We start from the raw sequence: 105,473 nt of genomic DNA, 5'->3' as shown, positions 1-105,473 counted from the left end.
ACCTTAACCCCTTAAGGACTCAGCCCTATTTCACCTTAAGGACTTGGCCATTTTTTGCTAATCTGACCAGTGTCATTTTAAGTGCTGATAACTTTAAAACGCTTAGACTTATCCAGGCCGTTCTAAGATAGTTTTTTCGTCACATATTGTACTTCATGACACTGCTAAAATTGGGTCAAAAAAGAAAATTTTTTTGCATAAAAAAAAATACCAAATTTACCAAAAATTTGGAAGAATTAGCAAATTTCAAAGTTTCAGTTTCTCTACTTCTGTAATACATAGTAATACCCCCAAAATTGTGATGACTTTACATTCCCCATATGTCTACTTCATGTTTGTATCATTTTGGGAATGATATTTTATTTTTTGGGGATGTTACATAGCTTAGAAGTTTAGAAGCAAATTTTGAAATTTTCCAAATCCAACTTTTTATGGACCAGTTCAGGTCTGAAGTCACTTTGTGAGGCTTACATAATAGAAACCACCCAAAAATGACCCCATTTTATAAACTACACCCCTCAAGGTATTCAAAACTGATTTTACAAACTTTGTTAACCCTTTAGGTCTTCCACAAGACTTCATGGCAAATGGACATAAAATTTAAGAATTTCGTCCTTATACCTGACCAGCAACAGGTTTCCACTAGTAAGGGCACGGGTCTCACCCCTGGGGATAGGTACCTGGGTGGGGTAGGCAGGGAGGCCGCGTTGATTTTTCCGCACGGTCCCACAAGCGAACCATGGATCTGGCGGCAAGGGACCTGAACAAGGGAATGCTAGTATAAAAGTTATCCACGTACAGGTGGTAACCCTTATCTAGCAGTGGGTACATAAGGTCCCACACGAGTTTCCCGCTAACAGCCAGAGTGGGGGGACATTCTGGGGGTTGAATACGGGAATCTCGCCCCTCGTACACACGAAATTTGTAAGTGCACCCTGAGGTACTCTCACAAATTTTGTACATTTTCACGCCATACCTCGCCCGCTTAGTGGGAATGTATTGGCTGAAACTGAGTCTCCCCTTGAACGCAACGAGAGACTCATCAACCGCGACCTCCCTTCCAGGTACGTAGGCCTGCACAAATTTGGCCCCGAAGTGATCGATGACCGCCGTATCTTATACAGACGGTCATGGGCAGGATCACCTCGGGGGAAGGGGGGACTGCTGCATTATCTGAATAATGCAGACATTTCCGGATGGCCTCAAACCGGGGATGTGTCATGGCCGTACTGTACAGTGGGGTCTGGTAGAGGACGTCCCCACTCCAGTATTGCCTGACACTGGGTTTTTGCACTAGACCCATGTGCAGCATGAGGCCCCAAAATGTCCTAATCTCGGCTGCACTGACCGGCGTCCAGCCACCGGGCCAAGCCAAAAAGGAGCCCGGGTGCTGAGCAACGAACTGTTGGGCGTACAGGTTCGTCTGCTCCACCATCAGATCCACAAATGGGTCACTGAAAAAAAAAAAAAAAAAGTCCATTTCAGTAAACCCCACTGTGGGAACCTGACTTCCTGGATTGCCAACAAAATCCGGACTCTCGGGCTCAAAATCCACTGGGGGACACCAGCTAAGTTCACCGGCAGGGGGCTCCGGTGGGCCGGGAAACCAGTACGAGCCCCAGGGCGGCTCGTACTAGGGTGGGCCACAGGATCCCTAGCATGTGGAGTCCCTGGCTCCGCCGCCTTGGGGGCTCATCGTTGTCAGATGATGATGAGGAGGATGTGGATGACAAGAGGAACGTGGGGTCATCCTCATCCTCACTGGGGCTCTCAATGGACAAGTGTTAAAAAAATAAATAAAAAAAAGTTCAAAGTTGCTGATCAGCGGTGGGGCGGGCGATGCGCTAACAGTGGCCGGACGCTAAAAGTGCCGGCCTGGTGGGAAGGGGGGGGGGGGGGGAAGGCTGGGTAGTCTAGCGTCTCAAAGCTAGAAAATAATAAGTTTAGATAAAGTGTTTTGTTTTTTTCCTAACTAACTTTTCCCTTCTATCTCTGCCTAACGGTGCCTCTCCCTCACTGACCCTAACCTACCTGGAGGGTGATGGGTGCCGATGGGGGGGATCGCAGGAGCCTGGTGAGGACGGTGCTGGTGCTGAACAGGAAGAGGAGGGGAGAGAGCAGCGCTGGAAGTTTGAATCTCGCACCTCTCTCCCTGCACCAATCAGCACCCTGGACAGCGACATTCAGCACCACGGCCAGCACCGCCTCTCCCAAATGTTCGTACTGTGATTGGTAGTGTGTAATCACACCACCGATCACAGTCTTTTTCCGGTTCATCGGGTCACCGGAGACCCGAATGGTCCGGAAACGCAGCAAACCGCAGGTCTAAATTGACCTGCGGTTTTCTGCGACCGCCGATACAACCCCCCCTGGCGTTGTGACAGGATGCCCGCTGAGCGGGCATCCTGTTCCGATTAACCCCCGCGGCGCCGCAATCGCATTTTAAACCCATGACGTACCGGTACGTCATGGGTCCTTAAGGACTCGGGAAACATGCCGTATCGGTACGTCATGCGTCACTAAGGGGTTAAAGAGGACTCTGTACTGGAAGTGGGTCTTATTGACAAGTAAAATCTCATTATTAAGTATATTACATAAGCTGATTTGCCACTTATATTACACTCAAGAGCTGCACTCACTATTCTGCTAGTAGCCATTAGAAACAAGCTTGAAGACACGAGTAAAACCAAAGAACAAATTGTCAGGCTGCAGACAGAAAAATATGCAGCCTAAGGCTACTTTCACACTAGCGTTTTTGCTGGATCCGGCAGGGTTCAGCAAAACCGCTTCCGTTACTGATAATGCAACCATCTGCATCCGTTATGAACGGATTAGTTGTATTATTTTTAACATAGCCAAGACGGATCCGTCATGAACTCTATTGAAAGTCAACGGGGGACGGATCAGTTTTCTATTATGGCAGATTGTGGCAGAGAAAACGGATCCGTCCCCATTGACTTGCATTGTGGGTCATGATGGATCCATCTTGCTCCGCATCCCAGGACGGAAAGCAAACCGCAGCATGCTGCTTTCCGGCATGAGAATGGAACGGAATGCATTTTGGAGCGTTACGTTTTGTCCCTATTGACAATAAATGGGGACAAAATGGAAGCGTTTTTTTCCGCTATTGAGACCCTATGATGGATCTCAATACTGGAAAATATTAACGCTAGTGTGAAAGTAGACTTGGGCCTTTTTCACACAGTCAGTGTTTGGTCAGTTATTTCCATCAGTGATTTGGAGCCAAAACCAAGTGCGGGTCCTAAACACAGAGCAGGTACAGATCTTTCCCTTCTACCTTGTGTCTGTGTAGGATCCACTCCTGCTTTTGGCTCACAATCACTGATGGAAATCACTGACCAAACACTGACTGTCTGAATGAAGCCTTAGGCCCCTTGCAGACGAGCGTGTCCGTATTAGGTCCGGATGCGTCCCGGTGCATGGCAAACCCGCGCGAGTAGGAACGCAATCGCAGTCAGTTTTGACTGCGATTGCGTTCCGATGTTTAGTTTTTATCGCGCGGGTGCAATGTGTTTTGCACGCACGTGATAAAAAACTGACTGTGGTACCCAGACCAGAACTTCTTCACAGCAGTTCAGGTTTGGGTTAGGTGTTGTGTAGATTGTATTATTTTCCCTTATAACATGGTTATAAGGGAAAATAATACATTCTGAATACAGAATGCAAAGTACAACAGGGCTGGAGGGGTTAAAAAAATAAATATATATATATTTTAACTCACCTTAATCCACTTGTTCGCGCAGCCGGCTTCTCTTCTGTCTTCATCTGTGAGCAATAGGACCTTTGATGACGTCACTACGCTCATCACATGGTCCGTCGCATGATCCATCACTATGGTGATGGCTCATGTGACGGACCATGTGATGAACGTAGTGACGTCATCAAAGGTCCTATTCTTCACAAAAGACGGAAGAGATTCCGGCTGCGCGAACAAGTGGATTAAGGTGAGATAAAAAAAAAATTAACCCCTCCAGCGCTATTGTACTTAGCATTCTGTATTCAGAATGCTATTATTTTCCCTTATAACCATGTTATAAGGGAAAATAATAATGATCGGGTCTCCATCCCGATCGTCTCCTAGCAACCGTGAGTGAAAATCGCACCGCATCCGCACTTGCTTGCGGATGCTTGCGATTTTCACATAACCCCATTTATTTCTATGGGGCCTGCGTTACGTGAAAAACGCACAAAGAGGAGCATGCTGCGATTTTCACGCAAACGCACAAGTGATGCGTGAAAATCACCGCTCATGTGCACAGCCCCATAGAAATGAATGGGTCCGGATTCAGTGCGGGTGCAATGCGTTCACCTCACGCATTGTACCGGCGTGGAAATCTCGCCCGTGTGAAAGGGGCCTTACACTACGGGTTTTCTCCACTGTGTGGATGAGATTTCTTAGATCTCCTCCACTTTCCTTGTAGTTTAGCTGCTGTGGATTTTCCACACTGTGGGGGTCATTTATCAAGATCAGCATTTGTATCCAGTATTATCCTCCAGACGCCCCCGAAAGATGCACTTCATTTATGACAAGACGCACACCTCATCATAAATGGAGTGCATCCCCGGCACTCCCTGAGCCTAGATACAAATCTTACTCCAGCTGTGAGCTAGGGCAATGATGATAAATGAGCCAGAGCCGATGACCCCGCCAACACCACGCAGTGTTTTCGGAAAGTGTCAAGGATGTCATATAGTAACACCAATGGCTCCTAAATTTGCAACTTTTATTATTTTTTCCCCCAGTTTCTGCCGCAGAGAATCTGCAGTATTTATGCCCCATGTGAGCATACTCCTAAAGTGAAGGTCTATCTTTGAAACCAATTTTTTTAAAGCTTCAATGCACAGAAATTAAAACATACCAACCTGGGCTGTGGAGTCGGAGGCAATTTTGGGTACCTGGAGTCGGCAAAAAATGAACCGACTCCGACTAAATTTAAATTGGAATAAAAAAAAATAAAAAAAATAAAAATAAAAAAAAGCAAGTTTAAATGTCCCAATTCACAAAAAGTTATAATTAATTCTCTACTGTAAGAATAATGCATGCAGTGCGTCACGTTACCGCAAAAACGAACACGTTAAGTGACCATGAAGAAGCATGCTTTTCATATGCTTCACTATATGGCACGCAACGCACAGTTAAGGAGCGGCAATACTTATACTTTCCATTGTGTTGTGTTCCGCTGTTACAGGGAACGCAGCGTCCATGGTTAACCTCGCCTCTCACTGATAATATGTTTTTTGCAGGACTAGACACTTGTATAAGTGACGGGAATGGATGGTCAATAGCTCAAGACTGAAGCTGTAAACCATTTGAAAAACTGCTGTCATTCAGCTGAGGCTATAAAAACTTGTAAACTCAGATTGTTAGCTTAAACTTTAAACATGACTATGGGATTCTACTGGGGAAATCATGTTTTACAATAAATGCCCCTTCCTGGATCCCCCCACTGCCCTATCTTCAGCAGAAGATCAGCACACAAAGGAGAAGGCAGCAGCTTCCTGGCCAGTAGTTCTGTGGTAATGACATGTATGTTGCCTTTCTTTCCTTCAAGGAATGTATCAAATACATTCAAAACTGAGGAGTCGGAGCATTTATCTACCGACTCCACAGCCCCTATAGCAACCCTGAAAAAAATTATTTTGCATCTAAAGCAACTATGGATTTTCAAGTCTCCATAGTAAAAGACAACAAGCTCGCTCCAGGCAGCCCCCTATTATTCGCTGACCTGCAGAAATAGGGTCAGATCAATGGCAAAATGTCTGCAGGGTGATCAACGCAAGGCTTTCAATATTGTTTTACTATGGAGACACAAAGGTCAGCGCACAGGAGTTTAGAGACAAAACCACAGAATTTTAATCAAGATTATATAAGTTCTTGAAAACATTTCAGCAGAATCAACCCTATTAAAATAGGCATAATGCTTTGCAGAGTTTATCCTGCTGTGTACAAAGATTTTTTTGTGCTTACCTGTAAAATCCTCTCTCGCCGAGTTCATTCAGCTGTTGGCATCTAGTGTTGAGCGAACTTGTGTTTTAAGTTCGGCGTCTAAAGTTCTGGTTATCGAAGAAAAGCGTTACGGATTCTAAATTCCGTTATGGTCCGTGGTAGCGGAATACATAACGTGATTCTTCGATAACCCGAACTTTAGACGCCGAACTTAAAACACAAGTTCGCTCAACACTATTAGCATCAATGACCCACTTGTGAAGGGTAGGAAAGCACAACAGAGGTGGGGGGGGTGGGGGGGGACGTCAGCTGAAAAAAAAACTTACTAGTGCACACCAGAAGTGATGGACTCATCAGCTAATTACCCCATGCTATTGCACATACCTGGTCCGGTGATGAAAGCAATGTGGATGACCAGTGCCATCAGGAATGAATGGAAGTGTCAGCTACGGCACCAACTGCCAGCATAAAGACGACACCTGACAAAGACATCCATAGGTAGCGTAAAATCCGGAAATATATATATATATATACACACATACACATATACATACAATCACCAAACCTAGTACCAACTGGAAGGTTCCACCTATAGAAGGGGGGATGCAGTAGGAGCTATCGCATACAAAGACAGGTCCGAAACATGGTGTGGAGTAGACGCCAATGTGGTAGAAACCACAGATCTAATACCCGGTGCAAATGAGCCATGTGAGGAAGGAAGCAACACGGGTGCCATGACAGCTTTCACAGTGAAGGTAGGCACTGCACCTGAGAAGGGAACCATAAAATTGTAGACCTAGAATGTAGGGCTACTGCAAATCCTCCACCTGGGAGGGGAGCCATACAGTAGAGAACACAGCATCTACCCGAGGGGGAGGCCGTACAGCAGTAGCCACAGTGGGGCCAACACTTTACCGAGGGGGAGGCCGTACAGCAATAGCCACAGTGGGGCCAACACTTTACCGAGGGGGAGGCCGTACAGCAATAGCCACAGTGGGGCCAACACTTTACCGAGGGGGAGCCGTACAGCAGTAGCCACAGTGGGGCCAACACTCTACCCGAGGGGGAGGCCATACAGCAGTAGCCACAGTGGGGCTAACACTCTACCCGAGGGGGAGCCGTACAGCAGTAGCCACAGTGGGGCTAACACTCTACCCGAGGGGGAGGCCATATCGTAGAAGCCATGGTATGTAGTGCTAGCGTAGACACTCCATCCGAGGAGGGCCCACAGTAGTGGCTGCAGAATCTAGTGTTAGCTTATAAACTCCACCTGAGGCGGCGGCCATACAGTAGTAGCCATGGTATGTAGTGAGTAGCCTGAGGAGGAGGAGAGCTGGCCGTGGATACGGTATGCCGAGTCAGTGAAATGCACGACCCGCTAACCGAGTGACCACCGTATTCTGTGCTAGGACAGTCCGCTCCACCTATTGGAGGGGACAATGACTACCATTGTAATGTAGCTTCTAATGTGTTGTAGGGAAACACTCTGGGCAGACGGAGGCTCTCATGTAAGCGCTCAACACCCACACAAGAGCTACAGTATCTGATGAAGGGGAAAATGTAGAAGTAGCACAGTTCCCAGGTTAAATAAGGAAGAGGAGAAAACCTAGGCCAGGAGAATTAGGAATGGGGGAGTGGAGAGAGAGGGGACAGTGCATGGAGGGGGTTATACCCATCCAGTGTTCACCATAATCACCCCATCTTCATTCTCTCCCAACCCCCACCCCCCCGCTCGGGGTACCAGCAGGGTCGCCTCTTCAGCCGCTAGCACCTAGGTGGTAGGGAGGCTGGAGTGGACTGCAGAAATGCAGGTGGCCCCATGGCTGGCGGGATGCAGGGGAGCTGGGCTGCCCTAGTCCACTTTGCCTTCTTGGGGAGGTCGGGCGGTAAGGGGAACCTACACCGGCCTTCCTCTGCGAGGAAACAGAGAGGCGAGGCCTCTCTGTTTCCCATATCTAAAGAGGAAAAAGTTAAATGACAAACCAAAATAATAAATGAAAATGGCAAACAGGTGACCTGCCTCCTGCAGACACTAAGCTAAAACTGATCAGCTCAGTGATTGCAGGAGGGGTATAGCTCTGAGGAGGAGCTAACACTTTTTTGCTTAGTGTCGCCTCCTAGTGGCAGCAGCTGTACCAATGGTCTCCTGTGTCCCCCAATGATACGAGAGAGAAATGACAGTTCAATTGTGTAGATCTGTAGTCCACTTTTTGTTATTATGTGATCTAGATGTTCAGTGCCCCGACGGGCGGGCCAGGGCATCTCAGCTATCAACTTATTGCCAGTCACCTAACCCTGTAATCTCATGCCTGCGCTGTACTTTACACTCTTGGTGCATGCACAGTATATAAACCTATGCTTCCCTTAGCAACACCGATTAGTAATGTGCATGCACCACTTGGGTTTGCTCATGTGGAGGATGTCCTGCACTGCTGAGGTATTCAAGTCAATGGGGCTGAGCTGCTCCTTGGGCGTGTGACTGATGTACGGTGATGTCACATAACCTAGGATGAGTCTGCGGCGCCCGGCTTCTTCTAACAGCTGATCGGCGGGGGGTCCTGGGTTTTGGACCCCCGTCTATCTGATAATGATGACTTATCCAGAGAATAGGTTATCAATAGTAATTTCCAGATAACCCCTTTAAAGACTATGGACACTGATATTTTGTTTTACTTTTTTTTTGTCCATTTGCTTATAAAATACAAAATAAAAAATCTAAAATAATCATCAATAATTTTCTACCATTTTGCTTCTTCAGCGAGTGGCTTCTAAAACGGACATATAAACAGCAGCAGAGCTCTGGCGAGGTTGACTGTTCTCTCTGCTCTCCTCCTTCCTTCTCTCTGTGTTCGAGATACCAGCAGGGAGGCAGAGGAGGTTGCAGAGGGGTTGCTCACACAGATTGTAAATAGGGAGAAAAGCACACTCAAGGTAGTCTGCAAGGGGAAAGCAGCAGCATCCTGGACACACAGATCCAGAATGCATTAGGGCTCATGCACATGACTGTGATCGGCCTGGGAAACATGGTCTATGTATTGGTCTCATCTCCTGGGCCAACTGTATCATAGCAATACATACAGCCAGATCGCCCCGCGATCAGATATGAAATGACTGTTATAAATTATTATGGTACAATTGGTTCAGGTCCAGGTAGCCACGGTCGCCCTGCATGATTCGTCCGGCACATGGACCGTGTTTCCCATGCCAATCACAGGTGTGTGCATAAGCCCTTACTGGGAGGGTCGCATCCACGTGAGAAAAATCTGAAAACTAGGGGCAGGTTCTAAACTGAATATCAGGGGGGTCTGAAAACAAGTAAAGTAATGAAAATCACAGCCCGAAACTTAGTGCATCTTTTATTGACTTAAGGTAACAGAACATGTCTCCATGTCAAACGTGCGAAGCCTTACAGCAGCAGAATGTCCCATGTCATAAAGTCTTTAAACAAAACCAATATTAGATGTAAAAAAATATATCAAATAACACATATCGCCAAAACCACAGGATCTGCAGCTGTAGGGACTATACACAGTATTATTGCCTCTGTAACTTCCAGTACAACAATGGACTATCTCACACAGCGAGTAACCTGACCGCAGCCTCGGAAAAAAAATAAAAAATAAAAAATAAATAAAAATTTGCATCTTTTTATAAATTGAAACAAGTAAACATATTTGCCCCTGCCCGGTATTATTACATATTTGTTATACTGAAATGTTTCTGATTTTAAAACAAAATGCAATAATAGGAAAGGGAATGCAAAAAAATAAATAATAAAATACTGCTGTTTATTAAACATCCCAATTAGGGCTCATGCACACGACCATATGCCCCCCGAGACATACGGTCCGTAAGCGGGCCACATCATGCGCACGGGAGCGCACAGCATCATAGGTTACCATGATGCTGTGCACATCGGGCCGCCCGCGGGGCTATTGTCCCGCATTCATAAGATCATATGAGTGCAGGACAATAGCCCCCTGGGCGGCCCGATGCGCACAGCATTATAGTAACCTATGATGCTGTGCGCACGATGTCTGCCGCTCACGGACCGTATGTCTCAGAGGGCGTACAGTCGTGTGCATGAGCCCTTACCCATGTGAAAAAGTAATCACCCCCCTTAACCTTGATAACTGGTTGCACCACCTCTAGTAGTAATCACTGCAGTGCTTCTTGTCAATTAAGGTGAAACTAAGGCTGAGTTCACACTTCAGTTATTTGGTTATTGTGAGCCCAAATCAGTAGTGAAACCTACTCAGAGATCAGGTATAATGAAAAGATCTGCACCTGTTCTGTGTCTTTGACCTGAACCTGGATTTGGCTCACGATAACTGATGGAAATAACTGACCAGATAGCTGAAGTGTGAACTCAGCCCACCCCTCATCTAGTCGGAGAATAAAAGGGGGCTTCTCATGCCGCTAAACATTTACAGCAATGGACCTAGCTGCTCGAAAAAGTAAGATTTAAGATCAACATCTGTTATGTAAATCCAGTGCTTGTCCGAGATGCTAAATCTGATCACCTGGTTTACAGATGACATACAGGGGGAGGTAAGGCAGACCCCATCTACATGTGAACAGTGAAGTGTCCTCGCAGAAGGGAGCAGTTCTCAGGGCAAAGTGAGACCGTGGCGCTAACGCTAGTTACTACAGCTTCCAGCCCATCATGACTGACCGAGGATCTCTGACGAGCACCGGATTTACAGTGCATTCACAGAAAGTCTTCAGACCCTTTCTCTTTTTACATTTTGTCATGTTGCTCCTTGTGCTAAAATAAAATAAAAAAAAATAAAAAAAAGTTCTCCCCTTCATTCTGCCCTCAATACCCCATAATGAGAAAGTGAGAACAGAATTTTAGAAAAGTTTGCAAATTTATTAAAAAGGAAAAACTAACATTTCTCCTGGACATAAGTATTCAGACCCTTTGCTATGACACTTGACGTTTAGCTCTGGGGCCTCCCACTTCTCTTCATCCTCTCTGAGATGTTTCTACACCTTGATTGGAGTCACCTGTGGTAAATTCAGTTGATTGAACATGATCTGGAAAGACACAGCCCTGTCTATATAAGATCTCACAGCAAAAACCAAGACATGAGGAGGAAAGAACTGCCTGTAGACCCCAGAGACAGGATTGTGCAGAGGCACAGATATGGAGAAGGGGACAAAGCATTTCTGCTGCACTGGAAGTTCCCAAGAGCACAGTGGTCTCCATAATTCTTAAATGGAATAAGTTTGGAACATCCAGGACTCTTACAGCTGGCAGTCCCACCAAAAGTATTAATTGGGAGAGAAGGGCCTTGGTCAGAGAGGTGACCAAGAACCCAATGGTCATTGAGACTGATCTCCGAAGATCCTGTGTGCAGATGGGAGAAACTTCCAGAAGGTCAACCATCACTGCAGCCTCCACCAATCTGGGCTTTATGACACATTGGCAAGAAAGAAGCCTCTCCTCAGTAAAAGACACGCAAAAGCCGCCTGGAGGTTGTAGAAAAGCACCTAAAGGACCCTCAGACTGTGAGAGACAAGATTCTCTGATCTCATGAAACCAAGACTGAACTTTCTGGCCTAAATTCTAAGCGTCATGTCTGGAGTAGGGTTGTTGCGATACCAAAATTTTGATTCAATTTCGATACCATAAAAAAGTATTGCAATACTCGATACCACGCAAAAAAAATTAAAACACCAAAAAAGCCACGTGCATTCCGCATTTAAAAAAATGCTGAATCGCGCAGTTTTTATTTAATATTTTTGTTTCTGTTCTGGCGTTCACCGCATAGGAGATTTTCTTTGAATTTTAATAGTTTGGACTTGGCAATATGTGGTATGTGTATTTATTTATTGCTTATATATGTTATATGTAAAATTGGGAAAGGGGAAGATTTATACTTTATATTTTGGCAGTTTTTCTTTAAACTTTTTTCTTACTTTTTATTTAATAACTATTAGCCCCCTTAGGGGCTAGAACCTGGGATCTTTTCATTCCTTTTCCTAGTCACCCTAACAGAGCTCTATCAGGGTGAATAGGAGCTCACACTCTCCCTGCTGCCCTGTGCATATTACACACAGCAGCAGGGAGCTGACCATGGCAGCCAGGGCTTCAGGAGCGTCCTGGCTGCCATGGTAACTGACCAGAGCCCCAGGATTACACTGCTGGGGCTCTGAACAGAAGCTGCCACTGTCACCATTGAGAAGGGGAGGGGACCCTGTGGCCACTGCCACCAATGTTTTTAATACTGGGGGGGAGGGGGGCTCACTGCACCACTAATGATTTTAATACTGGGGGGGGCGGGCGCACTGCGCCACCAATGATAATTATCCTTTAATACAGGAGGCGGGTGCCGGTAGCAGATCAGCGGCAGTTAACTGCCACTGCCGCTGATCGCTGCTCCCTGTCTGAGGCAGGGTGCCAGCTATGTGATTCTGCTGCCGGCACCCGCCTCCTGTAGTAAACGTTAACTATCAATGGTGGCGCGGTGCGCCCGACCCTCCCCTCCTCCGCCCCTCTCTCTTCTTATTGGCAGCAGCAGCACAGGGGGGAGGGAGAGAGTGACTCCTTCTCCCCTGTGCTGCTGAGGGAACATGAGCGCGCTGACAGCAGTGCGCTCCATGTTCTTTGATGCTAGGCTGCACAGTAGGGCAGCCTAGTATCGATAAATGTCAAGTCCCTGTATCATATCAATACTGGGACAATAGTATCAATTGGGTATCGATATTTCGATACCCGCAACAACCCTAGTCTGGAGGAAACCAATCACTAGCCATCACCTGCCCAGTACCATCCCTACAGGGAAGGCTGGTGGTGGCAGCATCATGCTGGGGGGACAGGGAGACGGGTCAGGGTGGAGGGGAAGATGAATGCAGCAAAGTACAGAGATATTCTTAATGAAAACCTGATCCAGAGCTCTGGGCCGAAGGTTCACCTTCTAACAAGACAGTGACCCTAAGCAAACAGCCAAGACAACACAGGAGCGGCTGAGGGGACGACTCTGTGAATGTCCTTGAGTGGTCCAGCCAGAGGCCTGAACACAATTAAATATCTCTGGAGAGACCTGAAGATGTCTGTCCACCGACGGCCCCCATCCAACCGGACAGAGCTGGAGAGGATCTGCAGAGAAGAATGGCAGAAAATCCCCAAATCCAGGTGTAAACCTTGTGGCATCAAGAAGAATGGAGGCTGGAATCACTGCCAAAGAGGCTGAGACTTACAGTACAGACCAAAAGTTTGGACACACCTTCTCATTCAAAGAGTTTTCTTTATTTGCATGACTATGAAGGCATCAAAACTATGAATTAACACATGTGGAATTATATACATAACAAACAAGTGTGAAACAACTGAAAATATGTCATATTCTAGGTTCTTCAAAGTAGCCACCTTTTGCTTTGATTACTGCTTTGCACACTCTTGGCATTCTCTTGATGAGCTTCAAGAGGTAGTCCCCTGAAATGGTTTTCACTTCACAGGTGTGCCCTGTCAGGTTTAATAAGTGGGATTTCTTGCCTTATAAATGGGGTTGGGACCATCAGTGGCGTTGAGGAGAAGTCAGGTGGATACACAGCTGATAGTCCTACTGAATAGACTGTTAGAATTTGTATTATGGCAAGAAAAAAGCAGCTAAGTAAAGAAAAACGAGTGGCCATCATTACTTTAAAGCGAACCTTTCACCTGGATTTCACTTAATAAACTATCACCAGTACCTTATAGATCATCCTCATTGTGTTAGCACACGGTCTTGTCCCGCTTTTCTGTCATGTATATGCATGGAAAAATCGCCTTATAAAGTACTCTTCTCCAGCTCCACAAGTCACGGTAGAAGTCAAGGGGGTAGCCCTTCCCTCACTCCAGGCTGTAACTCCCCTGCCCTAACCCCGCCTCTATGCAGTCTAATTGACACCCGGCTCAGTCGCCGGGACCGCGCTTGTACAGGCGGCGCATGCGAGCGCGATCCTGTAACTGAATCGCGCATGCGCCGTCCCCGATTCCTGCCTGTCTTCTCTTCTCTTCCTCACGCGCGATTCAGTTACAGGATCGCGCTTGAGTCCGATGGCGAATGCGCCGCCTGTACAAGCGCGGTCCCGGCGACTGAGCCGGGTGTCAGTTAGACTGCAGAGAGGCGGGGTTAGGGCAGGGGAGTTACAGCCTGGAGTGAGGGAAGGGCTACCCCCTTGACTTCTACCGTGACTTGTGGAGCTGGAGAAGAGTACTTTATAAGGCGATTTTTCCATGCATATACATGACAGAAAAGCGGGACAAGACCGTGTGCTAACACAATGAGGATGATCTATAAGGTACTGGTAATAGTTTATTAAGTGAAATGCAGGTGAAAGATTCGCTTTAAGAAATGAAGGTCAGTCAGTCAGCTGAAAAATTGGGAAAACTTTGAAAGTAAGGGCTATTTGACCATGAAGGAGAGTGATGGGGTGCTGCGCCAGATGACCTGGCCTCCACAGTCACCGGACCTGAACCCAATCGAGATGGTTTGGGGTGAGCTGGACCGCAGAGTGAAGGCAAAAGGCCCAACAAGTGCTAAGCATCTCTGGGAACTCCTTCAAGACTGTTGGAAGACCATTTCAGGGGACTACCTCTTGAAGCTCATCAAGAGAATGCCAAGAGTGTGCAAAGCAGTAATCAAAGCAAAAGGTGACTACTTTGAAGAACCTAGAATATGACATATTTTCAGTTGTTTCACACTTGTTTGTTATGTATATAATTCCACATGTGTTAATTCATAGTTTTGATGCCTTCATAGTTATGAAAATAAAGAAAACTCTTTGAATGAGAAGGTGTGTCCAAACTTTTGGTCTGTACTGTATGTCAATACAAGATTTTAGTTTTTCACTTTCAATAATCTAGCAAAGATTTTGAACATTCGGTTCTCACTAACACAACGAGCAACATAATAAAATGTGAAATAAGTGAAAAGGTCTGAAGACTTTCCAGATGCACTGCAGATACTGTAACAGAACTAAGAACACAGGGACAGTTGTATACTTCAGGTCCTTTATCAAGTACACTGCTCAGATTTACTAACATGTTTGCTCCAACAATCTGTCTAAGCCGTGGAAAAACTAGGCAAAGGTGTTTAGCCCAAGATGTGACATTTAGCGCCAAAAAAGCCCCACAATTGAGGCGTAGAATTCTGTTTTAAAGGGGTTGTCCCACAAAAAATATCCTACTGTTTTCAAACCAGCACCTGGACCTGAATCCTTTTGCAATTGCATGTAATTAAAAATTTTGCATAACCACTGAAATATTCAAATAAAATGTTTCTGGATAGCGCCACCTGCTGTTTTTTTCTTTTCTTATTTCAATGCATTTGTCAGATGGATCCGCCTGACAAATGCCAGCCGTTTGCGTCCGGATTGCCGGATGCGGCAGGCCGTTCCGGCGACAGAACTGCCTGCCGGAATCCTCTGCCGCAAGTGTGAAAGCACCCTTGAAGAAACACACAGCAGACATCTCAAGTTTGCCTGAGAACTACCTGGATGTTCCATAATGCTTTTGGATGTTCTATGGACAGATGAGAAAAAAGTGTAACTTTTTTTTGGAAGAAAGAGGATATTTTACCACTGAATGTCTAGGAAGAGAAGGCGATGGTCCTCTTCCAACAGCTGATCAGGGGGTGTCAGGAGCTGGAGCCCCATCAGTCTGAGGATAGGCCATCAACATCTGACTCCTGGAAAACCCCGTTAAATTCAAGGGTTCTCTTAACTTTTTCACCGTGTGGATGTTTCCTCAATAAATTACCTGATCGGCACAACTGCTTGTGTGATATTAGTTTAGATAATGTAATGGCTGAGGGGCGACAGATCTGTCATTCACAACCTCTGTGACAATACAGCTGACACACCCAGCTTTCCCAGTAACAGATATAAGAAGGATTAGTTATGGCTCATCAGAAGAGAACTTTCTCAGAGGATACGACACAGACAGGATGTAAAGCCTCTCTACCCGTGGATGGTATAGAAAACACTAGGTAGACTGCACGCTTTGGTAGAGAGACATATACACAAGTCACCGTCTCACAGATGGTTTTACCGAGCTCCCGTTATGTTCTCGTCAGTGGCCGCACTGCCGCAGACTAATCACTGTCGGAGCTGCTGTATTCCGAGGACGTCAGGTCTTCGCTGATCACATTGTAAAACTTTTTAGGAATGTCCAATCCTAGAGAGCAGGAGAAAGGTGCGTGAGTGAATGTCTGGAGACAGCCCTCCACAATCCATGTGCTGTATGTATGTCCGAACCATCTAATAGATTGTACAGCCGAATATTACATGGAGCCCAGTGCACTGATCACTTTCATCTGACCCCTTCGGGACCTGCTTAAAGGGGTTACACGTACATTTGCCACGTGTTTCCAGTCTGGGCTTACAAACTGCAGCGCATACGCAACTCTGAATCTCTCGCTAATGCGCTAGTCAAGAGTCTAGTCAGACGCATGCGCTGTGGGTTCTAATCCCAGGCTGGGATCGCGTGGTAAGTGTGAAGGTCCGAGGTTTTAGTACTCATGCCACCCTGGTGTTTGGAGAGCACCATGCCTGTGGTACTGAGGTCACCTACATAATTTTGGTGGCCAGAAGAGCATCCTAGGGGCAAAAATGTCCCAATAGAAAGATGGGTTTTCTGGAGACTAGGAAGTCTGATGACGGGGCCTAGGTTTTTAGGCTGACGGGGAGTATGTGGCTTTGGTGCATTAATATGATTTGCAACACTGGGTTTCTGCTTGAGTGCTGGGACTCACCCGGGCAGGTGGACGGAGATAATTACCCAAGTACACAGGAAGGTGCCCATAGCTATGACCGTCACACGGGAGCTGTGGTCTGGTTTCAGGTATTCTATAGTAAGAAAGACACCAACCTTCCCTCCCAGAGGATTTTACATAATGATTTAAGATCACAAGTGTAAGTAGCCTAGAAAAAAATAAATAAATAAGATTTCCTAGCAATGAAGAGAAGGCACCCACTATTTAACCCTTAGATGACTGGGCGGTTTCCGCTTATGTTTTTCACTCCCCGCCCTACCAGAGTCATAACTTTTTTATTTTACCGTTCACATAACCCGATCTCTGCCAGGGAACGCTGTTACGGGTTCGGAAGCGCGCATCTCCCGCTTCCACACTGCTCAGATGTCGGAATATGAGGAGTGAAATGTATACAATCAGCCATATGGCTGATCGGATACATGTGTGGCGGGTCTCTGCCGTTTCAAACAGAAGAAACCCAACGGCCATGGAGCCCGCTGCACGCAGGCGCCATGTTTAAAGATGCGACTTCCACCGTACATATATGCCGGATGCCACGAAGGGGGTTAAACGCTTGGCACGATATTGCAACATGTAAACGTTGTGGCCACGGTGCGTTTTGTTTGTTTTCTGTAGTGATATCAGAAAACCGCAGAATAAAAAAAAAAAGCTAATAAAAAGGAAAATGCACTCATCTGACAAAGATGAGGTCCAATCCAACTTGCCCAGTCATGTTTAGAGTCATGGTAGATGTTACCTAGACCCAAAGACATAAGATTGCTGATTGATCCAGTCAAAGCTAGTGGAATGCATCAACGGCCCAGTGTCCGCTCCTTTCACCAAATGCTTTACCTCATCACATTTAGGCCTATTTCCCACGTCCATCTTTACACACATGACAAGATGGCCCGTGGTTCATGCGTGACGATGTCGGTGAAGGATCCGCATGTCCGTTTTTTGCCCTCCATATGTCATCCGTATTCCATGTACACTGCCAGGCTGACAATTTCCAGGGCATCTCCTGGCAATGGTCTGTGTGGTTTTCATGGACCCTTTGACCACTGACGTGTGAATACACACACATTAAATTCTATGGATATGTGAGCGGTTTGTAGAGGCCACGGACAGAACATGTCTGACATGTGAAAGAAGCCTTACCAATATTTCCCATCATCTCATGCAGCTGTTCCCATAACTCCTATACAGCTCGTATAATACTCAACCATGGCTCCAAATAAACAGTGCTCCCCCATATTTATAGGAATCCCAGAGGCAACACATCTACTGTGTGGATTGCTGAGAGTTGTCTACTGTGGGTGTCATACGCTGTATCCCCTGCACTAGACACATATGACCACAAGACCACAGTGTACACATTGTCAGATTAGAATCCAGGACTTACCAAAATTACTCCCCTTGTTTTCCTCCAAATCTTCAAAGTGGTCAAAATCAAAGCTCACGTTTCGATGCTACAAAGAAGCAGAACACACAGTAAGCACTGGGGCCCCTGTAACCCGGGCAGAAATGTCCATTTCCCATATCTTACTTTAAGCTTCAATAATTTGTCCCACAATTCTGCTTTACTCTTCTGGACAGTGATTACGGCTTCTCCGTTCTTCACTGTGCATTCCGATTTGTCTGCTACGATATCCTTGTAGAGGTCCATATCTGCGACATAGTGCTTTCCTCCAGCATAGCAACTGCGAGAAATACATCCACGTTTGCATGACAAGAAGCCGCCATCAAGTCGGAGGCTTTTAGCTTCCACTGCAAAATGGCTTACCTGAAGACGAGCCGGTCGCTGTAGAAGGTGCACTTGGGCTCGGTCACTTGTCTCAGCTTTACGGTCAAGGTCACAGAATCGTCCTTCTCAAACCATTTCACTTCTGGAAATAAACTAAAGACAAGAGAGTCTGGCTTCCTTACAACGGGCAACATACAATAAATGATGGAATTGTGCAACGTGCGTTGGAAGACAAGAGCTTTGACAGGAGAAGAAAGGGATGTTTCTCGACTATTCTAACTACAACTTTTTGCTGGACCGCCACTAACCTTGCGGAGGGGAGAGTTCTTAGATGTTCAGAGTCCCCACTCACAGGAAAGCTTTGGCTTTCGTCATCAGGATGGGGCAAGAGGTCAGCCCTGGTAATCTTCTCATTGCCTGTTAAAAAAAAGATCAGACCTGTAATACAGCTCCATGTCTGCCTCATGTGAAGGAGGGTTATAGCACTATGTATACTGATATGAATGAGGATAGGAGCATACCAGAATCTGTATTCTTCAGACATGGAGGAGGAGACATACTGATGTCTGCCGGATCGTTCTCGGGTACTACATCTTCTTCATTCCTGTTAAAAGTATATGCCGGATCGTTCTCAGGTACTACATCTTCTTCATTCCTGTTAAAAGTATATGCCGGATCGTTCTCAGGTACTACATCTTCTTCTTTCCTGTTAAAAGTATATGCCGGATCGTTCTCAGGTACTACATCTTCTTCTTTCCTGTTAGAAGTATATGCCGGATCGTTCTCGGGTACTACATCTTCTTCTTTCCTGCTAAAAGTATATGCCGGATCGTTCTCGGGTACTACATCTTCTTCTTTCCTGTTAAAAGTATAAGTTCAGTAAAAAGGAGACTTTTGTATAACTTACCAGTAAAGTCTCTTTCTCGCTCTTCCTTGGGGGACACAGGAAACCATGGGTATAGCTCTGCTCCCTAGGAGGCGTGACACTAAGTGAAAGCTGTAAGCCCCTCCTCCATCAGCTATACCCTCAGCCTGGAGAGAGAGACTGCCAGTTGCGTGTCCAAGTAGTGAAAGATAACCACCAACCGGAAAAAAAGAACCGTCAAGCCCCAACGGGGGCAACCAAGCCGGAACCACAACTGTAAACCCAAATGAAGGGCGGGTGCTGTGTCCCCCAAGGAAGAGCGAGAAAGAGACTTTACTGGTAAGTTATACAAAAGTCTCCTTTTCTCGCCCATTTTCCTTGGGGGACACAGGAAACCATGGGACGTTCCAGAGCAGTCCAAGAAGGGAGGGACCAGAACAACCAGACCAACACCCAGAGGCATCAATCAACTGCCGCCTGCAACACCAGACGGCCTAAAGCAGCGTCAGCCGACGCATGAGTATGCACCCTGTAGAATTTGGTGAAGGTGTGCAAGGAGGACCAAGTGGCCGCCTTGCAAATCTGCTCCGTAGAAGCCCGATTCCTCTGAGCCCAGGAAGCCCCGACCGCTCTAGTGGAGTGAGCGGTAACACCAAGGGGCGGAACCTTGCCCTTGGCGAGATAAGCCTCAGTAACAGCCATCTTGACAAAACGGGCGATAGCAACTTTGGACGCCGCCATCCCTCTGCGCGACCCCTCCGGAACCACAAAGAGCGAGTCAGTACGCCTGAAAGAGCTGGTTACCTCCTGATAAACCTTCAGCGCCCTGACAACGTCCAGGCGATGAAGCTTCCTCTCCCGGGGGTGGGAAGGGGAAGGACACAAGGAGGGGAGAACGATGTCCTCGTTCAGATGAAAGGTGGAGACCACCTTAGGAAGGAAGGAAGGGACCGGACGAAGAACCACCTTGTCCTGGTGGAACACTAGGAAAGGTTCCAGACAGGAGAGTGCAGCCAATTCAGACACCCTCCGAAGAGAGGTGACGGCTACAAGGAAAATAACCTTGCAGGACAGAAGCCGCAAGGAAACAGTCCGCAGAGGCTCGAAAGGAGAAGCCTGGAGCGCTGAGAGAACCAGGTTCAGGTCCCAGGGCGGTACCGGAGGGCGGTACGGAGGAACCGCGTGAGCCACGCCCTGAAGGAAAGTCTTGACAGGACCAAGGGGGGCCAGTGGGCGCTGAAACAAAATGGACAGCGCAGACACCTGACCCTTCAAAGAACTAAGACCCAGACCTTGGGCAAGGCCACTCTGAAGGAAAGACAAAACGGTGGGGAGAGAAAAGCGGAGCGGAGGAATCCCCAGATCGGCACAGAACCCCAAATAGGTCCTCCAGGTCCTATAATAGATCCTAGAAGAGGACGGCTTACGAGCGCGGATCATGGTGCGGACGACGTCCGCAGAAAAACCCCTACGCGTCAGGACGGTGGTCTCAACAGCCACGCCGTCAAACGTAGGGACCTTAAACGCGGGTGGAAGATCGGTCCCTGAGAGAGAAGATCTTCCCTGGCGGGCAGCGGCCAGGGCGCGTCCGCCAGGAGCAGCATGAGGTCGGCGTACCAAGACTGGCGGGGCCAGTCCGGAGCGACCAGAATCACCGAGACGCCTTCCGCCGCGATCTTCCGAAGGACCTTGGGCAGGAGTGGGATGGGGGGGAATATGTATGGACGCGCGAAGCCTCGCCAAGGAAGAACGAGGGCGTCGGCTCCGCAAGCTCCCGGATCCCTGGCCCTGGCCAGATAGGCGGGGACCTTGTGATTGAACTTGGAGGCCATGAGGTCCACGTCCGGCATGCCCCAACGAAGGCAAATGGCCTCGAACACCTCCGGGTGAAGAGACCACTCGCCAGGGTCGACGGTGGTGCGACTGAGGAAGTCCGCCGCCCAATTGTCCACCCCTGGAATAAAAATTGCAGATAGAGCCGGGACGTGGGCTTCCGCCCAAAGGAGAATGCTGGTGACCTCCCGCATCGCTGCTGCGCTGCGAGTGCCCCCCTGGTGGTTTATGTACGCCACGGCCGTGGCGTTGTCCGATTGCACACGAACTGGATGACCCCGCAGCAGATGAGTCCAGTGTCGCAGAGACAGAAGGGCCACTCTCAGCTCCAGGACATTGATCGAGAGTTTGGACTCCGATGGAGACCAAATGCCCTGGACGGATCGGGGAGGAAACACGCCTCCCCAGCCTAAGAGACTGGCATCGGTTGTAACCACCAGCCAGTTGAGCGGCAGAAAGGACTTGCCCAGAAGAGGGGCCTGTAACCACCAGCGGAGGGATGACCGCACCGGAGGCGATAGACGGAAGGGATGGTCCAGAGACTCCGGCGATTTGTCCCAGGAGGAGAGGATCGCCCGTTGGAGAGGGCGGGAGTGAAACTGCGCAAATGGGATCGCCTCGAAGCAGGCAACCATCTGCCCCAAGACCCGCATGCAGAAGCGGAAGGACGGTCGACGGTGGAGAAGGAGACCCCGAATCGCCCGACGGAGGGTCAGACGTTTTTCCGAGGGAAGACGTACCTCCGCCGCTCCCGTGTCTAAAAGCATTCCCAGGAAGACCAGTTGTCTGGAGGGGGGAAGGGAGGACTTGGGGAAGTTGATGACCCAACCGAACCTCGCCAGGGTCTCTAGAGTGAGATCCACGCTGGCAGCCGCTTGAGAAAGGGACGGAGCCTTGATGAGGATATCGTCCAAGTACGGCAGCAGAAAAACACCCCTGGAGCGGAGTAAGGCCAAAACCGGGGCCAGGACCTTGGTGAACACCCGGGGGGCTGTCGCCAGCCCAAAGGGAAGGGCGACAAATTGGAAGTTAAGGTCCCCCACGGCGAATCGGAGGAAGCGATGGTGACACCGGGCTACCGGAACATGGAGGTAGGCATCCTGTATATCGATGGAAGACATGAAATCTCCCCGCTCCAGGGAAGCCACCGCGGAACGGAGGGACTCCATCCGAAACCGTCGAAGGAGGAGAAAACGGTTGAGCCTTTTGAGGTCCAAAATGGGCCGCACCGAACCTCCCTTCTTGGGAACTACAAAGAGGTTCGAATAGAACCCTTGGAACCTTTCCTCTAGAGGAACGGGGGTAATCACCCCCCTGTCCAGTAAGGCTTGAACAGCCGCGGAGAACGCAGCCGCGCTTTTCGGGTCCCGCGGAGGGCGGGAGCGAAAGAACCGATCTGGAGGGAAGGACGCGAATTCGATTTTGTATCCGGAAGACACAATTTCGAGAGCCCAGGCGTCGGAGACGTGAGCCATCCAGACGTCCCTGAAAAGGAAGAGCCGGCCCCCCACCCGGGTGGGTGGGGGCGCACCTTCAGGCAGAGGACTGCTTTGCTGCGGGTGTGCGGGCAGCCTGCGGCCTGCGCCAGGAGGGCTGTGCCCGAAAAAACGGCTTCCGACGCTTATCCTGGGGAGGGGCCGAAGCGGCAGTTGCGGGGCGAGCCCCAGAGGTCCTGCGGGAGGACCGAAAACGAGACGCACCAAGGCGTCCGCGGGGGGCGCCCCTGGCTTGGGGTTGAGGAAGATGGGTGCTTTTACCACCCGTGGCTTCCGAAATAAGCTCGTCTAGGCGGGCCCCGAAAAGGCGGGAACCCGCAAAAGGTAGCCCCGCCAAGGAACGTTTGGAGGCAGCGTCCGCTTTCCAAACCTTCAGCCAGAGTTCCCTCCTGACGGAAACGGCCAGGGCGGAGGAGCGTGCTATAAGGGCTCCCGCATCAAGGGAGGCCTCACAAACAAAATTCCCAGCCCGAACAATAAGCTGGGCCAAGGAACGTAGGTCCTGGATGGGGACGTCCGAGTCCAACTCCTGCTCCAGCTGCATACCCCAAGCAGAGATTGCTTTACCCGCCCAGGCAGAGGCAAAAACCGGTCTGAGGGCAGAACCGGAGGCAGCAAAAATGCCCTTGGAAAGGGACTCCATACGACGGTCCTCCGCTGACTGAAGAGAGGACCCGTCGGGAACAGGAATGGCCGTGGTCTTTGACAGACGGGCCACAGGGGGGTCCACCTTGGGTGGGAACGACCAGGTGGCCACGACATCGGCTGGAAAAGGATAGCAAATATCCAGCTTCTTGGGATTGACAAAACGGGCGTCCGGGCGAGCCCAAGCCTTAGACACCACGGAAGAGAAATCAGAGTGGATTGGAAAGACTTTGGAGGCCTGCTTGGGTCTGATAAAGGAGACGCTAGCTGCGTCAGAGCTAGGGGGGTCATCTTGCACTTTAAAGGTGTCACGAATATCAGAGATGAGTTGACCCATCGCTGAGGCTAGCTTGGACGGCAGGGCCGAGTCCATTTCCAAATCCGAAGCCGCCAATTCACCTTCAGAGGGCGAATCCTTTGGAGAGGAGAGGCCCGTCTGAGTGCGCACGCGTGGCGGAGAGAGAGAGGCATCCGAGGAGGAGGCGCGCTCTACTCTAAAACGCTTCTGAGAGTGCCTAGCTCGGGAAGGGTCACTAAGAGAGGGTGAACCCGCCGCAGCGGCAGAAGCGGTGGACCCGGAGGGTGCGACAGTAAGAGTGGCATCCTGCGGGGTAGGCGGCCTGTCTATTAGGCAGCCCACGACATGGGTGAGGCTTTCCACGGCCTCGGACAGGGATCTAGCCCAGTCAGGCGGGTCAGAGGAAGCAGGGAGCGACACAGCAGGCAACTGAGGCTGCGGTGGAGCCCGGCATGCAGGACAGTGTGGATCAGACTGCCCCCGGGGAAAGGGTTCCCTACAAGCGGTACAGGCATGGTACCAAGGCTTGGCGGCTGCAGAAGGGTCTGACATGGTGAAAAAAATGTTGCACTTAAAGGGGGAGACCCCAGAGAAAAAACGGAACAGGGATTACACCCAGGCAGCAGCACTGGTGGCACGGAGGGGGTTAACAGTCCTACCAGACCCGCGGACAGCGCAAGCGGCAGTAGTAAGGGCAGCAGACTGAAGGAGGCTGTGGAGGAGTGGCAGCAGGCACGGAGGGTGACTCCTGAGGAAAGATGAAGAGCTTCATGATCGGACGGCAGCAGAGGATTCCACGCAGCACTAGAGATGTGCTGCCCGACGAAGCAGGAAGCAGCGGAGCGCATGTGGGGAACTCCGCCCCCCCCGCCGCGCTGAAGGAGAAGGCAGAGCCACGCGCGCGGCAAAATGATTTAACCCCCAAAAAAGATGAAGTGCCGGCCAAGCTAAAATGGCGCCGTTCGCGCCAAGTACGCGGCCCCCGCCGCGCCTGGATGAGGCAGACGGCCTCCTGCCCACAGCCGTCCCCCTGATGCCCTGCCGCTGGAGAAGACCGAAGTCCCCCCAAAGGATGCCCGGTAAGTTGCCGGCCCTGTTATGCCCATAAGAGCCCCCAAGAGAAAATGTGTCCCTGAAAAGGGGCACCGAACCTCCCAGCTGGGATGGTAGGGAATGCGGGGAGGCGGTCTAACTGAAGCTCCCCCTCACCATCAAGGTGCCCCCAATGAAAATGTGCCCCTGAAAGGGGCACCAAAAACCTCCCTGGGGGGGAGGGGGGGGGGTTGGGGGGAGGATGATGGATGGAAAACGCTCGTGAGCCTTCAAGCGTAGTCGTAGCAGCGGTGGGAGGGAGGGAAAGGGGGAGGCTGGAGCAGCCACTCTCACCATCCGCTGTCTTCACCCTCAATCCATCCAGCAGGGTCGCCCCTTCAGCTACTGGCACCGCAGTGGCAGGAAGCCGGGGGAGGGACTTGGCGTGCGGGCGACCCTTGAGCTGGCGGGACGCAGGGGAGCGAGGCTGCCCTGGTCCACCTTGTCTTCTGTGGGGGAGGCGGCAGTGCGGAATTACCGGCACTGGCGCAACTCAACCCCGGGAGAAACAGAGGGGTCTAATGCGCCTCTGTTGTCCCTGCAAGTAGAAAAATAAAAATAAAAAATTATAGGAAAGCGACCCTGCCTAAGCAGGGAGTGTCTTGCCTCCTTGGACACTAAGCAAAAACTGTCAGTCTCTCTCTCCAGGCTGAGGGTATAGCTGATGGAGGAGGGGCTTACAGCTTTCACTTAGTGTCACGCCTCCTAGGGAGCAGAGCTATACCCATGGTTTCCTGTGTCCCCCAAGGAAAATGGGTGAGAAAGAAGAATATTTGGGCAACGCTTTTCCCAAGATACATGGGGCACAGTGAGTCTTTCCCAGGGACTATTTGTAACTCACATCAAAGTTTTCTCATCTCTAAAATGTGATAATTGTGTGCAAGTCTGTTCTCATGGAATTACCTGGACGTTGCCCAGATAGTGCTACCCCCTTTCTTTGCTGAAGCTCCTATTAAGGCTATGGCTGATGAAGCAAAGTAGGATAAATTGGAATATGCATAGCACAAACATCTCCTTCTATATGACCCGTACGGGAAGCCATATGTAAGTTCTGATGCAATATTTAACAGTTTACACATCACAATTGTGTGATTTTAGGAACGCACTTGATTCCATTCAGATACAAACCTATTGGCAGGCGTTTGTGAGGATCTGCTGGGCTCCAGCAGAGCTTTCAGTTGAAGAATGTGCTGAGGGTTGTCTGTACCCAGTCCTGTGGATAGGATTTCTTGCCGTACATTAAGGTCATATACGCAGGATGCCAAATCTGACAATCGAGTCACCTGCACCTAAAATGAGAGTTGAAGGGGATAAAACAGACATTAAAAATATGAAGCAGCTTCACCTCTGCCTTGAAGCTACCCATCTGCTGGGGCTGGTCACACACATCAGCCGTCTGCTCTTACCATAGGATCCAGCCAGTACGTGTCTCCAAGATGAAGAACGACTTTAGCTCTGTGCTGCTTCCCTCTGACACTTCTGGTAATCATTTTTGTCACCTAAGACATACACCAGAGATGAAACGTTAACACCAAGATACTAGGAATGTAAGGAAATGTAATCCTGCGGGTACCTATAGGCTCTACACGGGAGGGCTGCTCTCATACCTGCTGGGGTTTCATGTGTGGACTAATTATTTAAGAAATATATAATAAAGAGTGACTTCCTACTCAATGAGCATGTTATACAGCACGTTCCAAAACTCACTTTTGGATCCCATGTGTCTTCATTGTCAACAGGTTTCACCCTACACACAATGAACTCCCTGAACTGTGCAGGGACTGACTGAAAGGCAACTGGCAGCAGGAATAGCGTATGGATGGGAATCACATCTGTCCGACCGTCATCGACGTACTGAATGTGTGCAAACAAGACGGTGTCTATGGTTTTTGTAGATAAAACCTGTACCCTGTTAAAAGACAAAATCAATAACAGTGGACCATGTCTAAAGAGCTTTTATATGTCCTATCAGTGCATAAAAATCTAGAAGCAGGGAGTCCCTCCGCACACCCAGATGTCACATGCTGGCCAACATGAAATCATAAAAAGCCCTACAAACACACGGCCTACGTGCAGCTCGGTCCCCCTAACACGGCCTCTTCAAGCAGCTGATCCGCGGGGGTGACGGTAGTCCGACCCCACAAATCTGATATCGCTGGCCTATCCTGAGGATGGGACATCATCAATACTGTACTCCCAGAAAACCCCTTCAATGCCAGGGTGCCAGGACTACGATGGTTGCACAACACTACATGGTATGCTTTTTAGGTTTCCTTTCTTTCTGACATTTGCCTCCTGAAAAATGATGGTTCCTCAGATTGCAGAGATCTGTAGTGTCACCACCATTAACCACCTCCGGACCGCCGTACGCAGCGACGCGTCCTGGAGGTGGTTGATTGATTCCGCCTGGACGCGCCGGCGCGTCCTCTCGCAAGACGCGAGATTTCCTGTGAACGCGCGCACACAGGCCCACGCGTTCACAGGATCGGAAGGTAAGCGAGTGGATCTCCAGCCTGCCAGCGGCGATCGTTCGCTGGCAGGCTGGAGATGTGATTTTTTTAACCCCTAACAGGTATATTAGACGCTGTTTTGATAACAGCGTCTAATATACCTGCTACCTGGTCCTCTGGTGGTCCCCTTTGTTTGGATCGACCACCAGAGGACACAGGTAGCTCAGTAAAGTAGCACCAAGCACCACTACACTACACTACACCCCCCCCCCCGTCACTTATTAACCCCTGATCACCCCATATAGACTCCCTGATCACCCCCCTGTCATTGATTACCCCCCTGTCATTGATCACCCCCCTGTAAAGCTCCATTTAGACTTCCGCATGATTTTTACGGATCCACTGATAAATGGATCGGATCCGCAAAACGCATACGGACGTCTGAATGGAGCCTTACAAGGGCGTGATCAATGACTGTGGTGATCACCCCATATAGACTCCCTGATCACCCCCCTGTCATTGATCACCCCCCTGTAAAGCTCCATTTAGACGTCCGCATGATTTTTACGGATCCACTGATAGATGGATCGGATCCGCAGAACGCATACGGACATCTGAATGGAGCCTTATAGGGGGGTGATCACCCCATATAGACTCCCTGATCACCCCCCTGTCATTGATCACTCCCCTGTCATTGATCACCCCCCTGTCATTGATCACCCCCCTGTAAGGCTCCATTCAGACATTTTTTTGGCCCAAGTTAGCGGAAATTTTTTATTAAGTCTCATATTCCACTAACTTGTGTCAAAAAATAAAATCTCACATGAACTCACCATACCCCTCACGGAATCCAAATGCGTAAAATTTTTTAGACATTTATATTCCAGACTTCTTCTCACGCTTTAGGGCCCCTAGAATGCCAGGGCAGTATAAATACCCCACATGTGACCCCATTTCGGAAAGAAGACACCCCAAGGTATTCGCTGAGGGGCATATTGAGTCCATGAAAGATTGAAATTTTTGTCCCAAGTTAGCGGAAAGGGAGACTTTGTGAGAAAAAAATAAATTTCTGCTAACTTGTGCCAAAAAAAAAAAATTTCTATGAACTCGCCATGCCCCTCATTGAACACCTTAGGGTGTCTTCTTTCCAAAATGGGGTCACATGTGGGGTATTTATACTGCCCTGGCATTTTAGGGGCCCTAAAGCGTGAGAAGAAGTCTGGGATCCAAATGTCTAAAAATGCCCTCATAAAAGGAATGTGGGCCCCTTTGCGCATCTAGGCTGCAAAAAAGTGTCACACATGTGGTATCGCCGATACCAGATGTGTGACACTTTTTTGCAGCCTAGGTGGGCAAAGGGGCCCACATTCCAAAGAGCACCTTTCGGATTTCACAGGTCATTTACCTACTTACCACACATTAGGGCCCCTGGAAAATGCCAGGGCAGTATAACTACCCCACAAGTGACCCCATTTTGGAAAGAAGACACCCCAAGGTATTCTGAGGGGCATGGCGAGTTCCTAGAATTTTTTTTAAAAATTTTGCAAAAAAAACGACATCCATATATAAATTTTGCTCTAAATTTATTGTTCTACATGTCTTTGATAAAAAAAAAATGTTTGGGTAAAAAAAAAAATGGTTTGGGTAAAAGTTATAGCGTTTACAAACTATGGTCCAAAAATGTGAATTTCCGCTTTTTGAAGCAGCTCTGACTTTCTGAGCACCTGTCATGTTTCCTGAGGTTCTACAATGGCCAGACAGTACAAACACCCCACAAATGACCCCATTTCGGAAAGTAGACACCCTAAGGTATTCGCTGATGAGCTAGTGAGTTCATAGAACTTTTTATTTTTTGTCACAAGTTAGCGGAAAATGATGATGATTTTTATTTATTTTTTTTCTTACAAAGTCTCATATTCCACTAACTTGTGACAAAAAATAAAAACTTCCATGAACTCACTATGCCCATCAGCGAATACCTTGGGGTGTCTTCTTTCCAAAATGGGGTCACTTGTGGGGTAGTTATACTGCCCTGGCATTCTAGGGGCCCAAATGTGTGGTAAGGAGTTTGAAATCAAATTCTGTAAAAAATGACCAGTGAAATCCGAAAGGTGCTCTTTGGAATATGGGCCCCTTTGCCCACCTAGGCTGCAAAAAAGTGTCACACATGTGGTATCTCCGTACTCAGGAGAAGTTGGGCAATGTGTTTTGGGGTGTCTTTTTACATATACTCATGCTGGGTGAGAGAAATATCTTGGCAAAAGACAACTTTGTATAAAAAAATGGGAAAAGTTGTCTTTTGCCAAGATATTTCTCTCACCCAGCATGAGTATATGTAAAAAGACACCCCAAAACACATTGCCCAACTTCTCCTGAGTACGGAGATACCACATGTGTGACACTTTTTTGCAGCCTAGGTGGGCAAAGGGGCCCATATTCCAAAGAGCACCTTTCGGATTTCACCGGCCATTTTTTACAGAATTTGATTTCAAACTCCTTACCACACATTTGGGCCCCTAGAATGCCAGGGCAGTATAACTACCCCACAAGTGACCCCATTTTGGAAAGAAGACACCCCAAGGTATTCGCTGATGGGCATAGTGAGTTCATAGAAGTTTTTATTTTTTGTCACAAGTTAGTGGAATATGAGACTTTGTAAGAAAAAATAAATAAAAAATAAAAATCATCATCATTTTCCGCTAACTTGTGACAAAAAATAAAAAGTTCTATGAACTCACTATGCCCATCAGCGAATACCTTAGGGTGTCTACTTTCCGAAATGGGGTCATTTGTGGGGTGTTTGTACTGTCTGGGCATTGTAGAACCTCAGGAAACATGACAGGTGCTCAGAAAGTCAGAGCTGCTTCAAAAAGCGGAAATTCACATTTTTGTACCATAGTTTGTAAACGCTATAAGTTTTACCCAAACCATTTTTTTTTTACCCAAACATTTTTTTTTTATCAAAGACATCTAGAACAATAAATTTAGAGCAAAATTTATATATGGATGTCGTTTTTTTTGCAAAATTTTACAACTGAAAGTGAAAAATGTCATTTTTTTGCAAAAAAATCATTAAATTTCGATTAATAACAAAAAAAGTAAAAATGTCAGCAGCAATGAAATACCACCAAATGAAAGCTCTATTAGTGAGAAGAAAAGGAGGTAAAATTCATTTGGGTGGTAAGTTGCATGACCGAGCAATAAACGGTGAAAGTAGTGTAGGTCAGAAGTGTAAAAAGTGGCCTGGTCTTTCAGGGTGTTTAAGCTATGGGGGCTGAGGTGGTTAAAGGGGTTTTCCAGGCTTTTAATATTGATGACCTATCCTGAGGATAGGTCATCAATATCAAATATCGGCAGGGGTCCGACACCCCCGCCGATCAGCTGTATGGAGGGAAGGCACGCGAACAGAGTGTGTGCCGTCTCCTCTCTCTTCCCGCTCACTGTCAACATAGCAGCGGCGAGCAGGATGAGAGACAGGGGACAGCACAAGCGCATAGAGCGTGCCTTCTGGTCATACAGCTGATCAGCTGGGTGTCGGACCCCCGCCAATCTGATATTGATGACCTGTCCTGAGGATGGATCATCAATATTAAAAGCCCAGAGAACGCCGTTAAGAGGGCCATATATATTAGATGTATACCGACCAAAGCTACCAATTATGGCAGGATCTGTCGGCCATCATGCCTGGACCTTCTGTTTTCAGGAAGCGAAGCTGCTGCCAAAGTTGACAAGCAACAGTTTTCTCCCATCCACCATTGAAAATCCCTGAGCCGAGCATGCATATGTGTATGTGGGGAAGGGGGGGGAATGTCGGGAGACATAGCTGTCAGCCAACACCTAGTGGAGATGTACGGCCACCTTTTGCAATTCCAAATATGCAATACAATGTTGTCGGATAATTCTCACAATGCAACAGTCCAGGTTGAGTGGCAGATGTGGATATATTAGCAATTTTCATCCCACAGAAATGTGACCAGCCCCCAAAGTGTGAATAAAAAGTGGGAAATAGTTGTCAGACACAGCCACGTACGGGGGCCTACAGGCTGCATTTGTAATTAAGTCTTGGATTAAGAAATCTGAATCTATGCTGGTTTATAGAATTAGCAGCAGAATATGGGAAGTACCTGTAATAATCTGAGGCATCACTTATGGCATACAAATGTTTGCACTCCACTTGGCGCACTGGCTCTTTATTATTTGGTGACCCGTAATATTCATTGAGTTCTGCAGCAAGTTTATTGTATGGATCGTTTTTGGTTACTACACGACCACGGAATCGAGCTGCATCCACAATACAGAGAGGGACGACCTGTGCAAAAAAGAAAAAAACAGGAGTGCAAAAGTTATGGCCCCTTAACTGTGATCATGTTAGGCTCAGACGGCCACAACGTGGGCGCGTTTTATCATTCATATCACAGCTGCAAATCCTGGTCCGAACCCAGCTCCAAACTTTATCATAGGGAACTATGATGCGGCGAGTTTAGAGTGTTAGACCAATGGCTGGGCTGGGATTTTAGGCTGTGATATGAACACTCAACTGCCTCCCATTGTGGTAATCTGAATGAGGCCTTGATGTAATCAACCCCCAGCAATTACTGCAGGAGTATAGCTGTATCTTGAATAGTAAAGCAAAAATCATAGCTATTGTGATCAGATGCAACTTACCGTTATATACTGGTCACTCTCTGGAATGGTGGCTTCTCCACAACGAAAGTCCACTGAGGGGTTAATATGATGCCGATGAGGACAAGCACCATCATCTTGCCTGGGTGAGGAAAAGGTAAATATATATGCAACACAGAAACAAGGATAGGGTCAGGAATATATCCTATCATATTTGCATTGCTATGACGGTATTTTAGTACTGTTATATTACAGACGGGTTACCTAGAACCTGGAGTCGGGTGAAACTTCAGGTTCTAGGTCAGCCTACACACATGTAAGAATAAAAACACTGCCACTTACTTGCAATAGCCAAAGGATTTCAGGTAAGGGCAGAGCTCCTGATCCCGCTTCTTGTTTTCCCAGCTCTGTAACAATCCCTGAGCATGAGCGATGAGTGCAGGTGGGACTTCGGCCTGTGCTTGCTTCATGCTCTTCAATAAATCAATGGCGAAGCTTGCGTGTTTCTCGGTCATCAGAATAACAGATTTGGCCCTCAAATGGTCATCTTTCTGCATCGATATCTAGATTAGAAAATTGCATTGTGTAGATCATCATGAGAAGATCAAGCAACAGATACACTGAGGAGTGCAGGGAGGATAAGGTGCAAAGGGATCACCTCTAACAGAGCAGAATATATAAACTTCCGATACCTTATCAATGCTGCACTGAATATACTCCAGCAAAGAAAACAGGCGGAGATTCAAAACGCCGACATTTTCAGGAAAACTGTAATGAATGACGCATGTGGCGTCGGTGATCTCCAGGAGAGGAACATAGTCATCGGTCACCACTGCAACAGAAACATAATAAAGGGAGGGTCTGACTTTGATCTAATTACAGATAGTTGTAATACTGACGCATTTTAGCATCTGTATTACACCCACAACACACAAACAAAGATATAGCCGCTTACCCAGGACCACGACTGTTCGGAGACCTGACGACCTCTTCCACTGCTCTACGATATGGCTGAACTTATACACAAGACGACTATGCAGCAATAAGCTGTACAGTGAGGCGGTCTGAACGGCCTGCAAGGAGAAGCAAGAACAGCATCATAATTTACATGACAGATACACAGCCTGCAGCTTGCACTGAAGACTGACTGGTCATGGGATTTTTGCCACGGGCGGAAAAAGGATAGGACAGGCTGGAGATAAATCCACCCAATCCTATTGTTTTCCCAACACGTGCACTGCCAAAAATGACTGGCGGCCCCTTATCCCTGCTGCCCACAATAGAAACTTCTAATTCCTACATTATACATGGAGAGCTCACCAGAATAGAGCACGGCCTGCTACAACCAGCCGGGACAATGTGTAATTCAACCAATGGCCGGCTCTCAAGTAATTAATGTAACATTTATTACCTATTTATTTCATGTGCAAACAGAATATATACAGAAAAATTATAAAAAATATAAAAGATACAATTCATATAGAAAAAAAACATATAAAAATATAGTGATCTATTAGTATTTATAATTCATCATAGTCACGGTCCCTCTTACAGCTCCAATTGCGGAGCTCAGGCAAACGTTGGAATTTAGACTCAATTCATATGCTGCGGTTAAGTATCTCTCTATATGTTATGTTCGCATGTGGCGTGCTACTAATACCGTTCCAGGTAAGTGTTGAAAGTTCGATCTCCTTATATTTCCGTGGTACGCTTGTCTGTTAGTACTGGTATGGGTGTACTTATTACAAACCGGATTCCAAAAAAGTTGGGACACTATACAAATCGTGAATAAAAACTGAATGCAATGATGTGGAGATGGCAACTTCTAATATTTTATTCAGAATAGAACATAAATCACGGAACAAAAGTTTAAACTGAGAAAATGTACCATTTTAAGGGAAAAATATGTTCATGTTCATATACACATGTTGCGATATACCTCTCATATATATATATGTATGTATAATGGTGACACATTTATACTTTATCAGATCTTATATGTTTCTAACATAAAAAATATAATAAAATAAAACCATAAACAAACATCATGTGATAATGTAGAAACAAATATAGACAATATAGTATCATAATATGATGATATTAAATAAAAATAACTTTCAACACTAACCTGGAACGGTATTAGTAGCACGCCACATACGAAGATAACATATAGAGAGATACGTAACCGCAGCATATGAATTGAGTCTAAGTTCCAAAGTTTGCGTGAGCTCCGCAATTGGAGCTGTAAGAGGGACCGTGACTATGATGAATTATAAATACTAATATATCACTATATTTTTTCTATATGAATTGTATCTTTTATATTTTTTATAATTTTTCTGTATACAGGTGAAACTCGAAAAATTTGAATATCGTGCAAAGTTAATTTATTTCAGTAATCTAACTTAAAAGGTGAAACTAACATATGAGACTCATTACAGGCAAAGCGAGATATTTGAAGCCTTTATTTGTTATAATTTGGATAATTATGGCTTACAGCTTATGAAACCCCAAAGTCACAATCTCAGGTCCCCTTTGCTCAGGGGGTATGGATTAATTATCTGACTGGGAGGGTGACACTTTGAGCCTAGAATATTGAACCTTTTCTCAAAATTCTAATTTCAAGCTGCATTAATGCAATTCCTTTTACTTTGCATTGCTGAAATAAATGGACTTTTGCACGATATTCTAATTTTTCGAGTTTCACCTGTATATATTCTGTTTGCATATGAAATGTATAGGGAATAAATGTTATATTAATTACTTGAGAGCCGGCCATTGGTCGAATTAAACTTCTAATTCCGCCAACTTTTGGAATCCTTTCTCTATATTCCCATGACAAGGTCAGAACAGCTGACCTTATGTAGAGGATCAACACTTACCTTATGCACTAATTCAGCTTCTTCATCATTTTTGGTGAAAATGAGGATTTTCTGCACCTTGACTGGTGTGAAGTCTAAACAGTGCGTCAATAGTGACATTTTGTCACAGTCAAGGCAAAGCTGGATGACCTAGGTGAAAAGATGGAAGTAACTGCACTACCGCAGAGGAACGGTATGAGATCTGAAGTAGCAAGTGCCGTTTCCAGAACAGTAATGCATAGAAAACACATAAGCTGAGCATTTAATTGTACCATTCTCTTTCATACAGAAGACATCAGGAAGGGAGAATACCTGCTGGACATTGGCAAAGACCGCTGCCTGCTCCATCTTGGTGATCACAATGCGTGGAGTTGCCATGTATTGCAGTACAAGCTGCATGTCATGGGTCCATTTGCTTCCGACAGCCACAATTTGCTGAGGCGCGCCGTCCCTGTTCTCTACGCTCACTATTTTCTTATAGATCTGAAGTATTTCAGAAATCTGAAAACAGAGATGATGAGAAATTAATATACAGAAAATATCTGCAGCTTGCATCAGCAGGCAAGGGGGAACTATAGAGAGCAGCCACCAATTAGCTGGTAATGGGGGCGACCATGAATGACACAGATATGTAAGGTGGGCTGTGCAGATATGGGAAAAGGAAACCACCTAGTGGTCCCAATAGGAGTTCCGCGATCATCAGTGGGACAAGTTTCCACCAAACCAAAGTTTCCTACGAAAGCAATCCCACTGACCCCTTCTTCTGCACCACATATACAATGCAGTCGGCAGATCACGCGCGGTGTCTGTATAAAGTACAGCGAGTGTCGGCTATAATGTACAACCAACACCCTGGTGCAATGGACAGGACTGGAGATAATGCCAATCCTAGCCATTTAATCCCGTAGATCCTGAACTCCAATGTGACTTCAGCATTTACCCCCAGTTTAGAGATTACTCTCCTGTGTAGACAGCCTAACAGTCTATCCTGTATGGCTGACATCATACAAACTACAGGATTACATTAAAGGGGTTATCCAAGAAATGATCAGGATGACCTACCCTCAGGGCAAGTAATCATTATCACATCGGTGGGGGCCCAAGTCCGGCAGGCTAATGAATAGGTAATCAATATTATTTCCAGGATAACACCTTTAACAACTATCAGCTCTCAGACACCTCCCCTCCTCACTTCTTCTGTATCATTTTGGCCCTAAAAGACTAGGAGTGCGGTCATATAACTGGTGGGCCCATAAAGTGATTAGCTGCACAGTTGTAAAACCCCTTGACTATCTGTGTGTGCTGTTTGCAGACTCTCCAGTGTATCCTATGAGATGCAGCATTGCACTGCTTCCTGGAGGTAAAAACCTATCACAAGCAGGAGGCAGGGGAGACTGGCTGAAGATGCATCACACTGGAATACCCTGAGACATTGCAATGTAAGGTAGCTGACAGCAGCTTTAAATCACAGAACTATAACTTGCTGTCCTTAGAAAGGACTTGGAGAAGAGCAAGTGCAGCAAGCCAGATGTATGATGGGAAATGTAGGGGCCAAATCTAGCTGAACATCGATTTCAAGCATTTGTGAATCAAAACCAAAATGCTGGTCCCTTGCTCACCTCGGATCCTGCTTTGGAGAACAGCACGTCCACTTCATCAAAGACCAGATTACACAGGCGAAGGAGGAGACGACCGTGATGTGCCAAACATCTCAGCAAACTATGCGGGGTAGTGACAAGCACGTCACCTGTCCAGATAAACAGAGGTTAAACCAAAGCACAGGACCCCCCCCTGCCCCCAAAAAAAAAAAAAAAAAGACATTTAGAAGTAATCCTGAAGGTACAACATCCAGCTCACATTGCCTTCTGAAGTTTATGTTCTCAAGATCTTCTTTTTTGAGCCCGACCAAGAGCAGCATGGGGCTCAGGAGCCGCGTGTATTTACTGAGGTCCAGCAGCAGGTCATACACAAGGTGGGCTTTATTCCATCCAGGACAGATAATCACTGCGAGGGGCTAGGAATGAAGCAGGATAAGTGAGAATCTCCCTTGGCATCTAATAATCCCCAAATTCTCATCATTTACCAATCACTGATCTCACAACCCCTACAGCAGAAAATGCAAAACAGTGACACAGGATAGGAAAAAATTTAGATCGGTGGAGACCCGCCAACTGGGCCCCCCCCCACAAACCATGAGAATGGGGGTCCCATGCCCCCACATGAATGGAGTGGCAGCTCGAACAACACACACTGCCACTCCATTAATCTCAATGGGAAGGCCTCTGATATGAGAGTACAGAACTCACTGCTGACAGCCCATTGACTATGAATGGGGCAGTGCAAGCCATCCACCATCGCTCCAGTAATATAAGGGACAAACTCCTCATAGTGGACGGAGCAGTGTCTTAGGTCTAAGGAGGTTGCAGTGACAAACCACTGATTGCAGACACCTTGGTGAGATTCAAAACCACCAATGACAAGGCATGTGCCAACTCCATTTGGAACCTAGCGGGGGTTGGGGGAGCATAAGTCGGTTCACTGACAGACTGTGTTGGTGCAGAAAACCTATAGGGGTTGAGATGCACCATGCTGAAAGGTAACAGAGAGGGCGGTACAGCAGTAAGAGCGCGTCCAGAGGGATCGGCACGCTCTGATGCGACTGGACGCTGCATGTAGACTCCACCTGCATTGCAGCCTGGATACCGCTGTATAGCGTCTCACTGGCCAGAGCATAGCTGAAGCACTTTGCCTTATACACAAGAGCGCTCATCCCCAGCACCCCAGCGTCTGGAGTGGGACCGGAGGACTATATGTGGTCACCAGAAAAAGGATGCCCCGATAGAGACTGAAAACAAGTAATTGGGGAGGGGGTAGTATGATAATGTTCCTCCATGGTTTTCAGCCACCATCTCCAGTCAGGCTGCCCCTTTAGTGCATGTCCCATTGGGGAGGGAGATAAAACTAGATGAGGCACAGCGGTATGGGGTGACTGTGCTACCTATTCTTCAGAGGAAGAAGTGGACTGCAGGAGGGTTAGAGCCATGTACCTGCCCCTGGTCGGGGTAATGAGCGATGAAGATCATTTACCCCATATTCCCAGAGATGAAAAGGAAAAATAATGCAGCTGCCAAAACCAGGCAGGTCTGCCTCCTATAGACACTAAGCTAAAACTGACTTAGCTCAATGTCTGCAGCAGGGATATAAAAGTAGGACTATTGCACTTGTCACTTACTCTCTTCTTCTAGAGCAGGCATGCTCAACCAGCGGCCCTCCAGCTGTTTAAAACTACAACTCCCACAGTGCCCTGCTGTAGGCTGTTCGGGCATGCTGGGAGTTGTACTTTTGCAACAGCTGGAGGGCCGCAGGTTGAGCATGACTGTTCTAGAGGCAGAAGCTATACCCAAAGTCCAGCCTGAGTTCCCCAATGCATGAACGAGAAACCAATTTAATGACTGAGAGCATTTTGTTTTACCAGATGCAATTCAGTTATGGGCTCAGCTACGTTCAATGCATCCAGCTCGGGAACTTGAATTTCACATGTCTCACCAGAGGCTTCTGCTGCTGCTGCTCTATATATCCTCCATGCTTTATACTGCAGATCTACTTGTTCAGACTAGCTGCTGTGAATAAGCAAGTCATTGCATGGCGAGATCACAGGGTTATAAACTGCACAATTTGAGTTATGGATCGAGAAAGGTCAAAGTACAAATGACAAATGAAATATAAGGCTGCACAGAAATCCAGGAAACGTTCTCACCCCGTGTTTAGCTGGCAGCAGTTTGTACAGCAGTGACGCACAGTTCAGATAACTCAGAAGAGGAGGGATATAATATATGGGATTGGATCCATCAGGACAGATTACGATTGTATCAAACCCCTCGGCTATAGGCGCCCAGCAGTAGGACTCGGTCTGATTGGGTCCATCGTAGCCGCACATGAGCAGTCCCTGAAACACGAGCACAAGAAAACGAAAACTGTCACAAGCATTGTGCTGTTCTTCACCTCTATGGAAACCTCTAAAGTCTAAAAGATAGAAGTGTATCCTGACAACATCCCACGTGTCAGTATCCCTCACGTCCCAGGCAGCCCTGTGACAGGACCAGGTGACAGTCTACCTCAAGATCAGCAGTCTTGCGATCTTCTACTTGTCTCCATTCCTCTCCTTAAAGGGGTATTCTGGTTAGAAGTTATCCCCTATCCACAGGATAGGGGATAATTGTTAGATGAATGGGGTAGGGATCGACCGATATTGATTTTTTAGGGCCGATACCGATACCGATAATTTGTGAACTTTCAGGCCGATAGCCGATAATTTATACCGATATTCTGGGAATTTTCATTTTTGAGAAAAAAAAAAACTGCACAAATCTGCTGAAAATTAATATGTTTATTGTTAATGTGTATTTTTTTTGTTTATTGTTAATGTGTATTTTTTTTTATAAATCTTTTTCATTTATACTTAATATTTTTGTGTTTTTTTTTTTACTAACTTTTAGCCCCCTTAGGGACTAGAACCTTTGTCCTATTCACCCTGATAGATCTCTATCAGGGTGAATAGGATTTCACACTGTCCCTGCTGCTCTGTGCTTTGTGCACACAGCAGCATGGAGCTGAACATGGCAGCCAGGGCTTCAATAGCGTCCTGGCTGCCATGGTAACCGATCGGAGCCCCAGGCTTACACAGCTGGGGCTCCGATCGGAGGAGCAGGGGAGAGGGGATCCTGTGGCCACTGCCACCAATGATTAATACTGGGTGGGGGGGCGCACTGCGCCACCAATGTTTTTACTATTGGCCGGGATTGGGATGGGGGTGGGGGGCGCACTGCGCCACCAATGATTAATACTGGGGGGCTTGGGGGGGCGCACTGCGCCACCAATGAAGATAAGTCTCTCGATCATTCATATACAGGAGGCGGGAGCTGGCTGCAGAATCACATAGCCGGCTCCCGACCTCTATCAGCGGTAGCTGCGATCCGCGGCACCTGAGGAGTTAACTACCGCGGACCGCAGCTATTGCTCATAGAGGTCGGGAGCCGGCTATGTGATTCTGCAGCCAGCTCCCGCCTCCTGTATATGAATGAATGAAAGGCTTATCTTCATTGGTGGCGCAGCGGCCACAGCCCCTCCCCTCCTCTTATGTTCTATCCCCTCATTGGCGGCAGCGGCAGCAGCACAGGGGGAGGAGACACTGCTTCCTTCTCCCCTGTGCTGCGGAGGGAACACAGAGAGCTCTGACAGCAGCGCGTTCTGTGTTCCCCATACGTTATCGGTATATCGGCAAAATAGATGCCGATACCGATAACGTTCAAAATCCTCAATATCGGCCGATAATATCGGCCAAACCGATAATCGGTCGATCCCTAGAATGGGGATGACTACTGGGACCCTCACAGGTCCTCCATCTGAATAGAGCGGCAGGTCGAGCATGTGTTTTTGTTGCTCCATTCCTTCTCTATGGGTCTTCTGGAGAAAGCAGAGCGCCATTTCCAGCAGCCCCATGGAGATGAATCGAGTGGCAGTGCACATGCCCGACCTGCAGCCCGTTCAGTCTGGGGAGCAGAACCCTCCTTCTTATGATCACAGGATAGGGAACAACTATTAAATCAGTCAGTATCCGACCAGTGGGATCCTCCCTGACTGAATAGTTATTCCCTATCCTGTGTAGAAGTGAAAACTTCTAACAGGAATACCCCTTTAAATCAGTAATCTGAAACCTACGTAAGAGGACGCTGGGCGTTGTAGTTTTATGATGCAGCTGCAGAGATACAGGTTACAGATCGCTGTCCTAAATCATGATGACACTGCCCAATTCATAAGCCGCCCATGAAAGGTTGCATCATCACATTCCCCATGTCTCCTGAAACACTCTGTGCTGCTACATACTCTATTAGACTACGACCTGCTATTACAAGAGTCCAATCTTCCACTCGGATCTACCAGCAGAATCCTGAATTCAGCCTCAGACCAGCTGCTCCGTTACAATACCTTTTTAATATTGGTACACAGGGATATCTCCTCCAGGGTGTAACATGGCACTAGACATTTGCTCACAAATATGGCGCTCTCTGGATTTGTTATTTGCAGCGGCTGCAAGGAAAGTCAAGTTGTTAGTGTCGAGAATGAAACCGCTAAATGGTTAAAAAGTTAAAATGATAAAATTCACATGTACTGTACATAGAGAAGACTGCAGACTAAGCCCTCCCTCCTTCCGCACCAGTCTGTCACTTGGTAAGCGCACTTGTTTTTTTTATTAATTTCCATTTCCGACCGCTGGGACCCCCAACCACCCTGAGATTCAAGGGCTGCAAAACTGCTTTGGGGCTGCATTCCCTCCCTCCCAAGTTTATCCTGCACAATGGCACTCCCGGCCACACGGCATCATGGGTGCAGTCAGCACACCACGTGGATGAAACAAAAACTGCCATGTGGATTAGGCCTTACCGTGTATCAAACAGACATGTCAGGAGGGGTGACAGGGCCTCTAACAGAAACTGACGGATGACCTTACAAGAGGGCATGACGGAGAAGGCAGGTCTTAGAAAATCAAAATGTGAAAATCAGCCAAAAACACAGTAAAAACTGCCACCTACATAAGAAGAGGAGACAGAATTCACTGCTGGACAGATTCCTTAGAATAGGTGATCAGTACCTGATCGGTGAGGGTACGACCCCCGGCGGCTGGGACAACAGCATGGACGAAAGCCGGAAACGTTTCTGTAGGGCAGGGGCACCCTGCTCAGGGCTGTGTAGGCAGGGACTAATAAGGACTATCACTACTCTCATTCCCCAGCTTTGTACATAGGCGCACCCTTCTGGTTCATGCCCAACAGAACCTGTCGACCCACTGGATATACATTTTATTCTGCTTTCTGTTGTGATTTCAACATGACATGACTAAGGCTACTTTCACACTAGCGTTCAGAGCGGATCCGTCTGATGTTTCATCAGACGGATCCGCTCCTATAATGCAGACGTTTGCATCCGTTCAGAACGGATCCGTCTGCATTATAACTTAGAAAAATTTCTAAGTGTGAAAGTAGCCTGAGCGGATCCGTCCAGACTTTACATTGAAAGTCAATGGGGGCGGATCCGTTTGAAGATTGAGCCATATGGTGTCATCTTCAAGCGGATCCGTCCCCATTGACTTCCATTGTAAGTCTGGACGGATCCGCTCGCCTCCGCACGGCCAGGCGGACACCCGAACGCTGCAAGCAGCGTTCAGGTGTCCGCTCACTGAGCGGAGCGGAGGCTGAACGCTGGCAGGCGGATGCATTCTCAGTGGATCCGCCTCCACTGAGAATGCATTAGGGCTGGACGGCTGCGTTCGGGGCCGCTTGTGAGCCCCTTCAAACGGAGCGCACGAGCGGACACCCGAACGCAGGTGTGAAAGTAGCCTAAGCCTTCTGCTACTGACACATAGGACAGACAAGCTTACCTTTGCAGGTTCCATTTCCAGTAACTCTCGAGGTGTAGGACTTAAAAACTGAAGAAGTCTGGAATATAAAGTGAGCTGTGAATGGCTCTCCCACCTTAGTCTAGCAGGTGAATAAGCAGGACACACTTCAGTACAATGGAAAGCAGAGTGTCCGTGTCGGATCAAAAGGAAGAATTTGAAAAACAGGGAAACGGAGTGTGTTTTATATATTACTAATGACCTGTTATACACCTTTTCATTCAGGAAAGTGACCTGCAGACCACTGGACGGGAGCATTGAGGAGATACTGACCCCCCCCCCGAGGTGTAAATGACAATCTGACAGATTAGGATATGTCCATAAAATATAATTACCTCACCAAGTCTTTCTTGTTGTCAACTTCTTTTCTTAGTATAGGCTCATTCTCACCAACTGAGCTAAGGATATAGAAAATTCTAAATTATTACATTTACTGTTTCCAGTGGTTAGATGGCTGTAAACCGACTGCTATCCCTCCTGAACCTCCCATGGGCAGACGGTGACCTAGGGAGGCTAATCCCCATCCCCGCCTGCCATTGGCTGCTCCCCCCAAACCCCGAATGTTTTCATCCGTGCACGATGAGAAGGAGCAGCGGCGGTGCAGAGACCAGGAGCGGCGCGGGGAGCCGGGTAAGTATATTCATTGTGAGGGGCCCGGGCATATGGGGGGCATTTAATAGTCTTGGATAACCCTTTTAATGTGTATGGCCAGCTTACTTTCTGAAGATGAACAAGTACAAGCAAACAAATAAAGCTGCAATTACTACATCATGAAATGTAAACCTACCCAACTTTTGTCAAGGATTTCTCGGTGATCTCTAAACAAAAGAAAAGATAATTTGTCAGTACATAGCACAACATTAGGCACCATCATCTGATACATTGGTGACATATCGCTAGGATAGGCCACCAATGCCAGTGGTGAGACCCGTACCTATCTCCAGAACGGGATTCTTAAAGTGAGCAGACGGGCATGGATGGTGTGCACGTCTCAGAGGTGGGACTCACATATATCTACTTTGATGGCATATCCTAGCAATATGCTATCAAAGACCCAAATAAAAAAAAAACTTTGATCATGGCAGATTTATGGATGGGCCTACACACTTCAATAACAGTGAAACTGGTGCCAAAGTGTCGTCACGTGCCAATCGGCATATTCACAGTCGCTGGACTGAAAACCTGATGCATGCCAATGCTCTGCTGCAGAGCAAAAAAACTACTGTAAAAAATGCAAGTTTAAGTCTGTAGATGCATTCACAATCCTGCAGGTTATCAGCTACAGACAAGTGAGAGACTTACCGGTAGACAGCCGACGTCTTGTATCTCTTTTGGAATATGCCGGCCACATAAACGGGGCAGGGTTAGATTGCACTTCGGTATCACATTCTGTTTGTGACATCTCTTCTAGTGTCTGATTTGGCTTTTCTTCCCTGTTTACGATGAAATATGCACATACTATTAGTCATTTTCTAGCAAAATCCACGATGACATCATTATAAGTATTGAAGGACTTGGAATTGAGATCCCTAAAGGAGCAACACCTTTCATATTACATTTGTAATTGCTTTTACAGTAACGCCCCAATATCAATGCAACTGCACATATTGTCCATATCAGAAATGGGGCTTCTTGACTGCAAAGATGGGGCAGGAGAAACTAAGGCTGTCCATACACATTAGATAATTGTTGGCTGAATGTTCTCTCTCAAGTCCCTTTCATCCACATGCATTCTCAGCATGATGTTGTGCATTTTCATACGTATACAATATTATCTAATGACATTATAACCAAAATGAATGCTCATCTCATTGCCTTTAAGAATAAAATCAGCCTGAACCAAAGTTCTATTATGTGGCTGAAGAAGTCAAGATGAGTTCACGGCAAGTTCAGTTTATATAAAAATAATTGTGAACATGAACGGACATTGTATTTAAAAGTTATTACTAAAGATATGGGATTATCTGTAAGGAGTAAACCAACTTCCTAAGACATGCCTGTCTGGAGAGAACAAGGTTGTTTCATGGATAAGCCATGAAGTGATAAGGATTCATATCCTGGAGGCACACCTGCTGTATGAGGTTCAATTTATATATTCATAATTATATTCTATATATCTCTGTATGGTATATTTAGTTTATAACATATTTTAATCAATAATTCATATAATGTGTTATCTATGTGAAACAATGTATCGATTTATATATATATTATACCATGTATTTATCATTTAGAAGGTATTGTAGAAGGTACAGAAACATTGAAGTAAGTTTATGTTAATTGGATTTCTGAGAAGAGTAAATGTTATTTCAAAACAATAGTTATTCATGGATGAAGATAAGTGAAATGTACAAATTCCGATGCCAAGCATCAAAGCCGTTATAATAAATTTTCATCAAGTCAAACTATATTTCAAAAAGATAGGAGAAGACAGCCAACTCCAACAAGTCCAGGATATAGGTAATTAAAAGTGTCAGGAAAAGACCTTCCTCAGTGATTTATATTAAAAAGGTCAAGGAGGTCATGTTGAACGTATTATTAGATATATAGTTTTAATGCTTAAAAGTTGTGATGTTCATCTGCAGTACCGCAGTGCCATCTGGAGGCAGATGGACAATATTATATTATTTCATTATTTGTTCTATGCCATATTAGGAGTTAATATGACATCATGGTGTTATTAGCATGCGAATACACCCACCTTACCTGATTGGGAATCCCTAATCTAAAGGGGATGATTCTTAGATAAGGGGGGGGAATAATTACTTGTGTGGGGAGCAGCAAGGGAGATCCAGGTAGATCCATATTAAGCCATAGATCCATATAGATCCATCCATTCAATCAAAAGAAAACTTTACCAGAAGAAACTTGGATTATTTTTTGGATTACTAGGAAAGTTCTTCAGAACTGATCCCATCTGAACTCTGTCTACCTTTGACCTGGTAACGTATATTTGTGTTTACTACTCGTGATATTAATAAGATATTTCTCTCGGTATATAGCCAAGAGTTCCCATACTGTGGGAATATATAGTGTTAGGCGCCTCCATAATGCTGATTATTCTCTTCTGTTTGTAAAGTTATTAAGAAATCTAGCGGCTGATGACTTGATTTGGAGGTTTATAATTAAGACCGTATTACACAGGCGGTTTTCGGGTAGGACGATTGATAATCACCGCTATGAGGAATGTGTGCTCCTATGCACTCGTGTCCACAATAACTGGCCGGAAAATCAGACTGTGTAGTACAGCTTTTACACTATTGGTACTTTATTTTACTATGAAAACTGCAGCTCTAATACAAGCTCAATGCACAGATGCAGGGGCGGATTGGGCATAGACCTTACAGGGAAATTTCCCGGTGGGCCAATGTCCAGGGGGCTTGCCTGGGCCCTCATCACGGCCGGCCAGTGGAAATTTTTCGAGATGTATTTTGTGCTGCTGGCGGGTGTATTTTGTGATGGACTGTGGTATTTGGCTCTGTTGGTATAATACATGTGTTTGCGCAAATTTCCAGAAATACAAGAAGTGGGATGATTAATTCCCTCCTGCTCTCCGGATATAAGTGCGGAAGAACCTACTCCATATGCATATAGACCAGGCTATAGAAGCAGACTACAAATTACAGGCCTTGCCAATGAAAAGACAATGCAAAGAGCCATACCTGATCATCCCAGCAAATGTAGGAGCAACTGGAGCTTCTGCTGAAACAAAGCGACAACAATTACTAGTGATAAATCCAGACTGCAGATAACAGAACCTGATGGAGGAGCTCGTCTGTACCTGTATGAGGCCTGTGCGCTGGTTCTGCCTTGCTCTGGACGGGACGGAGGAAGGGGTCAGGACTGGTCACAACCTTAAATTTGGGACAGTCTGACAAAGTTTGTGGTTGGTCTCGTGGAGGAGACATTGCACGTCCATTCTCACATACAGACATTTGATATTTGCTCAAAGGGTTTGATGACTTTTCTTTTTCACTCTGTAAAGACCCAGCATCACTGCTGGATTCAATGGCTGCCTCCCTGCAAAAGAAAATCAGTCCTAATTGTTAGACAGACAGATGGTGATTAGAATAGATAGAACCGCGCAGGGCAAAGGCATTTTCTGGAGATTTGGTGACGTACTGGGCTCTCCATGGGGAAAGCTAGGCGGAGGAATACACCTAGCAGTGAGCCCGGTGACGTCACCGACACTAATGGGCGGGTATATAAATAAAACGGCTAGGGCAGCGCTAAAGCCCACCCATCAGAGCCGGTGATGTCACCGGGAGCACTGCTAGGCGGGAGCAGTGTAATAAATATAAAACAAAAAAGCCCTTTCCCTGCGCGATCCAAGGGAGAGCATCGGAGCATAAAATACTCCGATGCTCATCTCATGGGGCCCGAGGGGTGAAAATGGGGACAACCCCTTTAATTCCCTCATTTTGACATTTGCATTTCTGTAAATTTAAAGGGAATAGGGTTGTTGCGATAGCAAAATTTTGATTTGATTTCGATACCATAAAAAAGTATTGCGATACTCGATAACATGCGAAAAAAATAAAACCCCAAAAAAGCCGAGTGCATTCCGCATTTTATGGAACGTCCAGTCCGATCCTATTTTTTGGGGGAGGGACAAGGTGACAAAAAAAAATGGCGAATTGCGCGTTTTTTATTTATTTTTTATGTTCACCGCATAGGAGATATTTTTTTATATTTTAATAGTTCGCTCTTTTTTGGGTGTGGCGATATGTAATATGTTTATTTATTTATTGTTTATATATTTTATATGTAAGCTGTGGCTAGCCGGGCATGTGAGCGGACGTGAGCTGTGGAGCTCCTGCACTGCCTCAGCCATTTATCCGACACAAACAGCCTGAATAGGGACATATTGTGGACTAACTCACACCTACGGGTCCAGAGACCTCTCCGCTACTTGCCCGCACCTGTGTCCTGCTGCCATGTCCAGGAGGAGAGACGGGAGAGGAGCCGGAAAAAGTTTGCAAGATGGCGCCGGGGCCGCCACGCCGAAAGCGCCGGGACCGCGTGAGTGACCTACAACATGAGGCGGCCGAGAGGCTGAGTCAATATGCGCACACCCCGGTACTCCCCAGTGTGAGACATGTCAACCGCGAGCCCTCCCTGATGGATGGGGGAAGGGATTCTGACGGAGAGGAGCTGGGACTGAAAAGGCACCCTAATAGATTTTCCGCCATACAGGATCAAGATGGGGCTGAGGACCCAGATGTCCCCGGCTCAGATATGGAGGAGTGAACTATCAAGGACGTTCTCCAGGCCATTTCTAAGTGGGGCAAGTCGCTTAATACTATATCCATGCAGACGGGAGCCATAAAGGAAGATATATCTATTGTCAGGCATGATCTGCGAAAACTGGCAGACCGTACAACGTCTCTAGAGGATCGTATGGGAGACATGGAAGATGCAGTGCACCCTCTTAAAAGAGACTTTGTAGATCACTCCCGCAGAATTGATGTCATCTCTGCTAAACAAGACGATCTGGAAAATCGGCTGAGACGAAATAATGTGCGGCTAGTTGGAGTGCCCGAGAAAGTGGAAGGCGCCAAACCCCCTGAGTTTTTCGAAAACTGGCTCAAAGAACAGTTTACATGTCTCATGCATTATATGTGGGGTATATATACCACCGCCATACTCTCCGCTTGTAATTAAAAAGCTGCTAGCTTTTTTGTCTGATTATCCTGATACTCCAGCACTGATAATGGGGGATTTTAACAACGTAATATGCCCTACATGGGATAGACTGTCCACTTCTACGTCCCAATCGGAGGGGCTGCTTACCCCTTTTGGGAGACGTCTAAATGAAGCGTCCCTGATGGATTTCTGGAGGTTGCACAATCCACGGGTATGTCAGTACTCTTGCTGCTCCAGCACGTACCAAACATTGTCCAGAATAGATTTGGCTCTTGGGAATGAGGCAATGGGCTGCCGTATCTGCGATGTCCGATATCTAACTAGGCAATTGTCAGACCATTCTCCTATATTGGTGTCTGCTAACTTTCTACCCCCCGGAACCGGAGGTAGGCCTTTATGGAAATTCAACCCATTTTGGCTGTCGGTTATACCCACAGTCTCAAATATTAGGGAAATGCTAAAAGAGTTTTTTGGCCTTAATCTTCCTGGAGCTTCGTCGCTGATAGTCTGGGATACCATGAAAGCCTTTTTGAGGGGAATACTTATCGCAGAGGTTAATAAAAAACTTAATGAATCCCGAGTGACGGTAAAAACACTAGAACGACAGATGATTGAGGCGGAAACACAATAGGTCATACACCCCACGGAAGGGTATAGAACCCAATGGCAGGAAGCACAACGTAAACTGAATGATGAACTCCTTCTCAAAGCAAAAAACAAACGCTTTTTCCAGAAACAATCGTATTTTGAGGAAGGGGAAAGGACAGGTAAATTACTGGCATTGCTCTCGCCCTCTGCGTATGTCGCTGCTCTGCGTAACGCCGAGGGGATTGTGTGTACAGCTCCAGACAAAATGTTAGATATTATGCATGTATTCTATTCATCCCTATATGAATCTAATATTACTGCAGGGGATCCAGAGATTATGCATTTCTTGGGTGGGCTTCAGCTTCCTACATTGAGCTCTGATCAAGTGTCGATATTGGATAGTCCCATAACAATCAAGGAATTAGAAGCGGCCCTGAGTGATATGTCTAATACTAAGGCCCACCGAAGTATTCGCCCCTATCTTGCTTCCTCAGTTGCTGGAAGTGCTTAAGGGGGCACAGCGTCAGAGTAAATTGCCACTGAGGCGATCATAGTTGTCATTCCCAAACAGGGCAAAGATCCCCTAAAGGCAGTATCGTATAGACCTATATCTCTGCTCCAAGTAGACGTGAAGCTATTAGCGAAAGTCCTGGCGAATAGACTCCATACAGTGATAACGTCGCGTATACATTCAGACCAGGCAGGATTCATGCCCAATATGTCGACTGCGGTTAACATCAGACGTCTATTCCTAAACATACAGGCAGGGAGATATCACGGATTGAAGGCGGCGGTCGCGTCTCTTGTTCGATAGCGTGGAATGGAGATACTTGTGGGCAGTGCTCAAGAAAATGGGCTTCGGGGCAACCTTTATCCAGTGGATCCAACTCTTATATAAACACCCCTACAGCTAAAATTAGGGTGAATGGAGCTCTCTCTCCCGATCTTTCCATTTGCATAGAGGGACGAGGCAGGGGTGCCCTCTGTCGCCCTTACTCTTTGCAATAGCAATTGAGCCCCTGGCGACGGCACTTAGGGAAGCGCAGGCAGTCCAGGGCTTTAGACATAATGGACAAGTTGAAAAAGTAGCTCTTTATGCCGATGACATGCTCTTGTTCCTAGATGAATGGAGCTCCTCTCTTCCGGCAGCCATGAACATCATTAATGGATTTAGCGGCCTGTCAGGGTTGAACATTAATTGGTCCAAGTCTGTGCTGATGTTGCTCTCTGATGACAATGGGGACAGTTGCTGCCGGACAGAGGGCCTGCAACTTGTCACTTCTTGTAAATATCTGGGCGTCCATGTTACTGTTGATGTCAGAGACTATGAACGGCTGAATCTGACTCCGCTGCTGCAGAGATTCCGACAGAAGGTACAGGTTTGGACCAAACTGCCACTCTCAGTAATGGGAAGGGTTAATCTTCTAAAAATGATACTGATGCCACAACTCCTATACTTTCTGCATAATGCACCTATATGGGTTCCTACCCGATTTTTTGTCACGGTTAATGCCATATTTAGAGATTTAATCTGGAAGAGAGGGGTCCCACGTATAAAACTAGCTACGCTCTGTCGACCAAAAACTGATGGGGGACTTGGGGCTCCGGACCCATGGATCTATTACTTAGCTGCCCAATTACAGCATTTACGCGGCTGGGGGATGGAGGAGGGCATTAATAAGACATGGCGAATCGTGAAAGTTCTAGTGGGGCGGGGGGAAACTTAATAACAGCGTTAGAGGATGGATCCCTGGATAAAGCAGGGAATGACATTCCGATATTTCGGGTTATCTACAAAGTTTGGTGGAAAGTAGCAGGGATACAAGGGTACACAAAGTTTACCGTAATATGGCCCAATTACATGTACGCAGAACTGCATAAAATATCTTCTATCCAGACGTGGGGACGGTACGGATTTAACCACATGCATCAACTTTATGATGGGGAGACTTTAAAAGAATATGCCCAACTACAACGTGAGTTTCAGCTTCCGCACTCCCAATTCTACATGTATTAATGCAGCTTAGACACGCTATGGTAAAGTGGAAAAGATTAAACCGGCCTCTAAACATATGATCATAGATTTGGCAAGCACTAAGGGATCCACTAGCGGGGTTATTTCGTAGCATTATAATAGTCTTATGGAAACGCAATTTAAAAAGCAGCCTCCGATTGTAAGACAAATGGCGGGAAGATATACCTGATCTAACGGAAGACCAGTGGCACAAAGTGCTAGGAGGATTTACGGATATAGCGGTGGGTGAGGCACAAAGAATGTCACAGTTGCTACTGCTACATAGAATTTATAGGACACCTGCCCTCTTAAGGAAAATGGGGTATAGATTGGTTGACTTATGTCCCCGATGTGGTGCACCCAATGCTGCGGCGTTGATACACCTTATGTGGAACTGCCCCAGGCTGAGAAGATACTGGAGGGATGTGATGAACATAATACAAAAAGTGTTTACCGCCGGGGTGTGTGTACTTGGCTGTGTTGACAGTCTTTCATTATCTGCTGAACATACATTAGCGATTATTCGTATATTGTATCAAGCAAGAAAGGTGATCGCGTATCATTGGGTGGACCATGACCCTCCTAAGGTTCAAGAGATCGTTAACAAAGTTCATTCCCTGATGCAACTGGAGGGATTTGTATATCAAAAGAGGAATAACCTTAAAAAGTTTGAAAAGATCTGGGGCAGATGGAAACAACACTATAACATTGAAGATTAATCTGGAGGTTGCAGATGCATTGAAGTAGGATTTGCTGATTACAATCAACACCCTGGTCTCATGCAAACTTTTTGACGCTATCCTTTAGGAATCTAGGAGACGGTATTCCTGGGAAGCAGGTGGGACGCTAGGGTTTTTAGGAGGGTGGAGGTTTTCTTCTGAGAGGCTGCTGTGTTATATGTGCTACAATACCTTTTCTTGTGATATGCTGTCATAAGGGTCGATCGGATGATTTGATGTCTATACTATACCAATGTAGAATATGTATCTGCCCCACCCATGAAGATAAGTAACCTTTTAATACAAATACAGGAGGCGGGCGCCGGCGGCAGAATCACATAGCCAACACCCGACCTCTATGACAGGGCGCTGTGATCCGTGGCAGTTAACCCCTCAGGTGCCGCACCTGAGGGGTTAACTGACGCGGATCACAGCGCCTGTCATAGAGGTCGGGTGCCGGCTATGTGATTCTGCCACCGGCGCCCGCCTCATATATTTGTATTAATGAGTGTTATGATCATTGGTGGCGCAGTGGCCACAGCCTGCCTCTCCCCTCCTCCGCCCCTCTCTCTTCTTACTGGCAGCAGCAGCAGCACAGGGGGGGGAGGGAGAGAGAGACTCCTTCTCCCCTGTGCTACTGAAAGAACATGAGTGCGCTGAGAGCAGCACGCGCCGTGTTCTCTGATACTGGGCTACGCAGTAGCGCAGCTTAGTATCGGTAAATGTCAAATCCCGGTTTCGAATCGATACCGGTAAAAAAGTATTGATTGGGTATCGATAATTCGATACCCGCTACAACCCTAAAAGGGAACGTTCACTTTTGATCCCTTCTTATAGATGAGTCTGGTCTCCTGCATTGAATTCTGCACAGGAGCAGCTTTGTCTGCTCTCCTGATATTACTTCAGAAGAGCCTTCCCTATGCACATTCAGACCCGGCTCTAGAAGCAGACTACAAATTACAGGCCGTGCCAAAGAAAAGACTTGGAGAGTACAATGTAAAATGCCATACCTGTCCCCTGATTGGAATCATTAAAACACAAGGCTCTAGTGGCCGGATATCGACAGTATACTGTCATCTGTTACAATCCGGGCAACTAGTTACTCCACTAGCAGTGCTTGATAGATGGAAAGGACAAATTCCCACACTTACAGACAAATTGATAGATGATTTATTGGAATCATATGTTACAGTGTCACCGTCCATTAATAATCGACTTATACATTAAACACCAAACATATCTGACACCCATTAGACCACACAGGACGGGCAGAGTACATGGCGTGCCCTAGATGTCAAATGCTTGGAGAAGAGTTCTGGCACATCATGTGGACATGTTCTCCCATATCTCAATTATGGCAGGTTGTCTCCAGGTTTCTCTCCACTTTACCATCTATCCAAGTTCCTTGCACCCAGAAGTATATTTGCTGGGTTTACTGGATAGGGAAAACTGGGAGCACTATATGACGGTCTTCCTTCAAGAAGCCGTGATCATGGTATGGGAATGTATTGCATTATGATGGTAGTGTCTTAATACTCCTACGATCAGTATGTTGAAATTACCAATTAACCAGATGTTGCCTCATTTCCCTGGTGTATCTGCTGGTATGGGGAGTGTGTTGTGGAACATCGCACACCCAATACCCTATTACTCAATAGATCATTACATGACGTCTGTGGACGACCTGCCCAGCCTACTATGTCAAGACCTGGATGATTTGCTGTACTTCCAAGTGTCTATAGCTGCTAGTTTCCAGCCTGAAAAATTGGTTGAAATAGTTTTATTCTATACATACTGTTTGTACCGTTCACTCTTAAAAACAAACATTGGGGAAACTTTATCATAAGGGGAATATCTGAAATCAGTTTTGCTTGAGTCTGTGAAAACTGCAGCTCTAATACAAGCTCAATGCGCAGATGCAGGGGCGGATTGGCCATAGACCTTACAGGGAAATTTCCCGGTGGGCCGATGCCCGGGGAGGCCGCCTGAGCCCTCCTCACGGCCGCCAGTGGAAATTTTTGGGTCTGTATTTTGTGCTGCTGGCGGGTGTATTTTGTGATGGACTGTGGTATTGGGCTCTGTTGGGGAGGTAGAATGTGCCACAATATGGTATAGCTCGACCTATCTTCCATCAATTTGGACATGACTACTAAATGGGGCCACTTTTAGTATTTTTTTAAAGGCCACTTTAAGTTTCCAGTCAGCGCCTGCGCAGATGAACCAAAATATCTAATAATAGGAACTACACTACCTGCCCTTAGAAGCCTACGGACATGGGAATGTGTCACTTCTACATGCGTTTGCTCATATTTCCAGAAATACAAGAAGTGGGATGATTAATTCCCTCCTGCTCTCCGGATAGAAGTGCGGAAGAACCTACTCCATATGCATATAGACCAGGCTATAGAAGCAGACTACAAATTACAGGCCCTGCCAATGAAAAGACAATGCAAAGAGCCATACCTGATCATCCCAGCAAATGTAGGAGCAACTGGAGCTTCTGCTGAAACAAAGCAACAACAATTACTAGTGATAAATCCAGACTGCAGATAACAGAACCTGATGGAGGAGCTCGTCTGTACCTGTATGAGGCCTGTGCGCTGGTTCTGCCTTGCTCTGGACGGGATGGAGGAAGGGGTCAGGACTGGTCACAACCTTAAATTTGGGACAGTCTGACGAAGTTTGTGGCTGGTCTTGTGGAGGAGACATTGCACGTCCATTCTCACATACAGACATTTGATATTTGCGCAAAGGGTTTGATGGCTTTTCTTTTTCACTCTGTAAAGACGCAGCATCACTGCTGGATTCAATGGCTGCTGCCTCCCTGCAAAAGAAAATCAGTCCTGAATGTTAGACAGACAGACAGATGGTGATTAGAATAGATAGAACCGCGCAGGGCAAAGGCATTTTCTGGAGATTTGGTGACGTACTGGGCTCTCCATGGGGAAAGCTAGGGGGAGGCCTACACCTAGCAGTGAGCACGGTGACGTCACCGACACTAATGGGCGGGTATATAAATAAAACGGCTAGGGCAGCGCTAAAGCCCACCCATCAGAGCCGGTGACGTCACCGGGAGCACTGCTAGGCGGGAGCAGTGTAATAAATATAAAACAAAAAAGCCCTTTCCCTGCGCGATCCAAGGGAGAGCATCGGAGCATAAAATACTCCGATGCTCATCTCAGGGGGCCCGAGGGGTGAAAATGGGGACAACCTCTTTAATATCCTCATTTTGACATTTGCATTTCTGTAAATTTAAAGGGAATAGGGTTGTTGCGATAGCAAAACTTTGATTCGATTTCGATACCATAAAAAAGTATTGCGATACTCGATACCACGCGAAAAAAATAAAACACCAAAAAAGCAGCGTGCATTCCGCATTTTATGGAACGTCCAGCCCATAATCGAACAGTCCGATCCTATTTTTTGGGGGGACAAGGTGACTAAAAAATGGCGAATTGCGCGTTTTATTTTTTTTCTGTTACGGTGTTCACCGCATAGGAGATATTTTTTATATTTTAATAGTTCGCTCTTTTTTGGGTGTGGCGATATGTAATATGTTTATTTATTGTTTATATATTTTATATGCAAAATTGGGAAAGGGGGTGATTTATACTTAATATTTTGGTGTTTGTTTGTTTTTTAACTTTATTTTTATTTAATAACTATTTCCCCCCTTAGGGGCCAGAACCTGGGATCTTTTCATCCCTTGTCCTATTCACCCTAATAGAGCTCTCCCTGCTGCCCTGGGCATAGAACACACAGCAGCAGGGAGATTACCATGGAGAGCTTCAGAAGCCTCCTGGCTGCCATGGTAACCGATCAGAGCCCCAGGATTACACTGCTGGGGCCCCGATCATAAGCTGCCACTGCCACCAATAAGGAGGAGAGGAGGGGACCCTGTGGCCACTGCCACCAATGACTAATACTGGGGGGGACGCACTGCGCCACCAATGTTTTTAGTACTGGGGGAAGGGTGTGCGCACTGCCCCACCAATAAAGATAAGTAACCTTTTGATACAAATACAGGAGGCGGGTGCCGGTGGCAAAGTGAAATAGCCGGCACCAGACCTCTATGACAGGGCGCTGCGATCCGCGGCAGTTAACCCCTCAGGTGCGGCACCTGAGGGCTTAACTGCCACGGATCGCAGCGCCCTGTCATAGCGGTCAGGTGCCGGCTATGTGATTCTGCCGCCGGCACCCGCCTCCTGTATTTGTATTGAAAGGTTACTTATCTTCATTGGTGGCGCAGTGGCGACAGCCTGCCCTCCTCCGCCCCTCTCTCTTCTTATTGGCAGCAGCAGCACAGGGGGGGAGGGAGAGAGACTCCTTCTCCCCTGTGCTGCTGAGGGAACATGGAGCACGCTGAGAGCAGCACGCTCCATGTTCTCTGATACTACGCTGCACAGCCTACTATCGGTTAAATGGCAAATCCCGGTATCGAATCGATACAGGTACAAAAGTATTGATTGGGTATCGATAATTCAATACCCGCTACAACCCTAAAAGGGAACGTTCACTTTAGGTCCCTTCTTATAGATGAGTCTGGTCTCCTGCATTGAATTCTGCACAGGAGCAGCTTTGTCTGCTCTCCTGATATTACTTCAGAAGAGCCTTCCCTATGCACATTCAGACCCGGCTCTAGAAGCAGACTACAAATTACAGGCTGTGCCAAAGAAAAGACTCGGACAGTACAATGTAAAATGCCATACCTGTCCCCTGATTGGAATCATTAAAACACAAGGCTCTAGTGGCCGGATATCGACAGTATACTGTCATCTGTTACAATCCGGGCTACTAGTTACTCCACTAGCAGTGCTTGATAGATGGAAAGGACAAATTCCCACACTTACAGACAAATTGATAGATGACCAAACATAAAAACAAACATTGGGGAAACTTTATCATAAGGGGAATATCTGAAATCAGTTTTGCTTGAGTCTGTGAAAACTGCAGCTCTAATACAAGCTCAATGCGCAGATGCAGGGGCGGATTGGCCATAGACCTTACAGGGAAATTTCCCGGTGGGCCGATGCCCGGGGAGGCCGCCTGAGCCCTCCTCACGGCCGCCAGTGGAAATTTTTGGGTCTGTATTTTGTGCTGCTGGCGGGTGTATTTTGTGGACTGTGGTATTGGGCTCTGTTGGGGAGGTATAATGTGCCACAATATGGTATAGCTCGACCTATCTTCCATCAATTTGGACACGACTACTAAATGGGGCCACTTTTAGTATTTTTTTAAGGGCCACTTTAAGTTTCCAGTCAGCGCCTGCGCAGATGAACCAAAATATCTAATAATAGGAACTACACTACCTTACCTTAGAAGCCTACGGACATGGGAATGTGTCACTTCTACATGTGTTTGCTCATATTTCCAGAAATACAAGAAGTGGGATGATTAATTCCCTCCTGCTCTCCAGATATAAGTGCGGAAGAACCTACTCCATATGCATATAGACCAGGCTATAGAAGCAGACTACAAATTACAGGCCCTGCCAATGAAAAGACAATGCAAAGAGCCATACCTGATCATCCCAGCAAATGTAGGAGCAACTGGAGCTTCTGCTGAAACAAAGCAACAACAATTACTAGTGATAAATCCAGACTGCAGATAACAGAACCTGATGGAGGAGCTCGTCTGTACCTGTATGAGGCCTGTGCGCTGGTTCTGCATTGCTCTGGACGGGATGGAGGAAGGGGTCAGGACTGGTCACAACCTTAAATTTGGGACAGTCTGACGAAGTTTGTGGCTGGTCTTGTGGAGGAGACATCGCACGTCCATTCTCACATACAGACATTTGATATTTGCTCAAAGGGTTTGATGGCTTTTCTTTTTCACTCTGTAAAGACCCAGCATCACTGCTGGATTCAATGGCTGCTGCCTCCCTGCAAAAGAAAATCAGTCCTGAATGATAAGATGGATAGATACATGCAAAATAAAAAATAAAATCACATAGGGATAGATGGTAATTAGATGGACACATAGATAAGAGATTAGATAGATAGAGAGAGATTAGATAGATAGACTGATGCAAAATAAAAAATAAAATCAGCCTTGAAGTCTACACTTCAAAAGAATGGAAAACTGCAGCTGGAAGTTACCACTGACTGAAAGGCCAGAGAACATAAAAGCTAAAAGAATAGGAAGAAGGCGGCCATACCTTCCATGGAGAGGACTCGTCTCAGTCACATCTACAAAACAACAAAGACATATTGAGAAAACCGTATTATAGTTTATGTAATCGGCTCTTAAGTCTCTATAAGTACTGGATGTTACTGTACACTTTTATAACATCAATTTTCTATTATGCTTTGTGTTTCAATCATTGCCATTTTCAAGATCTCTGATAGTTGTTAGCGGATAAGGACATTCTTGCTTGCAACCCGACTCAGTCCAGTGTGACAGCGCTCTCTCAGATCCAGTCATCTATCAGCTGGACACGATCATCACACGTTTTCTGCCTCTGGATGACTGTCCATTCGTTAGCAGACAGCAGAGTTCTTTAGAATAGCAAGGAAGCGAACCATTAAGTAAAAAAAAGACAGTTGCAGGAACAGATACACAAGTGCCTAAGAGCTCCCCAATGTGGCCCCTGCTGTATGTTCCTCCGCTGTGGACTCTTCATATGTGGCCCTCATGCCCTTTCCATTTATAACAAAAGGGACAATGCTCTGCTGGATTAGTCTCTGCAACGGACCCCACTGACAGAGGCTCCAAATGGAGACAGCCTAAGGGTCCATTCACACGTCTGCAGTGTTTTGCAGATCCACAAAACACTGGGCCAGCACCCCAATAGAAATGCCTATTCTTGGCCGCAGCTGCGGACAAGAATAGGACATGTTCTATTTTTTTGCAGAGCCGCAGACAGGAAGTTTGGAGCCGCGGACCGGTAATGCGGATGCAGACAGCACACTGTGTGCTGTCCGCATCTTTTCCGTCCCCATTCAAAATAAATGGGTCCGCACCCATTCCGCATAAACCCAAAGTGCGGACGTGTGAATGGACCCTAATACTTATAAGGCTACTTTCACACTTGCGGCAGTGTGATCCGGCGGGCAGTTCCGCCGATCTGCATGTGACTGAAAGCATTTGTGAGACGGATACAGATGCGGATCCGTCTCACAAATGCATTGCAAGTACGGATCCGTCTCTCCGCTTGTCGCGCGGACAGACGGATCCGTCTTGTATCTTTTTTTTTTACCGGTCTGCGCATGCACAGACCATAAGGACGGATCCAGCATTCTGGTATTTTGAATGCCGGATCTGGCACTAAGGCATTCCTATGGGGAAAAATGGCGGATCCGGCATTACGGCAAGTCTTCAGTTTTTTTCGCCGGAGATAAAACCGTAGCATGCTGCGGTTTTATCTTTTGCCTGATCAGTCAAAATGACAGAACTGAAGACATCCTGATGCATCCTGAACGGATTTCTCTCCATTCAGAATGCATGGGGATATGCCTGATTAGTTCTTTTCCGGTATAGAGCCCCTGTGACGGAAAAGAAAAACGCTAGTGTGAAAGTACCCTAAATCCAGTAAAGAGAGTATGATAACTTTAAAGAATTCTAATGTAGTGTAATACTTCACATATTTCCACATTTGCTCTAAAGCAGAGCTGCACTGAAAAGCAGAGATCTCCACCAGAGCCGCTCCTGTCTGTCAGAGGATGCTGGGAGTTGTACAATGCCATGAGGTGTGAATTTAGCAAATATTCTTTTCTTACCCATGGCTCCATTTAAAGAACTTAAAGGGATTTTCTAGGACTTCGGACTCATGCACACGACCGTTGGTGTTCTGCAGTCAGCAAATTTCAGATCCGCAAAACACGGACACCAGCCGTGCTTTCCCCTAATAGAACATGTCCTATCCTTGTCCGTAATGTGGACAATAATAGGACATGTTCTATTTTTTTGTGGAATGACCATGCGGACACAGAATGCACAAGGAGTAATTTCTTCTTTTTTTTTTTTGCGGCCCCACTGAAGTGAATGGTTCCACACACGGACCGCAAAATAAACAGAACGGACAATAAATACGTTGGTGTGCATGAGCCCTTAGACATTGATGACCTATCCTCAGATTGGTGGGAGTCTAACAACCCGCACCCCCACTGATCAATTGTTTTGGGCAGCCACAGGAGCTGGTAACTATACAGCGGACAAAGACGGAAGCAAAAGGCTCAGTCCATTGTGTGGTGGCTGCGCTAGGGTGCTACAGGTCAGCTCCTATTAAAAGAAGATGAGCTGCAGTACGTCACAACTACACAGTGAACTGAGCCAACGTGAGAGGCTGCCCGTAACCGCTGATCATTGGGAGTGCCGAGTGTTGGACCACCATCAATCTGATATTGATGACCTATCCTGAGAATAGGTGAATAATATCTAAGTACCAGGAAACCCCTTTAAATTTAGTCGCAATACTCAACAAGGGATACTCACTATCCTGAGGCTGTTTACCTGTAGCAGAAATGCATGCATTCTGCCGAGTTGGTGCTGAGAATATACCGACTCTGCCATTTTCAATCTTGTCGTTGGGATTTCCCTTCTCATAGCCCGCATACTTTTTGACCACTAGATCATCATTGACGCAAATCTATGATTAAACATACAAAACAATTAGTGCTAATGGCTCCTGAAGGGCACGTCTCTATTCAGTATTGCTATATGGCACAGTCCACTGTCGCTTACCACTGAATCTGCAGTAGTCACAAACAGGTACACGGCCATACAGTTATTCTCCACTGAGCAAAGCTGGGCTTCAATCTTGGCGGCCACTAGAATGACAAAAGGCTTACTGAACAAACATCAATTTGCAGGGTGGCGGAGTGACAGAGGATCCTTTTGAGCTGCCTTATCATAAAAAATGCCGCCCCTTGAAAGCTACTATGGCTGACACTTGCTTCATGAATTAATGAAGGGGTTATCCAAGAGTATAAAGTGTCCCCCGGTGTGCCGGGCGCCCTACATGGAATATACTTACCTGGCTCCCCGCAGCGCTTCTGCTTCTCTCCGTGCATGGATGAAAACATCCGGTGTCGCGGGGAGCAGCCAATGGCAGGCGGGGACGCTAGGGAGGCTTGTCCCCGTCTGCCATTGGCTGCTCCCCCACCCGACAACGGATGCTTTCATCCGTGTACGGGGAGAGGCAGCAGCGGCGGTGCGGGGACCAGTAGCTCCGCAGGGAGTGGAGTAAGTATATTCCATGTGGTGGTATATAGCTAGATCAGGGATGCCCAACCCGTAGCCCTCCAGCTGTTGCAAAACTACAACTCCCAGCAAGCCAGTACAGCCTTCAGCTATAAGTCTACAGCATGGAATGATGGGAGTTGTAGTTTTACAACAGCTGGAGGGCCGCAGGTTGAGCATGCCTGAGCTAGATTATGCCACCAAAGTCAGACAAGAGAGGGCCTCAGAGGTGGGAACTCCACCTATCTCGAGAACATGACCCACGAAAGTCAAGGAGAGTGCACAGTGCATGTGGGCGTGCCCTCCATTTACTTCTATGGCAGTTCCGCTTGGCTATTTTCGGAAATCCCATAGAAGTGAAAGTAGAGCGCATCGCACATGCACGGCCACCTCTCCATTCACCTCTATGACTGAACATCGACACAGCAGAGCCAGCGCAGTGGACTGGAGCTGCGGTGAGCAGGTAAGTATGGATTTTCTGTTTCAGGAGGCAGGCGTACGGGCATTAGATAAAAAGTTTTTCTATTCTTCCATCCACATAGTTGTAGGGGGTTTTGTTTTTTGTGGGATAGGTAGTAATTTCTAACAGCACCATTTAATATTCCATATAATGTAGTGATAAGCTAGATAAAATTATTAAATGGGCTGAAAAAAATTATGCCATTAGGGTTGAGCACCTATATGGCAGCCACTGACTTCCCAGAGTCGCCCCAGCCACACAACTAACCCTGCGATTTCATTTCAGTCCCCGTGAGAAAACACATTACAAATGTTTGTTGTTTGAGGGTACTTGGTGAAATTACGCATTAACTTTATACACTGGGAACTACAATTACATTTGCGGGAGTAAGGGGTTGGCGGCAGGGCATTCGTTCACCGGGAAAAAACAGTAAATGAGCCCTCAGATGTCATGGTAGCAACTGAAGGAGTAAAAGGGTTGCAAAGTGTCAGGGTAGGTCATTAACATCAGACCCTCAGGGGTCCAACTCCCCGCACCCCTGCCGATCAGGGGTCCAACTCCCCGCACCCCTGCCGATCAGGGGTCCAACTCCCCGCACCCCTGCCGATCAGGGGTCCAACTCCCCGCACCCCTGCCGATCAGGGGTCCAACTCCCCGCACCCCTGCCGATCAGGGGTCCAACTCCCCGCACCCCTGCCGATCAGGGGTCCAACTCCCCGCACCCCTGCCGATCAGGGGTCCAACTCCCCGCACCCCTGCCGATCAGGGGTCCAACTCCCCGCACCCCTGCCGATCAGGGGTCCAACTCCCCGCACCCCTGCCGATCAGGGGTCCAACTCCCCGCACCCCTGCCGATCAGGGGTCCAACTCCCCGCACCCCTGCCGATCAGGGGTCCAACTCCCCGCACCCCTGCCGATCAGGGGTCCAACTCCCCGCACCCCTGCCGATCAGGGGTCCAACTCCCCGCACCCCTGCCGATCAGGGGTCCAACTCCCCGCACCCCTGCCGATCAGCTGGTTGAAGAGGTTGCGATGCTCGTGCAGTTTACCTGCAGACTTCTCTCTTACAGCAGCAGTGCAGGGTAACTACAACTGCCCCATCCTATTCAATTGTAGGGGGAAGGTTATTAGTCTGCACTGCCACTACAAGGCAGACGCATGCAGGTAAACTGGCATGAACACCGCAGCCTCAGCTGATTGGCAGAGATGCCGGAAGTCGTACCCCTGACGATCTGATATTGATGACCTACCGTGAGGATAGATCATCAATATCCTGAAACTGCACAACATCATTAAATGTCCCTGATTGGAGTTAGCTCCTTTTATTTCATCCAAGATGGCAGCACCGCTTCTCAGACTACCTACATCGGAGACACTTCCTGCTTGTCCAGTCCTGCTCATGGATTGGCCAGCACTGCTCACGTGAGCATCGCTGGCCAATCGGAGGGCAGCAGTAAGTTATCTTGGACTACCACAAGCACAGTATGAATCGGCTAGCCTGAGAAGTGGCGTGACCACCTTGGATGACGGAAGAGGAGCCCAGGAACTGATGGATATGCAGCTAAAAATATGAGATCACCAGGTACGTGCTCTGCTCAGTCACCGGTTAATGTGAACGAGGTGGAGGGTGGCTATAAGTTTACACTGTATGTAGAGGGATTATCAAGTCTGCCCCAATGCTAGCACAATAATATATGACCTTACCACTTAGCAGTTGCCTGAAGTAATCGATTGCAGCAGTGTCCCATCTTTTTACCTGTCTATAAAAGAAAGACAAATGGTTAAAGGGGTTATCCAAGACTAATACAGACCTCCCAGAGTGGCCCAACCGCGGTGGTGTTCACACTTACCTGGTCCCCACCGCTGGGTTCTGTCTCTGTCGCTCCTGGGCTGGCTTTTCCTCTCCCTGCAGCGCTGAAAACAACATCCGTCGATGGGGGAACACACCGGACTGCTGCAGCCAACCACAGGCCTCAGCGGTGACCTGCTCCCCTTGCATTGCATGAACAGCTGTCGTGAAGCAAGGGGAGCAGGTCACAAGTTCCCCCCATTGACGGATGTTGTTTTCAGCACTGCAGGGAGAGGAAGTGCCGGCCTGGGATTGACAGAGACTGAACCCAATGGCAAGAACCAGGCAAGTATGATCACCACCACATGGTCTGTAATAGTCTTGAACAACCCCTTTAAAGGGGTCGTCCCATGTTAAGATTTAACCCCTATCCTCAGGATAGAACAGAATAGGGGATAAGTTCCTGAATCGCACAGCACTTGGCTATCTCTGGCAGTCCCACAGAGTTTAATCGATGGGACGGCGGACATGCCTGACAAGGGGAACACAGAAAGAACCCTGTTCTTGTCACTGTCGGGGGAGCGAGAGGTCAGACACCAACAATCAGAAACGTATCCACTTTTCCATCCTATCCTCCAGATAAGGGCTCAGTCACACGGCCGTTGCCCCCCTGTTGCCGTATTGCGGCCCGCATACGGTGGGTCCACAATACACGGGGCACCGGCCGTGTGCGTTCCGCATCACGGATGCGGACCAATTTACTTGAATGGGTCTGCAAATCCGGAGATGCGGTGTGGAACGGAAGCACGGAACAGAACCGTTCCGTGCCTCCGCACTGCAATAAGATAGAACTTGCTCTATCTTTTTGCGGAACGGACCGATCGCGGACCCATTCAAGTGAACGGGTCCGCGATCCGCATGCGGCTGCCCCACGGTCAGTGCCCGTGCATTACGGGCCGCAATTTGCTGTCCACAGCGCGGGCAGCACACGGTCGTGTGAAAAACCCTAAGAGTGAAGTGTTTTTTTTTCTGTGGGACAACCCCTTTACGAATAAAGAAGCTCAACAGCAAATCAACTTTAATTATAAAATGGCACAGAGGTGTCCACCCTTACACATTCACTCACCCCATTTCTAGTTTATTTTCGAAGACATTGAAGCGGAGAGATATTGGCTGAATGTGGTGCAACTTAAATTTCCTTGCACGAAATGGGAGATTCCGGCATTCCTCCACAGGGAACCGAATGCTGCAAACACAGAAAGACGCACGGCTATAGAATGAACGAGGAAATTGTCATATTCACTATGTCTATGATTTACTCCACTGTATCTTCGGGATAGGTCATCAGTATCTCATCAGTGGGGGGTCTGACACCCGCCACCTCCACTGATCAGCAGTTTGAGAAGGCACCACGCTCCGTTGATTGCTGCGGCCTTCTCACAGCTTACCAAGCACAGCGCCGTACACTGTATAATGGCTGTGCTTCGTATCGAGCTCAACCCCATTCACTTCCCGATACCAAGCACAGAAGCTATACAACGTACGGCTTGTGCTTGGTAAGCTGTGAGAAGGCTGCAGCAATCACAGGAGCGCCGAAGCCTTCTCAAACTGCTGATCAGCAGATTCCCGGGTGTAGGACCCCCACTGATCACATGATCAGATAGGTCATCAGTATTAAAATCGTGGAAAACCCCTTTAAACCACCACCAGAGGGAGCTCACTGCATAGATATTTATACAGCTCCAATTAAGTTCTATTGTATCTGTATAAATTCATATGTCCTGAGCTCCCCCTAGTGGTGGCTGCAGGCCAGAGCTTTTTTTTTTTATTATTTACAATGGGATATGGTGCTCACTGGGTGAGATTAATCAGAGTTTTTATAGCAGTTTTATAGAATTAAGTACACTGAAAAAGAAGTTGGGGGTCATTTACTAAAGACCGGCATTTCACACGTCAGGCTTACTAAAAATCCCACTGACTGATGATCCGACAAATTTATTAAGAGGCTCATGCTGGCATCTTCTGCTGTCAAGGGGACAGAACAGAAACCTACGCCAGCCAGGAGCTGGAGTAGATTTTTGTTGTAGACTGCACCAGTTTTCTGATGCATATATTGATAAATGAGTTGGGCTGTGGCGCTCCTGCCAGTGGCCTGTCTCCTCAAACCCACTTTTTAGAAAAGTGGTGAGGCTGCCGGAAACAGCTGCAGCATTTGCAACCAAATTTGTGACTTTTCTATGCAAAAAAAACTGGAACAGAACGTTAGTAAATGACCCTCAAAAGCCACCCTTATTCTTATTGCTGATTGGTGCATTTGTCTTATATGTACAGTTTACGCGGCCTCTTACTTTTTCTTCATAATGGGACAGTACAGGGCATAATCCAGGAGGAAACAATCCACCAGCTCATCCTGCGCCATACAAGTGGAGGATTCCAGGATGGCCCGGCACCAACTCTTCATTTCTTTATTGAAAACTACACATAACTGAAAGGAAACACAAAATCAGTGTCTACGGTCAGGTGACAGATGCGCGTTCATACCTATGGAATTTATAGCGCATTACCGCCCCAACGGAAAGCTCATCCGGCTTCAGCTCCTCCACATCTCTGTATGCTGTGCTGTACAGGAAATTCAGCTGGGCAAACAGCTGCTCGTACTCCTCGCTGTCACCCAGTGTTCTGCAGAAGAAGCAGCTTGGGTCCACCACCTAAACAGGGAGCACACATCAGACAGGTCACAGACTGCACCGGACAGAACTACTAAGCTGCACTTACCTGCATCAGCGAAAGTCTACTTACCTTCAGTACTGACAGGCTGAGCATGTTTCTCTCAACTTCACAAGCATGTGGAAAAGTCTCCGATCTGTAAAAGAAGAACAGCACCTGTCAGCGAGATCAACCCTATTTATAATTTTTTTTTTTTAAAAAGGGGTCTCTGGTGCACTAAGGGACGTGAAAAACAGAGGAGCTGAGGTGCACCAAGGGGCTAGCCCTTGCACCTCAGTGCACTGAAGCCCTCATTCCCAGGGCTGTGGAGTTGGTACACCAAAGGTCTGACACAGACTCCTCTATTTTATCAAAGTCCAGCTCTGACTCCAACTCCTTCATAAGGCCTCAAGCACTCGGCCGTTGCCCAGCGGTGCACGTATTGTGGCCCACAAAAGAGCCGTCCCGAAATATACTGGCACCAGCCGTGTGCACACCGAATCACTGATGCGGACACATTTATATGTTCTATTTTATTTTTGCGATGCAGACGGATCACAGATTCATTCAAGTTGAATGGGTCTTGATCTGTCTGCAGCAACTGCACGGATGGTGCGCGTGCATGGGGGGGGGGGGGGGTCACAATTTTTTTTATTTATTTTTTCAAGCTGGAGTCGGAATCTGCACCTTTTCTGAATTCGACTCCAGCCAAAAAGTAGCCCCAACTCTGACTCCACAGCCCTGCTCATTTAAATAAAATAAAAAATAATAAACTGTAGGGTACCTGCACACGGTATAGATTCGTATGCGGAAAATCTCCAGGAAATCCACACATAAATCCGCACTATTTATTGTGGTTTTGGTGCAGATTTTCTGCTTACGTTCAAAGCCCTATTGATGTCTATGGGGAAAACCACTCTACAGAAGGTGCAGACCCATTGACAAGCTGTGGATTTTGACAGGTCAATTTCCGAAGGGAAGAAAAAAGCTAAGTGTCCGTCCATTAAAATTGTCAGATTTCATTCACTTGCCGCAGTGGTTTTTCCACACGAAAATCCTGCACATAAACCACAACGTGTGCAGAGAGCCTTATGCGGGAGGCAGGGCTTGCTGTGCTTCCCAGTGGGGAGGAAGCGAACAATGTCTGCGTCCCTTACCGCTCCACCCCCCACTTAAGGTAAATTGGAATAGGGCAGCCGAGCCCCACTGTTAGCCACCAGCCACGGGGTCACTCATGTTTGCTGCTGCCCCTACCCCACCAATATACTGACACAACAGCATGCCAGTCGCTGAACGTGAGACTCTGCTGGTACCATGGGGAAACAGAAGCAAAGAGAACTCCAGGATCTGGATAAGTATCCTTCGCACAATGAGATTTTAATGTTCACCGGGGACAGCCAGAGTCCCCTTCTTTCTACAAGTCGTGCACCCACCTCATCCCTAGTCTCACCACCCCCTGCTCTGACTCCACTGAACCAGAATGGGCTCACTCTCCGTCTCTGGTCACCATACCAAGCTCTCTGTCAGTTCATGCCGTTTAGTCGTCGACTCCATTCCCCACAACTTCCAAGGTCTCAAGATTCCATTCCAATTAGCAGCCACAAAGGGTTTTCTTCTCTCCAGATCCGTCAAGTTCCCAAATATATTCCTCCTCACTCAGACTTCAATGATGGGACATTCCAGATAGGAGTTTTGTCCCTTCTTCACCCTTTTCCTGAGATCTGGTGTCCAAGTGGTCTTCCTCTACTGAGGTGGATCTCCCTGTATCCCATCGTTCCAGGTACCCTATTATTCATATGGCAGACGGCCTGTCTTACCATAGACCACTGCCTAGAGTCTTTTGTCGAGTCTGCCGTTGAGGCCAGTGGCTCGGCTCCCACTTGTGATGGTAAGACAATCACAAAATGGGCGATTTGGCTTCACCAGGATATTGTGTCTGGGGCTCCCTGAGAGGACCTAGAGTCATTAGCTCTGTAGAGTTCCCATTTAGGGAAACATCTCTGTGAAGCCTCTCTTGATGCGGACATGCTCTCTACACTGCACAAACAGCTGCTATGGCTCACATTTTGGACAGCTGATCCAGCCTCTAAGTGCTCCCACATTCAAGACACTTGGGTTCTCAAGATGGTTTCCATCACCCCTGATCGTTTTTGTAAAACTTACCAGTAAAATCTTTCTCGCTCCTCATTGGGGGGGGGGGGGGACAGGAACCGTGGGTATAGCCATGTCCTCTAGGAGGCGTTGACACTATTAAAAGCTGTTGGCTCCTCCCCTGGCAGCTATAACCCCTCCAGCTTCAGTTTGTGTACAAGCAGTAGGAGAAGCAAGCCAACCAAGAGAAAAGAATATGGAACACCAACCATGCCAAAAACCCAACGGGGTTCTAACCAGAACAGCAACAGCTGTGGTTGAACAAAACTGGGTGGGTGCTGTGTCCCCCAATGAAGAGCGAGAAAGAGATTTTACTGGTAAGTTATACAAAAATCTCCTTTTCTCGCCCATATTCATTGGGGGACACAGGAACCGTGGGACGTCCACAAGCAGTCCACAGGGAGGGAAAAAACCACAGCCCCATGGAACATCGTCCCTGCAGGCATCTAGGAAACTGCCGCCTGCAGGACCAGGCGGCCCAAGGCAGCATCCGCCAATGCATAAGTATGCACCTGGTAAAACTTTGTGAAGGTATGTAAGGAGGACCAAGTAGCCGCCTTACACAATTGTGCAGCCGAAGCGCGATTCCTTCAAGCCCAAGATGCACCCACCGCTCTTGTGGAGTGAGCCTTGACACCTAAGGGCGGAACCCTGTCCCGGGCGCGGTAAGCCTCTGCAATTGCAGCCCGAATCCAGCGCATGATTGTCACCTTGGAGGCCGCCAATCCCTTGCGAGGACCCTCCGGAATGACAAAAAGGGAGTCTGTATGGCGGAAGGGAGCGGAGGATGCAAAATAGATCCTCAGAGCTCTGACAACATCCAGGTGATGCAACTCCCTTTCCTTAGGGTGTGAAGGAGAGGGACACAGAGGGAAGGATAATTTCCTCGTTGATATGGAAGTCGGAGACCACCTTCGGAAGAAAGGAAGGAACGGGCCGGAGAACCGATTTATCCTTATGAAGAACCAGGAAGGGTTCTCTTCAAGAAAGGGCCGCCAACTCAGACACCCGTCTGATGGAAGTGATAGCCACAAGAAAAACCACCTTCCAGGATAGGAGTCGGAGAGAAATCTCCCATAGAGGCTCAAAGGGGGAAGCCTGAAGTGCTAGGAGGACTAAATTCAGATCCCAAGGCGGCAACAGAGGACGGTACGGAGGAATCGTATGTGCCACACCCTGAAGAAAAGTCCTTACAGGCCCGAGGGGGGCCAGAGGGCACTGGAAAAAAATAGAAAGCACCGAGACCTGACCATTCAAAGAGCTAAGGCTCAAACCAAGGTCCAACCCTGATTGAAGAAAGGACAGGATCGTGGGGAGAGAAAAACGAAGAGGAGGAATGGTTCGGTTTTCACAGAAACTCAGGAAGGACCTCCAGGTCCTGTACTAGATCCTGGAAGAAGCAGGCTTCCTAGCCTGAATCATCGTGCGGATAACATCCACCGAAAAACCTCTTCGCTTTAGAATGGCGGTTTCAATGGCCACGCCGTCAAACGAAAGGACCTTAAAGCAGGTCGCCTCTGAGCGGTAGTGACCAAGGGACGTCTCCCAGAAGAATAACGAGGTCGGCGTACCACGCGCGACGGGGCCAATCTGGTGCAATGAGGATCGTCGGAATGCCCTCCATCTTGATTTTCCGTAGAACCCTGGGCAGGAGGGGGAATGGGGGAAACACATAGAGGAGGGAGAACCCCTGCCAAGAGGAGATCAGAGCGTCCGCGGCGTAAGCTTCCGGATCCCTTGCGCGGGAAATGAAGGTTGGAAGTTTGCGATTGAGCCTTGAGGCCATCAAGTCCACGTCGGGGCGACCTCAACGGAGAACGATGGCCTCGAACACTTCCGGGTGGAACCACTCGCCAGGGTCTATCGGGGTCCTGCTGAGGAAATCCGCAGTCCAGTTCTCCACCCCCGGGATGAAGATCGCTGAAATTGACGGTACATGGGCTTCCGCCCACCGTAAGATCTCGGTGGGCGCCTGCATCACCGCGAGGCTACGAGTTCCCCCTGGTGGTTGATGTATGCCACAGCCGTGGCGTTGTCCGACTGGACTCTGACTGGGCGACCCCTCAAGAGTTAGGAAGATGCCTCTGGAACGGAGCAGGGCGAGAAGAGGGGCCAGAATCTTTGGGAAGACCCGAGGCGCAGTTGCCAGCCCGAACGGGAGGGCTACAAACTGGTAATGCCAGTCTCCTATCGCGAACCTCAGGAAGCTCCGCGCGATGGGGACGTGGAGGTATGCGTCCTGAATATCTATGGCTGAAAGGAATTCCCCCTGCTGCAGAGAAGCAATTACGGAACGAAGGGATTCCATCCGAAACCGCTGGAGACAGAGGAGCTTGTTCAACAGTTTGAGGTCCAGGATAGGGCGCACCGAGCCCTCTTTTTTGGGAACCACAAATAGGTTCGAATAGAACCCCTTGAACCGTTCTGCCGGGGAGACGGGGGAGATGACTCCCTGGTCCAGGATGGACTGAACGGCCTGGGAGAAGGCAGCCGTCCGCTCGGGGTCCCGTGGAAGACGGGACTGAAAAAACCTGTCTGGGGGAAGAGACAGGAACTCGATCAGGTATCCCGAGGATACAATCTCGAGCGCCCAAGCGTTGAAAACGTGGACCCGCCAGACGTCCTGGAAGAGGCAGGGGTGCACACCTTCAAGCCGAGGACTGCTTAGCCGCAGGGGGTCAGGTGGACTGAGGTCTGGGACGCCAGGAGGGCTGTGCCCGAAAGGATGCTTTTTTGCGTCAATCTTGGGAAGCAAACCTGCCGCCCCCAGCGAAGGAGCCCGCTGTGGGGCGGGAACTTGCGAATCGGTGAAAGGGCCGACCACGTGAGGCACCTGGTCTAACTTGAGAGGCCCGCTTGGCCCTAGGCTGTGGGAGATGTGTGCTCTTGCCTCCCGTAGCCTCAGAAATAATTTCGTCCAGCCAAGAACCAAAGAGACGGTTGCCGTCAAAGAGGAGACAGACTAAAGAACGCTTGGAAGTCGCGTCCGCTGCCCACACCTTTAGCCAAAGTTTGCGGCGTAAGGTCACTGCAAGCGTTGAAGAGCGCCTCGCATAGGAACTTCCCCGCCTGGATAATGAGTTGCGCCAAGGAACGAAGGTCCTGAGCAGGGACCTCGGATACCAAATACTGGTCCAGCTGGCTGCCCCACTCAGAGATTGCCTTAGCCACCCACGCGGAGGCAAACACGGGCCTAAGGGCTGACCCCGTGGCCACAAAGAGGGACTTTGTCAAGGATTCCATCCGACGGTCTTCAGCGGACTAATGGGAGGATCCATCGGCTATAGGAATAGCCGTACTTTTGGCTAGCCGTGCCACTGGTGGGTCTACCTTGGGAGGGGATATCCATGCGGGAACGCAGTCCGCTGGAAAGGGATATAGGATATCCAGCTTCTTGGAGGTGGAAAAACGCATGTCTGGATGATCCCAAGCCTTGGAGACCACCGCTGAAAAACCTTTGACGACTGTTTTGGACGGAAGAAGGATACCCCCTGCTGGTCAGTGTTGGGGGGATCCTCCTGCACCTGGAAGGTGTCTCGGATAGCAACAATGAGGCTGTCCACAGTTGAGGCCAACTTAGAAGGTTGCTCCGTATCCATATCTAAATCCGAATTCTCAACCTCTCCTTCGGATAGCAAGTCCCAAAGAGAAGAAAAACCTAAATGAGACCGTACATGGGGCGGAGAGGGAGATGCGTCAGAGGAAGAAGCGTGGCCTACTCTGGAATGCTTTTTTGAATGCCGTGCGCTGACCGAACCACCTGAGGGAAGTGACCTAGGGGGGGGTCATCCGAGCGAGAAGCTCTGGAGGGTGCAGCCTGCGCCGGTGGCGGATTCTCAACCAAGCGACCCCCTATGGATAGGGTAGATTGGGAGATTTGCGCAAGGTTTTGGTAGCTATTGGTAGCCTAGGTAGAGCCCCTGAGGGATTAGACATGGTGGGACAATTTTTGCTTGGAGAGAGTACAGCAACTTAAGGAAAAGGAGCAGAGAGACTACCACAGCCAGGAGCGACGCCGTCCAGGAGAATGTCTTTTGTGTGAAGGCCTCCTGGATTGCAGTTACCCCCTCAGGCTCTGCATCTCCCCTTCATTGAGCAATCGTGCGCATGCGCGCGCACGCCGCATAAACTCCGTTGAGCTGCAGAATGTCCCCGCAAGCACCCGGGCGGTGCCAGAGCCGGCTGCCGCCTGAAACGAATTAAACAAGTCGCCGAATCCGTCCCAGCTTCAGAGGGAGCGCAGGGTTCCTGTATATAGGCCACGCCCCTAATCACGATCCGGTCCGAGCGCTGCCCAGTATTATAATCACCCCTCCGGTCGGTGCAGGAGACCGTAGGGTTACTCATGCTGCCGCCATGAGGGAGGAAGGAGAGGGGAACAGTAGAATGCTGCCTCCATGAGGGGAATGAATCTGCTGACTCCCCGGTCCATGATTGAGCCATCTCCTTTCCCCAGAGGTCGTCATTTCTACTTGAAGGAGACGACCCAGATGCCATTAACCCTAGACTCCCCTTGCAGCATATGCAGGTGATATCCAGCTTCTTGGCGGGCGGCGGCGGAGGGGGGGGGGGGGTTATGGGGAGGTCTGATGGCGTGGAGTAGGCATACTTACAGTCCCAAGCCTTGTGTTTTCTTCTGTTTACCTGCTCACCGTCCTCAATGCAGCGGCGAGCAAGTGTAATTACAGTTCCTCAGTCCCATTTAACGAGACATCTCCGTCCTACTCAAGTCTTTTTCGTCTTCTCTTTTACAGGACTTTTACAGGATGTGGTTGAAGTATTAACTGTGTCTGCTAGACGAAGGTGTGCACAGTTTGTGCCATATATGGACTTTGAAAAAGGTCGAATAGTCGGACTCTGAGAAGCTGGATGGTCCATCTGTCAAATCTCAGAAAGAGTTGGATGAGAATTTTCTGTAGAGCATTGAAGAGAGAATTCTGGACGGTCAAGACAGAGAGATGCTCACCAAGATCCCAGTATAAGAAGACGGCATCACAAATTGGTTCTGCAGTGACCGTCTGGACCATAAGAAACTGTCTACTTAAAGCAGGACTGCATTCAACCACTACACTTGCTCGTTGGCAACTGACCTCTCAACGATGTCAAGAGCGCCTGCACTGGTGCCGCCAGATAGCCCATTGGAGTCATGGATGGCAAACGAGTGTTCAATGATGAAAGCGGGTTCTTCCTTGGTACTAATCATGGAGGCCGACTAGTGCCATCATGCATCATGAGGAGACCAACAGCAGGTTTCATGGTATGGGGTGTCATTAGCTACCATGGCTGTTCCTGTCTGGTGTTCAGCCTTTAGTATGTCCAGGACATCAAGGAACCAGGCCTTCTGCCGTTTTAGACTCAGGAGACATCGTGTTTCAAAGAGATAACGGATGCCCACACACTGCTAGCTACAAAACGTTCTCGTTAGGGTCTCCAGAAGCTCCGCTGGTCAGCTCGATTGCTAGATCTACCCCACACTAGGGTTGGACGATATCAAAAATATTCAGACGATAACGATATTAAAAAATGTATCGCGATAACGATATATCGCGATAAATACCCGTTTAAAAGAAAAAAACACAAGGAGACGTTACACTGTATGGGGGCAGCCACAAGGAGACGTTACACTGTATGGGGGCAGCCACAAGGAGACGTTACACTGTATGGGGGCAGCCACAAGGAGACGTTACACTGTATGGGGGCAGCCACAAGGAGACGTTACACTGTATGGGGGCAGCCACAAGGAGACGTTACACTGTATGGGGGCAGCCACAAGGAGACGTTACACTGTATGGGGGCAGCCACAAGGAGACGTTACACTGTATGGGGGCAGCCACAAGGAGACGTTACACTGTATGGGGCAGCTACAAGGAGACGTTACACTGTATGGGGGCAGCCACAAGGAGACGTTACACTGTATGGGGGCAGCCACAAGGAGACGTTACACTGTATGGGGGCAGCCACAAGGAGACGTTACACTGTATGGGGGCAGCCACAAGGAGACGTTACACTGTATGGGGGGCCACAAGGAGACGTTACACTGTATGGGGGCAGTCACAAGGAGACGTTACACTGTATGGGGGGCCACAAGGAGACGTTACACTGTATGGGGGGCCACAAGGAGACGTTACACTGTATGGGGGGCCACAAGGAGACGTTACACTGTATGGGGGGCCACAAGGAGACGTTACACTGTATGGGGGGCCACAAGGAGACGTTACACTGTATGGGGGCCACAAGGAGACGTTACACTGTATGGGGGGCCACAAGGAGACGTTACACTGTATGGGGGGCCACAAGGAGACGTTACACTGTATGGGGGGCCACAAGGAGACGTTACACTGTATGGGGGGCCACAAGGAGACGTTACACTGTATGGGGGGCCACAAGGAGACGTTACACTGTATGGGGGGCCACAAGGAGACGTTACACTGTATGGGGGGCCACAAGGAGACGTTATACTGTATGAGGGCCACAAGGAGACGTTATACTGTATGGGGGGCCACAAGGAGACGTTCTACTGTATGGGGGGGCCACAAGGAGACGTTCTACTGTATGGGGGGCCACAAGGAGACGTTATACTGTATGGGGGCCACAAGGAGACGTTATACTGTATGGAGGCCACAAGGAGACGTTATACTGTATGGGGGGCCACAAGGAGACGTTACACTGTAGGGGGGCCACAAGGAGACGTTACACTGTAGGGGGTGGGGGCCACAAGGAGATGTTATAATAAAGTCTTGTGGCCACAGGCCACCATACATACAATAATACTTTACGATATACTTTTCCCGCGGCTGCTTCGCTTGTGTGCTCCGATTCTGACATCAGATGTCAGTGCGCGGAGATTTGAATATAGGAGCAAGGAGGAGGTAGAGCCGGGGGCCGCGGGAAGTAGTAAGTTTGTAATGTTGTCATAAGAGCACACGAGCGAGGCAGCCGCAGGAAAAGTCTCTCCAGAGACACCCAGTACTCACACAGAGTTCGCAACACATAGAACCGGCACGGGTGGGTGACGGACGGTGATGTCAGATGGTGGGTGGAGTCTGGAGACTTGAATAAGGGAGGCGGAGCAAGAAGGAGCCAGGAGAGAGAGGAAGTAATGTTTGTACTCAGCGCTATGCAAGGTGCAGGGGCGGGCGGACGCAGATTTAGAAGCGGTCGGCGCACATGACCGCTTTGATGACGTCACAAAATACAGCGGTAATTAGGAAACAGCGATATTGCCATTTTTTTAATACCGCGGTATATCGTGATACCGGTATATCGCCCAACCCTACCCCACACTGAACATCTGGGACTGAACGGGGTAACAGATCTCCCATGTAGAGCATCCAACAACCGCCTTGGCTGAACTACAGCTCCAAGGTGAAAGAGCTTGGAATGACCACAGGAGGACATCCCCCATCTGTATGACCGCTACCATGCCACCCAGTATTAATGTCATCCTGCTGTAGAACCCAAAATAAAGGGTGCACCACCTTGGTTGTGTGATCATTGACCCAACACCTCTGGCAGGTTATACTTTGTCAGTCTCAGCTCAATCACATTAAGTTTCCCATAAGTTCTTTAATCATTTTCCTCTAGTGCAGGGATGGCCAACCTGCGGCTCTCCAGCTGTTGCAATTAGCCCCTCCATGTCTCCACTCCCCCAGTGCCATCAGATCAGCCCCTCCATGTCCCCCAGTGCCATCAGATCAGCCCCTCCATGTCCCCACTCCCCCAGTGCCATCAGATCAGCCCCTCCATGTCCCCACTCCCCCAGTGCCATCAGATCAGCCCCTCCATGTCCCCACTCCCCCAGTGCCATCAGATCAGCCCCTCAATGTCCCCACTCCCCCAGTGCCATCAGATCAGCCCCTCCATGTCCCCACTCCCCCAGTGCCATCAGATCAGCCCCTCCATGTCCCCACTCCCCCAGTGCCATCAGATCAGCCCCTCCATGTCCCCACTCCCCCAGTGCCATCAGATCAGCCCCTCCATGTCCCCACTCCCCCAGTGCCATCAGATCAGCCCCTCCATGTCCCCACTCCCCCAGTGCCATCAGATCAGCCCCTCCATGTCCCCACTCCCCCAGTGCCATCAGATCAGCCCCTCCATGTCCCCACTCCCCCAGTGCCATCAGATCAGCCCCTCCATGTCCCCACTCCCCCAGTGCCATCAGATCAGCCCCTCCATGTCCCCACTCCCCCAGTGCCATCAGATCAGCCCCTCCATGTCCCCACTCCCCCAGTGCCATCAGATCAGCCCCTCCATGTCCCCACTCCCCCAGTGCCATCAGATCAGCCCCTCCATGTCCCCACTCCCCCAGTGCCATCAGATCAGCCCCTCCATGTCCCCACTCCCCCAGTGCCATCAGATCAGCCCCTCCATGTCCCCACTCCCCCAGTGCCATCAGATCAGCCCCTCCATGTCCCCACTCCCCCAGTGCCATCAGATCAGCCCCTCCATGTCCCCACTCCCCCAGTGCCATCAGATCAGCCCCTCCATGTCCCCACTCCCCCAGTGCCATCAGATCAGCCCCTCCATGTCCCCACTCCCCCAGTGCCATCAGATCAGCCCCTCCATGTCCCCACTCCCCCAGTGCCATCAGATCAGCCCCTCCATGTCCCCACTCCCCCAGTGCCATCAGATCAGCCCCTCCATGTCCCCACTCCCCCAGTGCCATCAGATCAGCCCCTCCATGTCCCCACTCCCCCAGTGCCATCAGATCAGCCCCTCCATGTCCCCACTCCCCCAGTGCCATCAGATCAGCCCCTCCATGTCCCCACTCCCCCAGTGCCATCAGATCAGCCCCTCCATGTCCCCACTCCCCCAGTGCCATCAGATCAGCCCCTCCATGTCCCCACTCCCCCAGTGCCATCAGATCAGCCCCTCCATGTCCCCACTCCCCCAGTGCCATCAGATCAGCCCCTCCATGTCCCCACTCCCCCAGTGCCATCAGATCAGCCCCTCCATGTCCCCACTCCCCCAGTGCCATCAGATCAGCCCCTCCATGTCCCCACTCCCCCAGTGCCATCAGATCAGCCCCTCCATGTCCCCACTCCCCCAGTGCCATCAGATCAGCCCCTCCATGTCCCCACTCCCCCAGTGCCATCAGATCAGCCCCTCCATGTCCCCACTCCCCCAGTGCCATCAGATCAGCCCCTCCATGTCCCCACTCCCCCAGTGCCATCAGATCAGCCCCTCCATGTCCCCACTCCCCCAGTGCCATCAGATCAGCCCCTCCATGTCCCCACTCCCCCAGTGCCATCAGATCAGCCCCTCCATGTCCCCACTCCCCCAGTGCCATCAGATCAGCCCCTCCATGTCCCCACTCCCCCAGTGCCATCAGATCAGCCCCTCCATGTCCCCACTCCCCCAGTGCCATCAGATCAGCCCCTCCATGTCCCCACTCCCCCAGTGCCATCAGATCAGCCCCTCCATGTCCCCACTCCCCCAGTGCCATCAGATCAGCCCCTCCATGTCCCCACTCCCCCAGTGCCATCAGATCAGCCCCTCCATGTCCCCACTCCCCCAGTGCCATCAGATCAGCCCCTCCATGTCCCCACTCCCCCAGTGCCATCAGATCAGCCCCTCCATGTCCCCACTCCCCCAGTGCCATCAGATCAGCCCCTCCATGTCCCCACTCCCCCAGTGCCATCAGATCAGCCCCTCCATGTCCCCACTCCCCCAGTGCCATCAGATCAGCCCCTCCATGTCCCCACTCCCCCAGTGCCATCAGATCAGCCCCTCCATGTCCCCACTCCCCCAGTGCCATCAGATCAGCCCCTCCATGTCCCCACTCCCCCAGTGCCATCAGATCAGCCCCTCCATGTCCCCACTCCCCCAGTGCCATCAGATCAGCCCCTCCATGTCCCCACTCCCCCAGTGCCATCAGATCAGCCCCTCCATGTCCCCACTCCCCCAGTGCCATCAGATCAGCCCCTCCATGTCCCCACTCCCCCAGTGCCATCAGATCAGCCCCTCCATGTCCCCACTCCCCCAGTGCCATCAGATCAGCCCCTCCATGTCCCCCCTCCCCCAGTGCCATCAGATCAGCCCCTCCATGTCCCCACTCCCCCAGTGCCATCAGATCAGCCCCTCCATGTCCCCACTCCCCCAGTGCCATCAGATCAGCCCCTCCATGTCCCCACTCCCCCAGTGCCAACAGATCAGCCCCTCCATGTCCCCACTCCCCCAGTGCCATCAGATCAGCCCCTCCATGTCCCCACTCCCCCAGTGCCATCAGATCAGCCCCTCCATGTCCCCACTCCCCCAGTGCCATCAGATCAGCCCCTCCACGTCCCCACTCCCCCAGTGCCATCAGATCAGCCCCTCCATGTCCCCACTCCCCCAGTGCCATCAGATCAGCCCCTCCATGTCCCCACTCCCCCAGTGCCATCAGATCAGCCCCTCCATGTCCCCACTCCCCCAGTGCCATCAGATCAGCCCCTCCATGTCCCCACTCCCCCAGTGCCATCAGATCAGCCCCTCCATGTCCCCACTCCCCCAGTGCCATCAGATCAGCCCCTCCATGTCCCCACTCCCCCAGTGCCATCAGATCAGCCCCTCCATGTCCCCACTCCCCCAGTGCCATCAGATCAGCCCCTCCATGTCCCCACTCCCCCAGTGCCATCAGATCAGCCCCTCCATGTCCCCACTCCCCCAGTGCCATCAGATCAGCCCCTCCATGTCCCCACTCCCCCAGTACCATCAGATCAGCCCCTCCATGTCCCCACTCCCCCAGTGCCATCAGATCAGCCCCTCCATGTCCCCACTCCCCCAGTGCCATCAGATCAGCCCCTCCATGTCCCCACTCCCCCAGTGCCATCAGATCAGCCCCTCCATGTCCCCACTCCCCCAGTGCCATCAGATCAGCCCCTCCATGTCCCCACTCCCCCAGTGCCATCAGATCAGCCCCTCCATGTCCCCACTCCCCCAGTGCCATCAGATCAGCCCCTCCATGTCCCCACTCCCCCAGTGCCATCAGATCAGCCCCTCCATGTCCCCACTCCCCCAGTGCCATCAGATCAGCCCCTCCATGTCCCCACTCCCCCAGTGCCATCAGATCAGCCCCCCCATGTCCCCACTCCCCCAGTGCCATCAGATCAGCCCCTCCATGTCCCCACTCCCCCAGTGCCATCAGATCAGCCCCTCCATGTCCCCACTCCCCCAGTGCCATCAGATCAGCCCCTCCATGTCCCCACTCCCCCAGTGCCATCAGATCAGCCCCTCCATGTCCCCACTCCCCCAGTGCCATCAGATCAGCCCCTCCATGTCCCCACTCCCCCAGTGCCATCAGATCAGCCCCTCCATGTCCCCACTCCCCCAGTGCCATCAGATCAGCCCCTCCATGTCCCCACTCCCCCAGTGCCATCAGATCAGCCCCTCCATGTCCCCACTCCCCCAGTGCCATCAGATCAGCCCCTCCATGTCCCCACTCCCCCAGTGCCATCAGATCAGCCCCTCCATGTCCCCACTCCCCCAGTGCCATCAGATCAGCCCCTCCATGTCCCCACTCCCCCAGTGCCATCAGATCAGCCCCTCCATGTCCCCACTCCCCCAGTGCCATCAGATCAGCCCCTCCATGTCCCCACTCCCCCAGTGCCATCAGATCAGCCCCTCCATGTCCCCACTCCCCCAGTGCCATCAGATCAGCCCCTCCATGTCCCCACTCCCCCAGTGCCATCAGATCAGCCCCTCCATGTCCCCACTCCCCCAGTGCCATCAGATCAGCCCCTCCATGTCCCCACTCCCCCAGTGCCATCAGATCAGCCCCTCCATGTCCCCACTCCCCCAGTGCCATCAGATCAGCCCCTCCATGTCCCCACTCCCCCAGTGCCATCAGATCAGCCCCTCCATGTCCCCACTCCCCCAGTGCCATCAGATCAGCCCCTCCATGTCCCCACTCCCCCAGTGCCATCAGATAAGCCCCTCCATGTCCCCACTCCCCCAGTGCCATCAGATCAGCCCCTCCATGTCCCCACTCCCCCAGTGCCATCAGATAAGCCCCTCCATGTCCCCACTCCCCCAGTGCCATCAGATCAGCCCCTCCATGTCCCCACTCCCCCAGTGTCATCAGATCAGCCCCTCCATGTCCCCACTCCCCCAGTGTCATCAGATCAGCCCCTCCATGTCCCCCAGTGCCATCAGATCAGCCCCTCTATGCCCCCACTCCCCCAGTGCCACTCCCCCAGTGCCACCAGATCAGCCCCTCCATGTCCCCCACTCCCATCTGCCCCTCCATGCCATCCATTGCCGGCTGCCCGCCTTCAGTGCCATGTCCCCAGTAAATAAAATACTTACCTTTCCTGTAGGGGCGCCGCTTCACAGCTCCTTCGTCTGGATCCTGACGCTTACGTGCACTATGACCTGACGATGTGTCAGGCAGGATCCAGTGCAGCGCGGTACGGGACGGCGGGTGACCACGGAGCGGTAAGTAATAGCAAGCACTTCACTCCTGCTCCGTGGTCACATGACAAACAAATCCTCGATGCAAAAAAATTGCATCGAGGATTTTTTTGGTGTCGAATTAATCGATTCAATCGAGTAATCTTTTCAGCCCCAGCCTTCTCACAGCTTTCCTTAGCCATGTCAAATCGCGTTCAACGGTCATAGAAGTGAATGGGACTGAGCGTGATACCGACCCCTAGAGGCTCTGCTCTCTCTGCAACTGCCACAACCTCTGCACATTGATTGACAGGGCCTGGTGTGATGATGTTTTTACTGCCTGGCCCTGTCAATTACAGTGCAGAGGACGCAATTGCAGAGAGAGCAGAGCCTCTAGGTGTAATGACAACGCCCCCGTTGCTCCTAGAGGCTCATTTGCATATAATAAAACATCCTTTTTCTCAGCAATGCGGGCACATAGGAAGACTCAGAGCTCACAGAGATGTCAGGAACAAATCTGCTGCATGTGAACATAAGAACGGGAGGCAGCTCTTGATGTACACTTCAACAAATGGCACGCTGGGGCTTGTAGTTAATTTACAGCACGCTGGGCTTGCAGTTAACACTTTACGGCACGCTGGGCTTGCAGTTAACACTTTACAGCACGCTGGAGTTGCAGTTAACACTTTACGGCACGCTGGGGCTTGCAGTTAACACTTTACGGCACGCTGGGGCTTGCAGTTAACACTTTACGGCACGCTGGGGCTTGCAGTTAACACTTTACGGCACGCTGGGGCTTGCAGTTAACACTTTACGGCACGCTGGGGCTTGCAGTTAACACTTTACGGCACGCTGGGGCTTGTAGTTAACACTATGGCACGCTGGGGCTTGTAGTTAACACTTTACGGCACGCTGGGGCTTGTAGTTAACACTATGGCACGCTGGGGCTTGTAGTTAACACTATGGCACGCTGGGGCTTGTAGTTAACACTATGGCACGCTGGGGCTTGTAGTTAACACTATGGCACGCTGGGGCTTGTAGTTAACACTATGGCACGCTGGGGCTTGTAGTTAACACTATGGCACGCTGGGGCTTGTAGTTAACACTTTACGGCACGCTGGGGCTTGTAGTTAACACTTTACGGCACGCTGGGGCTTGTAGTTAACACTTTACGGCACGCTGGGGCTTGTAGTTAACACTTTACGGCACGCTGGGGCTTGTAGTTAACACTTTACGGCACGCTGGGGCTTGTAGTTAACACTTTACGGCACGCTGGGGCTTGTAGTTAACACTATGGCACGCTGGGGCTTGTAGTTAACACTTTACGGCATGCTGGGGCTTGTAGTTAACACTATGGCACGCTGGGGCTTGTAGTTAACACTTTACGGCACGCTGGGGCTTGTAGTTAACACTATGGCACGCTGGGGCTTGTAGTTAACACTTTACGGCACGCTGGGGCTTGTAGTTAACACTATGGCACGCTGGGGATTGAAGTTAACACTTTACGGCACGCTGGGGATTGAAGTTAACACTTTACGGCACGCTGGGGATTGAAGTTAACACTTTACGGCACGCTGGGGATTGAAGTTAACACTTTACGGCACGCTGGGGATTGAAGTTAACACTTTACGGCACGCTGGGGATTGAAGTTAACACTTTACGGCACGCTGGGGATTGAAGTTAACACTTTACGGCACGCTGGGGATTGAAGTTAACACTTTACGGCACGCTGGGGTTGCAGTTAACACTTTACGGCACGCTGGGGTTGGAGTTAACACTTTATGGCACGCTGGGACTTGTAGTCATTACTGTAGAGGGGACTTTTTTTTATTGATTTAGTGCACGCTAGGACTTGCAGTCACCACTTTACGGCCTAGCACTATATAGACGTATGCAGACAGGTACACATGGTCACACTCGGCATACAGCCATCCCCTCAGCTCTATTTCACTCACAAGCTCCGTGCTCAGCGACCTCCTCGTCAAATTTTCTGCTCCCGCTGGTGACGTCACTTCCGGTAACGCGGCTTCCCTTGCCCCTGCGGAAAACTGCAGTTGCTCGTCTCTGCCGCTAGAGCGCACAATCAAAGGAGGAGCACCTCGGGGCGGCGGCCATATTACCGTAGCCTGGTCCACGGTGCAGAACGGTGCTCCCGCTTGGTCAATGTTTATCAGAACTAGGTGGGAAGTGACGCAGTTACTCCTGGCAACTAGACTGCAACTACAAATTCTGTCCTTACTGTTATCAGGCGCAGCATTGTGGCTTCTATTTACCTGAATGGGGTGGGGTTCCAATCAAAATGGCCGACAGCACCCAATATTAGAGTGGAGCAGGTTTTGAATGTGTGTTCCTTAAAGGGCATCCGTCAGCAGATCTGTCCCTATGACACCGGCTGACCTGTTACATGTGCGCTTGGCAGCTGAAGACATCTGTGTTGGTCCCATGTTCACATGTGCTCGCATTGCTGAGAAAAATGATGTTTTAATATATGCAAATGAGCCTCTAGGAGCAACGGGGGCGTTACCGTTACACCTAGAGGCTATGCTCTCTCAACTGCCGCGTCCCCTGGATCGGGCAAGGAAAACATCATCACGCCTGACCCCTGTCAATCAAAGTGCAGAGGGTGCGGGAGCCTCTTGGTGTAACGGCAACGCCCCCGTTGCTCCTAGAGGCTCATTTGCATATATTAAACATCATATTTCTCAGCAATGCGGGCACATAAGAACATGGGACCAACACAGATGCCTTCAGCTGCCAAGCGCACATGGAACAGGTCAGCCGGTGTCACAGGGACAAAACTGCTGACAGATGCCCTTTAAATCCCATAGAAGGGAATGGAGAGAGCTGTCCATATGCGGGGCCTTCTCTCCATTCATTCTCCACCTGAATGTGGCACCCAGCGGCTTCCTCTCCCGCTCTGAAGAAAGGTGCAGGCTCATGTACACGAACGCGTGCCGCCTGTTCCGTGCATTGAGGACCCCAACGCACGGGCACCATCCGTGTGGCTGCCGCAGACGGATGCAGACCCATTAAACTTGAATGGGTCCATGATCAGGGTTGCCAAACGTCCAGAAATTTCTGGACAGTCCATAAAAATCGGCTACGTTTTTTTTCCAGTGTCCGTGGAAAAAAAATTGATGAGTCTGGTGATACTTGACTAGATTATTTTGGTGATAAATATTATCATTTTACAGCTCACAGTAAGGGCTCATGCACACGGCTGTATGTATTTTGCGGTCTGCAAAAAATACGGATGGCGTCCGTGTGCATTCCGTATTTTGCGGAATGGACCAGCCAGCCCCTAATAGAACAGTCCTATCCTTGTCCGTAATACGGACAATAACAGGACATGTTCTATTCTTTTGTGGAACGGACATACGGACACTGAATGCACACGGAGTAACTTCCGTTTTTTGGGGACCCATTGAAATGTCAGCAAAAAAAAACCAGAATGGACATGGAAAGAAAATCCGTTTGTGTGCCTGAGCCCTAAATGCTGGTGATGAGGCGTTATCAGTATATTGTGCTATAGACATGGATTACTTAGAATCTTTATTATTCATTATGGTTTTCCAATTTGTCCGTAAAATGTTAGCTGTCCGTGATTTTGGAATAAGATGTCCATAAAAAAAAGAATCTGGTTGGCAGCTCTGTCCGTGATCCGTACGCACGGCAAAAAAATTTAACATGTTCTATTTTTTTGCGGTGTGGAGGCACAGAGAGAAACCCCATTGAAGCACTCCGTAGTCTGCGTCCGTAATGCGGTGCACAAACAGCCACTGTTTGCGGGCCGCAATACGGGGCCGGCCAGCACACATTCATGTGCATGAGCCCTAAATCAGACGTTCACGGCATATCCTGTGCACTTGCCGTACATGTCTAAAGACGTCCGTGGAACATGGTCCGTGAGATACCGGACTGGCATCCTGCTCAGTGCAGGAGCGCACGGCGTCATTAGTTGCCATGACGCCGTGCACTTCGTGCCACCGCTGCTGTACAGTAATACACTTGTATGATCTATACAAGTGTATTACTGTACAGCAGCGGCGGCATGAAGCGCACGGTGTCATAGCAACCAATGACGCCGTGCGCTCCTGCACTGAGCAGGATGCCAGTCCGGTATCTCACGGACCGTGTTCCACGGACGTCGGCATGATGCTTAAGCTGGGCATACACCCGGTGCCTGGACGCGTCTCTGTATTACAATGCACTTGGTGGTTTCCGTCACTCCCATAGACTACAATGGTGAGAGCACTGCGCAGGCGACCATCGCCCTCCAGTAACTAAAATCACATTACTGAAAATTATTTTTATTGAAGTGTTTCTATGAGAACAGTAAATCTATTATTCCATAGACAAAGGAAACGTTCACATGATCAGAAATCATATTGTACCGTAGAAACTGTATAAAATGTACCGCGTTTTTTACATATTTTTTTTATTTTTAGGTGATTTTTGAATTTTTATTGTTGGATTATGAACCAACATATTATATAAGGGATAAAACACAGCTTTTTAAATAAAACGCATTGGATTGTGAAAAAAAAAAAACCTGCATATAAATTGCAAAGGAACCGCATGGTTTTGGAATAATGGATGCAGTAGATGTGTTTTTTATGTTTAATAATTTGTTGCTATGGGGATTAGAGGTGGATTTATTGGCTTATAACAAGAAAATATGTTTAGCGTGCTACAACCAAATATCACCTGGCTACTTGCAGTATACAAATCCGTAGCCATAAAGAACCTCCATAAGGATCGATCAGCGGTAAGTGCACAAACCCCACGCGTTTACAAGATCGACAAGTTGCGCTCCAAGTAAAACAGTATTGAGCATAGTGAGGACATTAACACTGCGTATGCTGAAAGCAATGAACTCACCTCCCGCTGACTATTGAGTACTGCGGAGCACTATAGACTAAGCAAGATACCTGCGCTCGGCACGTTCACACTAAATGAACATTAGAAACTGAAGGAATTAGGTGTTATCAAACACGATTGGAATCAGAGATTATATTTCTTGTTTATCATATCGAACTGGACATATATATGCTATGCAACCACTGATGTGAATTATAAAGGATAACTACACTGCCTGTCCAAAACAAAAAAGTCGCCACCAAAAAAAAAAAAAAAAAGGTCACACAGACGGCTTTAGCTTTGATCACGGCACGCATGTGGCATTGTTTCGAGAAGCTTCTGCAATGTCACAAGATTTATTTCCATCCAGTGTTGCATTAATTTTTCACCAAGATCTTGCATTGATGATGGCAGAGTCAAAAGCGGAAAGTCTTCTCCAGCACATTCCAAAGATTCTCAATGGGGTTAAGGTCTGGACTCTGTGGTGGCCAATCCATGTGTGACAATGATGTCTCCTGCTCCCTGACCCACTCTTTCACAATTTGAACCCGATGAATCCTGGCATTGTAATCTTGGAATATGCCCGTGCCATCAGGGAAGAAAAATTCCATTGATGGAGTAACCTGGTCATTCAGTATGTTCAGGTGGTCGCTGACCTCATTCTTGGAACACATACTGTTGCTGAACCTAGACCTGACCAACTGCAGCAACCCCAGATCATAGCACTGCCCCCACAGGCTGGTACAGTAGGCACTGGGCATGATGGGTGCATCACTTCATCTGCCTCTCTTCTTACCCTGATGCACCCATCATCTGGAACAGGGTAAATCTGGACTCATCAGACCACAGGACCTTCCTCCATTGCTCCAGAGTCCAATCTTTATGCTCCCCAGCAAATTGAAGCCTTTTTTTCTGGTTTGCCTCACTGATTAGTGGTTTTCTTACGGCTACACAACTGTTCAGTCCCAATCCCTTGAGTTCCCTTCGCATTGTGCGTGTGGAAATGCTCTTACTTTCACTATTAAACATAGCCCTCAGTTCTACTGTTGTTTTTCTTCAAAGTGATCGCCGATCACGATCATTCAGGATTTTTTTCCGGTCACATTTCTTCATCTAATACGATGGGTCCCCACTATCCTTCCAGTTTTTAATGATGCGTTGGACAGTTCTTAACCCAATTTTAGTAGTTTCTGCAGTCTCCTTAGTTGTTTTCTCTGCTTGATGCATGCCAATGATTTGACTCTTCTCAAACAGACATCTTTTCCACGACCACGAGATGTGTCTTTCGACATGGTCATTTAAGAAATGAGAAGCAACTCATTGCACCAGTCGGGGTTAAATAACTTGTTGCAGCTGAAAGATAATCGCCCTGTCACGGAACCATGAACCAGACGTACAACAAGAGATAAGAGAAAATAAGAAGGCTTTATTGAAAATAAAGCTGTAAAGCAAAAGTCCAAACGGATGGTGAAACCAAGCAGAGTCTTTGCGAAGCCAGAGGTCAGGAACCAGAAGGGTAGTCAGACAAAGCCAGGATCAGGAACCAGCAGGGTAGTCAGACGAAGCCAGGATCAGGAACCAGCAGGGTAGTCAGACGAAGCCAGGATCAGGAACCAGCAGGGTAGTCAGACGAAGCCAGGATCAGGAACCAGAAGCAGCAGCAGTCTTAGAAGCATGTGTACACAAGAGGACCAAGCAAGGAACTGAAGCCACAGACCTCCTATATATATGAGCTAGGCATCCAGCTCCTCCCAGTGGGAAGGAGGAGCCGCAGGGTGGAAGGCTACAAGAAACCCAGAAACCAAGATGGCCGCCAGCACATGTCAAACGAAGGAGAACAGCAAGAAGGTAAGACCATGACAGTACCTCCCCCTCAAGGGCCCCTCCTCCGCGGAGCACAAAACGGTTTCTGAGGGAAGCGTGCGTGGAAGGCTCGGAGCAAGGCAGGAGCATGGACATCTGCGGAGGGAACCCAGGAACGCTCCTCTGGACCATAACCACGCCAATGGACCAAAAACTGCAACCGACCGCGGACCAGGCGTGAGTCCAGGATATTGCTCACCTCATATTCCTCACGATTGCCCACTTGGACCGGACGAGGCCGAGGAACCGAGGAAGTGAAACGATTACACACCAGTGGCTCCAACAGGGAGACATGAAACACGTTGGAGATCCGCATGCCAGGAGGAAGCGCAAGGGCATAGGCTACCGGGTTTACCCTGCGAAGCACTCGGAAGGGACCAACAAAGCGAGGCGCCAGCTTGGGAGTGGGCACTCGAAGGTTGAGGTTGCGGGTGGACAACCATACACGGTCTCCGACCTGGTAGGAAGGAGCAGGCGCTCGTCTGCGATCAGCCTGGAGTTTCTGGCGCTGCGCAGAGGCCTCAAGAGACCTCTGGATCTGTACCCAAGAAGCACGTAGGACGGAAAGGTGATCCTCCACAGCCGGAATATCCTGGGGAGAGAATACCTCCGGTAACACGGCAGGTTGGAACCCATAATTGGCCATGAAGGGAGACGTCCCAGAGGAAGAGTTCACCGCCGTGTTCCTGGCAAACTCAGCCCAAGGCAGGAGGTCAACCCAATTGTCTTGGTGGTCGGAGACATAGCAACGAAGGAATTGCTCCAAGGCCTGATTGGATCGTTCTGCGGCCCCATTGGACTGAGGGTGGTAGGCCGAGGAGAAGGAGAGATGAATCCCCAACTGGGAGCAAAAGGCGCGCCAGAACCTGGACACAAACTGACTCCCCCGATCCGACACAATCTCCTTGGGCAAACCGTGCAACCGGAAGACCTCCCTGGCAAAAATCGTGGCCAACTCTTGTGCAGAGGGTAACTTCTTGAGAGGAACACAGTGGCACATTTTGGAAAACCGATCCACAATCATGAGAATGACCGTATGGCCTCGGGATGCAGGGAGGTCCACAATGAAATCCATCCCCAGGTGTGACCATGGGCGCTCCCCGGTGGCTATGGGTTGCAGAAGGCCCAACGGAAGGTGCCGAGGGGACTTACTCTGGGCACAAACGGAGCATGCCGCTACATATGCGGCGATGTCGGAACGTAGGGAAGGCCACCAGAACAGACGTGAAACAGCCCAGGACAGCTGATTCTTTCCAGGATGCCCCGCGGTCTTGGAGTTATGGTAGGTACGCAACAACCGAGTGCGCAACTCCTCAGGCACAAAACATCTGCCGTTGGGTCTCCCAGAGGGAGCACCAGATTGAGCCGCCAAAATCTGCTCACCCAGGGGAGAGGTCAGGCTGGTGCGAATGGCGGCCAGGATCTGATTCGGAGGTATGACCGAAGTCGGAATCGACTCCTCCCTGGACAGCTCGGAGTACTGCTGTGATAAGGCATCCGCCCTGATGTTCTTGGAACCGGGTAGGTAGGAGACCACGTAATTAAAACGTGACAAGAACAGAGCCCATCTGGCCTGACGTGGTGTCAATCTCTTGGCCTCAGAAAGGTAGGTCAGATTCTTGTGGTCCGTCAGGATGAGAACCGGAACCACCGAACCCTCGAGCAAGTGCCTCCATTCTTTAAGGGCCTGCACGATGGCCAATAACTCCCTGTCACCAATCTGGTAGTTGCACTCCGCGGAAGACAGTTTCCGGGAGTAAAACCCACAAGGAAGCAGAGGACCCTCTGGTGTTCTACGCTGAGACAGAAGGGCGCCTACTCCCGTCTCAGACGCGTCCACCTCGAGGACAAAGGGCAACCCAGGGTTGGGATGCGACAGAATCGGAGCCGACACAAAGGCGGACTTTAGGGCCTCAAAAGCTCGGATGGCCTCGAGCGGCCAGACCTGGGAATTACTGCCCTTCCTGGTCAGATCCGTGAGAGGCTTGGCCAGCATGGAAAAGTCCCTGATGAACTTCCGATAATAATTGGCGAAGCCCAAAAAGCGCTGCAGGGAACGAAGACCACTGGGCTGGGGCCACTGTAAGACAGCCGAAACCTTCTCAGGATCCATGGAGAACCCCTCAGCGGAAATGATGTAACCTAAGAAGGTTACCTGGGATCGGTGAAATTCGCATTTCTCAAGCTTACCGAACAGCTTGTTCTCTCGTAACCGTTGCAACACTCGTCTGACATCCAGAATGTGGACCTCCATGGATTCAGAATATACCAAGATGTCATCCAAATAGACCACCACACACTGCTGCAACAGGTCACGGAAAACATCGTTGATGAATTCCTGAAAGACTGCGGGCGCATTGCACAACCCAAAGGGCATAACCAAGGATTCATAATGACCGGTCCTGGTGTTAAACGCGGTCTTCCACTCATCGCCCGCCTTGATCCTTACCAGGTTATATGCCGCCCTCAGGTCGAGTTTGGTAAAGACCGTGGCCCCTTTAAGGCGATCGAACAGCTCGGAAATCAAGGGTATCGGGTAAGCGTTCTTGATCGTGATGCGATTGAGACCCCTGTAATCGATGCAAGGCCTCAACTCACCGCCCTTCTTTTTCACAAAGAAAAATCCAGCCCCTGCCGGGGACGAAGATTTGCGAATGTGTCCGCGTGAAAGCGCCTCCCTCACGTACTCCTCCATGGCCTCATTCTCCGCTACCGACAGTGGATAGACTTTGCCACGAGGAGGAACGGCACCAGATTGTAACTCTATGGCACAATCGTATGGGCGGTGCGGAGGTAGGGCAACCGCGCCCACCTTATCGAATACATCCCGGTACTCCTCGTATTCAGGAGGCAACAGAGAGTCCGAGGAAGTACACAGCAACTTGACAGGCCCATGGATGCAACTAGCCCCACACTGCGGTGACCACGAGAGGATCTCGACCGATCTCCAATCGAAAGTCGGATTATGCTTCTGGAGCCAGGGGTACCCCAAGACCACCGAGTAGTGTGGAGACGAAATAACCTGGAGACAGACCGACTCTCTGTGAACGGCACCAATGGCTATCCCCACTGGAAGGGTCTCATGAGTCACGTGTGGCGGCAGAAGGGGTCTGCCGTCTATCGCCTCAAGAGCCAGTGGGGAACCTCGAGCCTGCAGAGGAATGGAATTGGCGGCAGCGAACATACTATCAATGAACAAACCACCAGCACCAGAGTCCACCAACGCCTGGGTCGTCACCGAGCCCCCGACCCAGGAGAGGACAACAGTGATCAGTGGTTTGTCAACACGGGAAACCGGGGACGAGGAGACTCCACCCAAGATCTGCCCCCGACAGGATCTCAGGTACGAGCGTTTTCCCGGACGGTTCGGACATGCCAACCGAAAATGCCCACCGAGACCACAGTACATGCATCGGCCCTCGCGTCTCCGGAGTGCCCTCTCCCCCTCGGACAGGCGAGCAAACCCCAGCTGCATGGGTTCACCCCCAGACAAGTCATCCCCAGGAGGCGTGGGAGGAGAGGGAGGCACGGGTGGGACAGCAAACGTAGGCACCAATCTGTTAGAAGACCTCCGCAGGTTCTCCTTAAAGGAAGGTCTCTCCCTGAGTCTGGTGTCAATCAAAATCAGGAATGAAATAAGAGACTCGAGCTCAACTGGTAGGTCCTTAGCTGCAACCTCATCCTTCAAGGCATCCGAGAGACCATGAGAGAAAGCAGCGACCAGAGCCTCATTATTCCAGCCCACCTCTGCTGCCAGGGTACGAAACTCAATGGCGTATTCAGCTACGGATCGTGAACCCTGTCTGATGGACATAAGGAGCTTCGCAGCAGAGGCAGCACGAGCCGGCACATCGAATACCTTCCGAAGAGAAGCAACAAAACCGGAAAACTCGGCAACCACCGGATTGTTGTTCTCCCATAAAGGGCTGGCCCAGGCCAAGGCCTTGTCCGAGAGCAGCGAGATCAAGAAGCCCACCTTTGATCTCTCAGTAGGAAAGGCATGTGGCAGCAACTCGAAATAAATGCCCACCTGGTTAAGGAAACCTCGGCACTGAGTTGGCTCTCCCCCAAAGCGCTGTGGAAGAGGGGCAGAACCGGTCATACCCCGAAACACCGCAGGCGCAACAACAGGTGTCGGGGTAGACTCTGGCGCAACAACCGGAGCGGCAGTAGGAGCGAGCCCAGGAGCGACAACCGACCCATCGGCAACGGGAGCGAAATGAGCCGTGCGTTCAAGCAGGGTTTGCAACGCCACAGCGAACCGACCCAACAGGTGATCCTGCTGATCAAGTCTGGCAACCAGCGTGGGTAGCGAGGATGGCCCTGTACCGTCAGAATTCATGGCTTGGTCCTAATGTCACGGAACCATGAACCAGACGTACAACAAGAGATAAGAGAAAATAAGAAGGCTTTATTGAAAATAAAGCTGTAAAGCAAAAGTCCAAACGGATGGTGAAACCAAGCAGAGTCTTTGCGAAGCCAGAGGTCAGGAACCAGAAGGGTAGTCAGACAAAGCCAGGATCAGGAACCAGCAGGGTAGTCAGACGAAGCCAGGATCAGGAACCAGCAGGGTAGTCAGACGAAGCCAGGATCAGGAACCAGCAGGGTAGTCAGACGAAGCCAGGATCAGGAACCAGAAGCAGCAGCAGTCTTAGAAGCATGTGTACACAAGAGGACCAAGCAAGGAACTGAAGCCACAGACCTCCTATATATATGAGCTAGGCATCCAGCTCCTCCCAGTGGGAAGGAGGAGCCGCAGGGTGGAAGGCTACAAGAAACCCAGAAACCAAGATGGCCGCCAGCACATGTCAAACGAAGGAGAACAGCAAGAAGGTAAGACCATGACACGCCCATGGAGTAATTATCCAATAGGAGGCTCATAACTATTTGCTTAGTTACATCCAGGTGGATTCTTTTTTGGACAGGCAGTGTTTATGCCAATATTCTGCATTTTTGACTTTTCTGCGATCATATAGCCATCAAGTAATTTATTAACACCTATATAATTATTTATTGAAATTGGTATTTATTTATCTACCATATATAGAGAGTGTGGATATGTATGACGATCTAGCTACCTGATCATGTACTGTAATTATGTATTTTGTGTGAATGGACTGTTATAGGCACCCATCCATATACTATTCTTGATTCTTTATTATTATTTTTTTTCAAAACCTATTAATTTATATATTTTTTTCCAAACTTATGTTTTTTTTTTGTTTTTTTGTTTTTTTATTCAGTTTATTGGACTATAGTCCATATGCTTATAATTATAATCCGTATGGTTATTCAATCATGAATATATAGGTATATTTTTTATTAATAAATACTTTGTCTCTGTGCAAAACTTGAAGGAGGTGTGCACACCTTGTTTGTTTCTACTGATTGGATAGGGTCAGACTGTGCAGGAACAAGTTTGGAGATAACAGTGGACCGCCGCTGCTGATGTGGATTTTTTTTTTATTATAATGACAATAAAATGGCTACACGTTTCTATGTGGGCATCACATCTACATCAGGCCAAAGTGAAACACATATGAACAGCTATATACAGTACAGACCAAAAGTTTGGACACACCTTCTCATTCAAAGAGTTTTCTTTATTTTCATGACTATGAAGGCATCAAAACTATGAATTAACACATGTGGAATTATATACATAATAAACAAGTGTGAAACAACTGAAAATATGTCATATTCTAGGTTCTTCAAAGCCACCTTTTGCTTTGATTACTGCTTTGCACGCTCTTGGCATTCTCTTGATGAGCTTCAAGAGGTAGTCCTTTTGGCTTCAGAACTGCCTTAATTCTACGTGGCATTGATTCCACAAGGTGCTGATAGCATTCTTTAGAAATGTTGGCCCATATTGATAGGATAGTCTCTTGCAGTTGATGGAGATTTGAGGGATGCACATCCAGTGCACGAAGCTCCCGTTCCACCACATCCCAAAGATGCTCTATTGGGTTGAGATCTGGTGACTGTGGGGCCATTTTAGTACAGTGAACTCATTGTCATGTTCAAGAAACCAATGTGAAATGATTGGAGCTTTGTGACATGGTGCATTATCCTGCTGGAAGTAGCCATCAGAGGATGGATACATGTTCTCATTCTGTTTACGCCAAATTCGGACTCTACCATTTGAATGTCTCAACAGAAATCGAGACTCATCAGACCAGGCAACATTTTTCCAGTCTTCAACAGTCCAATTTTGGTGAGCTCGTGCAAATTGTAGCCTCTTTTTCCTATTTGTAGTGGAGATGAGTGGTATCCGGTGGGGTCTTCTGCTGTTGTAGCCCATCGCCTCAAGGTTGTGCGTGTTGTGGCTTCACAAATGCTTTGCTGCATACCTCGGTTGTAACGAGTGGTTATTTCAGTCAACGTTGCTCTTCTATCAGCTTGAATCAGTCGGCCCATTCTCCTCTGACCTCTAGCATCCACAAGGCATTTTCGCCCACAGGACTGCCGCATACTGGATGTTTTTCCCTTTTCACACCATTCTTTGTAAACCCTAGAAATGGTTGTGCGTGAAAATCCCAGTAACTGAGCAGATTGTGAAATACTCAGACCGTGTATAGATATAAAGGTCATGGACTAGTCTACAACAGGAAATGACCCTTGACCTATTAGTATCTTCAAACAACAACCAGACAATAAAAAAAATAATAATAATGTATCCATTAAAGTATTAAAATGCAAAGTACTAAATACATGGGTTAAGGGGGTGTGGCCTGGCCAGCAATGTAGAAGGAGCTCCTGAGCGGTGACTGCACTAATCCTTCTCCATCCTGAGGCTACATCCTCAGTTTCGGCCGAAAGGCAGCATGCAAGTGTGGGGGGACCTCCCATCTCCGGCCATGACCCACACCACGAGAAGGGAGAAAGAGGGTCCGGGGGCGACGCCGGCGTAACAACATGGCGCCGCCACCTCATCCAAATCTGTGGAGGTGGCAGCGCGTCTGGAACAATTTGCACGCGTCCCGCCTGCAGGAGATGGCTCCGGAGTGAAGGGTATGCTCTGGGCACAGGATGATCAGGTACTGAGATTTACCGCCGACGCTGCCCCTCATGAGGACGGCACACAAGATGGAGTCACCCGCATGGCAGAAAAGTCGTCCGGTGAGGGGGAACTCCCTGCTACACACTCTGCACTGGCTGCTATACAAGTGGTCTCCCCTCCCCCTGCTCTGCTGAATATAGCAGAACCTACAGATATATACCGGGCTGCGCAGCAATGCAGCGCTGCACTAATGACCCTGAATACATCCATGGGGTCCTTGCAGGAAAGTGTATCTTTTATTAGACAAGACCTCAGAAAAGTCAGCGAAAGAGTGAATGGGGTTGAGGAGAGGGTTAGCCAAGTAGAAGACCAGATACCTCCTATAAAACGCGATCTTGCTAAAGTAATCCATAATATCACCCTCCTTATAAACAAAACGGAGGATCTAGAGAACAGATCACGCCGCAAAAATCTTCGCTTGGTGGGAGTCCCTGCAAAAGCATAAGGGGCTAATGCTGTCCAATTCTTTGAGGACTGGTTCAAGACTAATTTGGTCGCGACTCCCTCTCCCCCGTTTGCAATTGAAAGGGCACACAGGATGCCGTTCCGACCACCACCACCGGGGGGGCCCATGCTGATGAAAATTCTACACAACATTCTCCGTAAAGCAAGCGACCATCCGGATCTACTCATCGGTGGTCGCAAAATCTCTATATTCCCAGATTTCTTAGCGGATGTGCAGAGACGCAGAGTGAAATTCCTTGATGTTAAATAACACCTGCGTCTGAAGAACATGAAGTACTCCATGCTTTACCCTTCCAGACTGCGGGTGGTGGCGGGAGATACGGTCCATTTCTTTGATTCGCCGCAAGGGGCCTCCCAATGGGTAGATCTGAATGAAAGTTCCCTGCAGAAGCCCAATGCAACTGGTTGACTGGAAGGAAAAGAGGCGTTAGATTATGGACTCTAAAGGGGACGACTGGGCTGTTTCGTGATGGATGGCGATAAGCTCTCTCCTCTTTACGTCGCTTTACTTAATGCCCGTTATAGTATATGGCAGGGAGGGGCGGTAAATCCGCTGTCCTTAGGCTAGGTGTTTATACAGTTGCAAGAAAAAGTATGTGAAGCCTTTGGAATGATATGGATTTCTGCACAAATTGGTCATAAAATGTGATCTGATCTTCATCTAAGTCACAACAATAGACAATCACAGTCTGCTTAAACTAATAACACACAAAGAATTAAATGTTACCATGTTTTTATTGAACACACCATGTAAACATTCACAGTGCAGGTGGAAAAAGTATGTGAACCCCTAGACTAATGACATCTCCAAGAGCTAATTGGAGTGAGGTGTCAGTGAACTGGAGTCCAATCAATGAGATGAGATTGGAGGTGTTGGTTACAGCTGCCCTGCCCTATAAAACACACACCAGTTCTGGGTTTGCTTTTCACAAGAAGCATTGCCTGATGTGAATGATGCCTTGCACAAAAGAGCTCTCAGAAAACCTACGATTAAGAATTGTTGACTTGCATAAAGCTGGAAAGGGTTATAAAAGTATCTCCAAAAGCCTTGCTGTTCATCAGTCCACGGTAAGACAAATTGTCTATAAATGGAGAAAGTTCAGCACTGCTGCTACTCTCCCTAGGAGTGGCCGTCCTGTAAAGATGACTGCAAGAGCACAGCGCAGACTGCTCAATGAGGTGAAGAAGAATCCTAGAGTGTCAGCTAAAGACTTACAAAAGTCTCTGACATATGCTAACATCCCTGTTAGCGAATCTACGATACGTAAAACACTAAACAAGAATGTATTTCATGGGAGGATACCACAGAGGAAGCCACCGACGTCCAAAAAAAACATTGCTGCACGTTTCCAGTTTGCACAAGAGCACCTGGATGTTCCACAGCAGTACTGGCAAAATATTCTGTGGAGAGATGAAACCAAAGTTGTGTGTTTCTTCCAAACAACTCAACACTATGTGTGGAGAAAAAGAGGTACAGCACACCAACATCAAAACCTCATCCCAACTGTGAAGTATGGTGGTGGGGGCATCATGGTTTGGGGCTTCTTTGCTGTGTCAGGGCCTGGACGGATTGCTATCATCGAAGGAAAAATGAATTCCCAAGTTTATCAAGACATTTTCAGGGAGAACTTAAGGCCATCTGTCCACCAGCTGAAGCTCAACAGAAGATGGGTGTTGCAACAGGACAACGACCCAAAGCATAGAAGTAAATCAACAGAATGGCTTAAACTAGGCCTACACCAGGCAGGAGTATATGAATCGATTAAATACAGTTTTACAATTTGAAAGAGCGGTGTACATAAAGAGAAGATGCCCAGACAAATTTATGTCAATATGGCAGGGTTGGTTTGCAGTTCCCGTTATGGCATCTATGGCTCTAAAGAGGGATTGTCCGTGTCGGGGCAGCTGACATAGCACATTGCGTTTTCCGATATAGGCACTCATATGCAGAATTACCCTTTCGAAAGGTCTATCATAACATTCTGTCTCTTGTTAGCCGTGAGGGGGGGCGGTGGTCTTTCAGTAGGGGGAGGGGGGGAGGAGTTTAATTGTACTAGAAATGTATTCTGTCGCTCTAATTTTCAGTTTTTTCTGTATTTGCATTTACTGTTATATCATGTGGATCAAATATTGCGATAATATCACTTCTACACGGAGTACATGATCGATATCATGAAGAATTGTACTCTTTCTAAATGCTGTTTTTTTAGAAAAACTTTATTTTAATAAGAATATTTGATAAAAAAAAATATATATTATATATATATATATATTCTCCATTTGTAAAGAATTTTCCTGGGCATTTTTCCTTTTCTCGTCCCTATACGATCAGTCCTGAGTAAACCATGCAGGGTAATCGGGGAGACTGGGCTCCAGTCATCTAACAAATAAACGTGTAAGGGCTCATGCACACAAACGTGCCAATTTGCGGAACGGAACGGGCGGCCAGGATAGAAATAAATATTCTTGGCTGCAAAATGGACAAGAATAGGACATGTTCTATTTTTTATTTTTTTTGCAGGGCCATGGGACGAAGCAATGGATGCAGACTGCATCACGGAGTGCTGTCCGCATCTTTTGCGGCCTCATTGAAGTGAATGGGTCCGCATCCGAGCCGCAAAAAATGCAGACCAAAACCACGTTCGTGTGCATGAGCCCTAAAGGTGCATTTACACCTAGAGAGGAGGAGCAGATTGTTGGGAAGGAAGCGTTCCTCCCCGACAGTCAGCTGCTCGCTCAGTGGAGGTGATTTACCTGCAGCGATCACCTCCACAGTATGAGAACAGGCGGTCGGTATTACAATCGCTCGTCCTCATACAGATTCATTATTTCTGGGCAGCAGATCGCTGTCTAGACGGCGCAATCTGCTGCCCAGAAACAATCATTTAGGTGCCTGAAAGAACAACAGTTTCACCCAATGAAAGAGCGTTTCGCTTGTTCATCGGGTGATTGGCGGTACATTTACACGGACAGATTGTCAGGAATGAACGTTCGCAGGAAAGTTTGTTCCCGATAATCTGCCCAATTCTTGCACCGTGTAGATCCACCTTAAGTGCAACTACTAAAATCACGTGTGAATCTGTGATATTTAACCTTGTTGGGAGTGTCTGCCTCACAAGGTATAAGTTGAGGGCCTGAGGCCTAAAGAGAAGCTTCACCTGACAAAACCCATGGATGTACCTTACTATATCTCTCCAAAGAGAGTCCAGACCCAGGCTCTGATGCCATAATGAGCCCCAAAGATCCACGAGAAATCGGGGGGCGGTGGCTATCGCGCCAAGTGCCCGGGGGGCGGTGGCTATCGCGCCAAGTGCCCGGGGGGCGGTGGCTATGAGCTGTACAATACCCAATGTGGGCAGCACTATTGATGAACAGACTGCACATGCACCACTTACTGGTGCAAAAAGCCCCACAGGTAAATCAGACATTCATGGCATATCCTGTGCACTTGCCGTACATATCTAAGCTGGGTGTACCCCCTGAAACATGGACACATTGCCATCACCGTAACTCCCATAGACTACAATGAAGAGAGCCGCGCGCGTGCAACCATCGCCATCCAGTAACCAAAATCTAAATATGGAATATTTTTTATTGAAGTTTTTTCTAAAAGAACAATAAAACTATCTCCACAGACAGACAATGGAAATGTTCATGTCGTTACAATCAGGAATCATATCATACCATAATAAACCCCCGTCCCGGGGACTCTCTGCACATTGCCACCGATGGGTAGAGTAGATTTGTTGGGAGCTGATCGGAATTAAAAGGAGTCTGTCAGCAGTTCTGACCATGCAAAACTGCTAGCAGCAATAGGCAGGAGTTGTGGAAAGCAGGACAAACATAACTTTTGTGCAGCTTTTATTATCAGGAGTTGTGTGAATATGAACTTTCATTCTGCCAGGTTCTGCTTCTTCCATCTGACTGACAGCTGTAGTGGTCTCCTGTTTGGATGCTACAGCTGTCACTCAGAGCAGAGGGGGGAGACTGGGAAACAGCTCAGACTTCACAGTGAAGCCTCTACTTCTGGGACACTTAGAGGGGCAGAACCTGGCAGAATAAAGTTTCATATTGACACTACCTCTGATAATAAAACGCTCCACAAAAGGTATGTTTGTACTGCTCTACCCAGGCCTACCTGGTGCTGTCAGCAGTTTAACATGGTCAATACTGCTGACAATTCCTTTAATGGGGCTCTAGGGTTAGTTACTCATCTCTCTGCAGTTCCTCCGCCACAGACGTGACTAGGTCCCATGACAATCACTGGCCTCAGCAGTCACGTGTTGGAACATCACGTTACTAACACATGTGACCACTGAGGCCAGCAACTGAGGCGTGCTCTGAATATTTTTGGAAAGTTTGGGGTATATTAGTTGTCTGCCTGTTGGTCCTTCATGACTGTCGGGCGGGCCCGAAGCTGCACTCTTACTCGTCCTAATTCCTCATTCTGGAGAAAAAGTTTTTTATTTTTTTATTTTATTAATTAATCTAAGTAATTTTTATTAACATATTTTAAATTTTACAGACATAAGACCCCAACACCCGCATACCCTCCCTCCACATATGTTCTCAGAGGGCGGGGCCAAACCATTCTGTGCACCCCTGCTCCTCCTGCTTCCTGTCAGTTCCCCCCTCCTTAACTGACAATACAAGGTGAGATGACTATGCAAACACCTGTCAATCAAGAAGGAGAGGGAGGGGCTGAATGAGGAAGCAGGCGGAGCAAGGGTGCACAGAGTGGTTTGGCCCCGCCCTCTTAACACTTAACTTTTTGCTGATGGATTTAAAGTACTTTTTCTCCAGAATGAAGCATCGGATTGTTAAGTGAAGGGTATCATTACACTCAGCTGGGCTAGCCCTACAAGGCACTGTACCTGGTCAATTTCCTGCTGACATTCCCTTTAATTCTACTATTCTCTATGACATATTTATTCCGCTCTTCACAGCTGGCTCTTGACCTTCTTGTCGCTGTCACTCTGCGGTAAGCGCGGGTTGACGTGTTTGTATTTCGGCTGCATATTTACAAAGAACCGCGCCACCCCATCCACGGTTAACAGCCTGTGGAGGCGCTCTCCGCCCTGGGCGAGCTTTTCTATTGTTTGGTCTGTGGAGTAAATTTTCGCTGTCTCGCCGGTGACATCCGGATCCTCGGGGTACAGCTCGTCTCCTGCAAGATGATAAACCAACAAACGTCATCATCCCAGTAGATGTTCATGCTTCTTGTATGACCGAGACGTTCTAATGTCCCGGTGCTGTGATCACAGGTGCCACGGAGGCGGTCCCTTCATGCTAAGTGTCCTGGACTCTCTGCACTGAAGGCATCCGATCCCCTCTGCTCCGAGTGGTGGCTCAGAGGTTGGACACTGCACATGAAGGGGCCGCCCCCACGCATTTCCAAACCTCCTTGGAAAGCCGCTAAACGTTTTTATGATACAACAATTAAAGGGGCTGCCCAACGGGATCATAATTTTTATATATGAGGCTGAAAAAATAAAAAAAAGATGTATTATGGACCTTACCGATCCCCCATCACTGCAGTTACCGGGTTCTCCACTATTGGTCCCGCCTCGGCACACAGAACATGACATCTCAGCCAATCAATGACCTCAGAAGTGACCCGCCTTTGCCAATGGTTGGACAGCATGACCTCTACGCCAGGGTGTCCGCTGGGGCTTTATTCACCCCCCCAAAAGTTACATACCTGGGAGTGTATGCACCATGCCATCCTTGGCACGTACAATAACAGGCATCCATCTTTCACAGCCTTCCAAGCCCCGATGGAGAGCGAATCTCTGCAGCTCCTCATGGTGCGTGAAGTTACACAATCTCCTTAAGTCATAGAGCTGAGGAGGAGGGATCCAGGTTGTCTCCTGTAATTGATCTATGGCTTCCTGAGGAGTCCTCCACTGAAACATATGACAGCACAATACATTACAGGACATGGCGGCACAGGGATTGTCTGTCCATTCACTCAGTCTACAGGTTAGGGCTCATTCAGACGGCCGTATGCTGTCCGCAAAAATACTGAATGCTATCCGTTTTTTTGCGGATCCGCAAAAAAAATTAAACATGTCCTATACTTGTCCGTGAAAATCAGGACATGGCCCCATTGAAGTCTATGGGTCCGCAAAAATACTGAATGCTATCCGTTTTTTTGCAGATCCGTTTTTTTGCGGATCCGCAAAAAAACGGATAGCATTCAGTATTTTTGCGGACAGCATACGGCCGTCTGAATGAGCCCTTACTGTGGGAAAGAGGGAACAGCAGGAAGGTCAAAAATCACTTACAACCGAAAAATCTAAGGGTGCGTCCACACAGGGCGCATAAGTAATATATGTACATAGTGAGTGCAGCTCTGGAGTATAATACAGGATGTAACTCAGGATCAGTACAGGATAAGTAATGTAAGGCCTCATGCACACGGCCGTTCCGTGCATTGGGGGCCGCAATTTGCGGTCCCCAATGCACGGGGAACTTCTGTGCAGCGGCCGGGACGGATCGAGACCCATTCAACTTGAATGGGTCCTTGATCAGTCCGCACAGCAAAAAAAAATAGAACATGTTCTATTTTTTTGCGGTGCGGAGGCATGGACAGAAACACCACAGAAGCACTCCGTGCCTCAGTTCCGCACCGCAGCTCAGGAATGCAGACCCATTTAAGTGAACGGGTCCACATCCGTGATGCGGGGAGCACATGGCCGGTGCCCGCATATAGCGGACCCGCTGTTTGCGGGCGCAATACGGCCACGGCCTAATGTATGTACACAGTGACTCCACCAGGAGAATAGTGAGTGGAGCTCTGGAGTATAATACAGGATGTATCTCAGGATCAGTACAGGATATGTAATGTAATGTATGTATACAATGACTCCACCAGCAGAATAGTGAGTGCAGCTCTGGAGTATAATACAGGATGTAACTCAGGATCAGTACAGGATAAGTAATGTAATGTATGTACACAGTGACTCCACCAGGAGAATAGTGAGTGCAGCTCTGGAGTATAATACAGGATGTAACTCAGGATCAGTACAGGATATGTAATGTAATGTATGTATACAATGACTGCACCGGCAGAATAGTGAGTGCAGCTCTGGGGTATAATACAGGATGTAACTCAGGATCAGTACAGGATAAGTAATGTAATGTATGTACACAGTGACTGCACCGGCAGAATAGTGAGTGCAGCTCTGGGGTATAATACAGGATGTAACTCAGGTTCAGTACAGGATGAGTAATGTAATGTATGTACACAGTGACTCCACCATGAGAATAGTGAGTGCAGCTCTGGAGTATAATACAGGATGTAACTCAGGATCAGTACAGGATAAGTAATGTAATGTATGTACACAGTGACTCCACCATGAGAATAGTGAGTGCAGCTCTGGAGTATAATACAGGATGTAACTCAGGATCAGTACAGGATGAGTAATGTAATGTATGTACACAGTGACTCCACCATAAGAATAGTGAGTGCAGCTCTGGAGTATAATACAGGATGTAACTCAGGATCAGTACAGGATAAGTAATGTAATGTATGTACACAGTGACTCCACCAGCAGAATAGTGAGTGCAGCTCTGGAGTATAATACAGGATGTAACTCAGGATCAGTACAGGATAAGTAATGTAATGTATGTACACAGTGACTGCACCAGCAGAATAGTGAGTGCAGCTCTGGAGTATAATACAGGATGTAACTCAGGATCAGTACAGGATAAGTAATGTAATGTATGTACACAGTGACTGCACCAGCAGAATAGTGAGTGCAGCTCTTGATCATAACAGACTTATGTCCCCCTTGCCCTGTATGCAGGAGTGGACTGAGAACTTAAAGTAGCCCCGGAAAAGAAGACACGAGTAGCCCCATGTTGTAGGCTTGTCCAAATTGAGAGAAGGTGTGACAACAGAAATAGGCGGGGCCAGCGATACCGTAGTGCAGAACAAAATAACACCCCAGTGTACCAAACGCCACAGTGCAGCACAATATACTGCTGACAACCCCACGGTGTGAAGCTGTATCATCTTGCTGAGGATGGCAATATAACGGAATTCAGGAGGGATCTGCAGCCACTGGCCGGATGCATAAGTGCCTGATGCTCCTACATTAATGCTGAGCTCATCAGCTCTTTATGTACTTGGCTGGCGGCCAAGAGGAGGGCTTGGGTGGCCCCCTGGGCATCGTCCCACCAGGAAATTTGCCTGTAGGGTCTATGGACAATCCGCTAGTGCCGGTATGAAGCAGACAAAATCTTAGCTGTGGGCACTTACTTTGAAGGTGACCACTTCTTTCTGGTCATCCACAGTGACCGGCTTTCTCGGCAAGCAGCAGATGAAGAAGGCCGTGTCGTAGCGCCTCGTGTTTTTAGATAACAAGGGGGTGAGCCAGTTACCCCACTCATGAAGACCCCAGATATTAGGGACACATCGTAGCTCCTTGCACATTTCAATGAACTTCAGGGGATCACCCTGAACTTCCTCCCTCCACTTGGCTACGGTTTCTCCATCTTGATCATAAGCGGCCATGAACTTCTGGTTGTCCTCAATACTGGAGTTCTCAGGAACCACCAACAGTATACCCGATTCTTCAAAGGTCTCCCTTATGGCGCAGATCCGGAAGGCCACCTCGCCGGGGATCAGGGAGCCAAACTTCGTTCTGTCACTGATGAACATGGGAGACCTAGTGTCGGGAGGCTGCTTCACCACGCCAAGCCCAAAGTTAGGCTTCTGGACGTGTCTCCCAAATACTTTTACCCAATCATTGGAGAAATCAGAGGGTTCCACAAGGCCTCCGGGGAACACAAACGCGTTGGGCATGAAGCCGCTTTTCTCACTGCGTTGTAGTAAAAGAACCTCATAATCGAAGGTGGTCTTCTTCTGCTGCCCGTGCCAGGGACCTGGAGCTGTGATTTTCGGTACGACTCCTAGATGTTGGCATCCGGCTGTTAAAATGAGGGTGGCGGCCTCCCTCCAGTGCTTTAAGGTGGTGTTCATTTTGATGGCGTGGAGTATCGTAGTAGACGCCCAGTCTAAGGTCTTTCCTGTAAGTAGAAAAATGTATTCTAAATGCAGGTGACATAACAGCGGTATACATCCAGCGTGCACCACACCACATACAGGTACATCACAATAATCTGGAATATCTAATATTCCCGAATTTACTAGCACACAACTGGTGGCGGATTTGAATGGATTTGTTGCTCAGTGTGTAGATGACATTTGGTTGTATCTAATCCTCTAAAAATAATCAATGTGCAACCTGCTCATAGTTTAAAACTGATTTCATGAAGAGGAGTCCCTCCCAGTAATACATGCTGGATCTGTGTGTCCTGGAAGCTGCTGTCTTCCGCCTGTGTGATCTTCCTTCCTGAGATGCTTTTCCTTCCTCTCCACTCTCTGATCTTCCACGTACAACCTCCTAACCCTCTTTGTAACTATCTCTAAGGCTGCCGCTGCCACCAATGGGGAGAGAGGGGCGGGCGCACTGCGCCACCAATGAGAAGGACTTTTCCTGGGTCCGGACTTAGTTAAGTATTAGGCTACACAGAGCGGCGCCCAGAGATGTCCCAGCACTTACTATTATTCCTGGGCGCCGCTCTGTTCGCCCACTGTGCGCCTGTGCCCCATTACTGTCTCCTGCTCCATATGCTAATTACTATGGAGCAATGGGGAGGAGACATCATCTTCTCTAGTGGGCGTTCCTTCTCCCTGCGTTGCGCTGCGATTGGACAGTGCTACAGCAGGGAGAAGGAACGCCCAGGAGAGAAGCTGATGTCTCCTCCCCATTGCTCCATAGTAATTAGCATATTGAGCAGGAGACAGTAAAGGGGCACAGGCGCACAGTGGGCGAACAGAGCGGCGCCCAGGAATAATAGTAAGTGCTGGGACATCTCTGGGCGCCGCTCTGTGTAGCCTAATACTTAAAGTCCGGACCCATATAAGGTGGTCTTTAACCTTGAATACAGGAGGCGGGTGCCGGCAGCAGAATCGCATAGCCGGCACCCTGCCTCTGACAGGGAGCTGTAATCAGCGGCAGTTAACCCCTCAGGTGCGGCACTTGAGGTGTTAACTGCCGCTGATCTGCTGCTGGCACCCGCTTCCTGTATTAAGGGGTAATTATCATTGGTGGCGCAGTGCGCCCTCCCCCCCTCAACCCCCCATACCCCATTAAAATCATTGGTGGTGCAGTGCGCCCCTCCCCCCCAGTATTAAAATCATTGGTGGCAGTGGCTACAGGGTCCCCTCTCCCCTCCCCCTCATTGGTGGCAGTGGCAGCTTCTGATCGGAGCCCCAGCAGCGTAAGCCTGGGGCTCCGATCGGTTACCATGGCAGCCAGGACGCTACTGAAGTCCTGGCTGCCATAGTCAGCTCCCTGCTGCTGTGTGTACTATGACCAGGGCAGCAGGGACAGTGTGAGGTCCTATTCACCCTGATAGAGATCTATAAGGGTGAATAGGACAAGGGATCAAAAGATCCCAGGTTCTGGCCCCTAAGGGGGGAAATAGTTATTAAATAAAAAAAGTGTAAAAAAAATAAAGTATAAATCACCCCCTTTCCCAATTTCACATATAAAATATATAAACAATAAATAAACATATCACATATCGCCACGTCAGAAAAGTCCAAACTATTAAAATATATTAAAAAAAATAATCAATGCGGTGAACGCCAGAACATAAAAAATATATAAAAACTGCGCGATTCGCCATTTTTTAAAATGCGGAATGCACGTGGCTTTTTTGTTGTTTTATTTTTTTTGCATGATATCGAATGGTATTGAGTATCGCAATACTTTTTTATGGTATCGAAATCAAATCAAAAATTTGGTATTGCAACAACCCTATCATAACAACCTCTTTCTAACAAAGCTAGGACCAGCCCGGTACCTCACATGGGCCCAGAGATCTCCCCATTCGTTGCTCTGCTGGATTTATCTCAATCTGACAGCTCAGGAGGCGTGGCTTTTCTGCAGCAGCTCAGGGGGCGTGTCCATGCTCTTCCTATCACAGCTCTGGGGGCGTGTCCATTCTGCTGCAGCTCTCTCCCTATCACAGCTCAGGAGGCAGTTGAAGGATGCAAATGAGCATGTGCGGCCTTCTCGGTGAGCCAGACAAAGAAACAGACAGTAGGTGGCGCTATACAGATAGATTTCATTGACTAACTCAGTGGCTAGGCAAAATTTTTAATTACTGTAGAATGTTTTTCGTGGGACGACCCTTTTAAATTGTGATTCTCCATATTGCCTCCTTTGCTGGCTGGATTCATTTTTCCATCACATTATACACTGATAGTTTCCATGGTTACGACCACCCTGCAATCCATGGGTGGTGGTCATGCTTGCACAATATAGGAAAAAGCACTAGCCTCTGCATGCTCCCACCGTCCCGGCCACCAAAGAGACCAGCGCTTTTTCCTATAGTGTGCAAGCATGACCACGACTGATGGATTGCAGGGTGGTCGTAACCATGGAAACGAGCAGTGTATAATGTGATAGAAAAATGAATCCAGCCAGCAAAGGAAGCAATATGGACAATCACA

At 48.6% G+C, this 105,473-nt stretch overlaps 2 protein-coding genes across 2 annotated transcripts in view; both read right to left on the bottom strand.

Annotated features, from left to right (window-relative positions):
- Positions 1-15,711: 15,711 nt before the first annotated feature.
- Positions 15,712-81,683, bottom strand: TDRD12 (tudor domain containing 12). Its single transcript, XM_040408960.1, has 39 exons — positions 81,648-81,683; positions 65,266-65,329; positions 65,031-65,174; positions 64,815-64,951; positions 63,593-63,712; positions 62,382-62,437; positions 59,720-59,805; positions 59,489-59,624; positions 57,195-57,225; positions 56,678-56,919; positions 56,559-56,598; positions 53,620-53,861; positions 53,501-53,540; positions 45,852-46,090; positions 45,733-45,769; positions 43,373-43,503; positions 42,858-42,888; positions 42,406-42,468; positions 42,053-42,110; positions 40,603-40,704; positions 38,375-38,563; positions 36,475-36,631; positions 36,237-36,364; positions 34,930-35,118; positions 34,639-34,767; positions 32,712-32,829; positions 32,449-32,588; positions 32,099-32,319; positions 31,799-31,898; positions 31,258-31,442; positions 26,391-26,592; positions 26,090-26,182; positions 25,812-25,972; positions 18,976-19,313; positions 18,763-18,871; positions 18,494-18,607; positions 18,257-18,410; positions 18,113-18,179; positions 15,712-16,133 (listed from the first exon to the last, which is right to left on the bottom strand). The coding sequence occupies exons 2-39, from the start codon at positions 65,287-65,289 to the stop codon at positions 16,051-16,053; spliced, it is 4,836 nt and encodes a 1,611-aa protein (XP_040264894.1). The 5' UTR covers positions 65,290-65,329; positions 81,648-81,683; the 3' UTR covers positions 15,712-16,050.
- A 16,731-nt stretch (positions 81,684-98,414) lies between these two features.
- The window catches only part of NUDT19 (nudix hydrolase 19), a 16,981-nt gene continuing 9,922 nt past the window's right edge, over positions 98,415-105,473 (bottom strand). The window contains exons 2-4 of the mRNA XM_040409904.1: positions 102,207-102,976; positions 99,642-99,846; positions 98,415-99,107 (exon numbers count right to left, since the gene is read on the bottom strand). Of these exons, the coding sequence (XP_040265838.1) occupies positions 98,881-99,107; positions 99,642-99,846; positions 102,207-102,929 (1,155 nt within the window). The 5' untranslated portion in view covers positions 102,930-102,976 and the 3' untranslated portion in view covers positions 98,415-98,880. The remainder of the gene's footprint in view (positions 99,108-99,641; positions 99,847-102,206; positions 102,977-105,473) is intronic.

Source organism: Bufo bufo, chromosome 10 (genome assembly GCF_905171765.1).
Source record: "Bufo bufo chromosome 10, aBufBuf1.1, whole genome shotgun sequence".
NCBI classification, from domain to species: Eukaryota; Metazoa; Chordata; class Amphibia; order Anura; family Bufonidae; genus Bufo; species Bufo bufo.
The sequence above is the reverse complement of the archived record's forward strand: the minus strand, read 5'-3'. Positions and strand labels throughout refer to the sequence as shown.

What these genes read in the sequence shown, in the direction of transcription:
- TDRD12 (XM_040408960.1), bottom strand. Translation starts at nt 65,289, where the DNA reads ATGCTCAGCCTGTCAGTACTGAAG. An exon ending in AGCGCACAGGCCTCATACAG is followed by an intron (nt 53,541 to 53,619) that starts GTACAGACGAGC and finishes GCTTTGTTTCAG; the next exon opens with CAGAAGCTCCAGTTGCTCCT. An exon ending in CGTACTGGCTGGATCCTATG is followed by an intron (nt 25,973 to 26,089) that starts GTAAGAGCAGAC and finishes CTCTCATTTTAG; the next exon opens with GTGCAGGTGACTCGATTGTC.